Source organism: Anomalospiza imberbis, chromosome 2 (assembly GCF_031753505.1).
Source record: "Anomalospiza imberbis isolate Cuckoo-Finch-1a 21T00152 chromosome 2, ASM3175350v1, whole genome shotgun sequence".
In the NCBI taxonomy this organism is placed as follows: Eukaryota; Metazoa; Chordata; class Aves; order Passeriformes; family Viduidae; genus Anomalospiza; species Anomalospiza imberbis.
This window is the reverse complement of record NC_089682.1, coordinates 100,760,543-100,904,721: the sequence shown is the minus strand read 5'-3', so window position 1 is coordinate 100,904,721 and position 144,179 is coordinate 100,760,543. Positions and strand designations below refer to the sequence as shown.

The 144,179-nt window shown below is 35.2% G+C and overlaps 1 long non-coding RNA gene across 1 annotated transcript; it reads right to left on the bottom strand.

Moving 5' to 3' along the window:
* Positions 1-27,842: 27,842 nt before the first annotated feature.
* On the bottom strand, positions 27,843-138,897 carry LOC137467165 (uncharacterized). The gene is made up of 3 exons (XR_010995432.1): positions 138,626-138,897; positions 134,629-134,708; positions 27,843-28,144 (listed from the first exon to the last, which is right to left on the bottom strand). It is a non-coding gene; the product is annotated as an uncharacterized lncRNA (long non-coding RNA).
* Positions 138,898-144,179: the final 5,282 nt, after the last annotated feature.

The window sequence follows — 144,179 nt, the reverse complement described above, 5'->3', positions numbered from 1 at the left end:
GTCTGACTCCTTGATGCAAGAGTTGGATACCCTTGTGAGGTAGAGGCAGCCCATGGAAGGAGCCATGCTAGTGCAGGGGAAATATTTGAGGAGAAAGAAATGTCAGTGAGAAGTTGTTATGGACTGAAAATAACCCCCCGGCTGATGTGTTTCTGGGTACATAGTAACAACCATAATGAACACCTAACTTTTAAATTAAGAATATTGTGTTTGCAAAGGACAGTGATACAGAGTTATTGAAATGCACCTACACATCATATGAATTATACAGAAATTGGAGTAGATAAGAGAATATAGAGCTTGGAGAAATTTTTAATAACTGCTTGTATGTGCAATGCTGGTTCTAGTTCTAGAGAACAATTCAAAAAAACACAGAAAATAAATACTTCAGGAATAAATGATAATGAGCCTTTATCATCTAAATAGATGTGTTATTCTGGATATTCTCTTGAAGACAAATATTTGTTCTATTAATGTACCTGATAACCGAAGATAAAGATTCAACATATCTTCCTAACTTCATGGCAGAGGTTCAAAATGTCATTTTCTACAAAATGTTTTTACTAAAAGTGTTTTCATTTAAACAGAGGTATGACTAAACATTGGAGGACACCTTTGTATCTTTTTTACAGTCTTTTGTTGAATCTGCAGCTATATGAATGATCTCGTGTTTCTTGTGTGCTACTTCCAAAAGCTGAGTAACCCTTACCGCTGAGGTTGGCTGAAACTTTCTGTAAGACTTCTACAATCAAACGGAATTCAGTTTTGCTTATCACATTTTTGTTTGAGGTTTTTAACTAGGAGAAGTGAAAATCAGAAAAAAAATGAATGTGAGAAAGGCTTTAGAAAGTACTGTTTTTTCCTATATTAAAAAGTACTTGGAACAGTTTTGTTTTTTTTTTTTTTTTCAAAAAATAAACAAAAACAAGTAAACACTGTCATTATGTTTAAGACAAAAAGATTTTGGTAAGCATCATGTCACATTGGGATCAGAAATAGACCTCAAAATATGCTCAAAAACCCCCCTATTTCTACTAATGTTTTATATCTTGAAAGCTATTCTTCACGTAATGAACATTATAAAATTGCCACATATTATCAGATAAAAACCCTAGCAACTACTTCCGTGATTTGGTTGTGGGGGGATGAGTAGGATTTCTACTCTCACTATCTCCAAATTTTTTGACCTCTGAGAGGGCACACAACAGCAAAATGAATGTTGCTCTGAATGATAAAGTTCTGCCTGCTTTTGAATCAGGAGCATGAGGGGAATAAAGAAAGGCTGTTTCATTCAGATTCCAAGTAGAAGTTTAATACACAATGATAAAAATAATTCTGCAATCATTTAAAATAATAATTATAAACAATGGAGAGTTTGCCTTTTGTTAATTTCTGGACAAATTCCTGAGCAATTTGGTATGAGAACAATGTAGACCATTCTTTGGGTTTTTGTTTAACTAAAGGACTTCCTCAGAATCAATGATTCTACCATAGGGTCAAGTATGGCTATTACTCATTGTATCAAATTTCAGCGAGTAAGTTGGTATCTATAAAAGCAAAGCAAACCAAACAAAAGGTACTGCTACACAAGGAACAGACTCCCTCCCTCCAGCATTTGTTCACCATACTATCAAAGTTAACGCAAAGCCACCTATTGCTGCTTACAATTGCCTTACTTACTACATCTGGTGTTTGTACTGATTGCAAAGATCCAACCCTGCAAGCAACCATTGTAGAGGAGCTAAATGATTTCAAATAATCATATGTTTATTCTCTGGTAGGAATAGTTTTAAACCTCTAGGAAGAAAAAAAATGAAGTTATATTTTTAATCTTGCCAAAGAAACATTAGAAACTGTGACAACACAAATGAAAATCCATTTTAGATTGTTGAAGCAGCATAGCTCTAAGTGCTATCAGTACCCAGTCTCTTTTCTTATTGAAATTGCAAAGTGAATGAATACAACTCAAAAGAAATGGCTGAGGCACCTGAATGTCAGCACTGAATGTTCAATTATTTCCTTGATTCCTCTGTAGATTTTTAATGTGATGCTGAACAAATTATTTCAGTGTAACTCTTCACAGGTGATCATTAACTGTGCATTTCTCATTCCCTAGTGCTTAAACTGAAAATCAGGGTTCCCACAAGCAAAACCACTAAGCATTTGAAATGCACTTTGAATGAGAAGTGTAATTAGAAAATATTGCAATGTTGGAAGGCTGAGGCTCAGAAACAAACAGAAAATATCAAACAAAAAACTCCAGAATAAATCCAGAGCTAGGTTAATAAGCATTTTCATCAACACTCTATTTCAATGTTTTCTCTGTAACATGAAGGTTTCTCTAGCTATACTTGTGGTGGATTGACAACTAGGTGCCCACAAAGGCTTTCTATCATTTCTCTTCTTTAGCTGGATAGGGGGCAGAATGTATACCAAAAAGCTTGTGGGTCAAGATAAGAACAGAGATATTTCTTACTGTCATGAGCAACACAGTCTCAACTAGGGAAAATTAATTTAATATTTCACCTTCAAATTGAAGTAGGATAATAAGAAATAAGAGCAAACCTAAAAAGCTGCACATTCCCCCCTCCCCATCTTCCTGAGTTCAACTTTTGTGGTAAATTGTCAGATTTTCTATAGAGGGGCTTTAAGTTAGTGAATAATTTGAAGAATTGGTGAAGGCTGTTTGAAAAGAGCATCAGTTGGTCCCCTGGCTTGAGCAAGGTCTTAACAGTTGAAGAGTGTCTGGTGGGAAGTGGAAACTCAAAGAAAAGCACCCACATCTCTACCAGCATTTGGCCTTTCACCCTGGAAAGCAAGCCTTGTTATAAATCTGGTCATTTAAGGAGTTAAAGGTGCACAGAAAGACTATTTGACAAAGGTCAGACAGCTTTTACTGCCACCTTAGTGGATGTAGGAGGACCAACGAGTTTATTCCACCTCTTCAATCAACTATAAATTCTGACTGAAAGTAACTGAGACCCTCATTAAGTCCTATTTGCATATTAACTTTCACACCCCTCAGAATGCATATGAAGAGAAAAGACAACACATCTTACGTGTAAGACCACAATCCCCAAAACTCTATCTATAACATGGGATTATTTCACCCCTTTGGGAAGGGACAAAAATCATAGTATAGAAGGGGGGTTAGGGCAAAAAGAGAGAGAGGGAAACTTCTGATTGCTCAGGATTAGTCAGCAGGTTTTTTCTCTCTTCCTCCCTGAAGGGTCACGTTTAGGTGAGCTTTGTGCTTCCAACTGCATTGGAGAAGACTTGGTAATCTATCTATCTATCTATCTATCTATCATCTATTTTATCTATCACCTCGTTATTAGATCTCTATTACTATACATTCTATCATGACACATATTAAGACTCTGTAGTTAGTGCATTTATCACCAGCAATCCTGAACCTGACTTCCTGTTGCTTCGATAAACTCTGCTATTTGTGAATCTCGATTGTGTAAATTCTTATTGAATATGCCCAGATGTGTAGTATAGAGCTGGTAAACTGCTCTATTTCTGAGATATGATTGTGCAATTTCTTATTGAACTCAACCAGGTTGACAGTGCTAAATGGTCTATAATCAGAAATTAAGGCACCCAGCCCCTCTGATCTCTGAGGACCAGCTGTAATGCAGAGGGCTCTATTCTCTCACAAATCTGTATACTGTTAATGCAACAACTTGACTTCCAAATTCTCTACCTCTTCACATCACAGGGGGATAGGGAATGGGGGTTGTGAGCACTTTGCCGAAGTCCCTCTCTACCAGTCTTTTCTCCTTATGTGCTTTCTCTGTTCAGCATGGGATCCCACCCATGTGAGATAGTCTTTCGTTAAAGACTTTCATTCTCCAACATGGGTACTTCCAGCAGGCTGTAGTTCTTCACAAATGGCTCCAATTTGTGTCTTTTCTTATCCTTCACAGACTGCTTCAGCATGGATCACCTGTGGATACACAGCTCCTACCAGACAACCTCCTCCAGGACTGGTTTCCTTCATGGGCCACCATTTCTGTCATGAACCTTATTCATGGGGTCACATCTTTAAGGACACATCCAGAAAGACACTATCTGCTACTCCATGATCTGCAGGTGGATGTCTGCTCTCCTGTGGACCTCCATGGGCTGTAGGGGCACAGCTGCCTCATGATCTTCATCACTGACTGCAGAAGAATCTCATCTCCAGCATTTGGAGCACCTCCTCCCTCTCCTTCTTCACTGACCTGTGTGTGCAGAGTTGTTGCTCCCACATATTCTCACTCTTCTGTCCCAGCTGTGCTGTGCAGCAGCTTTTCCCCTTTCTTCAAAACATCAATAAAAAGGTACTATGAATGAATTTAATTCTGTCTAATAGATATATTCTAGAGACAAATTCCTCTATATTTGTGAAGAACGTATCTCTAAGAAGCACCACATAAAATCTGATGCCCTTTCTTAAATATATATTTTGAAGTAATCTTTATATATTAAAAAAAAAATATTTGTCACACATAGAAAAAGGTGGAGGAGGAGTGTGGAATTGTTTCTATATGAGGTGATGCAATTTAAAACTTTACCATTTATATGTATACATAAACAAAATGAACTATTTATGGCTTAATTTTCCTTTGTTTTCTGTGTATTAGAGGCATATTTCAACACACGCTGTAACTTTTTTAGGAAAGCTCAGCCTTACTCCTTTCTGATGAAGGAGAATCTGATGAAATTTTAGTGCACCAATTCTTATCTGCAACAAAATACTCAAAGTTTAAAAGCCTATAATTTTTTTTATTTTTAATTTCACTTGCATGACCACTGTACTATACTCCATCTCAAATGGAATGTCAAAACATGTACTTTGTTTGCTTCCTCTGTTCTTCTAATTAAAGCCTCAGTTAAGGAAGGTCAGCAGTCAGTTTGGCATGCCTTGCAGTTCAGTAATTTGTGTTTAAACTAAAGCTCCAGTTCTTACTCTCTTACTCTTGCTGATTGGCGCTTTTCTTCTATGGTGCCTTTCAAACAACAGGATTCTTTATGGATTAAAATTACGTACAACATGAAAAAAAAAGAATGATTCAGTCAGTGAATTACACTCAATGTCACTAAGCAAGTGGCAACACTAAATTATGCTTTTATTTGCAAAGTTGGAAACAGAAAATTGTTATGTTGCTCCAGGAGCAGAACTGAAAAGAGTAAAATAACAGATTCAGGGAATCATGGAATATTTTGGGATAGAAGGGATCATTAAAGGTTGTCTAGTTTAAACAACCTGCTAAGAGGAGGCACATTTTTGATTAGATCAGGTTGCTCAGAACCCCATTCAACCTAACTTTGACTGCCCCATCTATTACCACTCCAGGCAAACTGTCACAGTGTTTCAACACCCTCCCAGTAAAGAATTTCATCCCAAACCTTAATCTAATCTTTTTCAAATTAAAACCATGCCGTCTTGTCTTATCACTAGATACCCTTCCAACAAGTCCCTCTCACCTCTTGTAGGTCCCTTTTAGGTGCTGGAAGAGCACAATGAAATCTCTAAGAAGCCTTTTCTTTGGGCAAAATATCCTGAACTCTCACAATTTATCTTCACAGGAGAGGTGTTTCAGCCCTCTGATCATCTTCATAACCCTCATGTGTACTCGCTCCAACATGTCCATGTCTTTTTTTGTGCCAGGGAGCCCAGATCTTGACACACCACTCTAGGTGGGGTCTCACCAGAGTGGAGTAGAGGGGCAGAATCACCTCCCTTGATCTGCTGGCCATGCTGCTCTGGATGTGAGTGCACATTGTTGGCTCATGTCCAGCCTCTCATCCACCAGAATCCCTAAGTCCTTTTCAGTAGGGCTGCTTTCAATCTGTTCATCCTCCAGCCATTATTAATACCTTTAATAATTAAGGGGCATAACTTTTCCGTTGGATGTATGAATCTCAAACCACAGCTGCAGTGATTTCCCACTCATTTCTACTTCATTGTATGAAATACATATCAGTAGCATTTAAAAGTCCATTCTGTGTATTGTTTCTTTACACTCAGCAGTCCAACAACATGTTGGACGGCTTATATATCTCCAGTTCTATAATCAGAATTTCATACAATGAAAATTCCACACTACATCTAGCTTGTGACTTTAGATTGCCTTACCTGCATAATTTAAAATCATCCAACATGTCACTGGACTGCTGACTCTTTTTGGCTGCACATGGCAAGTAAGTACAAAAATAATTGCTGTCCATCGTACTTATTCATTACTAACCAGTTTCTAAGACGTACTACTTTGTTGTGATGGTGGGAAAGAAAGCCTGGCTTAGCTACAGAATTCAGTTTTTAGTGTTTCCTTGCTAGCTGGTTCAGCCCTGACTAATACATTTTTGTGTAGTATTTTTAGAGCATGTAGATCTACCTTTTAGAAGATCTTCCTGCTTATATGGATACAAACTAAGAGGGGATGGGAAGTTTTTAGTGAGATTTATTTTTTTCTTTTTCCCTAGGAGCATGTTAATAAATGCATTTTGGGATAGAACAAAACAGCCAAGAAAAAATAAAATATGGCAACAGAAAAAAAATCTGAAGTCCAAGTACTGACTGAAGTCAATATTGACATTAGAGCAAAGATATTCAATTTAACAGTGTTTGGCTGCAATTACCTCCCTGATTTGCTTGCTAAAATTATGGAGTAACTACACGGATTTAAAATACTTGCTGAAATGTCAGCATATAAAGAAAATTTGATTCATATGTAATAAGTTCTTCATGTTATTGTGGCAAACTTTCATATACATTATTTTCTTTCATGACACACATACCACTTTTTTTTTTTGTTTTTAATTCTTCTCCTTTTAAATATACTGGGGAACTGTATGGATACTAGGAGGCACATTTAAAAAAAATCCCCCCCCAAATGAAATTAGAGTGAAAAATATTGGTTTATCCCTGAAATAAAACCTTCAGAATATAAAAACTGTCATACTTAATAGAGAAAGTGATCCATCTAGTCTAGTATCCAGTCACTGACTTTAGTAGTAATAGTTGCAATATGAATTTATATGTTAATTTGCAACAGGAAAATTTTCTTATACCTCTACTAGGTGGATTTATATAATGGGCATATTTAAAGCAAAATAATGATGTTTATAATTTTTGTTAAATGCTCAGGAGTCTAGATGTACCCCACCAACAATGCTGAGTGCCAGCTGATGGGGTAGAGGAATTCTGCTCCAATACAACTGAAGAGAGAAAGGGCCCATGTCAAAGGGACTGTATCTACAGGCACGCCACTCCACTCCTCCGAGCACTCAATTCAAGGTACCGGTAAGGTGTGATCACATCCCCAAATCCTGCAACCTCACAGATGACTGACACTGTCAACCTTCAGGTGCAAAGTCAGAGTAGAAGGGTGATTTCAGCACTGGAGCAAAGATATACATATTCAGAATTGCTGATGAGGAAGGCTGTATAATTTTTATCTGTATTACTACAAAATATTTTCTATATTCATTACACAATTTGGATGGGTAATGCATTAAGTGAAATAACATTTGAGTGATACAGTTTGCTCATTTTGCTGGTAATTAGATTTTGAGAGAATCAGCCATTTCTTTTTGTCACATTCAGATGTTTAATCCCACTAAGTGGACCTCCTTCTCATGGAGAGAATAGAGAAAAATTTATTTTTCATACTTTTTCTTTCACTCCTACATGTTTTTTTAGAAGCCATCTTTATATATTTTCAACTAACTTATTCGCTGCTCGACCTTCCTATTTAATAGTTTTTTTGTTGGTTTTTTTCGGGTTTTCTTTGCAGTTGCATTAAACTGAGAAGAATGACCTATTTAATACTGGACTACATCAGGGACAGATTAGAAGGAAATCTCAGAGGACATTTCATTCTTTCCATCTGTGCCATGTTAAATAATATGAAAGACTGTAAAATTATGCAATTTTTCTTTGCACTTGAATCGTAGCTCTTATCATCTAAGGATTTTTGCCCTGAACAAACTGTGCCACCAAAAAGAGGGAATGTTTTCAGTTCACTCGCCATTGGTTCCTTCAGAATACTGGCAAGGGACCCACTGCAGTAAGGAACAGCTTTTCTAGCATGTCATACCTCACATTTAAATCATTGACTCAGCAAGAAGCACAGAGGGACACATCTCATCACCTCAATTTAACTCTGTGTCTATTAAAATTGAGCTATGTTATGCTTAGCCATAACATAAAGAAACTGTAGATTGCATTTTCCACATTCCCAAAGGATGTCTGAAATCTAATGTTCTTTCTTGGGTTGTGGTTCTGTTCCTGGTTGCAGATAGGCTAGGATCACTTAGCCCATTGCTTTCTGCTACCACAGCACTCGCTCTTTGCAAGCTCTTTGTAAGCTCTTCTAGGGGCTGTACACAATTTAGGACTTTCTAATCACAGACCTCGTGGCATCCACCACAGACCATCAGTGACAGATCATTTCCAAGCTAATGATCATGCCTTCAGCTACATGCAAGCTAAAGTAGAGTGGCATGGATGCAGGGGTCCAAACAGTGATAATAAGTTGTCATGTGAGTTATGAGGACACTATCCCACATATCTACATCTGGTAAGGCCATATAAAAGATAAAAATTCAAAATCTCCTGTGACTTGGTTATTTATCATTTCCACATGTAGTTAATTCTGCTTCATTTTCTCATGGCTTGATACATACAAAACCAGCTCAGCTTGAATGTTGCACTCAATTATTCTGAACACTTCATAAAAATGCAGTGCCTGTTCTCCTGGAGTTTCGTGGTGATGAATGTACTTTGCTGGCCCTTTGAAACTGCTATAGAAAATTCTGTTTAAGCACAGCCTTTCACATTTATCTTTGTCTGGAAATTTTCCCCTTGCTTCTGGTCAGTGTTGCAGACTATATTACTCAGTTTTCCTGCTCTTCTAGTTTGGGGAAGAAATATATTATGCTCTTCCCCTGAATAAAAAGAATCATTAACAAAGGTTGCCTTGCTACATTTTTGTTTCTGGAATATGAACAGAGAGAAAAAAAGATGTCAAGATACATAAGCAGTAGATTATTAGAAGAATCTAATCAGTTACTTCTCATATAAAAATATTCATATATATATATATACACAATTTGCAAAATCACACAGTACACACATGTGTCATACTAGCTTTGCTTCTGCTTGGTGGAGGTTTGCTATGTTTTTTTTTTTTTTTTTTTTTTTTTTTTTTTTTTTTTTTTTTTTTAATACAGTCTAATTATTACAGGATTTCACAGAATCACAGAACTGTTGAGACAGGAAGGTATCTCTGGAGCTCCCCTTTCCTGATGCCCTTGCAGAAATAAGGCCTAAGACCAGAAGGCTGATCAGTGTCTTCTCCAACAGTTTTGAATATCTCCAATGATGGAAAATGCGCAGCTTTCTTGGGCAACCTGTGTCAGTGTTTGATCACCATCACAGCAAAAATGGTTTCTGATGATAAAAGTAATTTATGCTATTTCAGATTATGCCCATTGCATCTTTTCCTTTCACAGGGCAGCCCTGAGAAAATAGCAGCAGCCCTGTCTCTGGGTAGGTAACAGATATTATTCAAATTTAGTTTGGACAAACAGCTGCTGAAACATTTGGATAATCTAGTAACTGTTTTCCTACTGAGACCATTAACTGAGTAATAATTAATATGAAAAGTTAAAACAGAAAATTGTGTGTTTTCAAAGATTTTAATTGAATTTCGCTTCCTACTCTAAATGCAACACTTTTGCTTTTTCTCCAGTGAGCCAAGAGGAGGTAAATAGATAGCAAATAATGCTATAGATAGCATATAGATATGGATAACTGCTTATATTTGCTAAAAGGTCAATCTTACAGTGTTATGATATCTTGTAAAGATAAAAAATATAACATATGATCTGTCAGTGACATATAATCACAATGAAATTCATTAGTCTCTGATATACCTCAGTATTTAAAGAGAGACCTATCTAAATGAGGGTAGAGAGTTATGTAATAAAAATTTCATGCTGAATAGCTCACAGAATTACTACATTGATTTTGTTTCTTGTGTTTCTTGTAACCATTTATTTCTTTTTTTAATATATCTATTTCTATATTAGCTGTTAAGGCTGTAATTGGTTTTTATTTAATACATTATTGTTTTTCCATGAGAAAAAAAAAAAAAAAACAAGGTGATACTAGGTGTGATAGTCTAGATATTTTCTGCCCAAACATAAAAACTGTATTTACACTTAAATCAAACTTGGGTTTGACTTTGTGGTAGTGACAAAATGTCAACCATATAATTCCATATCCTGTTCATCAACAGGGCTATATGGCCTTCTGTTAAAATTCTCTAGTACCTGGTATCTATTTGTGAGGTCTTAAAAAAAAAAAGTGCATTTATGAATGTGCTTGTGAGTTTGGACAGAAGAGAAGTGTATTGAGAGTGATGATCTGTACAGAAATTTCTTAGTTAGTCCATTACACAGTATTTACCCCTTATTTTTCAAAGCAGTGAACACCAGCATGATGTAGCCTCCTTCATCCTGACATCAAAGAAATTTTGGATTATTGTGTTCATTTCATGGTTGCCTCCAGCTGGTGAAAATCACTGGGGAGGAGTGATACTCTATGCAAGTACAGGTCTTTTGAGAAAACTTGGCTGCCAAGTGCTTCAAAGAAATCCAGTCTGGTCCAGAGAAGATTCTGGTAATTTTGACAGTTCAGTTTTTCACTTAAGATCCTAACACTGAAGACAGGCTTTGGAAGTCATGATCATAGTTTAATTAGTTAAAAAAAAAAAAAAAAGTAAACAAAAAATTTAAAACATGGAAAATTAAAAAAAGCCAGTTCCGAGCTTTCTTTAGTTGTATGAAGATGCACATCCAAGTAAGTACCATTGCAGACATGCAATGGAGTCAGGATTCAGGTCCATGAAATGATAGCCACAATTTATCTATAACAGTAGTGATCCCTCCAATAGCCTTAATACACAGGGCAACAAATGAACCACACCTAAGTGTCTAGTATATTTACACAGAGGCAAAAGTCTAAATTGAAAGAAATGTTTAATCATTCTTATAGAAACTTGGGATTTATCTTCCTTTAACACAAACAGCTTATAACTGAAGTGAATTAAAAATATCCAGTTATTAAAAATATGCTCTTTGCTGCTTCTGTTTATGGTCTAATAATTCTAACACTATAATAGAAGAATTAACAGAAAGAAAATATTTGTCACTGATATTTTTCACCATTAAATTTATGGTAAAAAGACTTCTTGAACAAGTTACAATGCCTCATTAAGTATATCTGATTGAGCAGGGTCTTCCAGTATCCCTAGTTTTAGGATATTGTTTAAAACGCACCACAAGCAGAAACAAAGCATTTACCTTAGCACAACTGGATGATTTTCTACTGCTCTCCTCCACATTTCCTGCTGTTAAACACAAGTGCAAAGCTTTTTCAATTAATTTTAGATGTGGTAAGATGGATATCCAAGCATCCTAGGATATAAGTGGATCATTTTTGTGCTTGAAGAGTGACCTTGGTACCCTAATTTTTTTGTGGGTATATTATTCCTGTTGGCTTAAATCCATAAATTGCTCTCTAAGGTGTGCTGTAATTTACCTCTGTGAAAAGTGAACAAATAAACAAACAAAATAAAAACAACATGGTAAACAAGCCTGGAAAACACAATTTTACCTTAAAATTGTTTAAAAATGAGGATAACTTGAAAAGATGCATGGGCTTATTCATAATACTCCCTTGAAAGAATTGGCTTCTGGCTCTGCTAGGCTTTCATTGCTTAAGTGTGCAGTCATCTTTTACCTGAGATTATCCTATGGAGACCACAAAGCATCTTAAAGATCTGTGATTTGGACTACCCTTTGACACCCAGTAAGATTCATGAGTCTATAGAATAAACAGCTTAGAAGTAGTTCTGTACTTTTCCCTTGCTACTGCATTATTTTTTTACAGATCTTCCATCTTTAAAACTCCTTTTTAAACAGGATGAAGCTTACTATAATTACTGATAATACACCTGGGGAGCAGAGAGGGTACTACATTATACAAAAATGAGTCCTAAACTTCAGTAAACTGGAGATGTATACTTTCTTACTTAGTGCCCTTTTTATAAGAGTTCAGCTGCAGAATTACATTTTCCTTTAATGCACCTGAATCTTTCCATTGCGTACACTGCTTTAAACTTCATGGTAAGAAATCACTTTATATACATGCCTCAGGTCAGCACAATTTCTCCCACTTTCCTGGGCCTTTATTGGAATGGTTGATAATATTTTTTAATTTTTGAATGGTTTGAGCTTAAATATTGTTCCAGGCACCATGGGTGTAGGTGAAGATCCTGGGAGAAGCTGGTCAAGATCATCAGGAGCCGATAACACAAGCAGAGACTTGGCAACACCTATAAATATTTCAATGTGTATGTTTATTTCCAGTCAATAGAATAATTTCATCATCTCCCAGCAGAAAATGTCTTGGAGGACCAAGTTGACCGTCCCATGGACATGATCCAGCAGTGAACCCAAGAGGCTAAGAAGGCTGGTGGCATCCTAGCCTCTATCAGCAATAGCGTGGCAACAGGACCAGGACATTGGTCCCCTGAACTTGACACTGATGAGGCCACCTCCAGTTTTGTGTTCGGTTTTGGAACTCTCACTACAGGAAAGACACTGAGATGCTAGACCATATCCAGATAAAGGCAAAAAAACTGATTAATCTTTTAGGTTGCAAATTGGATAATGGAAGTATGAGTGATAGCACTCTTTATGAGTGGGAGTTTGGTATCAATTCCTGGGACAATGAAATATGCCAGCTGGGTCTAGCATGCAGTTAAATGAAAGATTACAGAGGAATTCAGAAACAGGAAATTTAGAAGTACTGCCCTAGCATCTATTGCATGGACTAGATAAATAGATAGATAGATAAATAGATAGATAGATACAAGCATGCATACATACATACATAGGATTTGATTCCTGATTCATATATGCTCTGTTCCATCCTCTGAAAAACTGTATTTGACAGTAACCATAGCAGCAAAACTGATTAGGCATACTTGAAAGACCAAATGACATAATATAATTTTTATTTAGGGCTTCAATAAAGGAAACAATACTGTATACAAGTATATTTAGTTCTATTCTAAAATGTTTTGGTGGATAAAATGGCTGAAATAGTCACATTTTTAACCGAAGCAAAATATTCCCTTTTTCATACAGTCTTAAGAAATTACAGTCAGCATTGTTTGACTGAACTCATGAAAGTAACCTTCAGTAGTGGTTCTAATTATTTTTTTTTCAGATCTGTCTTTTGGCCTACATCTTTGACATCTTTCCAAGCACTTTCTGCTTCTGCTGAGTTGTTTCTCAGAGCAAGTGTTATTTCAAGACAGATGGAAAGCAGTTTTTATGTTGCTGTTGTTACTTGATGTACTGCTATAAACCACTCAAAATGAAGGAATAGCACACCTTGGGAATCTACAGATGAAGAATTTCTGGAATCCCTATTGGCTTACCTGAAACAAAGTGTTCCCTTAAAATGCTAGGGCTTCTCATACTGATCTCCATAAGGAACATATTTAGTGGCTATTGCAGTGCAAAAGACATCATTAGAGTGAATTAAATACATGGAAAGTTATACCACACTTTTGCCCTCTAAGGAGTTACAAAGCAGATAGGATAATTTCTTTCTTCATATGACTTTTACAGTACTGCAGTACACATTCCTGGAAGCAGGAACTGAAACATAATACGATTCACATATTAAATTATCCTTGCTACATTTAGAATATAATTTTGTCCTGTTTCTTCCTGGGTTTTTTGTGAGTTATCATCATATTTAATCAAATAATCATTGTACATCTTTGTTCCAACTTGGTTTCAACTTTACTTCTTCAACTTTGCCACTTCTATTAGGTATGAGCCCAAAGCTGAGAAGTAAGCATTAATATCTCAGATCCTGGACTATTTCATTCACCTAACATGACAGGTTCTGGGAGTGTTTAAAACAGCAAAAGAAGGCAGTCATCCATACCCAAATATGTGTTAGGTAGGTTGAGTTGTAAGAAGGGATTTCCAGAGACTCCTCATCTGACATAATCTGTGCTTGTTTAAAGAAGCACAAGGAGAATTCCTTCTCTCTATTTCAGCTAATCAGACACAAGCCAGCAGAGAGAAAACAAAGACACTCTTTTGTTTTACCTAAAACAATAAGTTATTCTTGGTGGCAGGACATATTGAAATTATACTACTGACATGGGTGAACCTCACTCTCTCTGATTGAATTTCAGCCAAATTTTGGTCTGCAATCCTGCTTGTAAATATATCCTTGGGTATCTAGGGCAATCTAATTCTTCCTAAATTTGTCTGATTTAACTAACCTAAGACAGTTTGTCTCAATTTTATTGCCCACACATAGGCATGATGTACCATTTGGATGTTAAATTATTCCTCACAGCATTCATTCATATAGTTTAGAAAAAAAAATCAGGTTTCTAAACCACAAAGTATTGTCTGCTTGTTTAGGAAGCTTCTAATCCATGATTTCTGGAATCTGAAAGTCTGTGTGGCTTCATGGTATGCACTGACATGCTGTTCTTTATTATTGGTGAGGGTCTTAGCATCATATCAAACTTCCCTGGGAACTTGAGGAATTACTGTGCTTGCAAATTTTGCATGCTTAGCAGGTATGATATATCAGCATTACGGGAAAAAAAAAAAAGAAAAAGCATCTCAGAAATGAAACAATATCAGAAAAATATTACATCTGTTCTAGGAAAGCCTATCTACTAATAAATTAAACAGAATTCCAAAAGAGTTTTTGCAGTAATTTCACACTTTTCATAGTTATTAATGAAACAAAGATTTATCATATATATTTTACAAATATCTTAAATACAATTAATACTCTGAACTCATTTTTGATCAAGTGAAGCTGAAACTGAACTTGAAGACTGAAATAGTCTAAAATGAGAAATAGTTTATGCTTTCTCTTTTTAGAGTAGTCTATTATTAGAAAATAGCCTTTGTGAAATTTTTTGAGAAGAGCTTTGAAATGCATGACAACAAAAGAAGAAATAATTTAACTTATAAATTACTACAGGATCAATATACTTTCACATGTATAATCCACTACTTGATGAATACATCCTATTTTAAAAGAAAAAATATTTGAAAATACATTCTCATATAATGAATACCCTCAGATGACTCAAGCAAAATCAGAGCTAGTTACAGAAATGGATCAAAAGCAGAGATATCAGTAGTAGAAATAAAATTGTTTAAGAAAATGCACTGATACTTATTTATATGCATCTCAAGCATGTGTGAGTTTAACTGTTGCTGAATTATGAAGATGAGGAATCATTGGGGTTTATATTCATGCAATCATATCAAAAATTTACTGTTTTGAACAGTTGTACCTGTTTAATCTTAGAATGTGAAGTTATAAGCTTCAGAGACAGTCATAAAAATATTTAAAAGCATAAATTAAACTGTTGCTGAATTAAGCCAAGGTTTAGCACATTTATAGACTGACACCAACATTTCACCTAGCACAGATTAATCCTGCTTCCACAGGTGGCTTGAAGAGGTGCTTGTAGAAACTGAACTCTTCAAACCTGTATGTGGAGTCATCTCTTCACTGTTCAAGTAAAATTATCATTCATAGCTTTCTCCACTTAAGGAAATTAAAAGTCTTATTATGTTAGAGTGGTGCAAGCCACTCTTTAACTCTCTGCAGAGACAGCAGTCTTCCCACTCTGAAGCACAGATGTTTCACTACCAGAAACAAAAGAAATTTAAGGAACCTGAAAACAAAAAATAAAATATTACTAAAATGGTTTTTGACCCATGATAAATTAAAGGTATTAATTTTTTCATAGGAAATATGTTCAAACCACAATCTTTTAAAGCATTTGTCCATCAATATTCCCAAAAAAAATCCTTAACAAGTATTTGAACATGCAATAAAAATATTTAGAAGAAACATAGCAAATATTTTATTAAAAAAATTATAAATTCTCAAAAAATGACTGCACAAAAACTAGTTAAAAACTGACTTAGACTATTGTGTTTTAACTCTGTTAGGCAGTTAAAACCAAAGCCGATACTCTTTCAGTTCAATCAGGGGAAGAAACAGAAGACCAAAAGTGGGAAAACACATGGATTGAGATATAGACAGTTTAATAGGTAAAGCAAGATCTGAACTTTGAAGAAAATGAAAATAAGGAATTCATTCACTATTTCCCAACCACAGGCAGGTGTCCAGGCTTCTCCAAAAATAGGGTTCCATCCCATGCTCAACTGTGAAGACAAATGCCATTGTGACCTTCTTCTTCCCCCAGATTTTATTACTGAACATGATTCCATCTGGTGTGGAATACCCTTTTTGTCACTTAGGGTCAACTGCCCTGGCTGTGTTCCCTCTGAGATTCCTGTGCACTCCCAGTCTCCTCACTAGTGGGGTGGTGTGAGGACTGGAAAATGCCCTGACTCTGTCTAAGCATTGCTCAACAACAGGTAAAACATCTCTCTGTCATCAAAAATGTTTTCAGCAACTATTGTTTGTAATTGCTGCAAATCACTATATTTTTTATTATATATATTCAAGAAATTATACCTATACATATATATATACACATATATATACACACACATATATATATATATGTACATATATGTATATATATATAATAATCACATTGTATGTTTAGATTAACCTCTGATAATTAAGTCCTATAAATATTCCCCAAAATGTGTTAGTAAACTTGGCCAATATCAAGTTTCTTAACTGGTCTCTGGAAAAAAAGACAAGGTGATGTATGTCTTGGTCTCTATCCTGAAGTTCATGTGAACTTGTGCTACTAGGATCTCTGGAGAAAATAATACAGTCTGCTATGTGAACTTTTAATTTTTCATAAGCAGAAAAAAAAGAGTTAAATTCATAGTTTTTAAATGGCTATAAAATAAAGAGTTATCAAATCTAATTTCTTTCCTTGAAAAATTTGTAGAATAGCTCTTACTAACAATTTTTAAATGTATGGTACTATTTGATGCTTTAGTTAAAATAGAATTTCAGAAAATCTTTGTAATTGAGAATATGTTTTTCCAAATTGTTCTCTGGGGTAAAATTCCTCTAAGAGGACATAAATGAATAATATTTTAATATTCTTAAAATCTGTAATCTTTTTAAAATACAAAAATATTATCTGTGCCTAAAAACTGTCAAGCTGGAGTTGTTAAATATTACAGTGAAGATTAGAAAGTTCTTTGAACTGAAAGTTTTTCTATTTTATTTTTCATAAGGAAATGGAAACAAAATCAAGCATTTATCAGGTTAGGTAAAGGACTATGTCAGAATTGACAAAGTGTCAGTCTATTGGTGAAGAGTGAAAAACCTACTTTCCCTTAATTTTAAGTGTTGTTTTTAACAAATCCATGTGCACTATCAAAGTCAAAATCCATTTAATAGAGAGATAAGGAAGCCAAATACAATTTGCCATGTATGGCAGATCTGTAAATGTTTTCAAATATTTTCTCATGGTTTTGAAAGCTATGAATTACTTTAATAGCTTAAGAATAAAAGACAGATATATCAACATGCATAAAGGGTGCAGAAAAGAGATGTTCAACATGTTTTTTCCTTATGTAACCCACCAGTTCCACAAAATAATAAACAAAAAAACCACCTATATCTACAACAGAGTAAATGTACAGAAAATTTTGACTCCTTATCCTATTAAACTTTTATTTTCCTGCACTGCCCTGGGGAAATGTCTTGAATACAATCACTAGATACTAATTTTTGCATCAGAATATCTTCTTGCTTCTGATCTTTCCCTTTTGTAGCAAATCTGGAAAGAAAAGTCGTTCTGAGTTGTGATACTGGTAACCATGTGTATGAATTAAATATTTCCTATCTCTGGTTCAACATTAGAACAACATAAAGCAGGCTGAAAACTGACAACACAGACCTGAGTGGCAGTTCTTTTACCTCAGAGAATCTTTCAGGAATGATGGAAAGCAACTGCTTCCCACAAATCCCAGGACAAGGGTTGGATAAATTCCAAAGTTACCTTTGGAAACTTGAAAGTTAGTTTGAATCTGGTTCTTCATCTTTCGTGTTGAGGAAGAACTATGGATATCACAGATAAAGTGTTTATTGGTGGATTTGGTGTTTTGTGGGGGATTGGGTTTTTTTTGGGGGATGTATGTATCTAGGATAGAATGGGTCTCATAACCATATAGTTAGAATCAATGTGGAATTTTTTCATGCTGTCTCATGATTTTGTCATAAATATAGCTATAAAGAAATCTCGAATACCTGAATAGTCAAAAAGCTGGCATCTGCCACTTTCCACACACATTATAAGTGTGGCAATTGGTACAAGACCCTCTTAAGCAAAAGATTACATTGGGGCTTTTAAGGTTAGAAATCAGCTGACCTTAGAGTTACAGGGACAGCCTCTCACCTCAGGTAAAGCTGTTATCTAAATAAAATTCTAACACTATAGCCTCTTTGAGTTTTAGTACATGCTGCATGCTATAGAATATAAAACAAAATTGTAGGAATCTCATCTTTTTCATCCTCACATCTTTAACAGAAATATTTAAATAAATTTACTGTACTAATAGTGAACAAACTAACAGTCCTTAAACTGAACACAATTTTAGTGAAAAGACTTGTTTCACCAATTTTTGATTAAAAAAAAAATATTTTAAAGCAAACTTAGACATTCTGAAAATATATTTTATTTGGGGGAAAATAGAAGTTCTTATGTTAAAACTCCAGAATTTTTTCTTGTAACTTACGTACTCACAACAGTCCACATGAGAAGACTTTTTTCATTTAAAACATAATTTTGAACTACCAAACAAATTAGAGTATGAAATGATCTCAAAAGGCAAAATAAAACTATATCAGAAAGGGACGGCAAATAGTTTGCTGAGGTTTTTTTATGATTGCACATAGTTTGCAATGATTTATGCCCTAAGTCTCTAGACATCTACCCTTTATTCTCTGGCTCACCAATGAGTAGCAGCTCCATCTCTCTGGCCTGCCTTCAGGCCATTAAAAACTCTGCAACTCACTGGCCAAACTTGGGAATTAGGTATCTGTGTGCAACCCTCTACCATGACAGATATCCTTTGCTCAGGGACAGCTCAGAGACAGCTTCTGCCATGGCCTCAGCTTCCAGATCTTAATACTAATCCATCCCTCTGTTACAGATACCTGATTAGTATAATGGCATTCCACTCCTGATATCAACATTCGTTCTTGTGGTTTAATACCAAATTGACTGTGCAGGGAGTAAATGGACTTGAACACCAATGCACACTCCCTTACAAATATGTTTAATGTTGGCAAGTGATATATGACCTCCTTTTCCCATAGGGAAAAAAAAATGCAGTCTCAGAGAAAGCTCATGTTGACCAGTGCAGAAGTCCTGTCTGTGCTGTGTGATACAGGTCTTTCCCCGAGTTACTCCAGATCCTGTCAATGAAAGGGTTGGACAGTGAATATCTACATCTGATCAGCCCATTCAGATTTTTGAAGCACTTGAACAGGTTGTCACCATTGCAGGTGCTCTCAGTCAGCTCTTCTTGAAGATTCTTTGCATCTCTCACAGAGATGTGGTGTGTCTCTTTCCTTTAAATTACACTCTCACTCACATCTCAACCCTTATGATTGAATTTCAGCCACTCCCAGCCTATACCATTTGCCACAGGGCCCCATGAAATATGGGAAGAAGGTGAGAAATTTGGGGTTGTTCAGTCTAAAGAAGAAAATTCTACAGGGGTCTTAAGTGCTGCCTACACTGCCAAATGAGAGAGCATGGAGAAAATGGAGCCAAAACTCCTCCCTGGTGTGGAGAGCAGGGAGTGGAGGAAAGAATGAGAGAAATGGATTTTATAGGGAACAAATAGAAAGTGAAAAAGACAGGACAACACATATGAAAGTTAAAGAGAAAAAATGAAGACAACAACAAAATTTAGAAACAATCGAAAATTCGTAGTATTTTTTGCACCTCATGTTTCCAAGTCCAGTCTCTAAGGGTTGTTTGCATTTTCTTTCAGAGGAGTGAAGTCACATGTTTACATTTAGTGACCTGCAGTGGGGTGCAGTGTTTTCACTTTTAAGATGATTTGTCTCTGTTATTATCTTCAACTTGTGCATTAACTGAAACTTATGCTTTTGAAAAAATGACTAAGTTCTCCACAGGTGACAAACATTGATGTGGTTATCTGAAAATTAGTTTATAAACATGAAGACTTAAGCACCTGGCTCAGTTTTTGTGTGATCATAGTCTCAAGCAACAAGTGCTACGTGTTGGGTCATTTTAAGTAAACATAAGTGGCGTATTTAATGTTTTTTAATATTATAACACATTAAATATGGTAACAAATTGATTTAAGAAATTAAATGAGTGTAAAAGCCTATTGATATAAAAAGTAAACTTAGTTTTTGCAGGAAAAGAGGTAGCAATATGTATCACTTTCTTACCACCTCTAATAAATTATTAAATTGCTGGATTAAAGTTTTGATTAAACCTAATTACAAGGAGTAAAAAAGCAATGGTATAAAATTATATTTTAATTTAAATTAATTACATTAAATTTAATTTAAATGAAGGCTTGGGATGTAACTGCAACCACAGAGTCATATGAATCAGACTCCTACTAGGTGTTATATTTTTCTCACCAGGAAAATGCAGAATGGGTGTATTGGAAATAATAATGTGTTTTGGAAAGGCTCAAAGAATTCATTAAAAAATAGAAATAAGAAAAAGTTCTTGGAAATACTGCAGCCTTTAAGGGAGTTATTCTGTGTTTCTTTTTTGTTTGTTTCTCATTGAAATTCAGCTTTCTGTATTAATCACGGTTTTGAATGTAGAAAGTTCAGGTATAGTAGGATGCTACTTAGGACTGATGTTCATAACATACTTTGAGTTTCATGGAGACTAATGATGTCTTTCTCAGGTGGTATGTAAGATTTGTCTCAGAGAAATATGTTTTGGATCTGTGGAACTAGACATGGACTTCAGTTGTTCTTCACAAGAGCTTACCATGAGCCCTCGATACAACTGTCATGCATGTGTGCATATCGGTAGTATATGACCTAAATAGGTATTAATATATGGCAAAAACAATATTTCTGAATAATCTGGAGACTAGGAAGATGTTGTGAACTTAGTTAAATTATATGGTCACTTCTGAGCAGGAATTTCTGCATCTGTAAAGCTGTTTGCAGACTGTATGCCAATATTGTATTTTCTTTGTTCTTGTCTGATTGTTTTCAGGTTTTGAAATATTTATGTTGAATTTCTTTGTAGCAAATCACAGGAATAGCCTTATTAGCAGTTCTTGGTGGGTGTTTTTTCTCCTGACTTTTATGGATCTTCTGCAGACTGAGAACAAACAGCAAAAGATTACAGATTATCTCATCCATTTCCAGTGAGAAGCATCTTCTGTGGAAGTTATTGATAGAGAAGAAAATAAGTATTACATGATTTGTGATAACTTATTGTAAGAAATAATGTTTTAAATTAAATATTACTATCTGCATAGTACTTCCCACTTTTGAGGGATACCTACCTTATCCAGATTTGTGAATGGCCCATTAAATTATGGAAATATTAATGCAAAAAGGTGTTGTGAACATATAAAGAATATAATCAGTTTTAAGAATTTTCAGACAAATTAATGGTTTCCATAGTTATTAAGTAGCTTCTGTAATAGGAAATGCCTAAATAACTGGCTGCAGGAAAATGAAAAGGAATAGACAATGAAGGATGGTTTTTAGTCCTCCTTGTTAACTCCTGGCAGAAACTTTTAGTGAAGTCAGATTTGATTTTGGTCCATGCTTAACATCAGTGGCCATGTGCTCTGTTTATTCATAGGCAACTACCTGAAGAATGTTTCTGTGCAAGTCAGCTGCTGAGAACTATGATTTTCACTGCTCCAACTGCTATTAGTAATATGTTAAGGGTCTCACACCTATCACTTCTCTCCATATTGGTCTCATAGTCAAGATTTACTATGAAAAGTCTGGAAATAGCTTCTGATCTTTAGAGGAAAATTTTAGAGTAGCATTAATCTCCACTGTAGCCTTTACACTCTTATTAGTTTAGTTTACTAGGTCACAGGACTAAAAAATTTCAAAAAAATAGATATTTTTTTCTATTGCTCTTTTTCTTTTTTCTTTGCATTAGGAACTCTCAAGCTCTACGAGTAGGGTCATCAACTTGTTGGACATTATTAGACCATTCAACCCCTTCCAGGTTTAAACTAGATTCTTCAGATGCCCTGAAATATCTGTCTTCATTTTTTTATTATTATGATCCATCAAAAAAGGATTATGGAAAATATTCAAAGGTAAATTACAATCCTCATGTGAAATTTATATTTATCATTACTGGGAAAGTAAATAATAACCACAGTACTTTTCCATAAATAAATCCTAGGAAAATCAGCATCTGCCTTCCAGCATGTAAGAATATTTTTCCTGTCAACATATTTATCAGAAGTTATTCATATAACTTCATGTAAATTAAACATATTTCCTTGTGTTTTGTATATATCCCAGTGTGACTCTTTTTAAAATACAATTTTCATTTCAGTGCCTGTACAGCAAAATATTATAAAGCAAGGAGGAGGAGATAACTTTGTTTTATCTTCTTTATGGCTATTTTATTAACTATAATTGAATATGCAAGTGAATTAAGTAATTATTTTCACATTCATTTTAAATTCTGCCATAATTACAGATCTATACTTTGTTCAAAGATGTGTGAATGTGTCTGTTTGAAAGTCTGTATATAGTTTCCAAAAATTAGTAAACCTACCACTTTTTACTGCTCCCATTTCTTTGAACAATATCTTGCCGGAGGTCTGAGATTACAATCCTAATTATAAGAGAAGATTGGACAACCATCAGGTGGGGTTAATTTGCATAACTCAATTGTACCCTATGGAGCTGTGCTGATTTATGTTGATTGAGGATATGGTTTTGCGTTAAATTCTATGTCTAGTATTAATTTCTATTTAACAAAAATTAGGCTTTTCTGAACACAAAATTATGGTTTTTGATTTTACTGTGTATTGGGTTTTCATGACCAGCTTTTGGTAGTGGGACAAGTTGTGGGAGTTTGCCAGAGTGGCTTCTGTAAAAGAAGCTTTCACCATGTCTGACAGCAAATGCCAGGTGTTTTAAGACAGACCCTAAGCTTGCCAAGGCCAAGCCCATCAGAGTTGGTAGTAATGCCTCTGTGATAACACATTTAAGAAGGGAAAAAAAGAGGATTATGGCACAGAAATGATAAAGGTCAGAGAAGAGAAGAATGAGAATATGTGAGAGCATACAGACAACAAGGCCAGGGAGAAAGGAAGGGAAAGAGGGGATCCAGGTGCTGAGGTTCCCCTGCAGCCTGTGAAGATCATGATGAGACGGTTGTCCCCATGCAGCCCATGAAGGGCTGTGGTGGATGACTGAAAGTAGGCTGTGACCCTGTGGGAAGCCCACATTTTAGCAGGTTCCTGTCAAGACCCAGAGACCTGTGAAAGGAGAAGCCCACAATGGAGCATGTGTCCTTGTAGGACTTGTGACCCTATGGGGGACCAATGCTGGAGCAGTTCATGAAGCACTGCAATCTGTGGAAAGGACTCGCACTGAAGAAGTTCATGAGGACTGGACCCCACACTGGAACAGGGACACCTCCCCTTGAGAAGGAAGCAGCAAAAAAAACATGATCTGACTATAATTCCCCATTTCTTGTGCCTCTCAGGAGCGTGGCCAGTAGAGACTGTGAAGGAGGGAGAGGCGGGAGGAGGATATTTTTAAGATCTGTCTTACTTCTCATTACTCTACTCTGATTTGTTTGATTATTAATTAAATTAATTTCAAAAAATTGAATTTGTTTTACCCATGACAGTAATGAGTGAGCTCTCCCTGTCCTTATCTGAACTGTCAAGCAGTTTCATTACATTTTTTCTCCCCTGTTCAGCTGCAGAGGGGAGTGATTGTGCAGGTTTGACGGGCATGTGGCACCCAGCCAGGGTCAACCCACCACACTTATTGATCTAAAACTAGAATAATGTGAATTACTTCAGTCCTTATGTAACTGAACAAAATCTACCCATATGCATTGAGCAGAATAACATGACACATGAAATCATCCTCGGGAAATGATTATTAGTGTAATTTCTTTTTGTTTATTTAAATAAAAGCTACCAACAGGATTGTATGTTCTGCAGTGTGGGTTTATTCAGCTTTTAGCCAGCCAGCTGTGTGGAGTCAAGGGCTCCTTCAGAGAGCCCAAAGGGAAGAAAAAAGCAGCAACATCTCAGTGAACATGAGTGCCCTTCAGCTAAAGTGTATATAAATTCTACTATCCATATCTTTCCTTTTTTAAAATTTTAATTGAACATAGACATAAAACAAATCTCAATTTATACATCTGGAATCTGGGAATTTTTTCTAAACATCTAAGTCTCTAGATTTAGCTCATGATAGAAGAAGCATGCACTTTTTGATGATAATGCCACGGGAAACAAAACCAAGCTGAGAACCAATATAAATGCACTGTGGGAGTCTTGTTCAACGTTATGTGTTATTTTCTTAACTCTGAGAGTTGGAGGATATGGAAATAAAAGCTTTCAGCAGAACAGCCCATATGGTGAATTCATAATGTGTGATCAGGACAAAACAATTACTATGACTAGTCCATGAGTGTGCATTTCAGTGATTTTAATTAGAGATAAGAATATTTTCATACCCTCAGATGCATGTCATGATTTTTGTCTTGCTTTACCAAAATCTCCCCTTTTATTTATATCTAAGGACAGCTCAGAATCACTGAATCACAGTTATGAAGAAGAGTGGACTAGTAAGAAAAGCAAAGAACAGCTTGCTTTGCATGTTCTTTCATTAACTCTACCAGAGCTGTTGCCCTTTTGATGAGAAACTCATGAAGTGACACAATTACAGTCACAGGCTTCTATTAATATATGAAATAATTCCTGCAAAAGTCAGAAATAATTCCTTCAAGGTCTTTATCTGTGATTTTCTGATGCCCTTGAACTTATTATCTGCAGAGATGCTACAAAACAACCTAGGGATTTTGGCCATTAATTGAGATTAGATGCCTGTTGGAGCCCGAGTTCCACTTTTTAAGGGAACAAGGTAGTATACATGGTAGTTTGCATTCAGTCCTAACCATGCTTTCAAGGTTGAAAATGGATAAGGCTGGATTCAGAAGTGGCAAAACCACTTGCATTCTGGAAATGAGGTTTAGACAGAAAACAGAATCTGTGTTATAGATAATGCTGTTGAAGGAGAGTTGTTCAGGCCAGCCCATCATAAATAGTAATAAGATATAGACTGCTGAGACAGACAGTTGCTACTTATTGCCAGTGATATATAGAGAGATTATGTATCAAGTTAAATCCTGCAAGCTGTGTGTGCTGCTATAAAAGTTCCAAGTCTGTACAGTATGCAAAGTCAGGGGTTTCTGACACTGCAAAATTCATTAAGCAGCCTGTGCAGAACTGTAGCTACAGAGATGCTCAGATCATCATTTCCAGGAAGCCACCTTGTAGGGACTAAAAAACCAAAAAGACCCCAGACTCCAACAACCAAAAAAAGCCCAACCTGTAGTAGGATATAAACACTATTTTCCTTGGCGCGCTGTACTGACCAGATTTTACGTCATGTATGGCCTGTGACTTGTAATAAAGTCATAGTCAGTTATAAATGTGCAGCAATTTTTCAATGATCATTTGTCTCAGATAATGCATTTTTAAAGGTACTTATTGTGAGTAGAAAGGATTGTAAATGAACACTTCACAGTATAAATCTTGACTTACTATACAACAGCAATAAGAACTCAAGATGTCTATACAATATGGATACTAATAGCATGTTCCCTGTGCATATACTTAGCCCTGAAATAAAACTACATGAATTCACGTGTCTACAGATTGTTAAAGCTTTGTCTTCTATTTTCATGTTTCTTATGTTATTCCATTTTTTTTTTACTTTTCTCCTCTTATGACTCTTGCTATCACAAATTCCATATGCATATGATATCATAATCTTTTTCTGTTTCTGAGAAAACTACAGTCCCCATCCCACACAAGAAATGAGTTTGCAAAGAAAGCAAACAAAATCAGGCAATACTTTTGTTCTTACTATTTTTCTATACCTGGGTCCCCATACCATTTCTTTTGGAATGAGTGTGTTCTGAAGACCTGTAGAAAAACGGGGAAAATTGTTTGTGAGGAAGCCCATGAATTTTTCCAGCTTAACTTTCTACTTGATATGTGTGTAACTTCAGAGCTAGATGAGGTTGCTCTGGGTCTTGTACAGCTGTGTTTTGAGCAGCCTGAGGAATGAAGATTCCACAGAAATTTAATTCCACAATCACTTTGCGAGATGATATCCCATTTAGGCTAACATACTTATAACTTCTGTGGGAGTTATGTGTTGGAATTATTTCTCAACAATCCACATGGTGTTGCAACCTGCACCTGAAGGCGAGGGTAACTGAAGTTCTTGTTAATAGATCACTTGGGGAAAGAGAAAGTAAGGATAAAAGTAGATAGTGGAGAGGAAGATATCACCACCCATGGATGCAGTTATGAGACACAAATTTGACAATTTTGATGCCTATTGATTGAAGAGATAAGTGCAATCTTTATCCATTGGGGGTGGGGGAAGCCCATGAAACATGAAGTTCAGTGGTTTGACCTACATTCAGGTTTGGGTGTGAATGCCCAAGTACCTCCCCTGAGCAGATAAACTTTTACACTGTCTTTTACAATACTGTGGATTGTGCAAAGTCCTATGGTGGAAGGCCCCAGAAATGAGCCTGGGGGTGTTTCAGGGGTCTTTGAGGTTTATAGCCCTTTTCAATGACATGACTGCTGTTTGGCCCTGCTTCTCTCACTTCAGTTGAGCCAGCAGTGCCTATCAAAGTGGAAATGGAATGACAGAAGCATCACACCACCTCTGCAGGATCTGCATCTTAGTGATAATTTTCCTTATGTGGCCAGAAAACTGCTTGTTTAAGACATTAGTAGCAGGTTACCAGGTACACAGTAATTCTGGGGCTCAATCATTTTGCATATAAAAAGTGAATTTGTCATGCTCATCCTCTGGTAGTGGGTGCTGACCATCTTGTTTTCATGTGGATTAGAAATTTTCATCAGCGCACAGCCAAAACTCTCCTCCTCCCCTTCAGTTCAGGGATGCAAACCTGGTCTCAGCAAAGTAGCTGCTGCTTTTGCAAACAGCTAATTGTTTGAGTCATTAGCCTTTGGCATTTCAGTCTCTCATATATGGCACGTAGTTGTGATTTTTGATCTGACATATCTCACAGTTAAAATTTTTCACTCACCTTGATTGTAGAAATTAGCTTAGATTTTAATTGCTTCATACTAGAAACAGCTTTTGAACACTGCAGAGATTTAACCTTTGCAATTTTGAAATTTACTTGGTTTGCCTCTATTCATGCCTATTTACTCTTTGTTTAGTAATAACCTTGAAAACAAAGAGGATAAAAATAGGAATTTTTTTTGCATTTCATGACAAATTTTATATACTGTACTCTAATTATTCTTTCAGCATGCCACCTACAAGAGGGTCAACACTCTAAAAAAGGTATGGGGCCCTTCCATTCCTCAGTGCCTTGAAAGACCTTCCTTTTATAACTTCTGCTAGAGCATACAAGATCTGGAATGTTCTCCTGTTCATACTGCAGGAGGAATGCTGCCACTTACAGAATCAATAGTCTGGGAAAATATTTTGGATGCACTCTCTAGTTACTTTCTCCAGAAACTGGTCAACAGTAGCAACAATTAGGTGTGCTGACTCACCATATCATACAAATTACAGATATAGCAGTACAACCTGTCACCTGTGGGCTAGCTTTATAAGATACAGTGTGTCAATTTAGCTCTACATTTGTTACAAAGATATCATTTTATCTTAGTTTAAGAAACTGTTGATCACATCTTCTCATCCCCAGAAAGCTGAGGTCCAATGCGTTTTCCTGGGTCCTGGTACTCTTCTCAGATCATGTCAGGCCAGGACTGCTCAGTATTTAATTTCTTCCCTGCATTCTTCTTCCACAGCAGTCATTCTTTGTGTAACCTGTGAGGGGATGTGCAAAACGGTTTACTTTTTTTTAATCATAGATATCTGTTTGTCCACTACAGATTGAAGTAATTTCTTCCTTCACATTCCTTTTCACTTGTGATAACTTTCATGACATCCTAAATCTAGTTTAAGTTATTGTTAAACTGGGTTAGAGATGAACAGTGCATTTGTGGGTGAGGGATCAACTATTCATCATTTCCTCCCTTTTAATTTTAACTGGCCAGATGGCTTTACAAGACCCTCAACACTACTTGAGTTACAATACCTCCCACTGCTTCTGTAAAGTGTTTGTAATTCAACATGTGTTGCAAAATATCTTTGGGTCTCTTCCTGTACAATCAGTGCCCTAGATACTAAGGAACCAGGCTCAAAAGTGACTCGAGAAATCTAAAAAAATTTTTACGTGGGCATTCAACCTAAATACAGATTCAGAATTAACCAAATTTCACACAGCCCTAACTTTATATTTTTAAATAATTGTTTGATATTATTTTTCCATTTCCTCTGCAAATTATCAGCTAACATTTTTTGTGGTTTTTTTTTCTTCATTTTTGAATTCACTCTACCTGATGCAGTGTCTGTTTTCAAAAATCTGCCAAACTTAAAAAAATGCTGATGTTATTAAAAAATCCTGCCTAGAAAATATTCCTTGTGCAAACATAAGCCAGAAAAAAAATACTAGGTGCATTCTTACCTGTCTGTCTCTATTCTGGAACTAATGCTGCCTTTTTTATTACAGCTTCCATTCTGTACAATAAAGAGTAGGATGTCAGCTCTTTGTTCTTTGGTTGGGGTTTTTGTTGTTTTTGTTGACTTTTGGGTTTTGATTTTTTAAAATCTGGATATAAATAAAATTTCATACATCATTCTTTCCAAGTCTCTGTTATTTAGAATAGGACATTTCTCTTTCCTGCACTATTTTCATTCGAAGTTGATAGTACAATACTTAATATATGATCATGAAGATTATCCAATCAATGGAGAGTAATTTTTTTGAAAATTAAATCTGAAGCTCCATATTATGGTCTTAAATGCTTCTTTTAATTAATTCTTTTATTTAGTACTTAGCATTAAGCATTTCATCCCTCAAAATAAAATTTATTAATAATTGAAATACCAAAAATATATCTTTTAAATTTCTTGCTATAATTTCCTATATTTATGTAACATATAAATGGATGTATTATAGTTGTAAAAAGCTGTAAAAAGCTGCTCAACCTCTTAATATTTGGAGCAGGATTTGCTACAAGATAAAGTTTCAGCAGTGGAGCAATTGCATCCTTTAACATTTTCAGGAAGATGAAGTATATTTGCAGAAAGAGATTAGTGACAGCACAAGTAGAATCAGGCAACCAGAAATGACTGAAGAGTGTCGAGATTCCACAAGCAGAAGATACCAAAGGTAGTAAGACAGAGGTAAATTGTAGATGAACAGAAAAGGAGAATGGGAACATTTATCAAATCTCTAACCTGCTCAAGATAGCAGTTAAGAAATTAATATAAGGAAAAGTAAAGATGAGGGAAATGGGGCAAAATAGCAGCAAACAAGTAAACATAGGTTATACTGTTCTTCTTTCATTGCGACAGTGGACCAGAGAAATACATAGAAATACAGTAATACTTGTTATTGTAAAAGACAAGAGAAACCCTTCTATTATATAGCAGCTATATTTGGTGCTGATGAGATGGGTTCAGAGAATTCAGAATTACATAACTCTTTACTTCTCAGCACCTCCTGGATGAGAACACAAGGTACTTTGAAGGAAAACAGAGAAGCTCTCAAAAACACAGACTATCCTAGGAAATTTCCTTCTGATATTTCCATTGGTACTATAGTCTTGTTCTAGTACTGTCTCTTGTTCTCACAGTAGTAAATGTAATTCATAATGAGGAATAACAGGGAAAATACTGTAGTTTTAAGAACCTACAAACACAGAGAACAGCTTTCCTTCAATCTCATTTTGTGAATAATGCGAATATCTGGTATAAATTTTTGTTTTCCAATATATGCTGTAGTACTGAAGTTTTGAGCACCATCAGAGTTTAATTCCTTTATGTTTAGGATTACACACAACATAAAGCAATAAAAAAGGGTTTTCATGCTTTTTTTAAAGCATAAAAAATCTAGATTTTACTTGATAAATCTGGGTATCCAATAGGTAGATATGTGCATACTAAATAGATGATTTAAGTGTGGACTTACTTCTCCATACTTATTAAAATTTGTGTTTACTATTGCTACTTCATATGCATCATTTTTGACAATTACAATTTGAAATTACAGGGAGTTTATGAGAATGAACAGTATATGAAGGCATAAATACCTTGTAAAGAATCCACTATGAAAGAACTTAAAAAAATAACAAGTAGGTGCTGTATATTTCCTGATAGAAAAGAACTGAAAAAAGAAAACCAACACCTGAAAACAACACTATTTTTTCTCATGAACTTTTATTCTTGGCTTGTAAATGCTACAATAAAATATATAAAATGTAAATATATCTTACATAAAATAAGATACAGGTGTCTCAAGATGGACTCTATCTTGAGATTCAGATACTAGAATTAATTGTGTCTACAATATAGCTGTTAGTAACATTTTGTGAACTCTGCACTTTTGTTTTTGGATTAAGAATTGAATTTTATTTAATCTTACTTTTAAATGGTATTGGTCATGACCTTCAAAATGTCAATTGATGTTTGCACTGTAGTTTTAACAAAGGCCATTTGAGGACTAAGTTGAAGACATTTATCATTACTCTAGGTGGTGATGGAAGTAAATTGCACTGAGTACAAACACACAGAAATCACTTAAAAATGGGAAAATATGAAGGCAAAAGAAAAAGAAATCTCTGACCAGGGATATTTTGATGTAGGAGTTGTCTATATATGATCATGCAGTCATGATTCTACACATCATGGTTTTACATGCATATTCTGAGTTAGCATGCTTTTTCAGACATATATTTACGCTACCCTATTGCCTCACAGCTACACAGATTTTACTCTTATTTTAAGGACCATAGTTTAAGATAAAACATATTCATACATATATTATGAGATTGAAGTGATATTCTTTGGATCTGCACTACATTTCAGGATGATTTTCAAAGAAAAACTGCAACAATTTATCAAATATGGAGTATTCTGGTACATATCAAGAAAATGCTGAAACACTTTGTTTCAGCTGAGATCCTCATATGTGTTTGATAATTTTGCACAGGTCTAAGTCTGCATTAGTTAGCATAAATTAACCTACGTTAGCATAAAAACTTAAGTTAGATTTAGAAGTAATGCTATAAGGAAAACACATGAAAAGGAAATAATGATGGAAACACTTAAGAGGTGCTGAATGTTCCACAGTCAACATTTAGATGTATTTAAACACAGAATCATCAAATTGGACTAGTTAGCACTAGGTTGAATTCAGATTATCACAATGAAGAGCATTTCTTGAAATATTTATATTCAGATAGCTTCACATTAGTGATTTTATGATAACAATATGTCTGACATAGAACAGTGAGTTTTGTATTTGGATCTCAGAACACATGGCTGATCAAATCCAGGTTTTGCAAATAATGTTTATATGTGATTTCACCAAGTTTTTTTTTCAGTGAACATGCATATTAAACAAACTTGTAATAGGTTTTTTTTTTGTTGTTGTTGTTTTTTAATTGTTATACAGCTCACAAACTGATTTCTTTTCACATTCCAGTTCCTTGAAATAAGTTTAGCTGTTAGTCTTCAAACTTCTGGCTCTCATCCCACCTCTGCATGACTTTCTATCAGCTTCATCTCTTCTAGCACTCAATTTTCTGTTGTCAGATTTGTTGTTGTTATTATTCTCTGAGATTTAACAGGGAATTTAATGTCTTCAGTAGTGCATCTGATGCATCTGTTTTTTCTAATAAAATCATCAGAATTTATATATTCTAATTCTCTTCTACATGGCTGATGACTTGAACCTTTGGTAGAATAACAGTGTGTTTAACACAACTGAGCAGACACCAAAAGATAACATGGCCTACAAATTCACTAACAGAAGGACTTGAGTGGGAAGATGTAAGTAGAAATATTGTGAGTATTGTGTCTGAAATGAGTTGTAGACAAGTTGTCTAATCAAGAGAGAAACTAGCCAAACTGTGAAAAAAGAGAAAACAGAGAACTAACACAAATTCAGAGTTCTGAATTCAAAAATGGTCTTTACACCCATGCTTGCTTAAAACCTTTTACAGGTGTCATCTAACTACAGTCTTGTTCCTGTTCTGGAAAATCTAACTTATTTATGTCAATTCTCATTAATATCTCCCTCAAATATCCTTTAAACCACAGCTGACAATAGGAAAAAATGGGACTCAGTTTTTTTTTGTCTTGGAAGTGGGAGTAAAAGGCTAAAAATCCAAATTGCACCTGAACCTCTTTTAAGTTTAGAGCTGCTGCATTTTTAAAAATATTTTTCCTCAACAATTTAGAGAAAGTAGTGCATAACAGAAGGACATAGTAAAGTTTTCATGACAATTTTGCATGGGAAGAGCCAGAGCGAGAAGATCTGAGGTTGACTTCTGGAAGCTGGTAAACTTGGTGAATTTTGAATTTGTACCATGCAACCCTGAGAGAGAGTGTAATAAATGGATAATTTGCATTGGGAGTGGGAATCTCTAGGAGTATAAAGTACACCCTGCATTCTTTATACTTTTACGTATGTCTGAATCTGAGGTATAAGTTGCCTTCAATATCAGTTTTTTATTAACTTATGCAAGAGATATTGTAAAGGAACAGAGCATTTTCAGGGGTGGCAGAAGGTGTCTGTAGCAGTAATTTTGATAACTATTCAAACTGACTGCTGATTTTGTGGCACTGAAAATTACCAAATTAATCTATTTGATGTTGAAAGGCAGAACTATTAGTCCTAACCCATGCTGGCAACAATAGAGTAGGGAAGCATAGGTAGGAAAGTTAGGGGTGAAATTCAGGTTGCTAGGGTTCTGACAAGCAGGGAGTCCAAGTCACTTGTCAACAAGACAGTTTATTGAATAATACTGCTGGCTGCATATGCAAAACCTAAAGAAACTGTATGGGATGGATGTATTTCCCATTAACTAGAAGACAACTAATCTGCATAGAAATATCATGCAGGATTATTTTCAGTAAAAACAGAGGGAAAGCAAACAGGCATAGATGAGTACTTGGACTTGATGTAGACAAAATCTTTTTACATGAAGAAAGGAAGCACATATACAGAAAAACAGCTCTATTACTCCAGGTACAGAGCCCTGCCTCTGTCCCTGGGGCCTTTGGGCCAACACCACCAAACCCCGCAGTGCAAGCTGTGGGTGCTGTCCCTGAGCATACAGGGGGATGACAGTCAGACTTACTAGAAGAATTGATTAAAGAATAGAAATAAAAAATATGATTTTATGGTGATTTTTCATAATAGAGACAGATCAACAGAAAGATCTCTCAGGATGACTGGTATAATGATTTTTCTTTTTCAGTATGTTCATTATTACCCTGGAAAAAGCTAAGGGTTACAACTGTGAGTTTGGAAAATATTTTAAGTAATTTAAATATTATATTGATGGCTAGAAGGTCTTCGAAGACCTTACGACTGCCAACTGCCTGGTGTTGAAAAAAAGAGGCGCTGTGCAAAAAAATAAGGTAAATTCTAGATTAATAGTTTGCATCGTGTTGAACACAACTGACAGTTAAAACTTAGGAGACAGATATTAGCATTATTGTCTCGGAATTAGACAGCAAAAGGATGAAAGTCAGTGGTCAGAAGCAAGAATTTCATGTAATAAAATGTATGAAATTGCCAATAAATGTTACAGGAAAACAAATAAGTCAAAGGATATTAAGAGGTTGTAGAATCTTTGTTTTGGAAACAATCAAAACTTGACCAGACTCAGGTGTGAGCAACTTGATCTGAATAGGTCTGTTTTTCAGAAATGGAGGAGATAGTGAAAATTGACTCCTAGAGATACTTTACAGCCTATATTACTCTTTAAGTTAGTTGTCTGAAGAAGAACAAAACCGAGAGTTATGAAATCATTAGTGACATTAGGAACAGGCTTCAGTGGTGTACTTGTCAGAGTTAGGCTTACATTTGGAATTGTTTTTCTTAACGGTCTTTTCAAAACTAAATTATTCTATAATTACTTGATACTATGATCAGAAAAAAATAAGGATTGGGAAATTTTTGGTCCAGAGGGAGTGATGTTCCACAAGGAAGTAAACTTGTGGCAGAAAATATAGAGGTCAAGGTACTCAATGCCTCCTTTACCTTGGTCTTCATAGGATCATACAATCCCTTCTTGAAAACTGAAACTACATTTGGCAGCTACCATCTGGCTGGGACTTTTCCAGATTCCCAAAACCATTGTAAAATAGTGGAGAGAGGTCCTGCAATAACACCAGGCAGCTCTTTTAGTACCCTGAAATGAATCCTATCAGGCTCCATAGACATACATGTAGCACAATACAGCTGGAAAAGCAAGTATTGAAAAAATTCTGGGGCAGCTGGGAGTTTATCACCTCCCAGGAATGGTCTTCCAATATAGGATGTAGAAGACCCCTGATTACTTTTGAAAAGTCATGCTGACTAGAAGAGGTTCCTGAAGACTGAAAGAAGGCAAATATTATTATCTCCAAGGGGAGAAAGAATGAAGAACTAAAGAACTTCACTTGTGGATTTTCACCTTGATTCCAAGGATATGAAGGACAAGAAGAGAATGGGAGTTAACAGCAAGAATTTATGGGTTAGAAATCATGCTTAGCCTATGACATAGCCTTCTATGATGAGTTGATTGGTTCTCTGTGTGATGGGAGTGCACTGAATGTTATTTTTATTTGATTAAGATTTGTCATAATGTAATACTAACGTTATCTGATGAAGTACAGATTTGATAAGTAGACAGTGAGGGGGATTGAAAACATAACTGATGCATCTTGGGTTAGGTGGGTTGGACTATATAGTCTCCAGAGGACTCCTGACTTCAACAATTCTGTTGAATAATGACTAAGATTCTGTCAACACAATGTCAATTCTGTTGACATAATGACTAAGATTATGAAGATATTGTGGTGTTTTCTGTTGACACAAGGCAATATAGAGTGAGGTAACCTCAAGAACAGATGTAGGCTTGTCTGTGACATAAAAACTGAGGTGTGAGTGAGATGGGAATAACAGATAGTTAATGATTTCTCTATCTCACCCATATACACATGGTCTGTACATAACACACTCATGACAGTACAAGTGTCAGCACCAGGGTCTTGGAAAACCAGATCATTCACTCCAGCCTGTTGATTTCTCCAAATACTGAGAGATGTACAACAGTTTCAATGTCGTCTTGACCATTTGGCATGACGGCAGTTTTTCATGGAGGTGTGTGGGCTAGGTTAAAGGATGGAGACTTATTTTAACAATTCATTGCTTCTCAAGTTTAATAGCTTTAATGATGACTTATAAAAGGTTAGATTTTGCTTATATATTCTATTTTTTTTCTAGTTTATACTCAGGTGAGGTCTAAATATGATCAAAGTCTGGGACAAGGTTCACATGAGCTGCTACCTTAGGGAAGTATCTTCCTTTATTTCATTTCCAATGAGCTTGACAGGCACTTGTCTAATGGTCGTGTCCTTATGTGTAATTCACACATATTGCAAAAACACTTCTGAGACAGTAACTTTAGGAGAATTTCTTTGAATATGTTTGAAGTTCAGTATGATTAGGCTGGAAAATTACAGCATCATCAGTCTTGGGACTGCAGAATTACTGCTGTCAATATACTAATTCAAACTGAAAAAGGTAATTTCAGACTTTGTGGAGCAAAGTCCACAGAACTAACACATTAGCAGAAATTGGAAAAAAACGAAAACAAAGCAAACAAAACCCATTCAGTCAAAGGATTATTTATTTATTTATTTCTATTTCTTTGATGCATCTAGGAATCTGGAAATGGATTATAGCCTTCTACTGTAGTACAATTAGGCACATATTGCACAGGACTTTTAATTATTTGTGTTGCTTGTTGTTTGTTACATGATGGCAGAAATAGTGCAATATTTTCAACAACATTTTTTTTCTCCCCAAACAACCAAAACACTGTCTTTGAATATTTATGTTGAGCTTTTGTAACAGATGCATACCCAGAGGGACAACCTGTCTCTTCTAAAACTTCTAGAAAATTAAAGAAGAAAGCAACAGTGTTCCTGTCTTAGTGCCACTGTCTCTGACATGAAAATTAATATTCAGGAAATGATTGTAAGCTTATGATCATGGTCAAAGGAAAAAGAAAAGATTAACAATAATAAATCACAGACAGTATTACTTGATAATAAAAATAAACATTTTTGGCTTAAAAATCAGTTCTTGATTTCTTACATATATTTCTTTTGTTTTACATGAGACATTTCTAAAATGTATGCTGAATACAGAGGAGACATACAACAACATATCATTTCATTACAAAAATTTAATTTTTTTAAAATTGCATTTTTACTTGGTTATCCTATAGATATCCTTGGTTATCCCGTATAGATATCCTATGTGATTTTCTCTCATTGTAAGTCTTTCCTGATGAGAATTAACTAAGCAATGCATCTCAAATTGACCTATGAAACTTATACATTTGCAAGTGTGACTTCCAGAGCCTTGGGAATGGTCACACTGGGAAGTTTCCTTAACATTTGAGAAAAATAAGTGTTTCTCTACCTTTAGAAGATCAGGGTGGATTTTTTTTTTTACTTTTGCAGCTACCTAATGGAACATCATAGTGATGACAGGCAGACTTTCTCCAAGGTGGACAGCAGAATGATGAGAGGCAATGAACACAAATCTAAAAATCCTGGGAAATTCTGACTGTATAGAAAATCTGTCTCACCATGGAAGTGATCAAGTGTAAGAGCAAGTTTTTAGAGGAAGTGTAGAATTTGAGTCATTGGACATTGTTAAAAGTCAACTAGAAGGCCTCAATGCTGTTAGAGAATATTAAGGAACACCTTGGTGCTATTACAAGAATAAAGTGATCTTTAATGACTATTGCATCAGCGTGAAAGCAGTCCATGAATAAACACATGGATAAAACTATAGAATTTTAATTTATTTTTATATTCCTCTTGGTTGGTTTTATCTTTTTTTTTTTTTCACTCAGTTTATTATCTGGGAGTTATTGGTTTTACATATTACAAAAAAATCCAGGCTGTTTCTTTAAAACAACATCTTGTTTTAGTACATCATTAAACAACACAACTCACACTTTGCTTTTTCATAAAATATTTCAGAAAGAGAAAGGAGGTTAATAGCTGAAGTTAAGGTTTACCTATGCTTAACTTGGCAGATTAATTACTTTAAAAAACAAATGACTTGGAATTTATACTTAAAATACCAGGAAAAAAAAAAACACAAAAAAAAACCCACCAAAAAAACAACAAAAAAAAAACAAAACACCAAAGCATGGGGTAAAAACATTTTTAATGGTTTGTAAGATTATGGAAAATATAGGAAAGAAAAACTGTTTTTTTCCCACATGAAAGTGTCAGGTGGTCATGGCAACAAGAATATAAAGCAAAAAACAATCAGAAGAATAAAAGCTTTATGTAGCTAGTGAAGCTGAAACACATTCAAGATTTAATAATCAGAGAGTATGCAAAAATTAGTCCACACTTATTGGAAAATCTGGAAAAGTATCCTAGAACACTTAATTTCCTGTAATAAAAGCCCTTATTTCTCACTCATGAGTACACAAATTGCATCAGCATTTCTAGGATGGGAATGATTTTGAATATTTAAACCAGTAGTAATTGAACCTGACTTTAGTTTGGTCAATTATGATAGTCATAAGACATAACTTTTATGGGAGCAGTTACCTGCTACAGCAACAGTAGAGCTCAGTGTAATACTAGACTAAATATGTTACCTTACTAACTCTTTTTGTACTCTGATTTGAAATATGAGGTACAATATATCTTTGAGAATATGGAAGAAGGAAAGAAATTTTTGCTATTTCTACTACTACGAATGAGAAGTCTTCCTAAGTTTCATCTACTGTATCAGTTAAATACTAATAATTGATAAGGATCAGACTATATTTTCATATCTTAATGCTTAAACTTGTCTTGTGCATCTCACAATGAGAATTGAAAAAAAAACCTGGTTTTGGTTGCACATTTGGTTGCATCTGTTGGTCTCACTGTCTGCCTAGATACAAAGAATACAAAGAAGTTGGTCACGTTTTTAGCTATTTTATCAAGGATTTGAAGATTGTATGAATCCACAGTGGAAAACGTGCTATTAAAAGCAAAAAATATTTAGAAACTCTGAATTTAATCGTGTGTGGAAATAAAAATGAACACTGTGTGGATCACTGACCCTGATGACAGTCAGTTTATATTAACCATCTCCTGGTTCAAAAATGTGTTTACAACCTCTAAGTAAATGTTAATTATTTCAATAACATGGCACATGGCACCCACAATCTCTAGCCTTAAGAAATATGTTAAGTAGAGATGTGAAGGCAGAAAGAGAGTTTACATTTGAAGAATCTGCACCTGTCTTATGTAAAACACATTATCTGTAATACTCCAGGACACGTTCTCTTTTCTGTCCAGCTTGTATAGCATGCTGAAACATACGTAAATGAATACGCACACACACACATACACAGAGGAAGATGTTTCAGGAAAAATCTAGAAATGCTTTTCAAACTCATTCCCTGCCATTCTGTGGTCACTCAGGTTAATATGGCCTGTCAGAAAGAAGAGGTGTTACCATTAGGCTGTGATAGCCATGGAATTGTCAAACTAGTATATGGCTGGTGCTCTGCTGCGTGGTATTTTAGTCAGTGTGTTTGACATTTCTCAAAAAGCATTCTTACTGAGAACTTTAATTGCTCTGTAGGTGTTTATCTAAAGCAGAGAACCCATCTGTTACAAGACTTTAAAAGTTTTGTTGAAGGGAGACTAATATTTAACTTATTAATGTGTACTTATTAATATTAATGTATCAATAATAATTTATCTTTCAAATAGGTTTTATTCTACACAATTTGCAGGCAGGTAATTTCCACTTTAATTATCAGTTAGAAAGTAGCTATAAGTAGACTTAGGAAATTTACTAGGCTTTTTCCTGTTTGGTAAAATTTAGATTGGGGTTTTTTTCTGTGTGTATGTGATTTTTGGTGTTTGGTTGTGCTTTTGTTTGTTTTATTTTTCTTTTCTGAATCTCTCAATATAACTTAAGTCTATTTTACAAGTTATTTACAGGAGATTTGGAAAACAATCTATCTCCCTCACATTCACAGCAGCCTTTCATCTACTTGAATACTATTCTCATGACTACATCTCTGTTATAGAATAAGCAGATAGAATGCTCAGATATTTCTTTGTATTGTTTTAGCATACTATTATCTTATTTTAGTATGCTATTATCTCAGTCTCTGAAAATAGATAATATTCCTGTCCAGTAATTCAATATACCAGGTCCTGGAAATTACAAGAAATTCTGTGACCTCTTTTTATTCCCATAATTACTTGTCTCCATCTTCTATACACGCCACTTTAATTTCAATTCTTCCTATTACTGCCAATCTTTATAGCCAAAATTAGTAAAACAGAAATTAAGTGAATAAATAAAGAGGAGGGAAGATTGGTACTTGGCAGTTCAATATTCAGTCTGGCAGAGCTCTTCATTGTTTCTTTACTGTTTATTTTGGCTTATAAATTCTGCACTTCAAAAGAAATCTACACATTACTTGACAGGATACAGTAGTTCAGCAATCATGGAGCTGTCTCAAATTTGTGTGACAGAAACAGTGTAAAGTTGATCATAGATTGGTAGACCTTGTTTTTTGTGGCATAACATAGGCTATACTTAGCTGAAAACAGTTGCATCAGTTCCTGTGAGACTCCTCTATGTGTAGGGAAATACTCAGCTGTAGGAAAGGTGACAAAGATCAATATCAATTGATTCAATCAACATTTGAAGCTTCAAGAGGAGCAGTATTCTTATTCCTCCAATTTGTGTCAAGCACTGAAAAAAAATCCTGAAAAAAAAAAGATTCTGAAGTTAAAATGTTTTTCAAACATATTTTTAAGACAGTTGTGCCAAATCCGATTATTTTACTGGTATTTATATATATTTCATAGACAATATGAAGACGTAGAAGTCACTCTGCCGTCGTGTTTTAGCATATGTAATCACATATGTCTTAAAAACACCATGAAAAGTGTCTATAGGTAAAAACATGTATAAGATAAACCAGTAAATGGATATGAGAGCTTGTGTTTTTATTGTATGCTGATAGATATGTAAATGGCCTGATATGTCCAGTCTGTGTTTTTCTGTGGATCTTAAAGACCATTCTATTTTCAAGTGAAGGAGGCACCATGAGTAATGGAAATGGAGAGGAAATTAACACCCTTTACTTCCTTTTCTATTGAATCATTATTTCAACCTGTGAACTTCCATTTTCTTTTAACTCTCAGGATATATGCAATACATGTTATTCAATTACAATAGTAATGCAATTGTAATAGCAATTCAAGAGTAGCAGTAAATTTCTTTGCTTGCAGGAAACTGTGATCAATTCATGGTACACTCATCATACGAATGTCCAAACTGGCAAATTCGTAACCAGATATGAATTTATTTAGTGGTTAAAATATAAGAAAAAATTTAATACATACTAAACTGATAATAATGACTAGACCCACGAGTCCTTTGTCCAGGTTGCAGACAGAAACTTAGAGGCTGCCCCCTTCTTTTTCACAACCATTCATTCATTCATGTTATGACACTGCCACCTTTGATGAGGTATTGGGTTCATGTGTCAAGTCCTGTGTGTTGAGGATTGCAGGGGTAACCTTTGGGAGAAGGAGGCAGGGACTGGTGCCAGCCTGCTTTGCAAAGGAGCCACAAGTGTGAGGAGGAGGGAGATGCAGACAAGGTCCTGTTATGGACTGACGACAGCCACCATTCTCTGCTGCAGTTAAGGGTTAGGAGATGGAAGAGTCAGGAAGCAAGGAATGAAGAAAGGAGGGTGTTTTTATTTTTTACTTTAGTTATCACTATCCTACTCTTCTTTTAACTGGCAATAAATTAAGCTAATTTTCCCCAAGCTTTATCTGTTTTGCCAGTGATGGTAAGTTTGAACTATGAATTATTGTGTCCCAAAAGCTTTTGTATCTTATTCCCCACCACCAGCCCCCTTGAAGAAGGGAATTGGAGAAGTAGCTGGGCTGGGGTCTGTCAGCCAGTCAAGTTCAACTCACCACACTGTACTAGTTAATAATTTTTAAAAAATTAAATAATTAAAACAAATTAAATTTAATATGTATGCCTTTATAAATCGCATTATTATTTTCAATTATTTTAGTATGCAGTTGTGGAATTATAATTATGTTAAATAATGCAGCATTGTTCTGGGAAAATCTTACTGCATTTTCTTATCCCTTTCCATATTTACATTCTCCTCTAGCTTCTGGTTATTTTTTATTTATAAAACCTTCATGATTTTCTGTCTGTATATGCTGAAGGCCTCTATGTTGGGAGAAAGAGGTGTCATTTATATTTTATAGCCTCTTTCCATTTGCTTCACAGGAAGTATAGATTTTTTGCTTGTATGTTTTCACTATTTATTTTTACATTAAAGTTAGCAATTCCAGATATTGATTACCTTGGAAATGTCTTAAATATTTACCAATTGTTGTGGTACATTTCTGCTCATATCTTTTTTGTCTAAACTTTCATAGTTTTCAAATTCACAAGGTTCACTTTTGTAAAGCTGGCCTTTTCCTTTCACCAAAAAGCTGAGATCTACCAGAGTGCTCTCCCCTATTGGATAAAGGTCTTTCAGAGGAAAACAATTTTTTCTCTGCAACTTGTAAATTCTGTAGATATTTTATATTTGATGTTTGAGCATCATAGTATATCACAGATTTGAACACTGCAGGTTTTATTTTTCAGATGAAAATCAGGAAGCTACTGCTTTGTGCACTGGTTAGCCTCTTCCTAATATGTTTTGGGGACTTACTGTGATGCATTTTGGTAATGAAGTCCAAACAATAAAATCTTCCTTGATAAAATGCACTCTCACTCCCCTTGTCCCAATTCAGTTTAATTGCAAGTGCTATGAATAACATTCCCGAATTTAATATTTCAGTTATGAGAGTGTTCCTAACACAGAGATGTATTTAGACACTAAAATGTTATTTACATTTATTTTTGTTTAATCCTTTATTTTTTACAGTCACTCAAATAATTGTTGAAACACAAGTTCAAGATCATAAACGTGTCTCTCTTGTTATATTTTAGATTAAAATAATTCTTCTAATACTATCCATAATAAAATTACAAACTGAATTAGAGAATGGAAAGAATTTTTTCATATGCTCAATCTAAAGCTTTCCTTTTAGCCATTCTTTTCACAATTCTAGGGATTGCTTGACAGCTGACCTAAAGACTCAGCTACATCTTTCCTCAGTGATAAAGGAGTTGATGGGCATTTCCATGATTGCAACATTTTAGTGAGGGCAAACTGAGATGTTCTTCACCTTAAGAATATTCCACAGCCATAAGCAAGAACAGTAACAGAACCTTTCATACCAACTCTGATCACAGGGTTTGACCTCTGCAATCTATATCTGTGTCTTCTGAATTCCCTGATGCAACTATTTTGTATGCTTCTGTCTGGGCTCATATTTATGTGCTAGTTGAATATATGTGAGCAACCATTTCAAGATAATCAAGAAGGGCTATCAAAACTATACAATACCAGATTTTAAATAATGATGTTGACATGTGAGACATTAATGTTTTACTAACACAGATATTAGTTAAGGCTGATTAAATGGTAAAATTCAAGAAAATACTGGGAAAATCCTTCAAAGATTATTGCAATATATATTTGTCTTTTTTTTTTTTTGACGTCTTTGACAAGAATTATTTCATGAAGATTTTCATGTCTGAAAATTAGATTTCTTAGTTTAAACCAAGCTTTCATGGTAGAGTGAAGAGTAGTGGTATATGCTTCAGAGGAAGGTGAGCCAGACTTCCTTAGATAGCCATTGCACAAATTTACGTATGATCAGATGAATCCCACACAGCATGACTAAACAGAGTTCAGTCAAGTTGACCAGAGAATTCAAGCTATACAGACTGAATGCATGTTTTCTTTGACAGCTCTTATTTCAAATTGTATTGCATCAATATTTATGTATCCTAAGAGAATAGGGACAGAATTAATTTCATTTAACTTTGTGGAAGAAATTCCAACGCAACATAAAATGGATATGTAGCATTAAAGATTATTAAGCATCTACAATTTATGAAGTGGTCACAGACTTCATAGACACCTACCTTAGATTAGGTGCCCAACTGTTAATGGGCTAAATTTAGGAAGAGATTTCCCATGGTTATTAATCACTATCCCTCTTTAAAAGAGAACATTATTAAAATAGTCTCATCTTCCTTGCAGCTGCTGTTCATTTCAGGAACCAAAAAATAGAATTTCAATTCATATTTATGAAATATTTCTCAAAAAATCATAAATCTGAAAATTCTGAAAAATGAAGAAAATTATGACATTGTCTTTCATGTTCTTTCATATTAGCAATTCCTCAGTGACTTCCCTCAAAATCTGTTTGTAGCAAAATTTGGAAATAATAACATGTTAATAAAAATCTTATTGTTGATTTTGTTGTTATTTTTACCGTCAAATGTTAGGACATGTTATTACATTTAATATGAACTATTCAGTTTAATGTATTCTGAATGACAAGCATTAACTGCAACATTGCTACAGTCAGTGAAAAAGTTAGTCATTCCAATAGAGATTTTGATGTTAATTTTCTATAACTCTACTTATGTTAGCAAAAGTTATTACCAACATATATGCAAATTAATACATTTTATGCATTTAAATTATCATATATTATTTATTGAGAAAGCTGTCAAGATTAACCCATTTAGAATGTCACCATGAAGGTGCTCTTGGTTTTGGCTTGACATATGTTGTGACAGCAAGGAACACCTGCTAGGAGCTTCTAAGCAGTCTTTTTTTTTTTTTTTTTTGCTTTTATCTGATTTTATCTTGTAGGTTTTAGTTGTATTTTGGTGCCTGAGCAAAGAAAGAAAGGCCAACATAAACCCAAAAGTAGGATTTTCAAAAGTAAATAAAAACATCAGGTAGTGCTTTTATTTTGGAGCACCTTATTTGGCATACATTGTAGAGATTTGATTCTTTTTTGTAGTGGGTAGGTTTTTAAATTTTGTAAATCAGCAAATCAATAAAGTGTCTCAGTGGGTGGCATGCTTAGGTAAACAAAATACCAAGATGTTTGAATGTGTTAGGAACCTTCTTGGTCCTCAAGGTCTTCAAACAATTCTAACAGGTGTGTGTTAGGCAATTAATCCAGAATTCAAACCTCGGAGACCTTAAATGGTACATCTTCCCAAACTGCAACAAATTCAATCTTTCTAAACAAATACTAACCTTAAAATCACATTTACTCTAACATTTTTATCCTCCAAACTAGCAGTGCTACTAGTAGTAGCAGTGCTACTTACTAGTAGTAGCAGTGCTCTCTAGAAGAAAAATTTTAAATTGTATTAGCAGTGTCCTAGCCTAAAAATTTTCTTCAGAATTGCTAGTCAAGAACTTTTCAAGTTAGTTACTTCACACATGTCATAGTAAAGAAAGCTAAGAAAAATATAAACAGCTTGAATACAATTATTTTAAACAACAAATTAAGCTTGTGGAGAACAGGAGAAAAATTAATGAAAACAAAATATAAGAAATAGAAAGTATTTTTGAAGTATTTAAAACTCTTGCACTTAGTGTACATACACATCTGCACATATGTATTTGCATAATAATTCTGACTGATACATAGATGTTTTACATTTATTTTACACATAAAAGTAATTGTTTCAGTAAAAGAAGTGTTTTAAAATATGTAAATTTATATTGTCTGTGCTTTCTTTATGTTTGATCATTTTATGTTTCTATGAGGTCACACAGACATTGAAAAATAGAATGTAATGATTTCTGAACAAATGAAAATAAATGAACATCAACATTTTACTAGAATAAGAAATACTCTTAACAATTTTTGACATGAAAAACAAAAATCTGACAAATAATATAGAATTTTTATAATTTGGTTATAAAAATAGTACATTTCCAGTCTTTTTGACATAATTGAAGCAAATTTTTCTAGAAAAGATATGTATATTTATATATATTTTTATATATTTATAAATATGTTCATTATATGTGTATTTGAACTACGAATATATATTCGCTATGTATTTTATATGCACATAGTTTTTGGGAGGGCTGGGGAGGTCCTGGAGGTTTCTTTTGTGATTTATAGTCTGGTTTTATGTAACAAGGAATATATTGCAAAGGATTTCAATAGCAGCAATTAAAATAACAATAATAATGAGGGCAAGACATTGAAATGCTTTCCTTCCACCATCTTTATCTTGTTAATGAATGAAACAAATAAAAGAAGCTGTGCATGTTTCCACTATACTGGGCGCCTATACTATTTACTGAGATAAATAAATGAAGACAGTGGCTTTCCTAAATATGCAAAACTGGGTTTCTAAACTTTAACAGTAGTTAATTTTACAAATGTCATTCTAAATCAGCTTATGTTCATTGTCAGATTTAACTCTACAGTGATTTCCACTTTCTGTTTCTGAAAAGAGATCTTTCCTTATCTTCTCTAATAATGAAATAAGATGACAAATCTGGAATGTATTTCCCCTCAAAGTCATGTGGCTTTGCGATTTCACGGCTGATCTCTGTCATGATCGTGTAGCTGATTCCACTTTCAGCCATGGTTATTGAAACAAGTGTAGTGCTAGTTCAAGATCAAGCTTTAGGACTGGAATTTTACATATTTCCATTTCAATTGCTGTCGGCTTTAGGGACAATAATTTGTGTATCACAGGACCTAGACCTATGCAGATGGCTTTAAAGAAATTTTGAAGCTCATCCACTTTCAAATGTTAGCATTCTACTGTATGTAGAAATAAAGCACACCTCATAAATGTTAGGTATTGTTCTGAATTTCCCCTATGCAAATGATTGTAAGTGGAATTTAGGCATAAAAATGGTATGATGTTTAAGGTAGAAGTGGTCCCTTCTGCTTTATACAGCTTCTCTGTGTTACCATCACAGAAAGAGATGTCTCAATGTGGTCCATATAAATGTGTGCAAATAAAGATCAGGATTAATTTGTTTTGGCTTTACATACTGTCATTGGTAAAATACCTATCTGCTATTTTTCGTAAGTTGTTCTTGCTCAGAAAACGGCTTTGTGGTTTGGTTTTGTTGTTGTTGTTTTTGAGGGTTTTTTTGATAATTTTATTTGGTTGCTTTTAGTTTTGTTTTTTTCTAGTGAAAGTTCTTAACATTCATTAGAAGAAGACTACACATATAATAAATATCCTTTTCTCATACATATGCTCCGAATTTTTATTGGAACTGGGTAAATATTGGATATCTCAAATCATCAGTGAGAAAAAATCAATTTGAAAAATAAAAAGTTCAGGGGAAGAAGAAAAAAGTAATGTCTCGCTTAAAAATATGCACTGTCTATACTTGACCATCAAAGATCTCAGATCTGAGATTCCTTCTCTCTTAGTAGAAGGAAAAGGGAAAAAATTCACTTTCATAATTTAAAATGCTTTGGGATATGCAGACCAAAGAGTAATTGATAGAAAGCAAGAAAGCAGGGACTTTAACTTGCCTCATGTATATTATAAATAAATCAAATAAACATTGCATGACTTCAGAGCTCTCAAAATCTATCCTTGGAGTGTGCGACTGTCTAATAAATCCTAACATGCTACATGAAGCCTCATGCTCTGAAATATAAAAATAAACAAAAAATAGAGAAACTGCTTGTTTGTTTCTTCTTTCTTTAAGCCTTAGGGAACATGCTAGTTCATCATGTCCTGAGTATCTACAGTCTACCACACTAAAAGGATTCTGAAATTTATGTAGAGATGTATCCAAGAGAATTTAAAGCTATGCGTAGTATAATGCTATAAAAGAATATTTTCCATCTATCTGTGGTTCCCATTTCTTTCAAATTTGTATCCATATGGTTCTCATACACATTCCCAAATAAAGTTCCTCTGCAGATTAAACAGTTAAAAAAAACCAAAACCACCAAACTAAAAACTTGGCAAATAAACTGGAAGAAGACATTCTTTAATCTGTTCATGAACAGGAAAATTCCATGAGGTAATATCTGTAACTTATCTCAGACCACAGGGCTCATGCACATTCTCCTGGTTTATCTGAGTGACAATCAAGTTCTAGGCTACCATAAAATTATGGGTTTCCTTTCTTGTCAAGTATAGTATTGCAGGTTTTTTTTATTCAACTCTGCCATGACTCCCTTTCTCATTTCAATTTTCTGCTCCATGGAAAGCCTCTCATGGCCTTTTAGTATCTCATGCTCTTTGTAGGTAAAGTAAGACATATTTTAGCTTTTTTTCTCATATTCACTACATTTTCAACATACACCTTGATCCGTAGCCTTGGCAAGTTTCTCTTTCCTCCAATAAGCCATATGTCAATTATTGCTCTTATTCATGTTTTCTCTTACTCATAAGGTACTTGACCATGCTGAGTAACCAAACCAATTAAAACCACCACAATATTATTTTTTAAAATAAAAAATAATATGGATGTAACTACTCTAATTGGGTCAATATTGTTATGTTTTTGGTTTTTTTTCTGGAGAATTCCAGGATTACTAGAAACAGTAGTTTTCAGGACTTCACTTCCCATAAACCCCAAACCCCATAATTTTTACTGAAAAGCAGAGAAATCCTTAATATTTTTCACATTAAAAGCAAAAACAAACCACAATCAAATTCTTGTTCTCATAAAACTCTTTTAAGTTAAAGAATTCAGTTGTGGATTATATAACTTGTCTTTTTTTATTTTAAATTACTCTAATTAGATTTTAATTAACAATAATGTAAATTAAAATCTGAATGAGTGTCTACCTGCATTTTTACATTAATCACACAATGAAAAGAACAAAATTTATTAATGCTTCACTCCTAGAGTTAATTAATATACTGAAGGTATTATTTCTGTATAAGCAAATTCATTCAATCAAAGATTACTTAATTTCTTCAAAGATGATTGTTACAGAAATCATCTTTTACTTTGTCAATAGAAATTTTAAATGCTAATAGATTCTGACTTGACTGCCTTATCTTGGGAACCAGAAGTTATTAAGAGGATTTTTAAAGGATAAGACTGTCCCTGGGACAATCCTTTCTCAGTGGGAAAGCTATCACAATACCACATTTGCATTCTCAGAGTAAGGTAAAATGGAAAGTCAGTATTTTTTAGGCCAACTCTCATATTTGGGGAAAAAAGTAAAAATAAAAGTCTTACAAGAGGTTTTTTTTTTTTTTAATTTGTACCATACTGTACATACATACATATTATACATACTGTATAATAACTGCTGACCTTACATTTTATGACTATATGTATTCTAGGATCTCCAGGAAGAAATTGGGCTAGTTTAAATGTGGTGCTCAGTGTCTATGAATCTTCAAGTACACCCACTGCTCTCCATTGACTACATACAAAACCTATGCACCTTCTTCAGAGGATTGCTTCGCCATATGCTGAAGATATAGAGGCAATTTTGATGGCTAAGCTGGTTAAAATAATTCAAATATTATAGCTTAAAGTTTTATATATGTAAAAACAATTTCTACAGCAATTTTAGGCTGGTGCAGTGATTTTAAAGCTTGGGAAAAGATAAAATCTAATCAGTAGGGCTGTGTGATTAAAATAATGTGACACTTGGGACCATGATTGATGAGGAATTAGGTTTGGACTATGTCTGGAGTTGACTAAAAGAATGTGAACAGCTACATAGGGGGTGTTGTACAGAGCCTTTTGGTGAGCAGATTTCAGTTGAAAAATAAATGTGTTTGAAGATTATTTTGGCCAACTGTTATAAAATACATGCTTCTTGTGCCTCTTGCATACCTTGAAAAAAGAACATATAAGCATGCGTAAGCCTGTGTGGTTTTTTCGGTGATATAAAATTCTTTGGAAACTTAAGGTAGCTGACGGCAGAAAAATAAACATATGCCATTTCATGGAAACTGTAAACCAGATAGAATTTCAGATTAGGAGTAACTTTTGCTTTACCCCAGAAGGAATAAATAGATTACAGGCTTTCATTTATTCATAGGAATAAATTCATAACAGGCTTTTTTTTTTACTCCAGAAGAACAGAATGCTTGCTGGAAGAGTACAGCAGGATTATTGACTTCATGCATTTGCAGATACTACTTTTGCTTTTTCTCAGGTAAGAAAGGATGGAAGAGAATAGGAATGTTTTGCTGAGGGTCAAGAAAGTCATAATACCATTTGTGGAACAAAGCATTTAATTGGTTCTACTTGCACAGTGTCAACCCTGAACTTATTGAGTTACAGTGTTCCCAGAACCTAGGAAGTCACACATCATTCATTTGAACAGAACTTCAAGGGTCTCATAACTTTCATCCAAAAAATATTGAAGAAACACTGAAATCAAATTTCTTTTTATTTTCAGGGAACACAGCCAAACAGCTCTTAAAGTTAATTAAAATATTTAATGCACTGAAAGAAAAAAGTACCTCTTAACATACTGATACAAGAAAAGCAGAAAAGGAGGCACATAATTTTTGAGAGCTCTCACATTTGGCATAACACTTTAACTTCTCATTAATGCTGATGTTTAAAAGTTCGCTTTTTCTGTAAATCTTCCTCACAAAATGCTAAGAAATACATGAGTACTGAAAGGCTGTTTTATACATTTAATACAAATACCTGGAATACTGACTTTGGAAGGTAAATGAGATAAGACAAGAAAAAGCTAGCAGTGCGGAGCCCTTTTTTCCCCTACACAGTATTTTAAGTCAACACAAAAATCCCACAGCTTCTAAATGGTTGTGATGATTTTGACTGGGGGAAAATTAATTTTCTTCACAATAGCTGGTATGGGCCTGTGATTTGGATTTGTGTTGAACACAGGGTTGATAATACAGAGACATTTTTGTTATTGCTCATCAGGGCTTGCACAGAGCTAAGGCCTTTTCTGCTTTTTGTACTGCCACTCTGGCAAGGGAGCTAGAGATACATGGAAGGTTGGGAGAAGATACAGCCTGGACAGGTGACCCCAACTGACCAAAGGAACATTCCAGACCATATGGCATCATGCTCAGTATATACAGTGGGGGAAGAAGGAGGAAGAGAGGGACTTCTGGAGTGATAGTATTTGTCTTCCCAAGTAACCATCACGTGTGATGGGGGCCCTGCTCACCTGGAGATGGCTGAACACTTGCCTGCTCATGGGAAGCAGTGAATTAATTCCTTTTTTTGCTTTTTTTGTGTTCTTTCCCTATTAGACTGCCTTTATCTCAGCCAACAGTTTTCTAGCTTGTTCCCTTTCAATTATCTCCCCTGATCTGCTAGTGGGGGAGTTAGATAGTAGCTGCCTGGGGCTTGGCTGCTGGCTGGGTTTAAACCATGACAATAGCATGTTTTTATAACTTTGTGTCTTTCGTTAATGAATTAGCTAGAAAAAACTTTTCCTAGTGAAACAGTGCACACTCTGTTTAAAGCTTTTTATCCTAAAATACAGAATAGATTTATTTAGTTAGGGCATTAAAATATAAATATCTTTGATATAAACTGAATGCCACAAGATAAAGAACATAGGATTTCTTAAGAAACTGAATGTGTACAGTTCATTACATTTAATTTATTGCTAGAATAATTTTTATTAATGCAGAAACAAAATTACTGATAATGGGGCAGACTTCTATTCCACTCTTTCCTAGGTTAATTATGTATAGCATGCTTTTTCTTTGTTTTGTTTCAGGTCGCATATGAAAATCTATACAAGAATGAAAGCATTTTCATCAGAAAATTTCTACAAATGTTTGTCTGGTTTGATCATGATTTCTTTTTATATTATTTCTAGCTGCAAATTTATCCCTGTCAGGACTTCTCTGTCAATTAGGATGATGGAAAGTCCAATATTTGGTCAGATAAAGCAGTGTGTGTTTAAATAGTAAGACAAGTTGATAAATTTAATGAAATTATGTGTGACATTATTCAACAAGGTTTCCAGTTAGAGAAAAGGTCTTTCATGTAATATTGTGAGATTTAAAGTTTTTTTTTTCTGTTTTCTCTAAAGGAATTAATATTTTGTCTTTGTTGCAATGTTACATATAAAATCACTGAAAAATATAGATCTAAATATGAGAATTTGAATATAAAAGTTTCTGGATTTACACTGACTATTCAGAACTAAGGTTTGAACCTTTGTCTTCCATCTCTCATGTAAATTGCCTACTGCTATAGTGCTTTCTGATATCTATTAATACATCAATAGAATTTACTTGTTTCACAGTGATACTATCATATTCCTCTATAATACAGATATGAAATGACAGATATTTTAAAATAAAAATAGAGTTTTCCTATAGCAGTTAACTCTGATCTTTCTAGTTCAAGCATTAACAGTGGCTATAAAAATTTCTCATTTGGAACTGTAATAAATGTGTTGATGATACATGAACTGAAAAAGAAACTCTACTCTGATTCACTTATAGAGAGGTTTAAATTTATTCAAATTTAGTGAGTGGAGTAGGATTGACAAAATTTGTTTTACAAATTCCCTCTCTGCCCTGAACTGGATATAATATAAAATGTATCCTGAGGGAAATTCCATTATCTATTTAAAACTAAGAGCAGAAGTATGAATTTCAAAGTCATAAAATCTTTCAAAAACTAAATTCTCAGTAAAGCTTTCATAGATTTTCTAATAAAAAATTGTAATACTACAGCTGACATGGATTTCATTCTGTTGGCAGTATAACATATAGAGCAATATGAATGTTATTTTAAGAGCCATCTCTTAGCAAGGATCACAATCTGTTGAATAGTTATGAACTAATTTCTTTTTTAACATACATGGAAACCAGCAATAAATAAATTGTTTTCCTAGTTCTGAATTTCATTTACTGTTGGATATAAACCTCATGATTTCTGACTGCATCTCCTAATTTTCTATAATACACATTAACTAAGAAATAATTAGTTTCACTCAGAAGCATCAAAATGTGTTCTCTCTCAAACACTGGAAGTTTTCACTTGTCCTTCAAACACTTCATAACTATCTATTATTTTTTCACAGAAGTTTCTTCTTTTTAGGAGGAAACACTACTAACATTTTGGAGACAAAGACGTTCTTACTGACTATCAATACATCCTTGATACTATTTTTTTTTTAATGATAAAAAAGGTTAATATCCTATTTCCATTTCACTTTTCATTACTTACTGTTACTGGTAAAATATTTATTCTGGATATTTATTTTTCATGTTTCAGTTTTTGGGATATTATATCTTCTTTTTCATTTCTCTCTTCAATGGAATTTATCCCTCTTAATCTTTTAAATTAAATCTACAAAGTCAGAAAAGACTACGACAAAGACAGTGGAACTGGATAAGTATATCTTTCCCTGATGGTTCTTAAACCCTAAGATAAATTTGATCTGTTCTTTGAGATCTTTCCAACTTGTAAATTAATTTTATTTTCTTTTTAGGAATACTGATCACAGCATTTTGTTAGTAGTGTCACCAATAATATCTTCAAAACTTACATCATCAATGTACTCTTATCTAAAACTTAGTTTTAAATATTTTAATTTTGGGGGTTTTTTTGCTACACACAAAAAAAATTATGTTTTTATTGGTATCATCATAGAAGATAATTATGTGTGTTCCACATCTCTAGGGGTGCAACATGAACTTAATACTCCAGGGAATATTTATAACCAAAGGAAGGAAGAAGCCACATGAACCAGTGAGAGATACCCTAAAGAAGGTATATAGAGGATATCTAAATGGATCAAATAATAAAAGAAAACTGAAAAAGCTGCTGACAAAAAAGACTGATTTTCTCATGTTATGCTTTCCTCTAGAAGGCTCACAATTAGGAATTTTCAATTTAGTCTTTTTCTTATTTCATCTCGAAACAGAATATTTCTGGTAGTTAAGTGAAACCATTTTGTTTTACATTGACTAAACGTTAAGGGGAGTTTCTCAGGATTGCTACTGTGACTGAAATAAAGTATCCTGCATAATACAAACCACAAGCCTCTGCTGTCTTTCAGAGAATGGACTCTGTACCCAGGAATCCCCCATGAACCACATGTTCATGTTAAGTTCTGCTTGTATCTTTGGGGCTTATTATGAAAAAGTAATAACCAATGCATAATGAGAAGTGTTGTCAATTCTTTGACCTTAGGCTCAATGAATTCAGTAGAAAAACTACAGGACTCTTGGAGTACTAGAGCAACAATAGTGTACAGATTTATAGAGGAAAGGTTAAAAAATGAATTCTGTCTTCTCTTGATAAACTGAATTGATTGCTTTGATGCTTTATGAAGGAGTAGGATGTTTTGTTGTCATTCTGACAACTTTGAGCCTTCCTTACTGTGTGTTTTTTTTCCTTCATACGTGTTTTTCATATGTGCATACCTGTAATTACTTCATAAGTTGTTCTCTCCTCTGTCCTATTTCCAGATAACATTTTGAAAAATTTTGTGGCTGACTTGGGTTGTAAAAACTATTAAGATGCAGTTTCAGATTGTCACTGTGGACTACCAGAACACATCTATCAAAATTTTGGGAAAAAAAATTCTGCTCAGAGTTAGATGGAAAGTAATAATATCTTTTCCTAAATCTTTCTCTTTGAAATTCAAGTAAATATTCATTATTTTTTAAATGTATTATTAGCAATTAGGTATATTTTTTTCATCTTGGTATTTCCTAGAAAGCTGTGTGCTAACACTTTTACATCGAGACAAAAATGGCCTTTAAAAATTAAGGATTTAAAGGCAATTATTAAGAAGAGGGGAAAGCCTACCCATGATAAAAAAATAACATCTTAAGAAATGAGAAATTCCTGATTTTACTTTTTGACTTTTGTGTAGCATATTATTTTAATATGCTAATCTAGCTTGGGAGTTTTCCAAATTATAGATGCCAGTTCCTTAATTACCTCTAAGTAGTCTGTTAATGAAAAAAAATTCTTTTAGTCTCATTAAAAAGATCTTTTGTCAACTTTCTATTCTCCTTTAATTATTCTTCAGTCCATTTGAGCTTTCAAAGGGAACTAATCACTGTAGTTTCTACAGAAGGGAATTGTAACAGTCTGTGAGAATTCCTAGGAACTGTAAACAAGAAAAGCTAAGTCAAGGTACAACAGTCACATAATTTTAGCAGACATTCAAAAACCTTGTAACAAGGTGCCATTCAAGAAAGTACTACAAAAAATGAATAATTGTAGATAAAGATTATATGTTTAATCATTGTCCAAAAGTATATAGAATGCCTAAAAGAAAAATAGATTATCATTATTATATTCCAGTATATCAAAAGATTAATTATAGGGATTTTGAGGTTATATGCTAGTTTCATGTAGTGAAATACTTCCAATAGTGATTTAGAAATTAAGTGAATGGTGAGGAAAATATTCCAGAAAACAGATTTTTTGATTGATTGTTCTAGACAGACTGAAAAGAGTGAGAATATTTCTACTTAATAGAAGTCAAAATCAATAAAAAAGAGAAGGTGTATTACCCTACAACAGTTGAGCATTCCATTAACTAGCAAATGCTTCCAATATTTGAATTCCCACATTTATATGTATAGTCCTCGGCCTATGGATTTGAGCGACTGCAGTTATGGTGGTAATGGTACTTCCTGATATTTGGAAAGTAGAATACTGAGAAGAAATATTAAATAGAACATATTAAAGTAAATTTTATCATCATCAGTCAAACAGCAAAAACTGACCTCTCAGACCAAGCTGGAGCTGACTTCAGATTAAAGCTCTAATCCCATCAACAGCTATTTTTGCTAATGTATCATACGATTTTTTTAATTACAGTTTAGAATAAGTTTGGAAAAATTCACTTCAATGTAGAGTATTTCCTTTAGTTCAATTCACCAAAAAGTAACACTAAAATTTTCATAAAATTCTATATTTCTCCTCAGCAAAAAGACGTGCAGAAATTAACTCAATGAACCTGTTTTGCTAAAATCAAAGCAATTTATGTCTATATAGACTCAGAATAAAATAGGAAAGAACAGCTGTGGCTTGCGTCCCTCTGCAGTGGAAAGGGATAGCAAGGTATACAAGCTCTGTCTCAGGAAATCTCAAGTAAGCATTCTTATTGATATCCTAGTCTACCTTGCTGTATCATTTAACACATGATTTTCCAAGTCTAGACTTGGTTACAATGTTTGAATATTTAATTCTAAGATATTTTTCAAGGAACTCCTTTACCCTTATGTTAATCATTTATGCATTTTCCATTATTATTATAACAAAGCAACCTTACAAGTGATTTGCCAAAATGCCTGGCAACAAAACATGTTTAATGTATAGTTGCTGTTCTGTATAGCAAATATAACATTCCTCAATTAACTATAATTTTATCTTAGTAAGATGATGTATTTCTCATTCATTGCTTCTCCCAAATCTTCCTCTACACCTCAGTGAGAAATTGAAAGAAATCTGTTTGAAATAGCAGCATTCAGTGTGGGTTTTATAATATGATGGGGGAACAGTTCACTTATGAATACAAAACCCCCAATTTTATTTAGGTTTTGATTGCAGGAAGGAAAAGGAATATTCTGAGTAAAGGCATAGATGTAAATGAGAAACAAGGCTTCTTTCTTCCAGGAAAAAGAAAAAGCAGGTTTCTTCTCATGCACTTTGAAATGTTCACCACTTAGAGAAGTAATGTATTTATAGGAGAATCCCAAACCATAAGTCCCTTTTATCCAGTTTTAGAAGTGTCTTAAACATAGCTTGAAAACCACCAAGAACAAGGCCTTATTTCATCGAGAGTAAAGGTTATTGCTTCCCTGGAACCAAATGACAGGTTCATACCCTGACAAATTCATTTATTGCAAGATAATTCTTAATATCCTAAGCCAGTATAAAGGAACTAATTATTCTTCCATGTGAGTGAAAGGAAATAATTAGAAAAATTCCTGAATTTTTATGCAATGTACATGAAGAGATGTGGCTTCAAACATTTGAGATATGCCACAGGGACATTCTTCTTTCTTTCAGGATTTTTCATAGAGGAGCACAAATGAATGAAAGAGAAAACAATTTCTATTTCTACTCCTTGTTTTTCACATGTGGAATGTGTTTGGAGAATTGTTTACCTGAGGTGATTACTTGATTGGATTCTGGTAGAGATTGTTTGAGCCTGATGGCCAATCAGATCTACCTGTGTCGGGACTCTCAAGAAGAGGGTAATGAGTTGTGAATCAGTTAGATATAGTAGTTAGAACGAGTAAGTTTGTAGTTTTAGTATCTCCTTTAAATAGTATATTAATATATTATAGTGTAGTTATAATAAAGAAATCATTCAGCCTTCTGAACTGGACTCAAACATCATCATTCATTCCCACTGGGTTCAGCTACATTTGCAATAGAGATAGGTCAGCAAAAGATGGCTCTAGAGACAGAAAATTTCAAGCAGGTGACACAGAATGCTGCCAGTTTTAGCTGTACATCACCACAGAGGAAAAAAAGATCACCATAAAGATGACAAGCTGCGTAAAAAAAGGATGTAAACTGAACTTAGAGTCAGGGTGTTTTCTTTTTTATTGTTCTAACTGTGTTGACCAATAGATTTTATTTAATTATTCTGAAAAAAATTGTACATGAACAAATTTTATGCGTCCTAGTTTCTCTGAACTAAATTAGAAAAAGGAAAATTTGTTTGTATCAGCACACTTCTGACTTTAATTTAACGTTCTAGTGCAAATCACATTTCTACTAAAATGAGCTGGGAATTATTTCCTTTGTTATTGATTTTAGATTCTGCAGCTTAATGCTCTATGCCTATCCTGCCTGATTAAACAAATCAGCATTTTTTAAGTCCAGCAAATATGTATTCTTGTATAGGACTTTGTATCACTTTTGAGCTATTGTGATAAGGTAATACAGTATTTTTCTTCTTGAATGTGTCATTTTCTTCAGAGTGGTGTTTAGAGATAATGATATATTAATGTTAAATTGTATTACAGGCTTTTTTCTCCTGAAGTAGTTAATTCTTAAAAAAAAATCTGCTTTCCATTCATGTGGCTATGCCCTATTTTGAGGGGGAAAAAACCAAACAACAGTGTAGATTTTTGTGCACACTTAAAAAAAAAAAAAACAAATAACAAAGCCTCACAGCACAACCCTCCCTCAAAACCCCTAGAATGTCAATGACCATGCAGTCGGGAAGTAAAGTGAGAATGCCAGAATACTGTGCTGAAGATAACTCCTGTAGGACAAGTTTAATTTAGAAGTTGCCATTTTAAAGGTGCTATAACCAGTAACATTCCCTGAAGGTTTCCTCAGCTGTTGCAAGCATGTCTTGATGATATGCTGATTTCATTTCAGCATTTCATAAATACTGTGTTTGTTAAACTCTCTCAAAAGGCAGCAGGAGCTTTTCTGTACTGCCTGTAGCATGGATGACTTCCTATATTAGCTCCAAAAGAACAAGGGCAGGAAGTTTTCATTAAGAACATGACAATGAACAAAGACATTCAATCAACTTTCAACAACTCTGGCACTGGACCCTTCTCTGAGTATCAGAAATGGGGTGATACCTTAAAAGCAGGTCAATGAGCACAAGTACAGCATGCTTCTCTGAGTATCAGAAATGGGGTGATACTTAAAAGCAGGTCAATGAGCACAAGTACAGGAGAATCTCACCTATTTTACTTTTAGAGGTCTCTGGCATCCATAGAGTTAAAGACTGTAATTTTTGTTCAAATTCAGGTTCTTTACTAGAAAACTGTTCAGACTTAGTATATTGCCTTCTAAGTATATAAACTTAAGTTGCCAATTTTATTTTCCAATAGTACCAAACATATTAAAGACCCTCAAATGTTTCTTCTCAATAGTTATCACATTTTCACAAGCACCTATTTTCATTCACCAGCTTTAAAATGTTCTGTTCCTATTTCTTACTACTGTATCTGTCAATTCAATATAAGTATCATAATATTGTGATATGAAAGAACATGAGAAATAAAAAAAGGAAAATCTGAAGCACTGTTCCTAATTTTGCAGAAACCATAATACAGACAAAAAAACAGAAAAGCATTATGAGTCATTAACATAATGCTAGAAAACTTACTTTTTAAACTTCTGTTTATCAGACTTAAATTTAACTTTTTCAAGGTTCAAGGTAAAACCTGTTTCAAAGGGTCTGTGCCTGTAATCACTATTCTTATCTTCTGTTATCAAGGCATACAAGAAGTCTGCATGACCTGGAATGTCTATTTTTGGCTCACCAATACATTCAAGCCAGTACGTTTAAAGGTTTTCCAGTGTTTAAGTAACTGCAGATCCAGCCTTCTCCTTTCTGCTTAAATTGTTTTAAGATGAAATCCTTACACTTTAAAATATAGGAAAACTTGTGACAGAAAAGTATCTATCAAATCGAGATCTATTTTAGTAGAGGTGGAAGAAGTAAGCATATTTTGAGAATTTACTTCAAAGTAACAGAGGAAATTTTATTTATCATACTTTCTGTATTATATCAAATATTAATACTCAATTGTTTTTGATCAATGCATTCTGCACTGTGAAAAATTATCCATACAAACTAGCTTCTAGAAAGAATTGTAAGAAATGCTCCCTCTTGACCCTTCCAGAAGAAATAACTAGCATTTATGGAATACCTATCTGAATGTCAAACTAAATAGTATTTCTCCCTATTTTTATTTCACAGAGTATTTTTATTTTTTCCAATATGAGTTTCATTTATATTTTATGTTCATTTGCTTCTTACAGATCTGCACAAAATACAACCTCCATACATTCACTGCACTTTGCCATCAGACACCTAAATACCCTAAATTAATTTTAAACTGATATCTCAGATAATAATCTGAACATTAATGCCAATAAATTTGTAATAGTAACTTTTACAGCAATAAAAAGTATCAGCAAATTTAATTTTTATAGAACTGTAAATAGGGAAAAATCATTATTAGTATTTAAAATACACATGTGAAAGATGCATTTTTTAATGCAGATAAATATTTTATAGCTTTGGAGACAGATTTTGTAATACTGAATTTCTCACAATAGTGTAACCTGCTTTTTTAATTTTGATTCCGAATCTATGTTTCTAGATGTGCTTTTCATGTAAAAGCCCCTGTTTAACGATGAAACTATCAATATGAATTTCTCTAAATATTTTCCCATAATATTAATACTGCTGAATAAAATAGGACTAATTTTTAACAATTTTTAAATCCAAAGATGTGAGATAAAATTCAAGTTGAGGCGCGGCGTCTCTCTGTGTTTTCCCAGTCCCCGGGCAGCTCCGGCACCTACAGCGGTACCGCCTCTCTCCAGGACCCAGGATCGCCGCGTGTTTCTGGATTCGGCTCCATGCTGATGTCTGGGCAGGGTTGCCAGCAGATTCTCGCCACTACGAGCGAGAGACACCAGTAAAGAGTGAAGGAATGTCCGGATTCCCCATGCGTGGAAGGCTGAAAGTCATTTATTATCGTGGGGAGCTGTGCTGAGGCACCACGACCCGCTCCCAGCTCGCGCGTGAGGAAACACAGCCTTGGGCACTCCGAAGCACGGGATTATATCGGCAGCGGGGCCAGGAGAGCAGGGGCCCTCCCGCCCAATGGGGGCAGGCGCCGTGGCGATGATGTGGACCATGGCACCCAACGGGGACAAGACCGGGGCAGACCCCGGGCTCTGGGGTGGACGGGGGATGGGAATTTGGAGTGAGGGGCACTGAACCCTCCGGGCAGGATGGGGAGTGGTCACAGGAGTGGTTCTAACAGCCAGGGACTCAGAGTGAACAGCCGCGGGGCGGGGGGGAAAGGGGAACAGACACAGGGGGTGCGCAGGGGTACACAGAACACTGCTAGCTAACAGATCAAAACCTCTAACCTAAACCCTAAACCACAATGTAACATTGAGGTATATGGGTCAGCTGTTAAACATGTATTAGCACTCAGATGATAGTAAAGACTACCAGTCGGGTAGTGTCAGTCAAGGTTCTTTTGTGCTTCAGTTTGGTCTTAAAATTAGGCCTTCCATGCTTAAGCAAATATAGTCAGGGGAAAATTCTTAGACACGTCACTTCATAATACCTAAATTTACAAGCCACTTCAACCAAAAAAATAACAACTATTATAATCAATCTCATCCATTTACTCCTGTAGATCTCTGTTCTCTGCAGACTTGATAAACCATATGATTCAATGATGATGCTATTTTTTAAGTATTTGTAAGGTACAGAATATGCGTGTATGTAAATGTGAACATGCTGATGTCTCAAAAGGTCTTGAACTGTGGGTAGAGATCTGGACTCCAAGCAATAACCCAGTCATGTACTAACACCTTTATGAACCTACTTAGGTATATAAAGTGACATTTATGCTACTAAAATACATATGATGGAAACTGTTATGTGGCTGGCATGAAAAGCTTTCATATAATTAAGCACTACTTTTCTCCAAACCAAGGTACTACTTGCAAACAATATGTTGTAAGTGGTACCAGATGCATGCCAGCTCCCAAATCAAATCCAGGAACTGTTTGGTTAAATACTGGCTGGAATGGTCCAGAACCATACCTGCAGATAATTCAGATAGCTTAATATTTCAGAGGAGTTGCATGAGAACATTTTCAGGGAGTGTCTGATTTGCTGGCTAGACATAGCCTAGTTGAAACAGCACATCTAGAAACAGAGAGTACTTAAATTCTTAGTATAAGGAATATAAAGTAAGCAAGGTTGTTCCAAAGAAGTTGGCAAAATCTACCACCCTGAATTATCAAAAGCAGATGGACTTGCTCTATCTGTTCATCTGACAAGTCATGGACTCTATATTATAAATAAGGAAAAAGAAGTAATGAACACACAGGTACATATGCATAAGATGTTGAAAACAAAATAGGAAACTGCAAATTATTGCTCATCAAAATAAAAAAAACTTTCTTCATACAAATACATTATTCCAGTAATTAGATCATAAAGTGAAAGGCATGGAAAGCCAAGTGAAACTCCCTCTGTAAAATGCCTCTTGAAGTTAATCCACAGAACTAACTACCAGCATGACTGGTTCACCAGCATATTCTGTTAACACTGTGGTCTTTTTGCCACACCAAAACTTTGCATAAGAACATGGTAAAGTCAGTAAATTCTCAAAAATTAATGCAGTGCTTTAGAGAACAGTAGTTTAGATATTATCTTTAATTTATAGCTCCGATAGCAATAATGAAGTAGCTGTAGAAAAATGTCCACTTTGTAGAAACATGGGTTTGCACCTGCCTGTCATAGTATTGTTTTGTCCCATCTTCTCAAAATTTCAACGTTGTTTAAGATGTCACAAATTTTGTTCTGCTTGATTCAGGCAGACACTGGAAAGAGTAACTTAATACTGAAAAGAAGTATAACAAAACATTCAATTTACAACCAGACACTTTTACCCACATGCTTCAGTCATCACAACCCTGTAGACTAGTTTTCCAGTGACAGTACTTCTGTTATGTTTGTTTCTTTTTTTTTCACATTGAACACTGATTTTAAAAAGTTGTGTTTCTTTTAAACAGTTGGACTACATAGTATGCGTTGAACTCCAGTTGTCTTTGGAAGATAACTTAAAGATTTTAATTTCCAATGTTGTTTAGTGAGCTTTACTAAAACTGTAGAAACAGCTGAAATAGTACTTACTTAATATAATACAGATACTATACATGCTCTGGTTTTGTGACCTGCCACTTGATTATTCTTTTTCTTTTCAACATTCTTTGTTTATTTTTTTGGTTTTTATCTACTATGGTTATTATGAGGAACTTTCAGCTTATATTTTCTGTGGTGCAAGTCAGCCATAAAGAAATATTATAAAAGTAGATATGTAGTGGGTTGCTGAAGGACACTCAGCTCTTTGTAATATAAAAATATTTGTGTATTTACAATGTTAGAGTTTAAAATTCATGTTATTTGCTATGATGAGATGGAAAATTAAATATTAAATTTGAAAAAACCCTTAAATTGTCATTGCAAACCCACATATTTTACAAATGAATGGGAAAGGAAAAACCCTAAGAGTGAGATCAATATTTTTTTAACTTCAGCATAGGAAAGTAAGTATCTAGGCATAACTCACATTTTAGTAGTTGTCAATAATCAGTGCAGCTGTATCCTGGGAGTAATTAGAATTATTTATCTGCTTTAAAAGAGAATGAATCACTAGCTGGAAATGTCTCTCATTAACTTGAAAAAGAGCTTTGATATGACTCCTTGACTACACTTTTCAGAGTTCAAGTGTCTCTGAATCTTCGCTTTGAGTTATCAGATTTTTTTTTTTGTGAAAAAAATCTAAATCAGAACTTCAATTTTCATATTGCATTTGTATGAAACACAACACAGATTCTGATTTCAGATTAAGTAGACTTTAATTGCACTTTATATTTGCTTATTTATTTGTTTACTCTGAGAGAAGCTTGGACCATGGGAGGGAAAAAGAAAAAAAAAATCTTCTTGGACTATCCATTTTTTGATTTACATTTTTTACCTTACACAGTTTATAAAGTTTTGTGTAAGCATGGATCTTACAAGAATTTTCTACTATTGGGCTATGTACCATGACAGCAAGGCACAGATTTCAAGCCATTTCCCCCCAGTCTACCTCTAGTATACATACTTTGTGGCACAGCCTGTAACGCTACCAGATTAGTTATGCACATTTAACTTACAAGGATATTAAACTCCTTTTAACTGCACCCCAGGCAGACTTTTAACCTCGTCCAGTACAGCTGTACCCTTTATTCTTAGGTTCCCTTTAAGAACTTTTGTAGTTCTTTCAAATGAAAGGAAGAAAAGGAAATGAAAGAAGACAAAGAGATAGAAGCAAGTCTTCTTTCCTATAGAATTCCTGTCTCTAGGAGATGCAAGCTTCCTGGACTAGATCAGACTCTTATTTAACTTTTAAGCTCCTATACAATATATGTGATTGAATTATGGATACTTTCTTAATGCATACTTAGTGTAGAAGAGCTTAGAAAATATGCAGCATCGTTCAATAAACTCTTTAGCTAGAGTCAGTTAAATCTGCAATATATCTAAAGGCAAAAGAATCTGCAAAATTGTTGATTTAATGTGAAACAACTAAAGAATTAAAGAGTACAAAGCCTGTGAAAACAATTATATATAAATGTGAATTTATTGTATTGAAACATTTATTTTTTATTTTTTATTTTATTTGATCTATTGTAAGCATAACTTCAAATACCCTGAGAAAGTAATAACTGTAAAAAATAAAGAAAAAGCCCTGACATGGTTGTGGTATAAGATATATTATCTCTCATAATCTAGAGTTTTAATACCCATTGACACAAATAAATGTCATAAAACCTATAGTAACAATATTTGTGTTCAATCAGACTATAGTTTCTCTTCTTAATCAATACTTTTTCAGAAGGATTAACTAATTTTAAATGGCTTTTTCATACTCTGCAAATTCTGACAGGCAAGCCAGATTTTTGCTATCACAAAATATAGGAATTTAAATTTATGTTTGGCTTCATTTTTTCATCCAGTAAATAACTTCACTGTTTCCACTGAGCAAATGGGGTGTCAGTCAGAAGAGTGACTCAATGAAGTGTGAGCTCACACACAGCATAGTGTCTAAAATGCTGCTGTATACTCCAACCACTTTAGTACCTTCCCCTTAAAGTGGCAACATTTTATAGAAGTACTGTAATAGCAACTTTGTTAACTACCCACAACTGTCACAAATATTTTCAATCAGCATTTTACTTCATGAAGCAAAGCTGTGTAAAACTTTCATTACAGAAAGCAAGCCCATGCAAAACAAGGTTGTGTCGTGTTTCATTTGTGAATGCAAAACTCATCTCAGTTTTCTGGCAATATCTGAAGCACAGGAAAGATTCTGGTAATGTTTCACTGTCCCTTCTTGTGAATTTATTTATTTTCTTCCAGGTTCTTGAAGATAAAACCACAGTGCTTATAAAGATTGCTGTTATTTTCTAGCTTATCATATGCTCATGGCAAATATATTTTACTTTATTATATGATTTACTTTCCAAAGCTTTCTGTCATAAGGAAGGAATGCATCTAAATAAAGGTGAAAGGGGCACACACAACTGCCAAAAATATCTAGTCATCTAAGAGAAATGTGTCCAGCCTCTTCCATTTCTGAAAGATTGCTTTCTGACTGCATTATCTGCTAGTTATTAACTATTTTTTTCTCAGTTGTCCTTTTGGAGACAAAAGATGAAAAAGGAAAGGCTGCAAATTTCTTGTCAATCAAAGAAATCCTTATATAAATCCTACTAGCATTTGGAAGTGACTTTTTCTGGTTTGTTTCTTTAGAGAGGGACCAGTGACAATATCTGGAAATCCTCTTAGAAAAACAAAATAAGGAAAAATAAGGAAAGGTGCCCAAAGAAATAATGTATTGCCATCCACAAGGCAGGAATTTCCACAAGGGCAGGAATCTTTTCTAGGTAAATAATTTATGACACATGCTCTCTTTTATGGGGTGGAATAACTAAGGATGATTAAGAAAAGCTTCTTAGTTTTGGGGTTTTGTTTTTCTGTTTTTTTTTTTTTTTTTTTTTTTTTTTTTTTTTTTTTTTTTGTTGTTTTTTTTTTTTTATTTCTGACTTGTCCTGAGTTCTATGAATTTCCACAGAGTCTGGTATTTACACTTTTCAAAGTGTGTATATTTTTACTGTAATTTGTGTGAAAAGTGAGGGATTCGGCACTTTTATTGTACTTTCAGATTTTTTGCCTAGTAGCTTGAAAAGGGAAATTATTCTGTTTCATTTTCCTTTCAGTGTGTTTCTTTATAGTTCAACAAAATCCCCATGAATTAAAAGTAGGTATGATGATACTAGAATGATGGTGTTAACTAAGAAATCTTAGTAATAATCATTATTAGGACATGAAAAAAAAAACTAAGAAAGGGTAGGATAAGTGAAGAGAAATGTTTTGTAAAAAAACTTTACTTAATGGTAGAATTTATCAGTAAGAAGATATTTGTTCAACTTTAAGATTTGAGGAGTGGTAAAAAGTACCTTATAAATGGTCCTTGAAAAACATTTGTAAATTCTGATTGAACTTAGCCACTGCTAACACACTCTGTAGGAACCATTACAGAGATGCAAGTAAGTCTTATCTATGTCTTCTTAATTTTTCCTCTATCACTCCTGGTTGTTGCTCCTAACTGAAATGCTCCTGAGAGAAACTAGAAATTTCTTTGCCCTAATAATAAAACAAGTTAGAAAAAAAATTAGTATGTGCCCATTTGCATAATCTTACTTAACATGGTTTGGATTTTTTCATAAAATAATTGGAAATTCTTTTTAAAAATCAGTATATTCTTAAAACTTACTTTTACGTGACACTGGGTTTTGAGTTTGGGTTTAATTTGGTCTGGTTTTTTTTTCCACTCTGAGGTAGATTTCAAAATGTTTACAAATATTCATAGCAAAATGTTGCTACCTTTTGAATGATTTTGGTTTTCAGACTCTTCTACAAATGTATATGTGGTATTTGTCTGTATTCTTCTACCTAATTTTGTAGGACCTAGGAGAATAAGCAGAAAATATATCCATTGGGAAATTATGCAAGCAAAAGTTACATAGAAATAATCTGCTAGTAAATTTTTATGGCTTTTATTTCTTATTTCTCACTGAATAAATTGGTTTGGTTTTTTGTTTTGTTTGTTTTTTTTCAAACCCAGCAATAAACAATGAGTTCAACATATGTAAATGGATGCAAACAGTATCATGCTAAAATTTTAATGAAGGAAAATTTGATTTGGAGGGGTGCAGGGCAGGGATATTAGTGAATCCAATAGGATTGGAATAAGAGTAGAGTTTTATGCTTCCCATTTCTTTCAAGTTTTTCTGAAATATGACTATATGAAAGGGACTTTCTTTCCATCTCCTTTTTGGAAGTCAAAAATTATATTTCATTGTCAAATATATTGTCAAGAATATTTCATTTATATAACAGGAGTATTTCAACTTCCAATGTACTAGCATTATAATAAATACGTAAAATTCCCAGAACTATCCCCTGTAGTTTTTCTGTTATTACTAATTTCCTTTGGGTAATTTATTTCTGTTGATTAAGCCTAATGATATGGCCTTATGGATATAAGGACCCTAGTAGGTGCTACCTCTGTGAAGTCGTTTGTGGTTCAATCAAGAATGAACATCTGTTAGTGCAAAAATGCGAGTGTGACATAAACACTATCAAACTTGGAAACAACCTTAAAAGAAGCAGAAGAGATATCCTCTGCTTTTGCTAACTTAGTCATCATAAATATATTAAATTACAGGAATCTTGAGTTATTTCGTACCAAAATCAACAGAAATGCCGTCGATTTCCTTTAACTGTGGAGCTTTGTGTCTTAAATTATTTTATGTATTCTGAAAAACTAAAGATTCTCTGTTATCTCTATAATTATCTCAATTTTCTTCAAAGCTAACAGATAAAAGTAGTGCTTTAAGACATGAAGAAAATAGAGCTAAATTACTGATCCATATGCTGGACCAAACTATATATAAAATATGGTATAAAACTCCAATATACTCGGTGGGAAAAGAACATCATTACAAAATTTGTGGAGGAAAAACAAAATCAAATCATCCCTTCACTACTGGATCAGATGTCCATAGACATCTAAATAGTAAAAGTTTAAATAGTCCTGGGAGCCAGAGCCATGCATGATATTCACCTTCTTTAAGGCTACGGAATCACAGTAACTGTAGAGCAGGACAATGACTTTCATTAATTTGCATTAAGTGAGCCGTCTGAAAATGAGATAACAATGTTACCCATTTCTAAAATATAACCCAGGATTGACAGTACAAGAAAAGGCATTTTATGGGTAGTTTACATTCACAGGGATTTTCCTGGCCTCCCTTTCTCTCACTATTGCAGCCGCACATCTGCTCACACACTGAGCTAGTTCACGGGGCAAGTCACCAGGGGAATGGGAATGAATGTCTGGATGTGAGGGGAAGAGGAACAGGGCCCCATCTTCCAACCATACAGACAGGCTTTTACACAGATCTGAAGTGGGCAATGCAACTTACATCCTCCCACACTTAGTAAAAGTTGTAAAGATTAGACCTGGGTGGTTTGTTTTTGGGTTTTTTTTTCTTTTTTTGTTTTTATTTTGTAAGTAGGACATTTTTTTGTTTGTCTGGTTTTTGGGGTTTTTTTTTGGCAATATTATTTTCTATGGGAGCACCTAACACACAGTAAAGGCAATAAAACATATAAGAGGACAAGGATCCTTATTTCTGCAGAATATCAGTCACTTTGTTGTTCACCTGCAAATACTTGACTGCAGTTCAGGTTCACTTCTCTGTTTGATCCCCAGATCTGTACAGATCTAAGCTCCAACCCATAAAGTAATGTACATTCACCCTTCTAAGCACATACATGGAAGTCTACTCCTGTGGAGAGGACAGGTGTGATAAACTGGGAGAGCATGAAAGAGAAAGAAAAATATCTGAGCCTATAAATAGAAAAGTGGGACACTGAGCAGAAGTACAGCAGCCAGCAGCCTACAAGAATAGCAGGTAGATAAGACGATTTTTCTGTAAGGTAGTAATTAGGAGTGGAAGAGCCAGCTGTGAGAGAGAGTGAGTCAGAGCAATTGGACTTTGTTAGAGCACTGTCCATCAGGTCTTTCAGTACCTTATCCCTGCTTTTTATAAAATTATTTATGAGTACTTTCTTACATACATACAAAAAAGAAAACCTGGTCGATATTCATAACAAAGGATTTAATCCTAAAATAATTTGTGTATAAATAATGCTTAATTTGTGCATAAATAATGCCATACTATGTCGTTAATTTCTATATTTTCCCACAAGCTATCAGGTAATTTAGCAGGCCAAAAAAACAATTGTTCAGGAAGCTGTTGTGATAGTTTTCTATCATGTTCTGTCAAATTACCTTGTTCTTCACTGCAGAAGTCTTATTTATTTATTACAGGTCTTAACACAAATAAAATATGACAGCTCTGCTGAGTTGTACAGTGGATTTTAGTGAAAGAGTGTTATTTGGAAAAAAATTAAAGTCAGTCACAAAAATATTGGGTTGTTTGATTATTTTTAAACTGATTTGGTTCCAAAACTCATAAAATGAAAGACTAATAATTATATTTTTATTAAATTAATTATATATATATATATGTAGATGTATGCAGATAGATGGATGTAGATAGATATAGATGTAGATACATAGATACAGATAGATACAGATATAGATAGAGATAGATGATATAGCTATAGATATAGATATATAGAAAAATAACTTACCTTCTTCATAAACTGGAAGATTGAAATACAAATACAAATGTTTCTAAAACAATATTTTTTCATAAAATTATAAATAGTCAGACATGCTGACATGAATTTTGTATGAAAAAATTAAAGCCCTCACAATATTTAAGGATGATGAATATCACTGCCTAGTAAAATCATTCATGTTTGATTAACACATCTATTAATGATGTTAGTTTACCACTGAAAATTATTTTCAGTACACAGTATTATATATTAATTATTTCAAAGATTGCATTTCTTCTTACTGATCAAAGTATTGAATTGTCAGCAGAAATTAATGGCAGCTAATCCAATTTACATCATTTGGAAGAACAGAATTCTTAAATCTTACTTCTTCTCTTTTTAAAAGATCAGATTTTCCATGCTTACTTGTGACTGAAGCACATGCTCTTTTCTGGATTTTGTAACCTGTGCATAGCTAACCAGCAGGGGGTCATGCATAAAAGCTGCCCAGTTAGGCAGTCTTCAGTTTGTGAGGTTTTTTTTTTCTTACTAATCAAGTCTTCCTCTCTATTTCTCCAAAGCAGAAGTCTCTAAATGAAATAGACAGTCTTCCTGAAGCAAATTCCTTGCATTTCTGCAAAACCAATTCTTGTTTCTGTTGTGATTGGTATTCCTTCAAGATTTACACCAGGATTTGCTGATTAAATAAAAATATTAAAACCATATCAATACCATATAAAACATATTCACTGTTGCAAAGTCTAAATAATATAAATATTTGTTTCTCTTTATATTGGTCTCTTGTTCAGGTATTTTTAAAATGTGTGTTAAAATTAAATCTGAAAATTAAAAATGCACACTTTTTCCTCTTATTTATTTATTTTTAGAATCATATGCCAAGGAATCTCTGCAAGGGTTGAGTATCTATTAGTGGGAATTGACAGACCTGAAAAAGATCGCAGAGAATTTTATTCTAAGTTGACCAATTAAAACAGGAAGCTTTTCTTGGGGATTCATTTTTCTGTGCTTATTTGTTCATAGACAATTGATGTTTCTATGAGAAAAGTATAATGGGGCAGATCTTTTAAAGGCACTTTTATTACACAGGCAACACTGTGGCAATGATTGTACAGTCATAAAAAAATAACAAAATTTCTTCCCCATGTCAAATGACACTTTCTGCAAGTGCCAGTCAGAAGAACCTGTCATGACTTCAAGATCTGTTTCTTCAGTTGTCAAGGAGACAGCAGAACACATCATAATGTGACAGTCCCCTTGCGGGGGCCAAAATGTGTTGAGGGATTTTACTCCCCAGGATAGCAAAGCAGGCTGTTTTAAATGCTATTAAGGCCATAACTCTGACACAAAACCTAATTTTCCCTGCCTCGACCAGATTTCTTGAGCGGAGCAGTCCAATCCAATCTATTGAAAAGGCCAGTTCAAGCAAAGTAAAAAAATCAAAAGACATTTTAGGTTTTGGCACCCAGTCCTGAAGACAGGTGGAGTCAAATGGCTTTTTAATTACCAAGTATCACTCGGTGCACTGTAAATTCTATACAGAAATAAAAACGGAATTAAACTTTTGGTAACTAAGAAGGTCATGAGGAAAGATTTGTCTTAAAATGTCATCTCAGAATCCCAAATAGCATGATGTCAGTAAAATTTAGGTGTATATATCACATCAAGTCCATAACACTTCCTGCAAATAGCTTGGGAAACCTCATTATAACTTTAACTTCTTCAGGTGATAAAGGTCATGTTGTAAGTGGTATTCTCTACAGCTTCTTGAAACCAGCAAAATGTCTTGTGGAGAAAAACTGTGTCAAAACTGCTGATCTATCTTTTCTGTAAGATCATCAAGGATTTCAACACAGAGATACACAAAATAAATTTAATAAAAAGAAAAAAATAGTCTGAAGTATAGCAACACTGAATAAATGATATTAAATACAGTACTAAATGAATCATTTAATAAAAACACTTGGATGAAGTGTCCAAATAAATTAGTGTGTTTAGTTGAAATATATATTCTGGTGATGTTGTAAGATTCTCATCTGAAATAGGTTCTTAAATTTAAATAATACGTTTTATTTTCTGATGAACTGCTTGTTAATTTATAGCACTTTTTCTGCAGATTACTCTGGAGAGACAATTATCCTGAATCATTATTTCTTTATGTTACATTGCCTTTTTTTGGATTTATAGTTCTTTTAGATGCTACATCTCATCATGGTTATAATGGATTTCCAGTCTAAGAAATAACAGGTTTGAGCGTTAATAAACACATTGCTTTTCCCATTTCGGTCTATTTTTCAATGTTACCTATGGCTATACAGAATTTTTCTCATTCTTTGAACCAAAGGAGCTCAGAGTCATGTCCTAGCCTGGGAGGGCCACAGGCATCACGCTTCTCCTGGCTGTGACTGTGGGCTACTGGTGTAACTCCACCATAAGCGCACACAATTTTATTTTGCCTGGCCCCAGGAGCTTTTTCCTTCTGGACCCAGAGGAACATTGGATGACTGTAACAACAAAGAAAAGGGTTAGGAATTGAAAGGATTTTGTCTATTAGTGAGTCTTCATTCTGTTACTTGTGTCTGCTTTTTGTTGGCATTTTTTATTGAAGTCTGTTAAGAGTGAGGCCTCCCTTCATATACTCTTGCATTGCTGTAATTGAGTTGGCAGCAACTACTTGTATCTTCATTACACTGCTGAGATTCTAAGATGGCAAAGTGCTTTTTTCCCCCAAAAAAAACTCCTTTTGACTAACATTTGGATCTACATATATGTACTGAAGTCAATGTAAGAACAGACTTGAAATTCAACAGACAGTATGGGATGAGATCAGGAACAGAAGTAGACACCTGCACTTGGGCATTTAAATTACCTGTAACACAAGGACAAGACTGAACATAAATACTCAGTAGCATTTGAGATGCCTTAACATACATATATTGTTTGAACTTCATCTGACCTTACAGAAAGCATTATTATTTCCAACATCATGTCATATATTCCACATATATATGTGTGTGTATATGTATATATTTCCCACTGTTTGGGTAACTGAAAAAAAAAAAAAAGGTTTACATTGGCTGTAACAGGAGCTTAGATATGCAGTTTACATGGAGACATCTACACGTAGATGGCACGTGGACTACATCATTTCAGTAACTTCTAAGATTTAACATGACAGTAGTGTTTGCCTTATTTGAGAATTGGATCAACTGTGAATGATACAAATACACACATTAAACCTTCATAGTTTTCACTCACTCTTTTACTTCCTTCACCCAGATTTATTTTGGGTGAATTTTTACCCGAACACATCTTTGAACATAATGGGTCCCAAGTTATCTCCTAGATATTTAAATGTGAAAGTTTGTGATTAGCGCTAAACCTTGTCAGAAAGCAGAAGTCTGAAAAATGTGTGGTTGCTCTAGGCTTCTGATGGATCTCTAAAAGCAGCAGATAAGGTGTAAGTAGTTTACAAGATCTATTGTCCCCTAAGGTCTAGTTTTTCAGAGTGAAAGAAAAGGCATCAGCTGCTGTCACAAGTTTTAAAACATATATTGAGTAAGTAACCTTTTGGGAAGTCATATCATCAAATCTGTAGACCTGGGCCTCACATATCGGCTTTGGCTAACTTAGAAATGTAATAGTAAATAGCACAAGTAGATTTACATAAGCTTGAACATTTTGCTCTGAAAATCCTGAAAGACTGTCATGGAACTTAACACAAATTCCTAAAATTGCATATTTTATCTAGCATGTTTAAGTTTTGACTAAGATGAAGTAATTAAGACAAAATGTTTGTAATGTGTTTACCTATATGTAGCAGTGAAAATTACAACCAAAAAGTGGCAGTGCTGTATTCACTAAACATTGGGTCTGAAAGATTATTACAGAATTACAGAATACACTGAGTTGAAAGAAACCCATGAGGATCATCAAATATAACTCCTGACCCTGCAGAGGACCATCCCCAAGAGTCACATCATGTGCCCAAGGGCATCGGCCAAACACTTCTTGACCTCTCTTAGCTTAGTGTTGTGACTACTTCACTGTTCCTGTGTCCAAGAACTCTCTGGGTGAAGAATATTTTTCTAATATTCAATCTAAACCTCCCCTGATGCAATTTCAGGCCATTCCCTAGAGTCCTGTCACTGGCCACCAAAAAGAAGTGTAGAAGTGTCTATCCTTCCTTCTCCCCTCATGTGGAATTTGTAGCTGCGATGAAGTCTGCTCTCAAGTCTCCTCTTTTCCAGGTTGAAGAAGCCAAGTGACCACAGCTGCTCTTCATAAGGCTTCCCTCCCAGACCCTTTGTTGCCCTCCTTTGGACACTCTCTAATGACTTGATATATTACGTTGCGGTGCTCAAAGCTGCACACAGCACTTGAGTTGAGGCTGCCCCAGTTGCAGAGCAGAGCGGGACAATCCCCTCCCTTGCCCAGCTGGTGATGCTGTGCCTGATGCACCACTGGACAGCTGATCATCCTGGCTGTCAGGGCGCTGCTGACTCATGTTCAACTTGCTATCGACCAGAACTCGGAGGTCCCTTGTTGTGGCAATGCTTTCCAGCCACTCATTCCTTGGTCAGTATACACAACCAGGGTTGCCCCAGCCCAGGTGCAGGATTCAGCACTTGCCCTTGTTGAATTTCATATGGTTGGTGATTTCCCTGTTCTCTAATCTGTCAAGGTCTCTATGCTGGGCCTCCCTGCCTTTGAGGGAGTCAACAGCTCCTCCCAGTATTGTCTGCAAACTTGCTTAGTACCCCCTTCCAGTCCTGCATTTATGAAGATGTTGAAGAGCACAGGGCAAAGGATGGAGCCCTATGGAACCCCACCAGTGACAGGTCATCAGTCTGATGTCACCCCATTCACTGTAACCATTTGTGCCCAAACCATGAGCCAGTTGCTCTCCCATCACATGATGTATTTATCCTCCTGAATGCTGACATTTTGTCCAGAAGGATCCTGTGAGAAAGTATCAAATGCTTTGCTGAAATCCAATTGCTGTTTGGAAACCTTATATACACATTTCTACATGTACTGTGATTTAAATATATTTATGTGTGTTTATACTGTCTTACTGTTATTTGTGATTATGAATGAAGAACGAGAAGCAGAAATTCCATTTTTTTGTGTTACTTTAATGACTTTATGCTTCCATTAAATCTTTTAAAGTCATAGACCAAAGGCAAAAAGAGGATATATGTAATGAAAAAGTGGAATAGATGGGTAAAAGTTAAATAAATATTTTCTTCAGAGAAGTGTAGTGAAACTTAGTGGTTGAAATACTCTGTATCTCAGAAGCTTTATTAATTTTGAATAGGAAACATTGTCCTAAGAAAATTCTTTAGACTTGGGATAGCCACTGCATATTCTTGTTCTGTATGTTTACAGAACATACATTTATTCTTTTGCCATAAAAAGGAAATATTAGTTTCTGGCAAAACTGTTGACCAAAAATAAATTAATAAAATTAACTAAAGTTAATGCATATAACCATTCTGGATCAAAATCAAAGATTTGTATTACATTGTCTTTTATTATGCAGAAATAAACTATTTATATAAAACTGCTAATTTCAAGAAATAGAAGTGTCAACATAATTTATAAAATATGAACTTAAAATTAGTAACAAGCACTAAAAAGGGACAGCCTGAACAGCACAGATTCCTAATATTCCAGAATAAAATTTGCATGACATACCTCTTGAATCAGTTAAACATTTGTCTTACACAAATGTCTCTTAAAAAAATGAATAATAGTTCTTTAAGTTTTTCCGTCTAATGTGAGATAAATTAGATTAAATTAAATTAAATTAATAATTTGAAAGAATACTATTTTACATTTAGTTTTATGTAATTTTTTTAGTATTTTCCTTTTTTTATGGAAACTTATCAGAAGTAAAGATGTCTTGCTCTCTTTGTATCTTTTATCTTTCTTACTCTATATTACAAGTGTTCTTCCTCTTTCTCGGTAGGTATTTCATGCTGCTAATTAATATCTCCCAAGATGATCCCTGGGTCTTGGTAGCCTCACCATTTATGCTGCATGAATGCAAGTTTGCTGCTTTGAAGTCAGTCAGAATTTTCCCTCTGAAAGAAGTTCTTGTTTCTGTGAATGGCGTACACAAGGGCAGCTCCCATTGTGAAATTTAGAAAAATCGTAGCTGGGACTTGGCCCCATCAACCTTCTGAGCTGTCATGCACAGGTCCAGCAGGCTTTGAACCCCCAGACTCCCCCATGTGTTGTCATACTGCTCTTTTGAAGTCAGAGAAACACTGCTCTTACAGTCACCACTATGGTGACACAATCATATTATTTTAGATCCTGTGAAATAGAAAAGCAAGCATGTTTTGGGAGCCACAGAGGACTCAAGGAGACTCAAGGCCAAGTGCTATAGGTGTAGCCTAGTTGCTCAAGAAGGGGTTAAGCTTGAGAAGTGTGACCACAAGCCCAGTCAGTCTGTACAGTCTGGCCTTCAGGTCAATGATCAGCTCCAAGTGGAAAATAAACTTAGAAAATACTCAGAAAAACAATGGTGTTTTTAATTCCCCTTTTCTCCCCCTCCACAAAGGTAGAATATTTTTCTATGGCATTTTTTAAATCAATCAGGTTGTGATGGATGCACTCAACATCATATTAAATCCGTTTTGCTAATACCTCTGATACTGATTATTTAAGCCAACCAAATCATTCATTTGTGACACAAGTGAAAATATATGGGAAACAATGAGCAATGTCAAGGACTCTGCAGAGAACTCCAGAGGACAATTAGTAAAGGTTAATGATTTAGGAGACTCAGAATCAAAGAGGAGAGGTTCAAACCAAGTTACCTGCTAAGAATATAATTATGTCTGAGCTAGAAATCCAATATTTCACACCACATCAGTAAAAATAAGGCTGACAGACACTGACCTTCTATGTTCTCAAAGAAAGATTGATTATTTTTAGGGAGGAAAAAAAAATTACATTCTTTATGTTCCTTCTCCTGGTTATAAGATATCAGAGGAGCAGAAAACAACTTCAGTTCTCCCACATCTCTGCAAGTAGAGACAGAAAGAGTTTGAAGTACATTTTTGGCTTTCCTTGATTTAAAGTTTTGAGTAGCATAGGAGGTTACTGAAAGTTTCGGATGGCTTTTAAAGAACAGGTGGAATTTAACCTGACCTACTGTAGAAGTGAACTCCAAGGAAATAGGAACTGAGAGAAGACAAAAACTGCAGGTGAAGCCAAGAGAGCAGACACGAAAGATGGATTCACAAAAGCTAATTTTATCCTATACAAGATGACTTCATAGAATTGTCTCCATAGGACTTGCTGAGAGTCAGGTGTAATACCAAAAAAAAAAAAAAAATCTAATATTATTCTCTTGTTCTCAATTACCTAGTGGACTTTCTGATCATTTGCAAATGACTATACAGTGATATGAGGGAAGTTAGTGCTTTTGGGCTGAAGTTTACAATTTGAATGAAATCAAGTTTGCTAATCAGAAGAGAAAGAAAAAAAATAGTACTTAAAAGTCAGTAATTAAGCCTGAACTAAAAAGATTTTCTTATTTTTAAAGACAAAACAAAACAAAAAACCACCCAAAAAGTGAATTTCTAGAATTTTAAAGACACCAAGATTGATGAGAATTCCTGAGCATAATATTTATTCAGAATACATTCTTTTTCTCCCTTAAGAATATAAAAATGAAGTAAGAAATCATAATAAGTGAAGTAATGATTTAAAAATTTTGAAAATATTAATTCTATATTGCTTGTGACATTTATGCCTCCTGTCACTGTATTACTTTTATCACCATTTCTCTGAAACTTCATAATCCTTATGCTAGCACTATGAATTTTCTTCTAAGAGGAACATACTATTTCAGAAACAGGTGCAGAATGCATGCAGAAATTGAGTTTATAGAGTAAATCTATACCTTTTCCTGATATAAATTTCATTATAGGTCAGATAAAGTTCTTAGAGCTTCCTGAGTTATCCATTTATGAGACATGCATCAGGTCAGTGGCACTTCTTCTTTTAACTAAACTCAGTACTTTAAAACTGATTGATACCTGTCAAACAAGCACAGGCAGCAGAGGAGCAGGTTTAATTAACCTATAAATCTGTCTCTGTGCAATCACAAGGATTATCATTCATTTGAATTTTTATATATGTATTTGTACATACGTATATATTTATTGCTCTGCTTTGATAAATTTCATTAAGTCTCCTCCTTAGTATTTGTAGGTGTTATTAATTTTAAAATGCAGAATAGAAGGAAAACACAGAGACTTCCTGTTTTTCATTCTCCCTTAATCCACCCACATTAATGAACAAACAACTCTTCCCACTGAACACTCCCTCTTAGCACCTGGGAATGTTAGGAAACTGTTACCTTCCTTCTGCTTTTGTTTGTAGAGAGCTTAAAAAATAGATCTCCAGATTTCAGTGTTGACATGTTTGGCAGAGGAAATTATTGTTACAAAATGGAAAAGTAAGCAAAAATCAAGCAAATAATGGAAATTTGCATAAGGGTTTTGATTGCAAATTTTCTAGAAACCATACTGAATGTTTAAATCAACTAATTACTGCACTGGTCTTTTTAACCTACTAAAGTAGTAGTAATTTTTGCAGTTATTATTCACTACTGAAGAAAGCCTTAAAGTAGCAAGGGTGGTGTTAGAAAAAAAAATTAAAAATAGAAAGAGCAAGAAATAAATACTAATCTTCTCACAGAATTGTAGACCTGGAAAATTCTGGATGTTTATTTTCATCTCAGACTTTTAAAATAATTTTTTTATTTTATTGAAATCAAGTTTTAAAACATTTCTCTAGAGAAAAAATTTAAATTTGAAATGTTGTGTACCAATTTCAAAGTAAAAACATGTAGTCTGTTAATTTACAAAAATATCAATCTGAACATTTCATCTTAACTAGAATATTAAAACCTAGGTGAAACTATTTAAGAGAAATTGTGATCTTGCTATGAGATATGGCTAATTTTGACCCTTCCCTGTTTATGGTAGTGTAATTTAAATTCTCTCCTTGCGGCACTCTGTCTTCATAATTTTCACATAGATATCTTTGTTCATTTGAAGAGTAGATCTCTGCCATTAGCCTGGTGGGTTTTTTTGTTTCCTGGCTATTTGTCATTCTGGCTATTCTAATTCCCTGAGGATTTTAATTCCCTTTAATTTTATTCATATGCACTGATTTCAAGAAGATGCACATACCCAGAGCACAGATATTCCTTCTATTGCAGTAGTGCATTTCAGCTTTCCCTTCATAGCTCTAACTGTAATACAGAAACATTGAAACATAGAAAACTTCTGTCACGAAGAAAAAGACCTGTTGCAGCATGTGAGAGACAGCAACTAATGATGGAGTCAAGTCCACTGAAGTTTATTGCAAATTGAGAATCTACAGAGACCAGACATAAATTCCAAAGCAAGAAATATTTACCAAAAAGTGAAGAATGAGGTATGAAACCCCAAGTAAGGAGGCAAGCACAAAGAATGAATCAGAATATTCACAAGATTTTTTTTTTTAATTTGTCTATTTATTAAAGCATTCGTTTTTTGTCATCATGCTCCATTGGCTTTAATCAGCTAATCTGTAATTTACAAAAAAACTGGATTGCTGTCTCGGGCTGACAAGCCAATATACCAGATATGGCATTGAATTTCAACTACCATTCCAAGCAGTAAAATGAACAGTTGGACTGTGTGTATTTGACTAATGTCCTGGGTCATTAGTGATGTAGAAATAAATGCATAACAAATGGTTTTATCATATTTTTAATTGTTTTCAGTTTAGAGACTGAAAAAATTTCTCCAGCAAGCTATCACAATATCAGTCCAACATAAAATCAACATGAGGGGCAGCTCAGGGGGAGCAAAGAGAAGAGAAAATTCAATGTATCCTAAGCCTTTACTCTTGCAGTCTGAATTAAAGGCTTTTTTAACAGCTGCTGCCTTGCAAGTATGGGGCCATTCAGTGATACACCCTTGCCTATACCAGTCATATAAGACTTTGCCAGCACCATTCCTTTCAAAATTACTTTTTCAAAACTGACAATCTTTTTCCATTAGTGATTCAGGTAAGTCTAGAAAAAAATTATATTTCCTGACTTATTTTCTGCTTTGAATAGACCTAATTTTAACCACTTGGAAGTAGAATCTTGTGACGTAAATGGTCAGCTCCGAAGTGACCAGCTACAACATTCAAGGACTTTGATAACATCTGTTTTTTCTACAGTATCAGATTTAAAACAATGGCACTTTCCTGACAGAAATTAAGTTACTTCTGAGTGTTCTGTCTCAGGGTATTATGGAAAGTAAAAAGGATGTGTTGACTATTCAGGATTATCAATATACACTATATCACAGAATGGAAGATATGAGGAGCAACTGGAGACAGATTAAAAAGAATCCGACAAAAATCAAAACTACATGTTCACAGCATCCTGCTGTGATAATAATGAAAGAAGATTAGTTTCATCCAAATGCCCTGAAAATTACAAGCCATAAAACAGATAAAAAGCTAATATGTATAGAGAAGTCATTTATATTTTATTACTTTTAACATTTTTTAAAGATTCAAAACTTGTAGATGTTGTAGCAGAAGGGAATTAGATGAGGAAGTAAGGATTTAAATGAAGAAACAGTAATATATTTATAAATAATGGTCAAAAAATAATGAAAAAGGGACAGAAGGGAAGAAGATATTTGTGATTCAGCATCTTTAGAATGAACTGCATTTATAGAAAAGACATTGTTTTCTTCATAACTTAATACTGAGATTTTTAAAGATGTTAACATGATTGCAAATGTATTTGTGATGGGGGCAATTATTCCATCTAGGAAACCTAGAAAAAATCTGAGTAGGAATAATAAGATGCCTGAAGTATTTACAATTTTTGACACAGAGAGGAAAAATCATACTTTAAGAATTTGAGAATCTTTTTTTATTCCTCTCCATCTTCAAAGATGCTTCTTGCTCCTGATAAGATTGCCATGATGTTGGCTAAGCAGAGTCTTCAGTTTCCATTATGCACATAACCTTGAAGATGTTAGAAGAGATTTTATCACCTGCAAAGACGGGCATCAATTATGTATGTGCGAGCCAGATTTTTTCGGAAGTTAGAATGACAGAATGTGATGGAAAATACTGTGAATATTTTCTCATCCTCTCTTCACTGAGAGTTTTCTAACAAATATAATTTGATCGTTGGTTTTGATCACTGATTTAGCTGTGGCACTGGTAAAAACAAATGTCATTTATGTGCTTCAGGGAAAAAAAGTTATATTAAACTTCTGAATATATTGCTTATATTCTAAACAAAATGAATCCATGTTAATATTTCACTTAGATCTCACAATAGTGTAACAGGCAATGGAATTACTTGCGCGTAGCAGAAAAAATGTACAGAGAAAAGCAGGCCCCTTTTCTAAAACCTTTTCCTCCTCAGAAAGTTGCTATTTATCAAAGAGAAAATCAGCACACTCTACTAATATGATAAGATTTAAGTCACAAATTTGAATGAAAATGATTTTGCTGAGAGTACCTAAACACTAAGAGGTCTGCAAGAGATTTTTCAAAAGCAAGATGAAACAAAGCTTTAATTAACAGATTAGAGTACTTTGTTTCTATGTTAGGCCTCTCTCATTGTTTTAAGAGAAATTTCATCAGCCCTACAATACAAGACTTCCTTTAGAAGTACACTAACATTGCATATTTAAGACTAATGAAGATTTAGTGGGTGAACTATTCCTTGAAACATGCAGTGTTGGTCAGCCAGAAGTGTTCCTGAATTTGGATTGTACTCAAGTGAGACAAAAGAAAGTAGTAGCTGGCAGAAATGATGGATTAAAAAGAAAAAGAAAGTAGCATTTTAATTTGCATGTAAAACCATTTTCATTAGATAATTGGGCAAATTAATAAAATATTTTATTTCAAAATGAGAAAAACACTTGAATTAACCCCAAAAGAGTTTTTTTTTGTTGTTTTGTTTTTGTTTTTTTTTTTTTTTTTGTTGAATCACCAGACTCCTATTGTTACAGTTATTCTAATTTTGGATAGTTTTGTTACAGTTTTCTGTTCCCCCATGATCTAGTATCAGAAGGATACTCCATAAGGTATGGAGTTCCATCATGTAAATTTACTTCATCAAATAAATGCTTATTTCAGAAATTCATGCTCAATGAGGATGAAAAAGTTTTAAATATTGGACCTTATCATAAAAGACTGTAGAAGAAAAGGTTACCTAAAGGTAAATCTCATATTAATTAATGAATATGGAAGATGGAGCACTAGTTTCAGAAAGAAAAAATTAAGAGACAAAACCCAAAATATGTTCTTTGGACATCATCTGAACACTAGCTGCAGTGCAAACACCTTTAAAAATAATTCTGTATTAATGACTCATTTTAACATGACAAGAATTCAACCTTCCACCTTATTAGCCAATATGCGGTCCAAGAAAAAAAAAGTGAAGACATTTTCAAGTAGCTGAAGCTGGTGAAGGAAATTATTCAACAGGGCAGATATCATCTTTTGGCAGACAGCTTAGCAAAACACAGTTTAAGTTTCTAACAGCTCGTGTTCCTTAGTTCATTCCCTTTCTTCTCTCTTTGATCACTGCTTTGGCAGCATCTATTATATTACTGAAAAGCCCATTTTCATTAAATGGCTGTGTTGATTAGGAGTGACAATGTTTCTCAGTCACTTTAGTAAATGAGCATTTCTCCTCAGCAATCTTCTGAGAAGTGTCAAGAAAAGACAGTACTTTCAAAAAAATCTGAAATTACATGGCTGGAGTTGTGAGGTAACTGCATTACTACAACTGATGCCTTTATTGCCAAAATAAACCCTTAGTAGTAACAACATCAGTGATGGCAGACAATTGTTTTAACCCTAGAAAATACTGGGCGGGGTGGGGTGGGGGATGGAGAAGGAGTGGAATACTAGGAATATCTTGTGTCACTTTAATTACCATCAAACTTGAGAAAAGGCGATTAAATCTTTTTCTGCCATGTAATTATGTCAGAGGAGAGGTGAAGTTCTGTGTTTGGTGTGTGTATTACTCGATCTATTCTCAAACATTTGACTATTTGAGTGCAAGACATCAGCGATAACAAAGAAATAATAAAAAGGAATTCTCTAGAGACATTATGCTCAGAATTATGCTTCACAGATTTTTCTATGAAGAGGAGTGATGGTGGATGATGGAGAAAGTTCCTGATGGTGTTTATTTAACTAAATTACTACAATTTGAGTAATAACTTCTCTTTAGGCAAGTAATTTTCCTATATCATCCACTGTGCTGAAAGAAATAAAAATAATTTCTAGTCCCTAAATTGTCAGCAGCAAGTCAGACATAAGATATTTCATTGTCTGCAGAAAATCACAGTAAGCTGGTTCATTATGGGATTATTTGTGCATTGAGTCTATGTGAGTTACTGTCATTCTTGTTGTGGTATTCTGGGGAACAGATGGGAATAGGTAATTTAAAATCAGGAGTGGTGACCTGCTCCTATTCAGGAATTTCACAAAAGTCTTCTCCTTAAGTAAGAATTAGAAGTGAATAATTTCTCAGCCACTTGGTATGGAGTGGGAGAGAAAGAAAACAAAATTTTCATTTTTTTATCAATCCTTCCCAAATGCAACAACTGTTGCCAGCCCAATTTGAAAAGGATAGATAAAATTATTCTAAACATTCAGAGAAAGGTTTAGTTATGAAGACTTTGTATACACTAATAGAAGTCTTACACCTTTCCAGTTTAGTATTTGTATACTGGGATTTTTTTGCCAAAATATTTATAAGAGAGAGAATATAAAACAAAAAGATTGTGATTTGGAGACCATTACAGATGGCAGAAGGTATGTGTGGCGGTCGCCTGTTATGACCTCAAGCAGCAAGATCGCCGGCTAGCACTGCTTTGTGAGGTTGTAGCTGCCACGTGAGCGGGCACTCCAGGGATGCGGAATGCCCCGGTGTGGGTAAGCAGCTTTGGTAGCTTCACACTGAGAAGAAGCGAGAGAAGGATACTTTGCCTGCGAAACTGAGAACTTTTATTCCCCCATGCGTGGTCTGAGTGAATCGCCCTCAGAGCAATGCAAGGCAAAATGGCGACGGACGAAAGATTACAGCAGATTAAATAGGGGGTGGGCGGACAGGGGTGTAAACTTGTCTTGCCCTATGGGGTTAAACTAAGGTAGGGTTTCACAGCCAATGGTGATATAACAGAGGTGGGTACAGCGTTTTGGGACTAATAGAAATGCAAAGGTGGGGTGATTGACACAGAACTTTCTGTGAAGAAGCAGAGAGTGGTTACATGATTGACACCCCGACAAGGAGTGACAACCCCTGATTGACAGAACCATATAAGGAGAAACGCCGGGAGGAGTGAAAAGATTGACAGGTAACTGTGGGTCCGCGCAGCGGGAAATCTTGGAGTAAACAACCTGGATCAAACCACTGTGAGGGAAAGATAGGGGTACAAAGAACAAGCCTAACTAATATTAATAAAATCCCTGACTAAACCAACCCAACCTACAATAGGTATGGGATGTGTCCCTGAGCTAAAAACCTTTATTTAGTCAAGCAAATTTGTTGTAGAAAATAAAAAAAACCAAGTTAGAACTTTCATTCTGATTGGTTATCTCCCTCACTTTCCCACAATATTAAGTTTATAGACTCATAGAATAATTTAGGTTGAAAAAGACTTTAGAGATCATAAATTAGTTCACTAGATGTTGGCTTCCCTTCCCTGCAGGAACATCTTTGCTTCTCTGGGAAGGTTAGGCATAAAGTTCTCTTGCCTCCTGCTATGCAGCTGCTGGTGGTTACCAGTCCTGTTCATCACTAGCTAAGGTCAAGCATTCACCTCTATGCTTCTCTCCTATCTCCAGGACATTCTCCAATTTTGAGAACTTTCCTACAGCTAGAATCTTTCCCTTATTCTTTCTGGACTTATTTCTTCTTTTCTCACCCCCATCTTTGTTTCAGAATTCCTTATTTTTTGTAGCACTTTCTTTCTGGAACATCAGGTCCCTGCTTTTCACAATCAAAATGGACACTGTGCATAAACAAATGTTCTTAGTTTTGTAATTTTGAGGGGTTTTATCTCCTGTCTCTATTGAATGGAGGATTCATTTCTGTTTAATATGTTTTCAAAATTTGCAGCAAGTTCATACCAGGGAAAGCTAGCAAGTATCAGGCTTTCCCTTGAAAGTTCAAAAACTCACTTTTCCACATTTGCTCACCAACACACAGACATGCAGTTAGATTCCATGAATTTACATTCAAAATTAAATACTTTTCACTGTTTCTTTGTTTCTTTTTTTTTTTTCACATACAGCAGATGGGAAAGTGTCTTTCCTCAATAAGTAGCTTACCTAATAAAAATAGACTGGCAGAGAGAAGGAAGAAATCCTTTCCATTTGCTTTAGAAATGTGAGATGGTGATCCACATGTTGTCAAGCTGATCTCTTGATCATTTTGTTTTCTGGCTTTGCAAAGTCTGCTAGCTGTATATACAAGTTCCTGCTAAAATAGAGGGATTAGGAAATTTGACCAAAATTTGATCTTCACTTGTAATACTAATTAATCTATTGATTAATTCCTTACATCAGGAAACATGGATTTTTCATCTGGCTTCCTCAAGTCCAGAAGAGGCAAACTAAAGGTTGTTTCCTGTATAGACTCTGAAAATGTGTATCATTTCCAATTCTGACGATTACATAATTTATCTCTAGAGATTGCTGGTCTGAGAATAAACTTGGGTTCAGCTTGGGTCACAAGTAGCCATGAATTTCTTGAAAACATATAGAAACATATTTCTGTGTGGGAGTCTTTCAGGTTTTGAAAGTTCATCATTATTATTTTATCAAGTTGCCTAGATTCATACAGATGCTCAGGCTTTAATCTAAACAGACAGAAGAAAAACCATTTCTCTTACTACTTTTTTTAATAAATGGTTTCACTACTGAATTGGTTCCCAACTGCATCGGCTCAGAGACCTAACCAAAGTTCTCATGGAACATCTCTCTTTGCAGCTGCACTAATTGAATGGCAGGAAACATTTTAGAGAGCTCATAATGTATCTGTTACGAAGAATACAATACTCTAATGCAAGAGACTACAATCCATTGGATCTTATATCTAATTCGAACAAGTTTATCAAACCTCTTAAATATAACAGAACAAATAGCCTTAGAATTCTGTCATGGTTTGACACTGGCGCAATGCCAGTGCTCTTACGAAAATGTACCTTCTTAATTAATTGCTGTAAGATGTGATCAGGACCAGAGCAGAGCAGGCCTAAGCCTAACAACAAAGAAAAAAAACTTTATTAAACTACTACTACTATAAAACACAGGCACCAAATCCCGGATGAAGACCCTCTAAAACACTCCTCCTCCTCCTACCTAACCTCTAAACAAACTTACAGTGAGACACCACCCAGGATCCTGATCAAGTTGCCACCCTTCAGATAATCAATACTCAGTCTATTAAGGGAGACAGGAGTCTCTCCTGTGCCACAGACCCCCAGGAAACACAGCTGCCACCCTTGTGTCTCTATGTCACACATGGCAACCGCATGGAGAACATCTGCCAGTGAGACATTCTCCTGTCCATGTCACAGTGCTCTCACCACCATGCATGGACAGACTGCTCGTAGGGCTCCTTTAAGGATGCTTTGCTAAGGATTTAAGAAAAACAACAGTTTAGTTTCTCATCAGGACTACAGTCCCCTCCTTTTCCACCTGGGGCCGAGGGTCCAACAGCTTCTCCTTTTTGGGTCTACAGTCCCCCCCATTTCCTCCTGGGGCTGAGGGTCTAAGAACAGAGATCTTCTTCTTCCCTTCTTCTTCTCTGAAGACAAAGGGCCTCCCCACACCCTCTTCAGCTTTCCTCTGTTCTCTCCATTCCTCTGTTGGTAGTCACTGCAACAGGTCTCTTGGCCCACCACCGCATCCCCCTAAATGCAGTCTCTGTTGCAGGAGAATTTGGTTCAGTCTATGGCTAACAAGAAAAGTCCAGCCACAAGCTACTCTATCATCTCCTCTCACTCAAAAATGTCTCTTCTAGCATCTCAGATCCCAGAATGTCTCTCTTCTACTTCAAATCAAAGAGGAGTAATATTTTACAAAGCCTTCATTTCCCAGGAAAGGGTTAAAAGTTCAGACTCCCCGGACGGGACGGCTGAAATCTTTGCCTAGAAACTAATTTCCAAGGCCAAAGCTGGGCACTTCCCCACCTTCCTTCTCTTCCACGCCAGTAAAGTTACAGGTGCCGTCCGGACTCTCTGTCTCTTCCCTCTGCGGAGGGGGGGACGACAAAGGCATCTCCGCTTCTCTCCACCCTTCCATCCACAGGAGCTGGCTTGGTTCCAGTCCTTCTACCCTTCAGCTCACCTCGACCAGGCCACATGATTTCCCCTCCCCCACCCAGCCTGTGGCTGGGCCGGGGAGGTCTGCACAGCACTCTGACCGGAACCAAAGAGAGAGAGCTCCTGGGAGTTCCTGCTTTTAACCCCCTGTGTTCTCAGAGGCGTGTCCATAACTTCAGTGGTCACTCCAGGTGCCAATATCCAAACCTGACTACTGATTGGTTTGACCCAACTTCCTGAAAAAATTCACTTCCATGTCAAAACACGACAAATGCTTAATATTCTGTCTATAGACAGATGGATTTCACCTTATCATCTACACATTTTTTGAGGATTAAAGTGGTTTTTTTATTATAATGAGGGAGGATTTTATACCATAGTAAACTAATTAATGGCCTAATCAGGTTTCACATAAAATAAAATCTTCAAAAAAAAGTATAAATATTTAAGTAGTTTAAATATTTGGATTAATGAGCCACACTTCTGTTTTTTCTATTATTTTTTTTGTTTTGCTGGGAGGATTTTTTGTTGTTTCTTTTTTAAAAATACATTTAATTTTACCACATATTTTACTATGAAAGTTGTTAAAGACTTTGAGGGGAAGATATTGCTATTTTAATGAAAGATTTAATCCATATTCCTACACATAGTCTGATAAGAATTTCCTAACTGAGGTGTGTGATGTAACTGTTTCATTTCTTTGATGTTTATTTCATGTCCTTTTTATTTGTGTTCTGTTCAAAGCATATGGCAGAATACCAAAAAAGGCAACCAAATGTTTACCTTATTGTTGGATAATGCTTTCTGAATTAAAATTAAATGAAACTGCATAGAAGGTAAAACAGATTGCTATTTGTCTGTAGCCAAATTATCATAAGCAGTTTGGAGAAATCCAGCAAGTTAGATGAGATGAAGGTAATGTGGATTTACACAAAGAAAGACAGAGAGAAAAAAAGCTAGGAAACAAACAAACAAACAAAAAAGGGTAAAATAAATCTTCATGGGGATTGACTTTGTTGCAGTACAGTACTGAGTACTGTACTGAATTGCAGTAAGACCCTGAGAGTTTCTGAATGCAGATCTAAGCAAAAAGCCCAACTTTACCCAGGAAGGACAAAAAAGGAAAAATGGGAGATTTGTTACCAATTTCTTTTATTTCAAGCTTTTCAATAGATGCAGTTGTATTCTGTTTCAAACAATTCTTTATCTCGATGTGTTTGGTAATAATATATCCAGGTAGAGTTTTTAAGGATGGCAACATGTGAAAGGAAAAATATTACAAGAATCTAGTGAAAGAAAGGCATATTTTACTGCTACTAGATATACCATTGCACAGTTGCTGATTTTTTTTTTATTTTGGTCAAATTTGTCTGCTGGTTGTGGTCTTGCTCCATATTAGCAGATTTCTGTTTGATGAAAAAAAAAATCTACATTTTACTTCACATACCTACCACATTTACTACATGTAAGTATCCTCTGCTGGTTAAGTATAAAAACACAAGTAATCTTTCTTTGTAGCATTGACTGCTTTGACCAAGCAGTTCCAGTGCCAGTATGATCCGCAGCAGAGCACTCTAACACAGTGGACTGGGGAGCTCTGAATTGGAGCAACCTCAGGGGCAGTCAAGAAAGCCACTGGGAGCCCACAGCTTGTGCAACAGCAGCTGACAGACCTGAGCAGGGCCAGAAGCAGTGGTGGTCAGCAACATGCTGCATACCCAGGATCTCAGCTGCAGGGTGTGTCTCACTTTCATGCCAGCACTGGACATGCAGCAGTGAACACACCTGTGGGACAAGTGTCCTGGTACAGGAAATCCTCTGCTTAGTAACAGATGTCAAGGAGAAAGTGACTAAGGGGGGAAGCCTGAGGGAGCTTGAATGGTAGATTACTGGAATCACACTCTGCCTTCCCTGGAACAGGCCAGACAGGCAGACAGGAACACCTGGTATGGAGGATTCCTTGTCTTTACTCTGCCTGACGGAATGTGTTGACTCAAGCAGTCAGGGGCAATAGCGATAAGTTCCTGCATGGCACAGCAGACGCATCACTGAACAGTGCCATGACTTCACAGGTACAGAGTTTTGCAAGTGAAACTGAACAACAACAAGCATAAAAGTTCATCTAGGTTGGGAGTGTTGCTGAGGTTAAGTTGTCCTACAACCTGCATCAAAATTGCTTCCATAAAGAAGATAACTTGCAGACAGCTGATGAATGAGTCAAGGACCTGCTATTTGTAAAAAGACTAGTGGGTTATGCAATGGATAAAGGCCATGTTGGGCATAGAATTAATGAAAACATAGTTTTCAAATTATGGGGACATAAGGAACTGTGTTCAACTTTGGACATCTCATTACAAGGAAAACATTGAGGTGCCAGAATGTGTCTAAAAATGCTGTTGAAGGGTCTGGAGCACAAGTCTATGAGGACTGGCTGAGGGGCTGTTTATCCAGAGAAAAGGAAGCTCAGGGAAAACTTTATTCCATTATACAACTACTGGGAAGGAGGTGCAGAATCACAGGGTTCAGAACCATAGAATATTCTGACTTGAAAGGGTCCCACAAGAATCGAGTCCAACTCTTAAGTGAATGGCCCACAAGGGTATTGAACCCACAACCTTGGCATTATTAGCGTCAAGCTCTGACCAACATGGTGATATGAAGGTTGGTCCCTTCTCTCAGGTAGCAAGTTACATGATGAGATTAAATAAGAGGCTTCAAATTGTGCCAGGGGAGATTTAGGTTAGATATGAGGAAAAATTTCGACTCCAAAAGGGTTGTCAAATTTTGGAACAGGCTTCTTGGGTAAGTCGCTGAATCCCCATTCCTGCGAATATTTAAAAGACCTGCATTTGTGGTGCTTAGCAACATTGTTTAGTGGTGGACTTGGAAGTGCTGAGTTAATGGCTGAGCTTGATATTCTTCAAGGTCTTTTCCAACTTTAGCAGTTCTATGGTTCTTTGAATTAAAAAAAAACTTATCTACATGATGGAAAAAATATTAATTGCATTTTTAAAAGAAAGCTAATGATATTTCAGTTCCTGTCTTGATTTCAGTATTTTTGCTCTCATCGCAAATTGCTTTGCATTTCTCAAAATACTGAGATGATGTCAAATACTCCTATTAATATGGGCAAAAGGAAGCATATTTAACAGAGATGATGGGTAAACATTTAATGAGGACACTTTGAATAATTCCTAGCTGTCTATAAATAGTTGACAAAACTGATTATAAATTTAGGCATTGTGCCTGGTGTATGAAGTGAGAAAAAAGCAATCTGAATAGCTTTAAATCTTGTCTTTGAAGTGCTAAGGGTGATATCCATTAGGTCACTTAGGTTTTGGGTGGGGGTGTTTTTGGTTGGTGTTTTTTTTTTTTTTTCTGCATTATGCTTTATTGGACTTATTGATAAGGTGGTTTTTAGGGAATTCTGAAATTCCTGTATTCACTATAATTTGATAATATGGTGTCTGTTTTCCTTATTATTCAATTACATTATTATCTAATTTAAATACTCTGAACTAGAGTATGATAATGAGCTCTACAGGGAATTTAACTTAAGTCAGCCTGGTAACTGAAACTAGCAAAGCACACAGCAGCTTGCATATCTGCTGACATGTTATTTTGGCATCCTATTATACCTTTATGCTCCCTAGTTCTCCTGATAGAGCTGTTGGTAATGCTGATTTAGCCTAAAGAGCTGAAGGTCAGGATTTTTAAATCCACCCAGAACTGTTACCTATGTGCTGGGGTAAATTAGACATCATCAGAGGGTTGATGAATATTGTAGAGGACCTGTAGAATACTCCTTCTCTTGGTGCAACCAGTAATCTACCAGCATCACCTTTAGCAGAGTACGTCTTTCTGTGCTTTCTTCACAGTTAGGTTTTAGTTTTGTTTTTGCTACTCTGTGATTCTTAGGTTTTAGTTTTGTTTTTGCTACTCTGTGATTCTTAGGACATGTGAATCCTTTCTTTTCCTCAATGCATGGACACCAGATTTCAAGAAAACACTGACATTTCACAAGCTGGAGCTACCTTTTAGCACAGTGAAAGAAAAAGTCTTCCTTTTTCCAGAATTCAATTTTGTCACCCTATTTTCCATGAATAATGTTCTAAAGTTCTGTCACATTGCCAAAGCCTCTGAGTTTTGTAGCATTTGCAACTTTTGTCAAGTTGTGCAAGCACAGTCTGCATGACTGGTCTTTCTGGTATTCCTTTTATCTTTCTATGTTTCTTTTTTTCTGTATTATCTCTTTTGGCTGGTCCTTACATATATTGTGCCTGTGTGTGCTTAGCCTTGCTTTGATTTCTGAAGCCCATATACACAGGTTATATTTATGTCTATCTAACCTCAGGATTTGCCATATATATTTCACAGCATAATTTGCTACCAATGCTAGTTTTAAATGTCTGCCAAGCAAATAAAAATAAATGTGAAGAACAGATGATAAAATGTCACAGTTTGTGCAATCACTTGTCTTCAGGCACATTTCACATAAAATAGTAATTGTGGAAGCTTCAAAGACGGTCTCAGAAACATTAGGTACAACCACGTTTCTGCCTTCTGGGCAAAACTGTTCTAAGCAGTTCAGTTCCAGGACTGATTTAATAGTCTTTATTTTTTCACAGATTTTGAAGTGCCATTGTCACTGATACTGTAAAAAATTATTGGGATCACCCAATAGCTGGTGATCCAGTCCTTTCAGAATTTTTAGTTCTGCCAAGAAATCTGTGTCTTTTTCCCAGGTGGTTTTAACCATCTTCAGCATAGTCTCTTCTTGAACTACTTATATCTTATACTTATAAGTATACTTATGTATACTTATACAGCTGAGGCATGCAGTCTAGAACAGAACTCAAATGGATGATCAGTTGCTGAAGTACATTTTATGACAAGATTAATTATTTCTAGAAGTGCCAATTCCTTAAAGTTAATCTGAATACTAAGATTGGATTAAAAATGGCATTAGAGATATTTGGAGCAACAAGCTATGTTCAAAGACCTTTTGAAAACCCTTGAGGCTGAAGTACACCATGCACAGTTGATATTCTGTCTTTATAGCCAGGAAATTGGTAAGAATGTCAACTGCACTGCTTATCTCCAGCATCTACAAAATTCAGGAAAATTGTGATAGATGACTTTTCAGGAAAATTGTGTATTTTTAAGTTTTTAATTATTTTGGATATTCAGATTTTTTTGGAGTGGGAAGAGACGATGAAAACATGTTTGCATTTAGATTAGACAAGATTGAAACTTAAAATGAATGCATTTTCACATTAAAATTTGACTTTTATTAATTTCCTATAATATCAGGAAATCCATTTCCAGAGTTTCTCATTTCAAGTATTATTAATAGCTTTATCTTGAAAAAAGATTTAAAATAAGAATATTCTCAAATCTATGACAGGTAGGCTTTAGGGTTTTTTTCTGAAAGAAATACTGTAGGTATGTTTTATCATATTATTCCAACAGTGCATGCTAGACAGTTTTCTTAGGCTAAAAATATTAAATAAATAAATAAATAAATTTTATTTTTCATCTCATATGAAATAGAGAAAAAAATCATATACATATATATTTATCTATTGTCTATTTGAGGCAAAGAAGACCATTTCAGCAATTTATTTTAATTTGTGTCACTGTGACAGCAAAGTCACATAGCCTTAAATTAATGCATAAGACAGAGAAAAATTCTATTTCAGTTTGTGTAAAAGTTCTGCAACAAAAACACAATGGGCAGCTAGAAACCCTGCGCATTACCACAGTTTTTATCTTTATTTCATCAAACTGACAGCACAGTCACAGTCCTTTCAGTTACAGCTTACACTGCATTTGTTATGAAAGTTCTTGAGTGTTTTGGCCAACTGAGAATGCTCAGCATGAATTTCATCTAAGTAAAAAATCACAGTGTGACTTGGAATTAGATACTGAGCCCTTTTGAAAAGAAGAAAAGGTACTAATATTCTCAGTTTTTCAAAGAATACTACGAAAATACATTTTCATTTTTCTTCTTTCTACACAAAAGCAAACTATAAAATAAAGGAAATAAGAAGTAAAACAAGTCTCTAGAGATTATCAATCTCATTAATCTCATCTCACTCATTTGAACAATGTGTGAAGGCACAGCTAGAGAAGCTGTGAAATCAAGGCAATTTAGTGCTTCTTGTGGTAAAATGTCATTGTATTGCACAGTATCATAGGATTGTTCAGGCAAGAAAGAATCTCTGGAATTCTTCTCGTTCAGTGTTCCTATCAAGAGTAGGATCATTTGCTGTACGCTACTTAGGGTTGTGTCCAAGTTGAATTATCAATGTCTCCAAGAAGGGAGTATCTACATCCTGTCTGGGAACTGGTTCAGTGTTTGACCATTTTACAATAAAAAACACATTTCCTTGTGCTTACACAGGATTTCTTGTATGTAAATTTATGTCCTGTCCATTGACAGAATATCACTGAGAGATGGTTTTCTTTTTCACACCCCCAGGAGGGTATACCCATCAGGTATTTAGACACATTGCTAAGATTTCCCCGATCCTTCTGTTCTCTAAGCTGACCAGTCCCTGCTCTTTCAGCTTCTCCTCACATGTCTGACACTTGAAGTCCTTAATGATCTTCACAATCCTTTGCAAAATTTACTTCACTATGTCCATGTCTCCTTCCGACTGAGGAGCTCAGACCTTGACACAGCACTCCAGAGGTGGCCTCTCCAGTGCTGAGTTAAGGGGAATAATTAACTCCCACAATTTCCTGACAATGATCTTCTTAATGGAGCTGGCCTCTTTTTCTGCAATAAACAATTATAGGCTAATTTTCAATTTTCTGATCACCAAGCTCTTCTCTTCTCCAGCTGCTTCCCAGTACTCATATACTCATGCATGTACTTACTTCTTTCCAGGTACTTTGAATTTCCTTTTGCTGAAATATTTGATATTATTATTGGCCCTTTTCCCTTTCCTACCCAAGCAGTTCTTGCTTAAATTTTTTTGATGTTTTGTTCTTTTTTTTTCTTTCTTATTTCATAATTTCTTTAGATGCATCTAAAGTAAAAACTATATAGTGCTGTTCCCAAGAAATTTAGAAACTACACACTATGCTTTAATTAAACAATCTTAGATACTCTTTCCAAGAATTTTCTCTTTATGAGACATACCAATAGACCAATGCTAATAAGCTATCATCTGATCTTTCAATGTGCATTGGTTCCTCCAGACAAAAATGGATGCTTTCAGTAGTGTTAGGCATAACAGGGCAAGAAAATTCAATGTTCAAGTTATTAAGATCCTTTTACTGAGAAATGCCTCTGCCAGAATTAAGGCACAAATCAGGCCATATGACAAAGTCAATAGTATGGATATTATTTAACAAAAACAATGTGAGGTACAGAGATAGAAATAGAAAAGGTTGTGGGGGAGAGAGACAGATGGATTAAGCAGAAAATAGTCACTATCCATTGTTCTAGTGGTGTCCCATTGGTTCTTCTTCACCCTAGGCTTCTCAGTGGTGGAGGGTCCCAAGGCTGTTCAAAACTTTTCACTATTTATACACTTTAGCTAACAGAGGAATTAATACTTATTGCCTACACAGTTCTCTTACTCTATTGGTTAAATTATTCCCCCAACTCTAATTCTAATCGGTCAACATGCTCACTCTTTCTTTTCTTTTGAGTTTGGGTGTTTCCTGAGTCAGTGGTTAGTGATTGTAGTCTCCCCCAGCTGGAATTACCTTTTACCCATTCTGAGCTGATTTCAACACAGCTGCTGACTTGGCTTTTCTCATGGCACATAAATTCTCATTCCTTTTGTCCCTTATTAGTGATACAGTCTTCTACCCCAGGTCCATTAACCATTCACTTTTAGTCTGAGGTAACTCTTGGACAATTGTATCACCTTCATTTCATCTCAATTCTTGTCAATTTACAGTCCAAATTCCAGGTATTCATGAAGTCATATTTGGAGGTGGGGGAGGTGTGGGGGGGCAGACACGACAGATGCCATCTGTCCTGTTTGTTTGACCAGTGATGTGTTTGGGAGCAGTACAAATTTTGCCACAGTGGGAATGTTTGTCTGGCTGTAATACCCAGGTTGTGCTAGCCAGACCTCACCTCTGCCAAGCCTGGAATCAGGACCACCCCATCACTCCCTTCTGTGCTTGTCTCATGGCAACCTCCTTCTGTGGCCTTAACAGTATTTGAGACACACAACTATTCTCTTTAAGTCCTTACACAAGTATTTTTTTATTTCTGTCAAGTTTATTTCCATCAGAAATTTCCTAATTGACTTCTGTGTGCTAATATATTTGAGAGATACATGTCATGCAGATAAAGGTATGTGTTTACGTATGCATACAGAGACATACGTATATTCATAAATATATTTAAAATTAAATGCATTTATATATCAATTATCAAAAATAAATAAAATATGCAGTAGATCTAATGTGGTTAATATGACAAATATGTTTAATACATGTCTTGAATATTTAATATGTAAAAACAAAATGGGCAAGGTATCTCTAGCTGTATTCAAAAAATAATAATATTGAGCATTTTCCGTAATGTTTACTATTTAAGTATTTATGGAAATTTTCCTTCCCTATATCTGATTTACTCCCTTTATTTTATATTAAAAGTGGTTTTAATTTTAACTTGATTCATTCTCACTGTACATTACTGATAGTTGCAATAAACCTTCATCAATGAAACTGAGAAGCTACAAATCTATCTCCACTCTGTCATACAGTAAATAGTTAAAATTACTGTATATTAATATCCATATTATATGTTGGCTTTTTCTTTTTGGAACAGCACTTGGCTAATTTTAAGTGGTCAGCCAACACAAAAAAATTGTTAATAGAACGCTGAACTCTTTTTTGCTATGCAAATTTTTTCATAAAATATCCACATTGTGAATGAGCTCCTATTTTTCAAGTATGTCAGTGAAGATAGGCATCGTAATTCAAATTTTTTGACACCTTTATTTTTGAACTATGTTGTCATAGTCAAAATTTTAAGAATGCATTTTGCAGATTTTATCTGTATATTTTTAGACTTCATAACTAAGTAAATCAACTGTAAAAATAATACATTATAGGTTTTCTTTTCTGTTAGTATATAAAACCTCTAACAGAAAATAGTTCCACTGTAGCCCTCACTCTTTCCTGGAATACATTTGAAATACCAGAAAATCATTCTTTTCTGTCTGTGGTTCATTGTTCTCATCAGACATTTCCTACTAAAATTAACCAGACCGGACTCCATTTTCTGTATATTCAATTGCTTTTATATCATGCCTGTTTCCTCAAATTGCTCAAGGATTCAGCACACAGTACAGAAGTAAACCACCTGAAAGTTATGCTACTGTTAGTATGACATCTTCTATCAACATTGTCTTGCTTACATCTAAAATTTTGCTGTGCTAGCATCAGAGCAGGAGCAATTCTTTTCTCTGTGTGGCCATGCTGAAGGCCACTGTGAAGTCTCTGTAGTACTTGGCTTCAATGTATAAAGTTAATGTCAGCAAAACAATTATTTAAGGTCTGTTCCTGAAAACTTATATCACTGTGGAAATGTAATTTAACTAAAGTCTAATGAGAATTAGTGACTTACCTCAATTCCTTTGTTATACTTGCCTCTGGAGTTACCAGTTATTTTGAGTCTGACAAAATATGAGTGTTTTCCTTAGTTAATTAAAATCTTAGATGCTCTTTTAACTTCATAGAATTATTGGATTTAATTTGGCTCTTCCACCTAGTTACTTTCAACCAGGCTGGCTTATGTTCAAATGCCTGTCATTTTCTAATACTCCTTTTTGGAAACAGAGTAGTTTATTCTATTAAACATATTTCCACTCTGTCATTTCCTCTAACAGAAATACAGTCAAGAGCCAGCTCATGAATGTATACACAATTAATTACAAATAGGAATGTAAATGTAGAGGGGATAGTAGGGGGCGGGAAAAATAATAATATACCTTGAGGAAAAAATGAACACAAATAATTTAAAGGAAAATAATTTACATGCACAATATAAGTGGGAATAATTCCATTTGATACAAAAATAAAATTATCATGATATAATAGGGGCATTTCGTAATAGAGTCATGAGCCTGTTGTATTGTGCTTGAAGTTTCCAAACTGAAAGTAAACTTCATCTGCAAAGATCTCACCCCTGAACTGAGATGAATGAGTCTAATACCTCAGCAGAGACAAGAGAAAACCTATGACATCTAGCCAAGGCATTTATAAACATACCTCTTACATAATCTTGCAAACAAGGACAGGAGAAGCATTATTGCCCGAAAGCCTTCTCATTTCCAGGCTGAACAATCCCAAGTCTCTTAGCCTTCAGTCATAGGAATGCCTCATGGGAATCTCATGAGGTTCAGCAAGGCTAAGTACAAGATCCTGCAACTGGGTCAGGGCAACTTGAATATTGGGGCAGGCTGGGGGACAGAGGGATTGACAACAGTCCTGCAGGACTTAATGGGGATGCTGATGGATGAAAAACTGGATATGAGCTGACAATGTGTGCTTGTAGCAGAGGAAGTCAATTGTATCCTGGGCTGCATCCAAAGCAGTGTGGCCAGCAGGGCAAGGGAAGGGATTCTGCCCCTCTACTCTGCTCTGGTGAGATCCTATCTCGAACACTGCATCTAGCCCTGGAGTCCTCAATATAGGAAAGACATGAACCTGTTAGAGTGGGTCCTGAGAAGGGCCACAAATATAAAGAGATGGCTAGAACTCTCTTGTATGAGAAAATTCTGAGAAAGTTGAGATTGTTCAACCAGGAGAACAGAAGGTGGGGAGATATATTGTTACCTTTCAGTATATAAAGGAGGCTTACAAGAAAGATGGGAACAAATTTTTCATAGGGCCTTTTGCTAAAGGAAAAGAGGTAGTGGTTTCAAACTAAAAGAAGATAGATTTAGATATGTGTAATAATCTTTTTTGAGAGGGTGTTGAAACTCTGGAACAAATGGCCCAGAGAGGTGGTAGATTCTCCATACCTAGAAACATTTAAGATCAGATTGGACAGGCCTCTGAGCAACCTTCAACTTGTAGTTGAAGATGTCTTGTTCATTGCAGGGGCACTGGACTATAGAATCTTTAAAGGTCCCTTCCAAATAATACTATTCTATGACTCTATTGACATTCTTAGCAATATAGGTGTTACATAGATTTCTGTTGTACTGATAAATTCTAAGGTAAACCAGAAAGGCAAGGCTTGACAATGATTTTCTGAGAATGAGAATTCATACCTTTTCCAATCTCACCAAAGAAGCCTCATTTTACCACAGATCATAAAAAAGGAAGACAGGAGGGATACCGTTCTGCAAGTTATCTCCATCTGCTTCCCAGTCAGTCTCTCAAGCTTCATGCCAAAATTAGCATGTCACCTCCCAGCAAGTCATAGAAGTATTACTAATTAAAATATTATCAACATGTCAGATTTGATTTTAATCAAGTAATTACTAGTGCTGTGCACTAAACTAAATCTGAAAATGACTGGAAAGTGCATTTTAATCCATTTTCTTCATTTGCTTAATACACAGTATAAAATTGTTCTGAGTAAATCAACTCTGTCAACTAATTCAATTTTCTTTCCACTATGTGAAGACCTCACTAAGCACTATACCTGACAGCTTAAGAAAGTGGGCAATGAGCTAGGAAGTACATGGAACTAAGAGCTTAAACCACTTACATCTTGATACTTTATTTTTGAGAGATTCATTAAAAATTACCCATTACTTTGAAAGTAGCTCCTCTCTAGATGTCATCCATAGATACAACAAATTTTAGATAAAAATCCCAACTTATTAAGTAATGAAAATCCTGGAAGTCTTGCTTTTCTAAATGGCTTATTTTATCATTTAACTGCTTTAAAATATAAAGAATAAACCAAAATGTTTTATGACAAATGTAAGAATGTAAACATTATTTATACTGTGTTAGGTACATAACCTTTTGTTTTTTAGATAGTCTAGATGGGTTGGTTCCAATGATAAAATTTATCACAGAAAATTTTAGCTGATTAAAATTCATGCATCCAGTTTTAGTGACTCGAATACCTAAGATCTGGCTAAAGAATTAAGGCTTGAGGTGGGATAATCACCAGGTTTTAGATCTAAAATTAGCATTCAAATGTAATTGGCTAGGCATGAATCCAATGACATGATTCAGTTTCTAGAAGACAGGCATACATCATTAGGTGGAATGCTCTTGAGAAGTCTGTAAGATAATAATTCTGACAACAGAAATTTCTACTTTCCTGGAGCAGTATCTGTAAAGTAAATGAGGTACAGCAGAACTTGTTAAATAAAACTAAATGCTCTTTCTTACACTACTTAAAACTACTACTAACTAAGTTACTTCTACTGCAGCAGTAACTTTGACACTTTGACATGAGCTTCACCAATTAAACTTATGGTTAGTGACATTGAGGTATTTGAGTCAACACTTACTCCTGTCTGACTGGAATTGTTAGAGACTTTAATCCTGATGGAACAGCAATAACAGGCAACTGTATTCCTTTCTTAATTCACATGTACATACTTGCTAAATAAATAAAGGGGTTTGATAGCATTTAAGAAGCCTTAGGTAGACTTAAGATGTCTCCATGAATGTAGCATACATGTCACATCACACTTAAGTTGCTGAAATGGTAGCTAAGGAACATCTGTAAGTCACACTTCAAGTCATCTAAAGCAGCATCAGACTGCTCTGTTTAGGATGCTGAACCAATTTCTAAGTACAGAATATAACTGCTGCATTAGGCATCTAATTTTACATGTAAATTTGCCTCTCTACAGGCTGGAGTCCATCTTGATATTTAATAACACTTGTTATATTGCCAATAACAATCTCCAATTTTCAGTCCCTTATTTATCTAGTTTCTCTATATATTCTAAATAAACTTAGGCATTTCTCTTTTTTTTCCTATGCAAGTCCTCTATGATTTTAAGAGCAATTTCTCTACACTTCCTTAGGTACCTCTGCTTATTCAGATTTTACATTAGTGTAAGCAAATTGGCTTCAGTTTTATTATATTATCTTTGAAAGTAGAAAAATATAATTTTCTTTGTATAAAAATCTAGTTCTTAGCAGTAGTCCCCTGTGGAAACCCAGTTTTTGGAAGAAGCTATTATGCTGCAGATAAACTTATATGAGTATAAAGTGACTTTTCTCCCCAGTCAATTTAGTCCCCAAAACAGGATGTCAATTTTCATGTATCCTGTTCTGCCCTGAACAGATGATACTAACATGATACATAAATGAAAACATGTGTTTACAGAAATCTGTAAGTAAACTAGACTTCAGTCCTTGAGGAGCAGACCATTTAAAGGAATTTATTAAAATATTAAAGAATCACTGTGAGACAAGGTGAAAGAATCAAAGTACATGTTTTTTGTGGCCATGTTGAAAATAGATGAGATTTAAATTAGCATCATACACAGTAAGACAAAAGGGAATGAAAATAAGTGAATTTCAAAATAATTTAATTTAAATATATGCACTTTATAAGTTCCATGGTGCTGTCCAATAATTTATTTTAAAAGTTGTTGTTTAAACCAAAGTTCACATAGATAAGTCTTCCAAAATTACTGAGCTAAAGAACTACTACATTCACTAGTATCCTTTAAGAATTAATTATACATTATCAGATCCCTTCTTGATTTTTCATGCTGGAGATACTCGGGCATCTTCTGAATAAACTTTCATAGAAGACATTTAAATTCTGCTGAGGAAAACCAATGGAATTATTTTAAATTTATCTGTCTACAAATGGGAACAAAATCACACCCATATATTAAATTAATTCCTGAAATATGTTCCTGAGGTCTTCAGGTTAATGAGTATTAACAGACAGAAAATCTTTACAGTGAGGGTGATGAGGCACTGGAACAGGTTGTCCCAAAAAACTTTGAACTCTCCATCCCTGGAAGTGTCCAAGGCCAAGTTGGATGGAACTTGGAACAACTTGGTCTAGTGGAAGTTCCCTGTGGCAAGTGACAAGTCAGTTTGAGGGACATTAAGGTCCCTTCCAATCCAAAGCATTCTATAACTCTGTAATTCTATGACATGTACAAATTCAATAACCAGTGAGATACTGAGTGATCTGGGTTCAACCATGATTCAACACAAATTATTCAAGATTTTTTTTTAATTAAGTCCTAAAAAAGTGATGCAATCCTGTGGGATAAAAAAAAAGTAATTGAGAAGCCTAATCTAATTTCTCTTTCACTGAACTAATGTTAGAACATATGTGACTGAAACTAGCCCCATATAGCAATCTTGAAACATACAGAAAATAAATCCTGAGTAACAATGGAAGGTTATGCACTGAGATTAAGAAAAGGGAACTGTGAGCCAGATGAAGCAACAGCTTGACTAGAAACAAGGCTTTTGAGGTAATCATAACCATTCTTTATTGACTAATGTAGCTAGAATAAACCTTAGAATAAAGTCAATATTTGTAAAAGAACAAAGCTGAACATCATAATATGCCTGCAACTGAATTTAAGGAAAAAGTAAAGAAGCAGGAAAGCTTTTCACGTAATGTTTTTGAGAACCAAAGAAAATTATGATCTTTTGCCTTAGATTTGAAGGTGGGTGTTTGCAAGTGAAGCAGCTACTATCATGTTACGATTAGCAGATGTCTTTTACACAGATTTTTTAAACAAATGTTTAAAAAGTGCTGCCTGAGACTTGCCAGTGAATCACATGTTAATGCCTTCAGGGAAATAATAGAAAACTAGCACTTTAACACAAACTTACAGTGTATTTCCCACTACTCTTTAACAAATTAGCAAAATGAACCTTAAAATAAAAGTGACAAAATCACATTATGTCCCAAATTTTTACTTTTCTTCATTCAATGAAACTAATTTGAAAGACAAGGTTATTTTCTTTATTTCCTTTTTTTTTTTTTAACTGTTCATACTTGTAGTATGTTCCAGTATTACCCCTGGAAATATCTGTAATGTCTCACAGAAATAGACTCAAGTGTGTTCTGCCTGTCCAAACTGGCTCAACATGGCAGAGCTTTGATTCAAAGCCTTCTATGCTGCCAGCATAATGATACACTTGAGAAACTGAGCTGATTATCTCAATCACACTGGCATTCAATGTAGCACACTTTTTGGACTGAAGATGGATTGCACCATGGCATTTTGGAACATGAGCACTTGTGTTTGGATGGTCTGCAAAAGTATGTATGTCTTTATGTATGCACACAGGCGTAGCAAAATAAAGATATCACTCCCCAGTGTCCTCTCATCTTAGAAAGGAGGATGAGAGAAACTGACCACATCTTTCCAGAAAAGAGCCATAGGATCTTTCATGTCTTTCATGCAATACTTTTATTGGTATTCCCAGAATATATTTTCTCTTTTTTACAATAACAGCACAATTTTCAGTGTCTTGAAATGCTTGAGGAACCTTCAGGTTACTTTCTGAAAGTTTTTACTCGATAAGTGTATGCATTTTTCAAGTTAAATTTTTTTTTAATTGTTTCTTAAATTTTTCTAAAGTTCTTTACCTTATGTTTCTCATTCTCTTTCATCTAAGTGAATGGAATAATTAATTCATGTCTAATTTTCTGGAGGTTGGATGCCTCATCTCCCATGCGTAACTATTTGGTTCTAAGAAGCAATATCGTCTCTCTTAGGCTCCTCCTGATATATATAGGCCTACATTTTTACCTATATCCTTGGGGTATTTTATTACTAAAGATAGCCTGGAAATCAATACTATAAGGAAATTTCTTCTTCTTCTTCTTCTTCTTCTTCTTCTTCTTCTTCTTCTTCTTCTTCTTCTTCTTCTTCTTCTTCTTCACCAAGCAAATGCTTTTAAATGTATACATCAATATAATGGACCAGAGATTAAATTAATTCACTTAGAAAATTCTGAACTGTAGTCTAGCCATGCAAAGTGTTCAAAATTTTTTTTTCTTCATTAAGAAAATTATAAATCAGTAAATAACACTGGAAATAAAACAGATGTCTTTGAGGTATGAGAGTAAATAATCTTCCAGTTTGGAAGCATATTACTAGTAGCTATTGGAAGGACAGTCTTTCCAACCAGTTATGCATTTCTCCTGCATGGATTTTCATTTCATCATATATCTCTTAATTTAGATGTCAAACAGAATGAGAAATTAATATTTTACTTTGACAGATATCATAATCAACAATTTTGAACAGATGCTTTTTTTACAGGCTCCTCAATAGAGAAACAACAGTTTAGTTCTTAGTGAAATGACATCTCCCCAGTACTTGGAATTTATTTGGGTCCCCTGCAGCCACAGCAACTGTGCCTTTTTTAAAAAAAAAATGATTAGTTCAAGCAGAAATTATTTTTTCCTGTCTCTTTTGAGTTGGATTAAAATATCAGTACTTAAGAGCGCTGAAATTGTATTCTATGTAAAATATATTTTAGAATATAAAAAAATACTTCTCTTTAATATTTAAAACAAAAATGATATCTTAATGAAAATTTGAAAACATAATTTTCTGCTTCTTAAATGAACACTGTCATCAAAAATTTCATTTTTACAATGCATATACATTGGGGAGAGGGATAGATATAATCGTTAATTTCAACACTAATGAATGGTTTTCAAACACCATAAAAATTATAATTGCCATTAACTCAGAAAAGCCTAATTCTGAAAATTACAGTAGAATGGGTGAATGCATCAAAGGGTTTAATAAAACCAATATAGATAATACTTGCTGGCTATCAAAGATAAAAGACTTTATTATTTTGATAAAGTTTATGAATAACTACCAGCATTTCAGACATAAACAAACACTTCAAAAATTCTTGAAGGTATATTTCACCAGATATGGTGAATTTGCACCCAGGTAACACATTTGCTTTTTAATAGATGCTTTTCTTACTTTACCTCAGGAGTTAACATCAGTCTTACTACATTTCTGTTGCTATCAGCTATAGTCCTCAGAAAAGTTATAAATTCAGCATTTAAGTGCTTTCCACAGTAATGAAGCTCTGAGGTTTCTCTGTTTTCTGCATGTTAGTCTGTCAGTTTTTATATGTAGATACATTGTGATATTTCCTACCTGCTTAGAAAAAACCTTAATTCATGTTTGGCCAAATTTATTCAATTATTTATTTAGGTCATAATGGAGAACATTTAGTCATTTCTGTGCTTTATTCTTTTTTATATACAAATTCATACTCCTTTCTATGATGTTCATATTCTCTCTTTTAAAAGTATATTTGTATCTATTGCTTTGCTTTTATTCACTTTTTTATCTACTTTTATTTGCTCAGTTGCTTTACTTTTGAGACATCTTATGTCAGGAGGCTTTTTTTTTGTGTGTGTGTGTGTGTGTGTTTCTGCATAGTATTTTGCTGAATCAATATTTAGCAACTTTCGTTATGTATTGAGTCTTTTCACTACAACTCTTTCCTGACAGTATTTTAAAGTGGCTGTAGTCAATTTTATTTGTGACCAAATAATCAAAATATCAATGCTCTTTGTGAAGTTAATATACAACATATTCACTACTATATTTTCTGGCTACATGCAACTCATATAGAATTATAACATCACTTCTTTCTGAGACAGAAAGGGATGAAACTATATAATTGCTCTTTGGTCTTAACTCTTTCAACGTCATCTAGAACTTGCAGTCTCTTTGGTATTTGTTCGTCTGGCATTTCAGTACCAAGATTTGCAGTAATAGCCTCCTCAAGACTCATGTGTATATTAATGCACAACTTTATCAGATATTCTAAAACTTCAGATCCTTCCTGAGTGTTACCCATATTGTTGTCATTCTGGTAACATTTGAAATATAGGAGGGATTCCTTAGCCCTTTATTTTCCCTATGAAAATTCTTGCCTCTCAGTAATCTGTTTCCCCCACACATTTCAATGCTGCTATGAAATTGCTGCTTTTTTGTGGGGTTTTTTGTTTGGTTGGTTTTGGGGTTGGGTTTTTTTTTTTTGTTTTTTTGTTTTTTTTTTTTTTTTTTGTTTGTTTGTTTGTTTGGTTGGTTGGTTGGTTTTAAACTAGTTTTAAAGATTTACACTCTTAAATATTGGCTCTTTAGAATTATTCTTGTGGCATTATTTTGTTCTTTGCCAGAAGTTGTTCAACAAATAAATTATTATTTTTGAAATAAAAGCACACAATCAAAACAAAAATCAAGTTATGTGCTTATACTGCTAGTAATTTCCTGTTTTCTGGTGTTAGCATGTGGATCCATATTATAGTGGTACAATACTCATAACAAAAATACATCATTATATGTCACATTTTATAGATTCAAACCAGAAAAAATTACCTTACTAAATTATTAAAAAAACTCCAGCTATAAGCTATCAACAAAATGATCAATAAGACTGCAGATTAACCACAGACAATTTCCACAGTGAGTTTGTGTTTTGCTTTTCATGATGTGAAATTGTAAACCACTGTTTATGGGGAAGAAATAAAAAAGCAAGAAAGAAAAAGAGAAATATCATAGAATAGTAGAAGCATTGGAAGAATTATTGATTTAGTGTTTTGCAATAAGAACTGTGTGCCAAATAGCAAAATTGAAAATTAAATTGTAAAATATTGTACTGGGTCTGGCCATGATAGAGTTAGTTTTCTTCATAACATCTCATATATTGCTGTGTTTTAGATTTTTTATCCAAAACAATACTGATAACACACTAACATTCTAGTTTTTGCAGAAAAGTGGATACAGCATCAAGACATACTTTGTTGCTCACCTTGTCCCCCAAGTGAACAGGTTAGGAGGTGCAGAATAGCCAGGGAAGGGTCATAACGATGCAGATAACTTGAACATATCAGAGATATTATGGACCATGTAATATCCAGGTACCTCCTGGATATGGCCAGGTACCTCCTCTGAGGACCAGAGGGACAGGCTTTTGACATTGTCTCTTGCAACCAACTGGATCTGTTGCTTCTCTTTGCATCATGTGCAGTGCCCTGGTGCAAGGCCTCAGGAATCAGTCTGGGGGTACTTCAAGGATCTTTAATGAATTACGACACACTCTCATCTGCCCCTCACGTGAATGCCCCATGGATGTAAAACCCTCCACCATGGGGGGTGGGGCAGTGTTTACAACTGAGACTCCCTTACCTGTGTATGGGAGGATGAATGTTCAATCCCTCTGTTATGAGAGGTTATGCCACACCCCCAAAACTCACCTCCTTCCCCCTTGGTTGTGGGGGAATCTGTGCAAACCTGGCCTCAGCAGATAGGCCTGTGGGCAGGCTATGGCCTCCCTCTGGACCAAGCCAGGGATGATTTTCAGGACAGCTGCTGGGTTTGATTTTCTTGTGGATAAATTCTTTTCCCTCAGCCTTGTTTATTTTTTCCTAGACCTGAGATAAATGCACAATAGCATCACCTTTGTCTTATCTCAAATTTCCTTAGGCAACTTAACTCACAGTCTGAATTTTCAGTTCAGGAGGTGTATTCAGGGAAGGGTGAGCTTAGGTGGTTGCAGCTACAGTTTTGCCTTAATGGGCAAAAAGTCCTTCATAACAATGTTTAAGCCATTGACTATAACATTTTAGTCTCTCACATCATTAAAGATCATGCAGTCCCCACTCCCCTGACAGGGACTTTTTCGCTAGATCAGGTTGCTCAAAGCCCTGTCCAACTTGACCTTGAATTCTTTCAATGATGAGCCATCCACAGCTTCTCTGAGAAACTTGTTCCACTGTTTCATCACTTGCGACGACTACCTGCCACGACCTCAAGCAGACGAGATGTGCCGGCTAGCACTGTCCGTGTGAGGCTGGGTGGCCGCCACGTGAGTGGGCACTCCAGGGGAATGGCGTCTGCCACCCTGGTAGTGCTGAGTGCTGCAGCGTGGGTTGCGCAGCTTTGGTAGCTCCACACGCTGAGAGGAGATGAAGAGACAGAGAAGGACACTTGTTTGCCAGCCCAAAGAGTCTTTATTCCCCCAGGCAGTGCAGGAACAAAGTGTTCTCGGGGTGGGTGCAGTGACAAATGCCAAAGAAACAAAGGCTGGCAGCAGATAAATATGGAGTGGGCAGACAGGGGTGGAAACCTGTTTCGTCTAATGGGGACAATTGAGAGACAGGATTGACAACCCACAGGGAGTGAACAAACCTGACTGATGGGACCTAATAGGGAGAAAACAGCGAGAGGTGAGAAGATTGACAGGCACCAGGGGATCCAAGTGGCAGGAACTCTCGGGGTAAACAACTTGGAACAAACCACTATGAGGGGAAAAATGGGGGAGTACAAGGAACAGACCTAACTAACATTAATAAAACAACTGACTAAATAAACCCAAACCACAACAACCACTCTCAATGTAAAAAATTTCTTCCTTTTTCAATCTAGATCTACCACCTCTCAGTTGAAAACCATTGTCCCTTGTCCTGTCACTACAGACCCCAGCAAAAAGTCTCTTCTCATCTTTTCTGTAAGTCCACTTTATATATTCAAACATCACAATCATATCTTCCCAGAACTTTCTTTTCTGTGGGCTGAACAGTCCCAACTCTCCCAGTCATTTCTCATAGGAGAGGTTCTCCATTCATCTAATAATTTTTGTGACCCACCTCTGGACTTGCTCTAACATGTCTATGTCCTTATGCTCCAGACCTGAATGCAGGGCTTCAGACCTGGATGCAGTACACCAGGCAGGGGTTTTACAAAAGCAGAGTAGAAGGGGAATATAAGTTCCCTTGACCTGCTGATGTACCTGTGAGTATGCATTGCTCCTTCACCTTCATGAGTTTCACACGTGCTGCCACCTCAAGCCTGTCAAGTTCCCTCAGGACAGCACCCCATCTCTCAAGAGAATCATCTGCTTCTGAGTGACGAATCATCGTCACTCAGCTCGATGTCCTCTGCAAACCTGCTGAGGATGCACTCAATCCCACTCCCTTTGTCGTCACCAAAAATACTGAACAATATTGGTTGCAATATAGATCTTTGAGGACATCACTTATTAGCATTCTCCTTTTGGACCCAGAGTCATTGACTAGAAGTTGTTGGATATGGCTGCCTAGCCAATTTTTCATCCATCAAATACTCCACTCATCAAATCCACATCTGTTAAATATATGTACAAGTATATTGTGTGGTGATGTCTAAGGTACTCTCTTCCACTTCAGTTGTGTTGGGGTGTGATATCCAAATCCCACTGTAGTCAGTGAAAATTTTGTCTGTACAATCAGTGAAGCTTGGGAAAATTTTCAGCTGATCAAACTCACAAGAATATTTTTAGACTAAGCTGAACAGACTTCTATATTTCATTAATTACAGTGGGAATTGTCCAACTCAGCTTGCAGACAAAAACCCACTTTCAGAAACTGAATTGCACATATGTGTAATCTAGTGTTGAAGTGTATGTCTGACTCTTAGGTAGTATGTCTTTGTCTAATGAAGTTTGTTTTACTTACAGAATGTTTTTTGTTAATCCTAATGACACTTTCTCTCCAAAATGTTTCTGTAAGTTTAAAATTAATATAGCTACAGTAGGACCTGTAAAAAAAATAAATTGACTATATAACTTTACTGAGTTAACCATTGCTTAAATTGTTAGATTATTTTTTCAAGATATCTACTTTGCTTTAAATGTGCTAGGTGAACATATTTACAGAAGTTTTTGGTATTAAAACTTTAAATATTTATTTTTTTTCTATACCTAGCTGAGGACAGGGGATTTACATTGCTAACATGCATGGCTAAAAATGTATTTGAGCCAAATGTTTCTTATGTCTTTATATAGAGACAGATCCTTCCTCCTGAACTTTCCTTTTCTGTCTCTGTCTCTCCTCTCTTCTCTTTCTTTTTTCCTTTCTTTCCTCCAAAAGACAAAAATCTCACTTGTGTCGAGTAATTGTATATTTTAAGGAAATCAGTCAAAAGCTGAGAATGAACTACACTTGTCTGTTGCATTCTACAGCTATGATGAGTTGGAATGTGCCAGCTGTACAGCTTGTCCACAGCTGTTGTCTCTCAAATCTTTTTATAATATCCATTTTCTCTCAAACATTTACGAAGTTTATAACTGCAGTGAGAGCTGATCAAAATTATTCTAGTATGGAACACTACTAGTGTAATAGCTCTTAATTTTAAGCTATGCATAAGGGATTCTATGCCAGAAATAATTCTTCATATAATGCTTAAGACAGCACAGATGTCTGTGTTTGATCTAAGAAGGCATAATTAAGGAGAAAATGCTGACAAAAATAGAGTTTACATACCACCAAGTAGATCAGAGGGGAAAAAACTGTGCAGAGAAAGCTGAAATGATAGTATGTGGGGAGGTTAATGTGTAGTTTGACTGTAAACCAAAAGACCAGTACAGAGGATGGAAAACAAACAAACAAATGAAACCAGACATTAACTAGAAATATCCTACCCCCAGGAAAAAAACACATTTCAATACCATTTGCTGATGAAAACCGAAACTTCTCCAGATAATTGTTTTGATGTGTGAATACTTCTTCTGCCCGTTCACAGTAAAGTCCAAGAAGAAATCTTATTCTGAAGGCAAGTTAAATACAAATTGGTGTATGTTTAAATGTATATACATGTATCAGAGTTTGAACTCCAGTGCTGAAACCATAACACTGTGAAATTTTGGACACATGGAGAAAATAACATATGCTCTCACCTGTACAAAGAGCATCTGTTTTCTTGCTTACTTAAGTCTTTTTCATATCCCATGAGACCTATTGTAGAGTCACAGCTGATTTGGCAGTTGCTGAACGGTTGAATTTTGTGCCAAAAATGAATTTAATCTGACGTGCTCCTGAAGTCTGGGGTAGCCAAAGAGCTTGCCTTTCTCTATTATGATAAATTAAAAAATAAAACAATCCATGGACATGTCTCTGACTCTGAAATCTAAAGTGGTATATGTTCACTTTATTTACCCTTATTTTGGGTTAGCCTCAGTGGCATATTTATACTAGAAATGCAGTTGGATTGGCTCAAAATAAAGGTGGGAAGTACAGAGATAGGAAATATGTAGTGCTCAAACAGTGTTCAAACTTTTCCTTTGCCTATCTTTTCTTCAGAAGTATGGATATATACCCTGTAAGACTTCTGTTGCCTCACAGAAAACAAATCAGCCTTTGGAAGGAATGGATTACAAGCAGAACATTGGCGAGTAGGATTGTAAAGGACCTTGCATCTTGAAATAACCCTTGATAAACCTGCGTGAACAAGAGGCCAATAATCCTCCAGCATAGAACAAGTTTTGCAGTGCCTGTGTCTCTGCTTGTGTACCACTGCCCAGGTGTTCCTTTTGGGATTCCCCTGTAAGCAAGGAAACAGATAATCTTTATAAGCAAGGCAATAGAAATATGTTTAGTCAGTGTTTTAGCTGTGTGTTTATGGCTCTCTCGGCTGCTGGCCATCAACCTTTAAAGATGTTACAACACACAAAAATAGTAGAACCTGGAATAACTTTGTTGGTTACAGGAAATAATATCTGGTTTCTATATAGAATCATAGGATGGTCTGGCTTATGAGGGACCTTGAAGATTATCTATTTCCAATCCCTCCTGCCATATATACCAGTATACACACATATGTCAATAAGCATTTCACAAATCTATATAAACACATACATAGATATATAGGTGCAGAGAGAAACCTGCAATTATATAAATCTACAGCTATTTTCCTAAAGATCCAGGGCTGGACAAAAGTGATGCAGGGTCTGGGTTTTTTTTTTTTTTTTTTTTTTTCTGGTCAAATCTTCCTTGTGGGAGAGATGAGGAGTGGGAATTTCTCTCCTACTTGAAAAAAATTAACTGAGACTGCACAGCTAAGGAACCTCTTTGGAAAAGAGGATGCAATAACAAAAAGAAATATAGAGTGTAGGAATGATATATAACATAAAGGGTCACTAAAGGGAAATGCAGCTCCTGAATTCCAGACAATATTCTTTGGCTTTCCAGAGTTGCAGTATTCTTCCTTGCAAAGGTCTCTATGGAAGGGTTTTTAGGAAGATCAGATGAGATTTATCATGCTGACTCAAATGAATCTTTATATCCAGCTGATCCATGGTCTTATGTGACCAAGCATATGCAGCATCCATAGTTATTATCTAAAAAGTATCGCATAACCTCTCTGAACCACCATTGCTATTTTTAAACATCTATTCTCTCTGACCATTTATGAATCCTCAGAAAGAGTTTATGCTCATTATTTACATGTATTATGAATACAGAGTTTAGTCAATTCTGCATCAGAAACTATGTGAGATAGTTTTTGGGGTGGTTAGATTTTCCATGGTAAGTAACACAATTAAATAATTTTTAACCATCACTTCTCTTATGAAGCTTTCTAAGGCACAGTGTGAAATACAACAAATCTCAATATAGGTCACTACAATTTCAATACCTAATTATAAGTCAAAGTTATTAATTATTATAAATAATCATCAAAATTAATTTTAAAATTACGTTATTGTTTTGTGTACAGAGAATAGCAATATTTTATATGTGCTTAACAATAACAATTTAAAGAGACATATACTCTTCGTGAAAAGAAAAGAAAGAAAAATAAAAGCATACAAGCAGTCCTCACAATTTAACTCTATTAATTTGAAAATCAAAGATATATACTTATAGCCCAGTGATGAGCTTGGTTTAGCTTTTTAACGACATGAAGGAACAAGTCAGAGAAAAAAGCTTTTTTTCATGATGAACAAAGAAGTATTTCATCTATGCATGACAGATCAAAGTTCATGTGTATCTGATAAAATCCTCAGTGCAAAAATCAAAACCAACCAGTAATAAGAGATCAGATTTATAGAGGTTAGTCTTCTGAACATTCGAGTTGTGAACTGATTTTATCAAACAAGTTGAGGTTGACTCCCTTGTTTCCAGTGGTCTGTTGGAGCTCCATTACTGAGCAGGGGAGGCAGTTTAGGTGTTTTATGTGTTTTTGCTAGTGGACATGTATAATCAAGTGAAGAAAAAAATATTTAGCTGTGACATTAGGGCTATTTATATAAATTGAGACAAAAAGTGACAGAACTTTGGCTTGTTCACATCCATAGCTTCAATGTCTTGGATTTCACATCAACATGGCAACTCAGGGAATAAAGGTAATTACCTAGCTGAATTATAAAATGGTATTTGATGGATTTATCCTGGGAGTCTTGCTGCATGACAAGATGGCTATGAGCTGGCAGTGCTCCCTTGTGGACAGAAGGGTCAATAGTATCCTGTGGTTCATTGGGAAGATAGTGTCCAACAGGTCAGGTGAGGAGATCCTGCCCTTCTGCTGTGCCCTTGTGAGCCTACATCTGGAGCACCATGTTCAGTTCTCACCTCCATAGCTCAAGAAAGACAGGGAAGATACTGAAGACAGCGAGTGGAAGCCACAAAGGTGATGATGGGTCTGGAGCATCTCTCTTATGAGAAGAGGCTGGGTCTGTTTAGTCTAGAGAAGAGAGGACTGAGAGGGGATCTCATCAACATATAAATACCCAAAAGGAGGTGTCACAAGGGTGGTGCCACACTCTTTTCAGTGGTGCCCAGCAACAGCACAAGGAGTAACAACCATAAACTAAAACACAAGAAGTTCTGTCTGAACATCTCTATAAAACTGTATCTTCAAAATATTTTTACTCCAAGGTATAAGTAATGTATAACATTAGATTAATTTCAAAGTTGTTCTGCATCTTTCCATTCACATAATACTTGAAAGAAGTTGCCAGCTTTGGAAAAATAGATATTATTATTAAAATAAAGTTACTATATATTGACATGCAGAAAAAAATTATTACTTTGATCTTCTATACATCAAAAGATGATGGAATACAAAAATGTGCATGCAAGCGAGGGACATATAGATCAATAATGCTTAGCTGATGAACTACAAATGAGTGTTTCATATTTGGGGCATAACAAATTGCTTAGAATAAAATGTGGCAAAATTAAATATTTAAACTTGATCCTGTAACTTTTGAATATAGTGACTACAGCATTTGCTTACAATAGTCTTACAACACTTATGTCTCATTTATTTCAATTAGAAAATCCTATGCATTTAGCTTTTGCTACAGAATTTAGATATAGTTATATACCTGTAAGCTTTAAATATCATTACCTAAAATGGAATTCATAATTTAGTCTTTCCTAGCTCATAAAATATCTCTTTCTCTGGAAAAAAGAAAAGTTCAGTGAAGTTTATTTAGTTCCATGAAAGAAGAGGAATACACCCCAAATATGCAAAGACTTCTTAAAGACTATACCAATCCACTTTATCCAAAAGTTTCAGTAATGTCCTAAGATTCATTGTTCTAATTGTTCTAATGCTTCAAGATATTATTTAAATGAGTCTTACAATTATATATTTGCTTATTTATTATTTATAATTTATTATTATATTTTTGAGAATAGTCAAATGATACAGTCCTTGAAATAGCAGACTGAAAAATACAATTAAATTGTTTGAGTATTGAGCTATATAAGCTTGTCTCCCAGGTGCAAGTTTCCTGTAAAGAAGAGAAGTAGGAACAGCATGTGCTCAGTCGACTGTCACTTATCCTGGGTTTTGCTTGTAATGACTGGCCAGCCATAGAGTCTTCTGCACTCTTAGGTCTTGTCAAACTGTAAAGGACAGTTCTTTGTATCTGCAGCATTTTTTATTTATGAGACAATTATTTGGGCTGTTCTTTCCTACAAGTCACAAAATTTCAAGGGGTTGTGGGTCTATGTAAAACTCCTATCTCCAAGTCTCTTTGGAATTAATAAAAAAAAATCACAGTAGAAGACAGCAGGGAAGAAAAAAGGCAAAGGTAAATTTTATAAAAGATATTTTTAATGGGACAAAGAAACAAATGAAAGAAAAAACTCATTCCTATTCTTTGTAAATTGATAAGAACATAGTTGATTATTAGGCTTTGTAGAGAAATAGTATTTCTTATAATTAGCTCTTTTTGGTGAACAAAGTTAAAAAGACCAAAAAATTTAAAGCTCCTTTCTAGCATTATAATTATTAAATTAGTAAATAAGAGTTAGATGGGCTTTTACATTTGAACCTTATGACTTGTCATTCTGAGGGCACCAGAACTGAAACTAGGCTTTATAAAAATTTTAGTTATATACTTCCTGCAGTATTCAGCAAATAAGCTGGTTTGCTTTGGCTGCTTGAGACTCTTGTGAAACTTGGCAGAAATTGCACAGGCTCAGAAGTCCTTCATGGGATGAGGGGATGTGTAGAAAACTAGCATAAAGTTACAAGCACCCACACAAAGTTATAGATCATTCCTAATTCTCATTTAATTGAATAAATAGGTGAAACAAGAAAAATAAAAATCAAAATTTAAAAAATCCCCCACAACCCACAACAGATATCAGTGATTTATCTGTACTGATCTGTACTTAGTAACCATGCAAAGTTACTAAGCTATCCTGCTGGACACTAAGTGGTATAACAGCAACTGTTTCAAAGAAGTAAAGTCAGAATGAAGAAGCATAATTTCTTTTTCCTAGCTGAATTACTGATCCATTATTTCTAATCCTAGTCATTTAATCTTGTCAGAGGTTAAGAAAAAATAGAAATCTGTCTAGGAAAGAGGAAATATCTAGGGCTTTATGCTTTTGTACAGAAACATGCTCTGTATTAGTTACGTGCCTCAAGTTCTTCTCCAACCCTGAGAGAGCTTGAATTTATTCACAAATGAAAAGTTAATGGAGTTTACAGGTGAAGAGGATTAGCTGAGTGAAGTGAACTTCCACTCCTCATGCAGTAGTTGGTATTGGAGTCAGTTAGAACTGATGAGGAATGTTTCAGTAAGCATCTATGTGCTGAAATATGCATAATATTGATCACACTGACCACATCAGCTGAATTTTCTCAGATCTAGGGTGAAAGAGCTCATGTAAAAGAAAGGTTACCAGTGAATAATCAACTGTTAGGGTACTCATTAGACAGGAACTCTTCTGTTCAAGTCTTAGACCGATAATTTAGAATTGAATTTGAGCTTGAAATAGTAAATATCTAAGCCTGTGTTAGTCTGCAAATATTTCCTTCATGACAAATAAAGATAAACTTGTAAAAAGAAAAGTGCTTTATGTTAATATGAAACAGATACCTAAAAACTTTAGATGACGCATACTCTGGAAATATGTTCCTATTAGCCATGGAATTTGAGAAACATATTTAAAAAAAATAGGAGATTGCATTTATGCTTCTAATCAATTCTTCAATGTGATTTATCTTTTCTTTTGACCAGTCCTTTTCAAATGTATCTATTTTGAAGGCTGTGTAAGCCTTCACTATCTAAAGGTTGGACTGCAAAATGGTACTTGTTACCTGACATGCTTTACTAACTCAGTTCTGAAGGAACACCTGAGATTAACACAGACAATTTAAAGTTCTACTCTTTAGAGAAGAGCTCCAGAGAAAAATGGAAACTCTACATTTATGCAGCTCCATGATTTTTAAATAGCACTGTGATTTTTATTTCTTTTTAATAAGTATGTAAAAGTGGTTTTTATGCTGTACTTAATTCTTTCAGAAATGTTGTACCTAAGAAATATTCTTATATGTGCTCAGGAAAGCTGTATTTTTAGTAATTGAAGAGAAAAATCACACTGTAGTGTATCTACAGTAATTTGTGACCAAGGACTGATATAGCATGAAGGGCAAGAAGGCCTAACTATGGAAGGATAATATATATATATATATATATATATATATCTTCGCTCCATATAAGAGAATGAAGTTTGTTGATGAGGTAAGAAATGTTTAAATGTTTTCTTGTGAGAATCATGGAATTAAAGTGCTCAGGGCCTCCTTCTGGTAAACAGAGTTCGTGCTGGGGAATGAATCAGGAACAATCTGATGATGCTGTCCACAATGGTGTCTTTCTTGCTGAAACGATATATAAGAAATTGTCTCATTATGCGTCTTTGCAGAGTCCTTGAAGAGTCATTTATGTAGGAAGGAGTCTGCCCAATGCCTTTGTAAAGTTCAAGAAAGGCAGGTGCAAGGTCCTTCACCTGGATCAGGGCAAAAAAAATTATCAGAGTGCTGTAATACCTCTCCTATGAATAAAGGCCAAAGGTTGTTCAGCCTGAAGAAGAGAAGGTGTTGCATCCTGGATTTGGGTTCAAATTATGGGTTTTTTCTTTGTTAGTTTTCCAGTTCTCTGTACCCTCATGCATTTCCCGGGTTTTCCCCTGCTCCTGCGATTTCCGTGCCCGTCTCCCCATTCTCGCGGTCCCACTCATCCCAAAGCCCTGTGTCTGCCCCTGCCGTGTTCCCACTGGTCGCTGTAGTACACGTCATCACCACAATGTCTGTACCCATTGGGCGGGAGGACTCCCCGTCCGCCCTGTCCCTCCCCTATATCACCCCACTACTTGGCATGCTCGAGGCCATTTGCGTCCGTGCGAAGCTGGGAGCGGCTGCAGCTTTTCCACCACAGCTCTCGCAGCCAATAAAGCATCCAGCCGCCACGTGGACGGATTTGGACGAATTCCCTGCCTCTTTGTTTCTTCCCTCGTGCTGACGACGAAGCGCAGCCAACAGCCCACCCCGGAGCGCGGCAGTAAAAGTGCCCGGGAACTGCGGCGAGCCCCGGCCGCGATGAAAAGCTGAGATGCCCAAGCCGGGTGCTCAAGAGCTGACCAGGGTCAAGAAAAGTAACGTGAAGGTGCAGGTGGAGCCCAAGTGGGGCACGACCAGCGCAAGGCTGCGGAGCAGGCAGAGAGTCACCACAGAGCTCCCGGGAGCTGCGCAGAGAGAGCACCGCCACTGCGAAGCCGCACCGCCAACCAGCAAGTGCCGCTGCCGAGACGAGCGAGCACGATCCGCGGGGAAAACCGCCGCCGCCACCGCAGGGTCACGGTCCACGACGGAAAATTGCTCCGTGCCGGACTGAAAACGGGAGCAAGAGTCCCCCCGAAGTAAGTCAGTGACGTCTCTGCCACCCACAGGAAAACACGCTGTGTTTTCCCACGTGGGACTGGAAGCGCAACCATTCACGGCTATGGAAGACCAAAGAATGGACGCTTCCCGGGAAAGAAGACCCTGGTAGCAGCTTTTATTTGTGAAGATTCCGGTTTGGTGAGTGATTAGCCGCGGGGGGTACCCGGCTAATACTTCATGTGGGTGGGCTCTGCCCTGTTTCCAGGGGTATGGAGCACGCAGCGCGTGGCATGTGCAGCGGGCCACCGGGGTCTTTCATGTTTTTTGCTTTTTTTCTTTCGCTTTTCTGCAGCAGGGGTGCAGCGGGCCACCAGGGTCTTTCATGTTTTTTGCTTTTTTTCTTTCGCTTTTCTGCAGCAGGGGTGAGGCTGTGGGTAGAAATAGCATGGGGACCACACCATCTACTCAACAAAGGGAATTCTATAGCCAAATTACAGGAATTTTATCGGTAAAACGTCCCTACCCCAAAAATTCAGTCAAGCAGTTTGTACGATGGCTCTGCTTTTCCTTTCCATGTGTAACTGTGGAGGATGCTCACAGAACAGAGTTCTGGGAGCAAGTAGGAGCCAGGTTAGCAGAGGTAATCGACAGAGATCCCTCTGTGAAAGATTGCTTCCCAAAGCACCCCACTGGAGATAGAGGTTCCTCCGGTAATTTCCACCCTTAATCCGAGGCTCTTCTATCTCGTGGCACGCTGTGTCTATCCCCCGCTCTTCCTGCCTAAGGGCCAGGTTATTGCACAGGCAATTCCTATTCCTCGTGCTCTGTGTAATGACCTGGAACTCTCAGTCTTTTATGCTGGGAAGTTGGGAGAGGAAAAACCCCTCGTATGGTGTAAACTCAAGTGCGAGGGGCATTCTGCATACCTTCAGGGAATGTTGGACACAGGGGCAGACGTGACGGTCATCCCACCACATAAGTGGCCGTCACACTGGGAGCTGCAATGTGTGGCCACGCCAGTCTTAGCACTAGGCGGGCCCCAGCCAGCAAAGCAATCAAAAAATATTATCCAAATTAAGGGTCCGAATGGACTGCTAGCCTCAGTACGTCCGTTTGTGATCGATTGTAAATTTACACTATGGGGGAGAGACGCCATGTCCCAGTGGGGAGCCAAATTGGAATTTCCGGCCCCCCAACATTTTTAGGTGCAGCCACTGAGGAGCACCCCACACAGAAATTAACATGGCTCACAGATAAGCCTGTCTGGGTGGAGCAGTGGCCGCTGAGTAAACAAAAACTACAGGCGCTCACAAAACTAGTGGAAGAGGAATTGGCAAAGGGACATATAGTCAAAACTAACAGCCCCTGGAACTCTCCGGTGTTTGTAATTAAAAAACCAGGGAAGGACAGGTGGCGACTCCTCCATGACCTAAGGAAAATTAATGAAGCCATAGAAAACCTGGGCTCTCTCCAACCTGGTATGCCATCTCCATCTATGCTACCCCAAAATCATAATTTAGCTGTAATTGACATTAAAGATTGCTTCTTTCAAATCCCGCTCCATCCGGATGATGCTCCCTGTTTTGCCTTCTCTGTACCCTCCATCAACAGAGAAGGTTCTGGGAAGACCTTATGGTGACCTCCTGATACTTAAAGAGGGCTCATGAGAAAGATGAAGACAGGCTTTTATATAGGGCCTGTTGAAAGAGGGCAGTGGTAGTGGTTTTAAATTTAAACTGAAAGGGGGTAGACTTATGTTGGAAATAAGGAATGATTTTTTTTTTTACAGTGAGGGTAGTGAAACACTCTAATACCAGGTTGTCCAGAGAAGTTGTGGATGCCCCATCATTGAAGAGTTCAAGGCCAAGTTGGATAGGACATTAAGCAAACTGATCTAGTGAAATATGTAACTGACCATGGCAAAAGGTTTATGAATGAATATTGAAGGTCCTTTCCAACCCAAACTATTGCTCATTAAATCTCTTCATATTTAGGCACAAATATGCATTTAATTTGCCTCAAGGAGTAAAATAAAAATTCACCAACAGAATCCAGTAAGTATGGGTATACACTGAAACATTGACATGCTTCAAAATAGAATGTAATCAGATATAATTGAATGTAATCACAGTTTTGCCCATTCTATACACAGCTAAGACCTTTTCACACTAGAATTTATATTCCATTTTTCATGTTGCTATTCCTATACTCCATACTTCTCAACATATATAGAAGTGTTCATGCTCTAATGATTTTAAAAAAATTAACTATATCTTTAACTTTGCTTTTTATCCTTCTAATTAGATCATAATAGAAATAGAAATAAACTAGTAACATTTCTCTGCAGTAATTGTACAGTGAGATGTGGAAGGAGAATTTTTATCAGAGAGGCTGTGTCCTGACAGTGCAGAACATCTTCAGAAATTAAAGAAAGTTATTAATGATAATTAATGACAGTCCTGATCATCTGATAATCCTTGAAAGAACCGAATTACTCAGACTTTCACTGTGGGAAATTTTTAATATTTCTGTGCCATTAATATATAGGATAACACTAGGCAGCCTAAATGTTTGCCCTCTACATAGTCTGTAAGTGATTGATAACAATATATATTTTTTTAATTTAGGTATACCTAGTATGAAAGAGTCAACATTTGACCAGCATATCATGTCCTGGAAGACTAACAGCCATGCAATATATTTTAATTCCTAGAAAAATACTCTTTATCAAAAGAAAATATCCTTTGCAATGTTTATCTTTCAAAGCCATTTTTCAAAATTATTCATGGTTAAAAAAGTTAAGGACATGTTGGTAAATTGTATTAATATATGAATTAAAACTTTAAACCCACCTCTAATTATTTCATTTTCCTTGAATTAGTCAAATTTAGTATTTATGAATTTAATTTTCAAAGATGCAATCTTTGTTGTTTTATCAGCATGTGTAACTTAAAGGTCAAAGTAAATGGAATTCATTCTAAGTTCTGTCACAGACTTAACTTTTCCATTAAGTAAAATGAGCTTTGACTTTAGTTTCTCATGAATAAGCAGGTTCATTACCCAGAAAATTTAAACAGAAAATTATTTAAAATGAGATTTTTTTATTAAAGTGTGAGTTATTATAATGCACCCTCATAGAATGTGTTTGATTCAAAATTAATGAAAGACCCCATAGAGAAGAAAAAGAAAAGACTGGCTCTAAGATTTAAAGTTAATTTAATGTTTGTGTAATGAAATTAAAATTTTACCTTTCTAATAATGTTTCTTCCTTTTAGAAATTATTGTAATTACTGGAATTAATATGATATTAGATGAAGGAAATTAATTTCAAGAAATACATTCAGTATTTTCAGTTTAATAAGGTTTTGTACATGCAACAGCTTTTAAGAGAGATGTTACTCCATGTATGTTCAGGAGCTAATTGTAAGAAATACTGGGTGATTTTATAGGTTGTTTTTGTCTTTTATGGGTATTTATAATCTGTTCTAGCTTCTCTATAATAAAAGGAAATTAAAAAGAAGAGTTGTCTTATTCAAACTAAAATGGTGTAAGTATCAAATCAAGTCTGCTTGATGAATTTCTAGTCTAAAAGACACATTTACTTGATTACAAACAGCTGAAATGGCCATATGGTTGATCTATCAGCCAGGGAACAAAGTAATTGTCCCATGGATAACAATAATGTGAACACTCTCTTGAAATATTCAGCATAATTTCCAAGTTTGAGGCATTTTGTCATGTGGTAATTTTTCAGTGGATTTTTCCTGGCTTCTACCTTATTAGTGAACATCACTGTGTTATCCTTTTCTGTAAAATTTCTTCTATCACATGTATTTGAATTAAAAATAAAGGGTAGTACTAGAAAGCATTTTTAGTTTCATACTGAGTGTGTTTTTGTCTTACTGTTAGTATTTGCAGGATTGTTCTAATGCTTCTATGCATTCCACATTCATTGGAAATAAATCATCATCTCTACTTAGAATTAAAAGAAATAAAATAAATGAAAAGAGAAAACTATTCCTGGTATTTTTGGTTAAATAAAAACAAATAATCATCTTGAATACTCCTATCAATATATGCAACAAATACATTTAATGCAGACTTCTATATATTTTTTTTTTAAGAATGAAGAACTTTGTAATTTGCTTGCTTTTCTATTGCCATATAGCTGTTTATTGTCTACAGAGAAAAGGATTGTTAGAAAATATCTTAAGCCCTTTCTTTTCTTTCTTCCTTTATTCTCTGGACAAAATACGGTTGTCTGTAATTACAACATAATTGTACTCAAATAGCTTGACACACCTCATATCTAGCTCTCAATTTGAAATGAAGTAATATTTGATGGCAAAAAACTGAACTAAAAAACCTTTGAAAGAGAAAAATAAATCATACTGCTAAGGTCTTCTGAAGGTAAGGTAAAACATGAACATTTAATCTAAGGAGATTAAAACATATATATATAAATTTAAAAACTGGCTTCCTTTGGAGGAAAAAATCCGAAACAACAGAAGAAACAATACAAAATTTAGATATTAACTTGGGCGAATTAAAAATTTGCAAAAAACCACAGTTCAGGCAGGTGTTGATGGGACAGTAGATAGCAAAATAAATATGAGTTTGATATGTCTTTGCATTAGAAAAGAGGCCTGTATGTTTTGGAATATATATGCAATTGTATCAAGAAAAGAAATGTCTTAAATAGGTACATTATATTAGTTCCTTATAAACCGTTAGAAATATTATTACACCTACTAGAAAAAATATTATTAATAACTTGAGAAAAATAACAAACATTAAATCCTCATTAACCTGATAATCTTCAAAGCTGCTAGTAAGGGCAATAAAAAAATCTTATGAACAACTGAAATTAGCACAAAACCAATACTTGCTTGACATTTGGAGAGGAAAAAAAATAGTGTAACTGTGCAAAGAAGTGTTTCTTTTTTCTTTTTCTTCTGCTTTCTGTAGAAGAAAAGTTTACAAATACAAATACAAATGCAGTAGATTTCTAATCAGTTATTTGGTTATAAAAGACAAAGCAAGCTGTCTCTATTTCCTATCAATATACATATGAGAGCAAGAAGGCACTCCAAATTTCACTACTGATACTAGCTTTAAAGAATACCGAAGTAGACACTATATATTTAACATATGACCTTTACCTACTTGTTTAAGATTGCCGTGGCTGTAGACTTAGCAGGACATTCTGAATAAAGCTTACAACAGATCATGTGACGTTTGAAGACCATGTAAAACTGGAGATGCAAGTAGGCCCAAACAGCAATGTATTCATTCTCCACAGTCTTTACTTTCAGGGTCTTCCTAGGTGCTTTCTTTTCTGACTGTATGAAAGCTTATTTGCTGCCATTTTACTCAGCCAGTGTGCAGTTATTAAAAGTTGCTCTCAGTTTGCAAGACAGAGCACTGTGACCATAACCTTTCCTTTCATGGAAGCCTTTTAATTCTCATTCAGTTCTCTTCTTTTAACTGAGGTTGGACCTACATCAAGGAGGAATAATATCTTCATGCCCTTAAACATAACCTCTTCATTTTTCCCTACCGCCTGTAGCAGTCTATCCTTGTCCCAGGTGTACAACAAGGTCAAAATCACGGTCCCTCCTACACTGTTAGTCACAGATGGCCTCGATGTGGGATTCCTATGGCATTTCTGATCCAGATTAAATCGTCTTTCAAGTTGTGTGACTGAACTACATATGAAATTTTCCATGAAAAAGATGGTGCCAGGACTTCCTGTCCCCTCTGAAATTCTCAGAAGCTTAATGTCCCTTCTTTGTTATGAGTTTTCTGAAATTTCAAGGCATCTTTTTGTGTCAATAATATTTTGCTTAAGGATTTTTTATGCCATGGCAGTGTTTCTTTGTTTCCCATTTTCTGGAAAGGTTTGAATTTGAACTCAATAATATTTTAAATGAGAAAGGGAAAAGCTAGACTTCTGTCTTGGGATCTTTACCTCTAAATCTAAATAAGTATGTCATTCTAGTTATATTTTTATGTTAGCATGTTTTCATTCCCTGCATATTCATTAGCTATGTTATACATGACTAAAATACAAGTCTCGGTTTTGAAGTGCAATTCATAAATATCAAACGAGAAGACTTAGTCTGTAGTTGGATTTCATATATTGACAATTCAGGTGGATAACTGACTAAATTGATTTTTTTTAATTCAAAATAAGAAAACCAGATGGTTCATCACAGATGAATTAATATTTGAGGGACTGTATGACCCTCAGTTGTGTATCCAAGATTCTTCAAGTTCAATCACTCATTCATTCATCTTTTTCTGTTTTTGTTATAAAGCATTTTTAGGTTAAAATAAAAACATTAAAAATAAAATAAAAGTCTTTTGAATTATCTATACAGACTAAAATTTAGCATTTTTCAATGAAGCCACACTTCAGTCTATTTTCCACTGCACTTCTTGACCCTAGCAGAGAGCATATTTCAATACATATAACAAAGCCATTACATTTTGGCTATTCCAGATAAACATGTAAAAACATAATAAAACTATAAAGTACTTTCAAAGGAGATGCTGCTATGATTTCTTTCTTCTCAGTAATGAAAATTACTCATAGAAATGTACATTTATATAGTTGAAGTTAGGTTAAGAATTGATGGATCAAAAGAGAATATTTGTGTCACTTAAAAGTCATGAACAAAAGTAGTTATATATGTGGTAACTCTGTGATAAAGTTTTGTATTAAAAGAGATGACCAAGTTACTTCCATTTGTAAACAATAAATTTCAATTTTGTGTCCATTCATTCTGTTTGGATGAACTATTTTAAGATTAAGTTTTAAAAATATTTGTGAGGCTCAGACAGACTGAGAAAAAACAACCTCCCAATTACTTCTCCTCAGCTGTACCTAATGCCAAGTAAAGAAATAATGATATTTAATATAAAAAATATGTAACTGAAAAACAGAATAGATAAAAAAATTCCTTAATGTTTCTCTTATCCTGAGAAAATTATTTTAAAATAGTGAAATAATAAAATGAAATTTAAAATCTAATGAATTCAAGTAAAAGGGCTATGCTGTCCTCAGAGCATAGATAGATGCTATTCTCCATGCAAGATAGAAAACCAGAAATGCTTACTTCAAGTAGATTTTAGAGATGCCTTGTCCATTATCATTCTCAAAACAGGATTATCATCAAGGCAAAGCCAGATCAGTCAGATTTGAAGCACGAAAAATCCACAGACATGGTTTTTAATGCATCCCCTCTGGACAATATTTTACAGTGATGAACTTTCTGCCAGCTGGAAAGGTTTTTCCTGATGTTTAATCTCCCCCTCAAAACAACCCTGCTATACCATCTGCAACTACAGGGAAGCATTTGAATCTGCTTTCTTTGAAATTCCCCTCCAAAAAATTATAATGTCAGATCATCAGGCTCCTCTCAACCAGACTGAATGAATCCAGTTCTTTCAGTTTGACCTCCTTCGTAAATCATGCTCTAGTTTACTCACCATCTTTGTAGTTGTCCACTGGGCTCTGCTCAATTGCTCAACCTTTTTTTTTTTTTTTTTTTTTTTGAGGTGTTTTTGCCATGGGGCTAAGTAAAATAGAACTGGGCCTGGTAATTTAAATGTAACCTCCCCAGGGCCAAGATTAGATAATAACAATGGGATAATAATTTAACCAAACTTCTTGGTTCTCCTCCTAATGCAGCCCACTATACACTGAACCTACAATGAAAGACACACTTTGGGCTTACCATAATCTTGGTGCCTGCAGTAACACTGAATTCCTTTTCAGCTAAACTATTTTTCAGCCATTTTATGTTGTTCTAAGGCATATGATCACTCTCTCCAGGGGGCAGAAATTTTTTCTTCTCTTTGATAAAGATGAACATGTAAATTTAATTGCTTATAATGTTAAAGATGTTGTATGTGAATCCTCCTGTAACAAGACTGAAAATATTTCATAATATTGAATCTTCATCTATTGTGTGATTTAAGCGTGTGGATAGCATCTATTATATTTTCCTACATGTATGTACATAAGCCTAGAACCCAATAAATTGATGGAATTTTAGGTGAACACTAAGATTCCCAACTAGATCAGTCCAAAAGCAATATTTAGAGGAGCAAAATATATGAATCCAGTTGACTATTTCTGTACCCAAAATGTTACAGTCCCATGTTGTGTACAAGAGGCAGCTGTAAATTTTAGTCATTCTAGATCATAAACAAAACATAATACCTTCTATGTCTCATTGTACAGAATAAGTACACCCATATATTAATGGAGATAAGATTAGACTGATCATGTTTGATACCAGTTTTGTGGAATCATTTCACAGTTCTCCAATGCAAGGATCACTGTGCTCTTCTGTGCCACTTGTGCTGGTCTTACTAAGCTGCACTTTCATCATCTCCTTTACTACTGGGTCTTAGAACTCTTAGAAGTCTTAGTGCATTCTGCCCTTCACTGCACAACTTATTTTCTTAGCTCCACCTACAGTCAGTAGTGATGTGGCAGTGGTATCTTCAGAGCTCTGGATTCCTTGATTCTACAGACCAGATATAGCATTAAGGCCTTACAAATAATAGGACAGTCATAAACTATTACAAACTTTTGATGGTAAAGTCCTTTATGGTGATTAAATTAAATTGAACTGTATCTTTCCATTTATTTTATAACCTGAAGATAAGGAGACTAATTAAGTATATCAAAGTTACAGGCAGATTCAAGCAGTCAATATTTCAATGTAGCATTTTTGATGGATATGGAGAAATCCACTCTAACACTATGTAGGTAAAATATTGTCATATACAACATAGCAATCAAATATGTATTTCTGGTGCAGTTTTGAACTGCCTGAAGAAAATGTGATTAATTAGTTATGGCAGTTTACTGTGTATTGTAGGTTGGGTTGGTTTAGTCAGGGATTTTATTAATGTTAATTAGACATGTTCCTTGTACCCCTATCTTTCCCTCACAGTGGTTTGCTCCAGGTTGGTTACCATGAGAGCTCACCTGTCAATCATCTCACTCCTCCCAGGGTTTCTCCTTACATGGTTCAATCAGGGATTGTCACTCCTTGTTGGGGTGTCAACCTTGTAACCACTCCCTGCTTCATGAAAGTTCTGTGGCAATCACCCTACCTTTGCATTTCTATTTGCCCCAGAACGCTGTACCCACCTCTGTTATATCACTGTTGGTTGTGAAACCCTGCCTCGGTTTAACCCCATAGGGCAAGGCAGATTTCCACCCTGTCTGCCCACCCCCTATTTAATCTGATGCAATCTTTTGTTCGGGGCCATTTTGCCTTACAAAGATCTGAGAGCCATTCTCTCAGACCACGTATGGGAGTATAAAGGTTCTCAGTTTCGCAGGCAAAGTGTCCTTTTGTCTTCCCTTTGCTTCCTCTCTGTGTGAAGGTAACAAAGCTGCTAACCCACACCAGGACATTCCGCAACCCTGGAGTACCCATAAACCTAGCGGCTATGGCCTCACAAAGAAGTGCTAGCCAGCGTTTTAACTGCCTGAGGTTGTAACAAGCAAATGCCGCAACTGTGTTTCACTGAGAAGTTATGCACCATAAAACCTTAACTGAATTCAGGAATATTCTTTAGTTGTTTTGTCCTATGAACTTCTGAGACTGTTTACAGCTTCTCTCTAGCAATAAAAAATGGTTTTCTATGGCATTGACTTTTAAGACAATAAAGACTTTTTAAAGTACTAGAAAGAAAACAAATTACATAAGCAATGTGAACTTTAAGGGGACTAATAAGAAAAGATCTTAGTGAAGATGTGAAGACAGACAGACTGTTCTCCCATCATTGTGCTGTAATCAGTATTATGTGAATTTAGACTAATGTATTCCTCCTAAATGTTGCAAGTAAGTTCTACCTTCTGAGATAATAACGTAGAGTCTTGGGGGAGTCAGGACTCTTCTTCCTTGACCTTAGACATTCAAATATTCAGCGTTAGGATCATTTTTGTCCATGATTTACCAAGGCTAATGTTATAGGCAGTAGATAGATTGGTAATCACACAAGGAAATTCATATGGTTTTAGATCAGAGCTCAAATTTCTATAAATCGCCCTACAGAGCCTTTATTTCTCCTGCTGACTAAGAGGAGTCTAGGATGATTAGCACAAAAGTAAAACTCAGGACACCTTTCTGCTATCCACACCTAAAGTCTGTTTGAATAGGGGTGCTGTTGGGTGTCTGAGATATTCTTGTAGACATATGAAGGAGAACATAAAGACAATTCCTGTTCTTCTGAAAGGGCAGATGGATCTGAAGTAGGATACCTAGCAAACTCAAATGTTTAGAGGTGCCTCTGTGTGGGCAGTTGAATTAAAACCTTGAGATTCTAAGACAATGGAAGTCATGGCAAACATCCACCATCAAAGTTTAAGGATATTTATTCTTAGGTTCTTAAAGCATTTTTTAATAAAAATACCTATGCCGTTCATCACACTCTGTTAATTGAACCTGTTTATGACACCTATAGGGTGCTGGTAGTGTGCTAGACCTGAAGGTGTCTTTCAAAGGTATTTTGTATTATAACATTGCTCCATTTATTTAGATTTGTATAAGCAAAGCCCATAGTGGAATAACAAATCCAAACACTTTTGATCAGACATATCCATGCTATAACATGTGGATTGATATTTACAGAACATTAGTTAAATGACCGGTATTTCAATTGCATTTAGTAAACTGGAAGTGCAATTAGATTAAATTCAAAATTAGTATTAAACCACAAATATGTTATTGCATTCAAGAATGTATTCATTTTATATCACATTTATACATGGCCTAATAAATTTTTTTCATGTTTTATGGCAATTAACCGCTGTTAGAAGTATTCAAATTGATTCACTTGATTTTTTTGAATTTTTAAAAATTTCATCTTATTTGTCAAAGTTGTTACCCCTTCATAGACAATTTAAAAAAATCATAAAAATTGTTTGCCATGGTTTCTCTTCTTCATGAGCAGTCATGATACACAGCTTAGGAAAGGACATAATTGTGTATCTGTACAGAATAAAGAAAAATAGATTCCATACCAGCCACACAGTTTTGTTTTATCATTAATATCCTTTATTTCAGTACTTAGAGTTTCTGAGTACCCTGGGATGTTTTCCAGCAGAATACATCAATGCATTATGTTACTTACTTAATGGATTGCTTCTGACTTGCGTTTGATGTATGGAGTATTTTCTTGGATGAGAGAAATATTGTTCATCACAAAGTATAATTAATTTAGCAAAATGAACATTTCATCCTTAGTGTCTCCATCTCCTTCTATTTTGCTCTACTAATGCTTAGTTTTACATGTTACTGTTCCTATACAGTTGCCACAACTTGTTTAAGAGACAATTATATAAATAATGTTCATAATTAAGCTATTCTATTTTCTTTGATTTCACCAAAATTTTATCTAATATTTTAATTAAAACCTATATGTTATATTGTGATGTCTTTTCAGTATTTCCTTTAACATGCACTATTTTAATTAATTAAATCACTTCCCTAATTGATCAAGGTCTTATTCTAAAATCAAACTAATTTTCTTCCACTCCAGGCTGCAACATCCAGTTCTTCAATTCAAAACCAGTGTATGTCCAAGTGTTCCACAATGTGTACATTATGAAGAGGAAACATTAACAATGCACTTGTATTTATAGCAATTATATAACTGTAAGTTTGATGGTTTTCTTGATAAGAAATTTTACAGAAATGTAGTAAAATACAAAATTATTTCATAATCACATTAGCTATTTGGGAGAAGGTGAGAATTGGAGTAAGAATTATGTGATGCAAATAGTTTTTGAGATGGACAGTGTGCTTCAGACTCAGGCTATTAGAGGTATTCAGGTAAGATAAGCTTAAAGAGTGATTCTGTTTAATAATTTCATGTATATTTTTTTCAGGGGAAAAGAAGGTGTGAAGGAATTTTATTTGTGATTGTTGTGGTTTGACACTGGCCCAATGCAAGGCTCTCATGAAAGCCACTTGCTCACACTTCCCTGCCACAGCTGGGCAGAGGAGAGGAAAAAAAAACAAAGGGTTCGTGAATTGAGATAAGGACCAGGACAAAACACTTCAAGGGCAAAAGAGGCTGAGCTTAAAGGTGCAAAGTGAATTTATTACTAACAGAATCAGAGAATGATAATTAGAAGTAAAATAAGCTTGTAAAACACCTTTTTTTCCCCTCAGACCCCTGCCTCTTCCCCTCTGACAGCACAGGGAAAGATGGCATGGGGTTTTAGTCAGCTCGTCACCTGAGGTTTTCTTCCACTGCTCTGGGAGACGAGTCCTTCCACTGTGAGACTGTGGGGTCCCTTCTCAAAGAAGAGAGTTCTCCGTGATCTTCTCCAGCATGGCTCCAATCTCCCAAGCAGCAGTCTGCCCAAAACTGCTGCAATGTGAACCCCTCCCATGGGTAAATAGTCCTCACAAAACTGCTGTGGTGTGGGTATCTCCTCCCACAGAGTCCAGTCCTCCAAGGACAGGCTGCTTCAGCCTGGAAGCAGGACCCACTCTCTTCACCAGATCTCCCACAGGATCACAGACTCCTCCAGGCATCCACCTGGTCTGGCGTGGGCACCTCCCCCACGGGCTGTGGATGGATCTCTCCATCCCCCGTGGACGCATGGTCCGTAAGGGCACAGCTGCTTCACCCTGGTCTGACCATGGTCTGCAGAGGAATCTTGGCTCCAGTGCCTGAAGCACCTCTTACTCTTCTTCTCCACTGACCTTGGTGCCTTCAAGACTTTTTCCCTCACATGTTCTCACCTCCTCCTCCTCTCTGACGTGCCCCACTTTGTTTTGATTTTCTTCTTAAATCTGTTATCACAAAGGTGTTACCAACCTCTCTAATTGGCCCAGCTTTGGCCAGCAGCATGTCCATCTTCAGAGCCATGAGGGATTGGCTCTGCTGGGTATGGTGGAAGCTTCCAGCAGCTTCTCACAGAAGCCACTGCTGTGCCCCCCCCACTACCAAAAGCTAGGCTGTGCAAAACAAACAAATTTTCATAAAATTTAAGAAAATCTAATGTATCAATGAAAATCAGACAAATGTCTAAGAAGTGTGAATTCACCTTGAAGAGCAGGCTAATGAACATGAAGTAAAAATAAATGCTGCAAAATGTGAGGAAGAGTAACTGAAGCTTAATATCAACAACAACAAAAAAATCCATTGTAATATAAATAGAAAAATCTGCTATATGAGGCCTCTTTTTGGGAAGTGGCTGTCTGTACAACAATGTTCAAAAGTACCATGGGCACAATTACATATTCCCACTTCAAGTCTGACAATAGGTTTTCTCAGCACTCATGTGTTTTATGAGAAAAAGACAGAAGAAATTATAAAATCGACTGTAAATGTGCATCAGATGTTTTAGGGGCTTGCTTAGTTCAGTAGCGAGTGAAGGCAAGACTGGTGTAGCTCCATGTCCCCAGTTTGTTTTTTTCTGAGTTTTTTTCTTCTTTTTAAAAAAATTTTCTGCTACTTCATTCAGTTTTCTAGAGAGTGTATCTTAGCCTTAATTATACTACTGATCAATATCACTTTTGCATTTAGGAAGTAGGGATACTCTTCTAGTATCTCAACCCATAAACTAATTTTAAGCATTCCCTTGGTTTTTTAGGTTGTTCTGGTAATGAAAACTTATCATTTTGTGTTGTACTTTATTTTTCATCATATTTCAAATCCCAGATGTCTTTATAAAATTCTAGGACTTAAAAAAAAACCCCACACTTCATTATATTTCTTCTTAATGAGCATTAGCTTACTCATCTTCATAAATAAAGTACTCTACATTGCCAGTAAAGCAGCATTTCCACATGAAAGATAGTTTTATTCATTGCACTGAACATACCTTTCCCTAAAGAATAAAAGGGGAGAAAGATTCCTATGGTTCTTTCTTCTCCCTTTTCATTCTTGCCTGTGTTTACTTTAATCATTTAGAAGCTAAGAAACTCAAGATTAATTCCCTTAGAAACTGAGATTAAATGATGGACAAAGCATGCAGGAAAGTTCTGAATAAATCGCATTCAAGTGAGTAGACCAGAATGGTTGCCTGCAGATTGCTCCTTAATATAATTTCAGCATAATTAAAAAGCAAGGTCACATGCAAACAATTAATGCCAGCAGTGGTGGGACTAGCTCTCAGCAAGATGGCTTCAAATAGATGTTAATTTTTTTGTACTTTATGAAAAAACGTAGTCAAAGTGAATCAAAGGCTAATGAACATTTCTAAAACTGGTGACACTGGGTTCAACCCACATCCAATCACACACACATGTGCTCCGCATACGTACACACATGTGAACACCTAGGCATGCTATGCAATTGTATGAGCATTGACACATATGCACAAGGCTTCCACTAAAAAGGAAAAACAAAACCAATTATTGACCAAAGAAGTAATGAAAACACAGAACACAGTGTGCACAAATTATAGTGGGAGGGGAGATGCCAGTTTCTGTTTATATATATTGAAACAAACTTTTATTTTCCCAAATACTAATTTGGTCCTTTTGTTGAAATGGGTGTGTTTTAAAAAGCTAAAAGTGTCTAAAGTAGAGAAGAAAACAGCTCAGTTAACATGCTGCTGACTTTTACACAAGGCTTAATGGGACATATAAATCACATAAAAGAAGATGAAGAAAAGAAAAGTTAGTGAAAGTTTTCATTTTTATTTCTTTAATTTAAGGAGATCCTTGGAGTTTTTTACATGAGATAGCAGTTTTGAGAATAATCAATTTTCACAACTTGTTTTTCACAGAGTTGCTGAAAGACTTTATTTCTAAAGTTGAGCTCAGACAATGTCCTTCTGTGTGCTCTGGGCAACATATTTACTTTGAAAATGTAGATCATGATATGTTAGGACATAGCTTAATATTTCCCAATAATGAGGCTCTACTCTGCAACTATTATTACTGTCTCAATCAAACAATGGAAAAATAAAAATTTTGAGGACTTTGTCTTTCTTTAACCTTGTAGTAGAAAAATCCATACCAAAATTTATATCAACCCCTTCAGTACAAGGAACTGCATTGTTATCCATTAATGTGGCATCAAATATACAAAAATAAGCACACATTTGTAAAAACTATGTTAAATTTAAGCCACAAAGTTATCTTGCTTACTGAAAGAAAATGCTGGAGTCTCAGGAATGTCAGTGGAAATATTCACAGCCTAAGATGTATTTTTATAATGGGAAAATAAAATAGAAAATTAAATTCTGAAGTGCAGTTTTTCCAGGGAAAGTTTCATTAATTTTACACAAATGTCTTTATTTGTCTTGAATAATGACTAAACCATCCTTTCCAGGAAGAGCATGAATACTGACACATCTTTTTATTGTGACTACAATGTCATAAAACTGATTTATTCAACAGAGAGAGGTAAAAAAACAAAAGAGAAAAGCACAACAAAAATATTGTATTTCTGAGGGGAAAAAGTGGAAAGCAAGAGGCAGTTTTCTCCAGTAAGAAAGACAGCAATTCTGGGTTTGGGATTTCTATGCAGCGTTTGATACAAAGAATTAAGGAAGCTTTTGAAATCTTCTTTTTTGCTCATTTCTTTGTTGATTTGCATGAGGGTTTTTGCAATCCAAAGGGCTTATTTTATTTTCTCCTTATAAACTAATACCACTGATTTTAATTAGTACTGAAATTTTCACCAGTGATTTAGTATTAGTTGTTGATGTTATATAAAACATATGCTTATCTAGTAATGAAAAGGTCATATAGAAAATAATAAAAATGTACAACAACACTTTAAAATGTTATATAAACAGAAGCAACTGTTTCATTTTAATTTCCATAAATTTCTGTTGTAAAAGACTAATACTAAAGGTGTTCACTTAAGTATTCAGGAATGCAAAAAGAGGATTTGAGCCTAACTACTCACAACTGCTGCCTTATTCAAATTAACTTATGTTGAAGGGAGCTGAAACCAAGTATACATCTTAGTTTATCACCCTAACCTGATTTGAAGAGGCAGTGGAGAATGGCTTTCATGTTGTTTATATCATGAAAGTTTCTACTGTACAGCCATTTCCTTCATTTCTGCTGCTGTGAAAGTTCTGCATCTTAAAGACAAGATCAGACAGAGTCCCATGGCTCTGGATAGGAAAAAGGGGCACAGGGAAGGTGCTTAGCTGTCATCAGTAGTGTTTGTGTGAAAATGCCAGATAGAATGACTGGAGCTAATCGAGGAGAAATAATTATTGTCAATCTTACTTTGGACAAATACTGGCAAGAGCTGGTCAAGAACTAGCACATCCAAGTTAAAGAATGCCAGCAAACACATATATTAAAAGACTAAAGAGACAGCATGAGTCTTCAGCATTGCTTTGAAAGGAACAAGCACTTTCAGATGGAAAGTGTTCAGAGTGGACAGTTCAGAAGGAAGCCCAGTACTAAGGTTCTGTTGGCATTATAGAACACACTGAGATGCCCATGAAGTCATATTTTGGCCTGTCAGCCTGTCCCAATCCCCATGGCTCTGCTGGCCATGCTGGGGCTGTGTCCCCAGTGATCTGTCATCCTGTGATGCAATTGATGGCAAGGCTAACTTTTCAGGTTGAACCAACAGTTTCTAACTTTTCCCCATCTATCTGAATTCATCTCTCTTCAACTTTCAGACACCATGCAACCAACATGCTAATATGCATGGCTTATAGGTGTATATGGGTTTAAAAATGAGCTACCATGTAATATTTTTATTGCATTTTTAAGAATACAGTTGCAAAATGACCCAAGCCTTTCATTTTGCTAATACCTTATTACATAGAGAGCACCTTATTGTATAAGAAAATAATAAAATTCCATAATAAAATTCCATTCATGCTTCACATGTATGCCTGTTTACCTGTACCTATATCTAGTTTTAGAACTCATGGAAGGAGCAAAGAAGTTTCGTGCAGCTTGAATTCTTGTCTGACATGAATGCTTGTCAGATAGGTGGGAAGTGAAATCAAAACAGATTCACCAAGCTATACTCTTAGTGTCAACACCTGAATACACATAATATATATATGAGCTATGTAAAAACATCACTATGCTGTAAATACCATGCAATAATATTTTTTTTCTTTTTTGTATTTTTTAGTGAAACCTGGAGAATCTGAATAACTTACTATTAATTCAATCCTGAAAGCATTCAAAAAGCAAGTGTTCTTTAATTTCTTTTTTTTTTTTCACACCTTCAATCATTCACAGTTCTTTTACAGAGTTAAGAACAAAAAGGAGCCTGTATACAGATAATAAAATAAAAAGCATGCTGCTCTGTTACAATTGGAACTTACAGAGCAATAATGGAGATAGCTGCTGAATCATTAATAAAATTAAAGCAGAGTGTAAGACAATACTTTTATAATTAAATTTATTTCAGAAGCAGCATGTTCTCTTAGATGCTATTGATAGGTTTTAAATTATTCTCTGTATTTAAATGTCAAATAAAAAAAAAAAAAAAAAGAAGCAGCAAGTGTTGCATGGGAGTGTTAAAGAGGAGAAGGGAATGTTTACCGCAGCTGCGCGTTACTTTTCACGGCCCCGGTCAGCTCTCGAATGCCCGGCTTGGGCATCTCAGCTTTTCGTCGCGGCCGGGGCTCGCCGCAGTTTCCGGGCGCTTTTGCTGCCGCGCTCCGGGGTGGGCTGTTGGCTGCGCTTCGCCATCGGCGCGAGGGAAGAAACAAAGAGGCAGGGAATTCGTCCAAATCCGTTCACGTGGCGGCTGGATGCTTTATTGGCTGCGAGAGCTGCAGTGGAAAAGCTGCAGCTGCTCCCAGCTTCGCACGGACGCAAATGACCTCGAGCATGCCGAGGAGTGGGATGATATAGGGGAGGGACAGGGTGGAGGGGGAGTCCTCCCGCCCAATGGGTACAGACATCGCAGTGATGACGTGTACTACAGCGACCAATGGGAACACGGCAGGGGCGGACACGAGACTTTGGGGTGAGTGGGACTGCGAGAACGGGGAGAAGGGCACGGAAATCGCAGGAGTAGGGGAAAACTCGGGGGATGCACGAGGGTACAGAGAACTGGAAAACTAACAAAGAAAAAACCCATAATTTGAACCCAAACCCAGGATGCAACAGTTTACATTCAAAATATATGTTTAGCCTGAAGTGCTAGTAAAGCTTCTGCTCTGTGTACCCTCAAAATAACACTATTGATTAAATTAGAATCAGTACATCCTCCTCAATAACCATTCAGTTATCACTGTAATATAATTCAAACACTAATAAACTGACAAAATATCTTCACTGGTTAACTATAAGTAATTTTTAAATTGTTAGAAAAGTGTGAAAATTTTATTTTTTACAGAGAGAAAAATGAATGTCTAAGGGAAAAAGTATCTTTATGCCATTCCCTCAGTGTGTGTTCTAAGTTTTGCTATACTTAAAATCAGACTGAATATGTTCCCTACTAAGGTCAGTTTAAAGACTGCAGTTCTGATATTCTTTCTATGACTTAGTTTATTGATCATAGTACGGCAGTCTAATTTGAGAACTGATATTATTTAAAATGTACTTCATGATTTTGGTCTAATCTGATTCGATTATTTGATCAAATAAGAAAGCAGGTCAAAATTAAAACTTCTAAATGAAAGTGTGGTCCTGTGAAAGAGGCATTTATGCAACTATTATGCTCAGTGAAAAATTAGGTAATACCCTCAAGGGAGCCTATGGGCACCTTTATACAAAGCACCTTAAGTTACCTTCACAGTTTCCAAAACTTCACATACCTGGAGTTATTTTTCTTGCTCTAAGGTCTGGATTCCAGTAGCTGGGCCAAAACTGTGCAGGTCTCCATTTGGTATTATTCCTGGATATCCTAGGGAATGCATGGAGATGGATGCCCACCTCTTGGTAACTGAAAGCTTCATTTGATTTGAGTAACACCTTTGATGACACTGAACATTTTGATCTGGGGTGAAATTTTAGATAACTATATAATTGTGTTGTAGTGGCATGGCAGAGCCATGCATGAGGCTATTGGGCACTACATGGGACAGAAGGGAAATATATGCTATTCCAAGGTAAGAACTGGAAGTAGGCTAGTATAACCTGGGACATTTCAGACACTGCTAATCAGCACCATTTAGGCAACAGAATGGTTCTGGTATTCTGTTAGATATAATGACAGCTTCCACCTCTAAAGAGCTCTTCAGTTTGTTGTACAAATGCATCTAGCTTTATTTAAGAAGACTTAAAACTAGCTACTGGAAGTAATTACAAAGGACTTATGGAGACCAATGCCTTTCTGGAGCAACAATTGGAATCCAGGCAGATTACTATAAGCTTTAGTAGCTATAAGATTCAGTACTTATGTTTGGATAATTAAATTTGGCCCTTGCCTCACACACTGATATTAAAATGTTTATATCCTGAACTTCAAATCAGTTGTAATCATGTGAGAGTTCCTAAGGTAGATTAAACATCTTCATAGGATAATACTGGGGACACATAGAGAGCTAGACCTTTCAAGAAGACTGCTGTCACATCCGTGCAGAATAGCCTAAGACATCTCAAAGAACACTGGGTGTTTAAGTGCAGGCAAAGGAATCAAGTCATAGATGTTTACATCTGAAATATTGTTATTGACTTGTGCTAAGCACATAGAGTCATCTAAAGGAAATCTAAAATAAATTATTTGAATTATGCCTTTGTGAGTCTCACTCTCTCTTTTTACTTAAAGGAAAACACTTCATTATCTTATGTCTGCACATGTAAAGATGGGTGAGATTAATCTTGTTTTCAGTGTGAATGAGACATCATATGCAGAAATGTTGCCAGGTTATGATTTATTTCCACTCCTGTGGTTGATTATTAGTTGCACTAGAAACTCCATGTAAGTAAATGTTGAGATAAATTACCAGTACATAAAACACTTCAGTGAAGGAATAAGGTTAACTATGTTCTTGCTATGTTCTTGCAAGAAATGTGGTTTTATTTTTCATCTGAGTTGTATGAAGACAATTTAAGACACTAATGAAAAGGCAGACCTTGAAGAGTTTAAGGAAAGAATGAAATACATGCTCTTCTCAGAAAGGTAACAGTAACGGACATAATAAATGCAGGGGAATCAGTGCTCAGCGATAAGGAGCAAGGACTGGATACTGTCATGTCTGAGACAACATTTTGTAGAGCTGTATTTGACAAGACCAACTCAGTAGCTAAATTCATGTAAGAGGAAACATTGAAGATTTAGTAGCAGGAATAAATGTTAATGTACTATATGGATGGCTTATATTTTTTCTTCAGCTTTTCTTTTGTTATAAAGCCCTCATGCAAATTATTTGTGAAATAGACTTTCCAATCTTGAATGTTCTTCTGCAGAAATATGCAATTTCATTTCTCATTTTAAATTGCTTTTTATAAATTTAGTTCTGTTGGTGAATTTGCCTGAGCTGAACATCTTTAATATTTTTTCTGTAAAAGTTCTTATACAAAATATTGACTTAATTAAATGATTAGTTGTCTCCAATAACTTCAACTGTGCTTATTCTTTCTTTCTTTGGAGAATTTATTAGAAATTGTTACAAAGTGGCACTTGAATTTCTTTTTAGATATAGTTTTTAATTTCAATAGATTACATTTATTTCAAATATTTTTGAAAGTATATCTGGTTCTTTTTTCTGCAATTTGTTATCATATATTGTGAAAATTTTTTGAGATCTTTGAGAATTTTATAAAGTAAAAATATGTTTTAAGTAGGACATTTCAACAGAAGGGGAGGTTTGACTAGTCCTTAGAGAATTATAATTGGAGAATCATTGGAAATAGAAAATATTGATGGTTTTAAACCATCAAGGATCCTGGACTGAAAGGAAGAAAAACTTATTTTTTTTCAGAATTGTTGGTCCTTTTTTTTTTGTTTTACTCTTCTGTTGAAATCACATACAAAATAAAACAACTCATGTATGAATGAATAGATATGCTTCCTGTATATAAACTAATCCACTTAGAAAACTAAAGTGTATCTGAAGACAACAGTCCAAAGATAGGTGTATATCATTTAAAGACATCTTTCTTTCATCTTTTGATTCTAAAACTATGCACTGTTACCAAAGTCATTCTATGGGAGTTTTATGCAAAATCTCAAAAAATGTTATTTTTGGGCTTTCCACTTCAGTTTCCACTCAATCATGCATGAATGAGGCACTGATGGGCCTCATTCATGATGAGCACACTGGTACTGCAGTGCCATGCTATGGAGCACAAGAGCTTGGAAAAGTTTGGAATACTGTTCTGTTAGCTTGGATGTAATATCAGATTTATATAATGCCCTGACTTCCACCTTGGTGACAATTTGATTATCAAAGGTCGAGACCACATCTGTCTGAAGACATATCCAAACACACAGCTTAGTAATACTGCCCAAACATCAGCCAAAACCCATTTCTAGTTCGGCATGGATGTCTAAAAAAGAAATAACTTCTTCAGGTGTAATGACTAAAATTTACTTCAAATATCATACCACAAGCAAAATGCATGGAAAATCTCTTATTTATTTTACTGCCAGGGTTCTTGGAAATCCTAGTCATACTGTGCTGCAAGTTATAAACATGGACATGCTTCCTTGTGTGCATCTCTTCATCCAGACCATGGAACAGGGACAGGGAACTCTCCATGTTTTCCTCAGAAACAGATTGCACACCAGTTCCTATCCCAGTAGAGACTACAGCAGAATCAGCCTAACAATACCAAACTCATTTATTGCCTGTGATTCTTTGTATTCTTGGCATTGTTGTTTCGATTCAAATTATTTATTGAGTAGCCCAAAGGGGATTAGCAGTTGGGCACTAGGTATATGTTTTCCTATGTTTCTAGTGACTGAAGAGCTCTCTCTTTTTTTTGATGGCACAGTAAATTGCATAAGGATATTTTAATAAAAGGAGCCTGAAGTGTAAGATACAAAAAATTCCTCCTTTCATTCTCAGGAAATATATATTCAGAAAAAAAACCAACCAAACAAACAAACAGACCAAAGCAGCAAATCCCTCCTCACCACATACTTAAAATATGTTTCCTTTTATCAGATTATATCTATAAAGAAAAAACTTAATAAATAAATGTTCTGACACATTTGTCACTCATAGTAAGTAACTGATAAATCCCCTTAGGGATCAACAGAATTGAAGTGGTTTTCTAGTTTCAGTCACTTGGTGAGAGGGGAGAAAAAAAAGCCTCAGAAAGACTGCTTCTTTTCAAGGATTTGCTTTCTTCTATTGATTCTGAGAAGGTATTTTTGCTCAATGTGTCAGCTTCTTTTAGGGGGGTTTCAGGAATTAATTACTTAAATGATATTTCTATTTATTTCATACTACTATTATCTGGTGTGAATAAAGAAATGATATTTCAATTTATTTCATACTACTATTATGTGGTGTGAATAAAGATCTATCTTTCTTTACTGCAGTGCAAGAGAAATGAAAGCTCTATAAGCCATTTTGAGTTTGTTTTCAAGTCATATAGTAACAGGACATTTTGCAGTCTACCGGGAGACAGACAATCTGCTCATATTCCCCATAAATGAACAGAGTGATCTTTAGGAACTCCTGGGTTACCATGGATACCATGTATTTTAAGTCACATTGTTTCTGAATTAAAAATCAGTTTTCGAAATTGTTAAACATAACAGAAGCATAGATTTTGTTCTCCGTTTTGTTATATTTTTCTCATTTTTTCTGCCATAAAAGGCATAGTAATACTAAAGGTAGGAAAAAAATTGCTACTCACCGGCAATCATTTACAACTTGGATCTTCATCAGCTGAGCTGTCTTCTTTAGTTCCTGAGTGATAATGATTTCATTTTATGCAATTTTACTTTGGACTACTAAAGGTTACTATGGAAACCTCAACTCCTTTTCCCTCTTCACATTCTTTGAACAGGTAGTAAGTCTTGCTATGTGGGGAAAGTGACACTGAAAGATTTCTTGAAAATCAGCTCCAAATTGCTTTTGCCATTCATAAGTCAATGTGAAACTAAGATTTTTCAGACAGTCTGGTAGAAGTACAAAATATTTTAAAAAAACAAAAAGTTTGAATCTTTAATATCTGCCAAACTTCTAGTTTTTGACTCACTGAAATGTCATTTTTACTTGATTAGAATGGTGAATATAAATGATTCCAGCATTAGTCAACATAATAAAGTGGTGCAGGATTTATTCCCACATGGTTGCTCTTGTTTTCAGTTTTTTTTTAAATTTTTAAACCCTGGAACTGATGAAGCTTTTTTATTTTCTTTTGATTCTTCTGCATAAATCATGTTAAATTAATTTTTAAAACACAAACAATGTGTAGAGTTAGATAGTTTCAGCACCTCCAATTTACTTCTAACATTGTCATTAGTTTTTGATCCAGAATTCACAATGTCTAATCAGAACATCTTAGTGGGTTTCTGTGGCAAGCACATTTCTCTCTCTTCAGGATTTTTCATAGAGGTGCACAGAGAGAAAGAAAGAGAAAACAATTTCTATTTCTGCTCCTTGTTTTTCCTATGTGGAATATATTTGGAGAATTGTTTACCTAGGGTGATTGCTTGATTGGATTCTAGTGAGAATTGTTTGCACTTGATGGCAAATCAAATCCACCTGTCTGGACTCTCGAGAGACGGTCACGAGTTGTGACTTAGTTAGATATGGTAGTTAGAACAAGTAGGTTTGTAGTTTTAATATCTTCCTTTTTATAGTATATGAATATATTATAGTATAGTTATCATAAAGAAATCATTCAACCTTCTGAACTGGATTTGGACGTCATCATTTCTTTCCACTGTAGGTTTCTAATTTGTCTTAACCTAAAATTCAGTTCATAATTTAGAATATTTAAGCATTTACTTTCAGGCCAGCCTGTAATTTGGCCATCAAATTTAATTCTTTATATATTACAATCTAGTTCTGTGCCCCATCTCTAAGCAAGCAAGCCAGCTAATGATCTTGGGCTCATACTTGTTTATATTTCTTTTTGGTCATGTAGAAAAAAAAAATCTATAATTTTGCTTCTTGTCTTGATTCTTCTGGGTCTTACTCTTTACTTGGGTTTATCTGCTTTGATTGGAAAACTTACAATACCAAAATTAAACAACACAGAAACAAAGCCAGTAACAAATCTTTGACAGTCATTCCTATATACAAATATAGGAATATACAAATTTTGACTACCAGAATTTAATTTAGTATTTTTAAAATATTTTAATTAGGCATTAATAAATACTTTAATTGACTTTTTAATTTGCATTCAAAATGGAATTGAATGGCAGAAGAGACCAGAACCTCCTTTGCCAAGACCAGATGTCACATTGCTCGTTTCTCAAATTTACTTGAGCAATATCCAAATATAAATCATTTTGTTCTGCTACATCAAAAATTTCTCTTTCTTCATCAAAATCAACAAACACTACATTCAAATATATGTCTTATGTTTTCTGTTCATTCTGTCTAGTAAGCCAAATGTAAAATTTTTGTTAATATTGGAATGACAGTTTTTTAAATGGGCATTCAGATTTGGGGAAGTTTTTTGAGACATGAAAATTCCAGGCACATTTTTCTCCACTCTTTTTTCCCAATTTTATTGAAAGTACAATTTCAAAACCAATATAAATCATTATCTTCTATATTTAAGTAGTTTCTATTTTCCCCTTTTTGACCTGCCAGAAAACCAAATACTGATATGTGTGCAGGCAAATAAGCTCTTTCTCTAATGTCAATTCAATTTCCTCTTTCATTAACTCTTTTTTTTGATGATTTGCTTTTTAAAAGATATCTAAATAGCATAATTTAAAACTTCGTAACCAAAACCAGTAGAATGGTCCTCTTTTGTTTTGTATTTTTTTCTATACCCCAAATAAATTCTGGTATGCCATCTACTCTTAGAAGTTTAAAAAAGTCCATACATGGCAGCTGAGGTTCTCTAAAATGATTAATGTTTTGATAAGAACACCACAGCACATCAACACAATTCACATGACACATAAAAAGCCTTGTAAGAGCACTGCTGCATCAAGTTTCCTGACCTTTGATTATTAGCTATAAAATGTTATAAGACACTTTATTTACAGGAAGTCCTAAGTTTTTAGTTGTGTTTTTAGAACAGATTCAGTCATGAATTTAAGAAGCACCATTATATAAAGAAGAATGTAAGTATTACATAGTTTTTAATACAATGATACTAACACTATAGGCAATAAAAATTGGTGGACTTCACAGTGGCAACATTATGGTTACAATTGTACTTGATGATCTTACAGGACCTTTCCAACTGAAATTATCTATAATTCTATAAAAAAAAATATTTTACTGGATTTTGTATATTATCAAGTGTCCCATCAGCCCCCCTACCCCACTAACTCTTGTATGTTTACATAGTCATATACAAATCAATTTAATTAAAAAAGTAGGTCTAAGAAATCTGAGGAGATAAAATACGTTGAGATGTTTGAATTTTGGTCTAAAAAGATTAGTTACTTACATTTAACCCTCGTCTCACTTCAAAATAATTTCCATATATTGTAATGCTGTCTGAAAATATATCATATAGCTTAAATTAATTCACTTAGAATTGAAGCTGAGGAAGAAGACAACTGTGAGATGTGGAGAAAATCACAATAAGATCAGATCTTCATTAAACTCAGGATTTATGTGACAGATTCCTTGACAGTCATAAAGTTTTTGTAACCAATAATTTTCTGCCTGTTTTTTTTTTTTTTTTTAATAATAGTGAAATAATTTAGTAGATACCATCTATGTTCAATAGATTCTAGTCAATACCAGTAGTTACAGCAACAGGTAATCAATATTATCTGCAATATTTTCTTTCTGTAGGTCTAAATATTGGTAGTAACTTTGAATACCAGAAGATAGGAGTTTATGATGCAGCTGATGTCTACATTTTCCATATCAGTTTTCTAGTTAAGTCACTCACCTGTGCTGGCCTATGTTAAGAAGAAAAACTGTCACCAACAAGTGTTGGGCACTGGTTGGAGAAATTCCACAGCTCCTCCTTCTGCTACTGGCATGAGGAATGAAATCTTCTAGAGAAGGAAAGAAAGACAAAGAATTCTATGGATCGAGCATATATTTAGCATCTAATAGAGTATTTCACAATAGGGAATGACAGACCTGGAGGTCCTAGGCTGCCTTTGCATTTTAAGTTAGAATGAAACTACCAGTAGTAAGGGTACAGGATCAAGACCACATCACTAACTGCCAAAGTGTGGATCAGCACCTGATGACAAAGAGTATTTTTTTTCCTAGTCATGGTAGTTGTGAACATCTTTGCTTACAGTTATTAATTTAAAGTAGCTGGGCTGAACATGTGAAGATTGCAAAAAGCTTCTTCTTTTGGTCCTAGAGAATAATAATAATTAAAAAAAAAAAAAACCAAACCAACCAAACCAGCCAAAACAAACTAAAAAAAGGCCAAAATGGAAATTAATGTGGTCCACTACATGAAGCGCTTTTCCTAAGGTGGTTCTTTCTCCCCGTATTGGATTTCTGCATTTGAATTTTACTGCCTGGTTGTCTGATTCCTGACCATTATGAAAGGAAAAGTGTAGGTCTACCTGAAAAAGCCTGCATGATCTTCAGTTACCATTTTTAAAAGCATCCCATTATGTAGGTCACATACAGTTATTTTTATTACTTTTGACAAGTCTTTCAGTTTTCATCATTAGTACACCTTTTGCTATAAGGATATTGATCCAAGAAACCACTTCCATACTCCCTTCAATTGTTATTTTGCTACATATTCTGTTTGAAGTCACCAACATTAGATAAAACAATGTCTGTGCTCATTAAATGCCACTATAAGAAAGAAACCAAAAATTACTTTTAAAGTAATTGTCTCTCCCAGCTAGTTAATCTTTAGTTGAATGTAGAGACTGTCATTGTGGGTGTAAATTCTTAATGTCTACCTTAAAAATATGTAAGAGATTTACAGATGTCATTACAGTGATGGCTGGTATAGAAATTCATGGGATAGATGACATTATGGATGGCAATTCGTGGAGTATATTGGTCTTTAATGAGAATTTGATTAAGGAACACACTGAACTCTTGCTGCAAGTTCTTTCTGAACTGTTTACCTCCTGTGGCAATGTTTCAGTAAAGAGGGCAAGCTGATGGAAGATCTCTTGCAGCTCAGTGGTAATCAATACAGGGAGAAAACAGCTCAAGAGAAATTTGAAATAACTGACAGAGGGTTGAAGGAATTAGATGATATGAAATCATAGAAACAGATGGAAGAGGGCGAAAGCGTAATGGAATGAAAAACCTTTAAATTCTCATTACAAAGAAATGAAAGATCAGTATGATTATAGACAAATATTATTCAGTTGCTTTTGTTCAATCTGACTTGACACATTATGAATGACATTTATTCAACCCTCTGCTGTCTTTTCAACCACAAAATTCATATAGATTTCAGTGCATTTATTGATATTCTTTCTCTTTCAATGTTGTAATTACAGTCATTAACTTACTCCTGGGAAATGGTGAAATGCTGCTCCATAAATACGTGCAAGTGGAGATTTGCTTTGAAGTTGGACTACTGACTATCCAGGATACTTTGTTTTACTGCTCATACATGTGGGCAGATCTTCCCCTTAAGAGCTTCATATGAATCCATGCTATAACCTTGCCCTGTTACGAAGACTAAACCTTAGAAACAATGTTTTACGTATATCAAGTGGGCTTTTTACCTTTTGACATTCTTCCCAGCTAAAATTTTGGAAAAAAATATGCATAATTTCTCTCTAACATTTCTCATTTTCTCCCCAGATTATCTCAGACTGATAAACTGCTTAAAGTACAGAATTCACAATATCTTTGATAGGCAGTTATTTTGTAATCTTAAAATATTAATTTAGCTAAGGCATTTTATACAAACTAGATGAAAAAATGAAAATAATATTGCCATGATGAAGTGTAGTTTTATGTAGAAACTCGAAAGTTATCACAATCCTTCTCTAATAGTTTTGAAAATAAAATACGAAAGCTGGTTTTCCCAGGCAAAGAATAACATAATTTTGAAAAATTGCATAAGTTTTACTGATAATGGTTTTCTGACAATGCTAACATTTCTTTCTTCTCCTCTTCTATTTTTTTCCCTTAATATTCTATTCTTTTTTTTTATCCTTCCTATCCTTTCACCAGAGTATTTTCTGCTCTTCATGAGAATTTCTTAGTAAAACATTGGAAGAAGGCTCTAAATGTTTTGAAGGTTTTGGAGAGTTTCTAAATGACATATAGATTACATATCAAGTTATCACTGCAAAGATTTTTTATGTTTCCCT